The sequence below is a fragment of the Lynx canadensis genome, chromosome F2 (genome assembly GCF_007474595.2).
Source record: "Lynx canadensis isolate LIC74 chromosome F2, mLynCan4.pri.v2, whole genome shotgun sequence".
Lineage (NCBI taxonomy): Eukaryota > Metazoa > Chordata > Mammalia > Carnivora > Felidae > Lynx > Lynx canadensis.
Window position 1 is genome coordinate 42,722,497 of NC_044320.2, and position 144,179 is coordinate 42,866,675.

Consider the following 144,179-nt stretch of genomic DNA (forward strand, 5'->3'; position numbering starts at 1 on the left):
CTTGCTTTGATTGCCCTTGTCTTGTTAATCTTTAAATTTTAGATTAAATACCACTTTTCTCAGGTAAAAGTTCTAATGACAGCAGATGCACAGTTAAGAGCTTTCCCATCACACCCTGGTGGCTGTAGCACTTTTCAGTTCCCTGCAATTATTGGTTAACACACCTATTTCCTCTACCAGTTCTAAGACTCTCCTGAAAGGCTGTGGAGTGGGAAGAGTAGAAATACTATTTGAATGAATAAATGAATAAATTAAATTCCTGCTTCCAAATATTCTACTCTCTTCCCTTTTTCCTTTCTTCCTTTCTTCCTTTCTTTCTTTCTTTCTTTCTTTCTTTCTTTCTTTCTTTCTTTCTTTCTTTCTTTTTCTTTCTTTCTATGCTTATTTATTTATTTTGAGAGAGAGAGAGAGAAAAGAGAAAGAGAGAATGTGCAGGGAAGAGACAGAGAGAATCCCATGCAGGCTCCATGCTCAGTGCAGAGCTTGATGCGAGGCTCGATCCCACGACCGTGAGATCATGACCTGAGCCGAAACCAAGAGTTGGATGCTCACCCGACTGAGCCATCCAGGTGCTCCTCTTCCCTCTTTTCTAATCTGTACCATGAACCGTATCTAAACATGGTGTGATGACACTTCCTTCTTGCCTTTCACTGATGGCTCTGCCAGGGAGGGTCTCTTCCTGGTGAGGCTGGGGTCAGTTCCTGGTTAGTTACTGAGATCAGTAATCTGGGTTTTAATATTATGGAAATAATTTATTAGCAAGATAGAAAATATATTTGGAGGCAGGTGTTTTAAACTAAAAATTATAAAAATTCTAGTGTACATAGTTTCCTGTTACGTTTATCATTAAGATAAGGAATTAATCCTCACAACAAGCGGAAAACAAAGGGTATTATTTCCATTGCAGAGAGGCAGACTAAAGCTCAATGATGTCAAATGACCTGGTTTAAGGTCCCAAAGCCAGTAAGTGACAGAGGCACTCAAATTCTCATTTGAATCCGGGGCTTCTGTTACTAAATCTGGAGCATTCTCCATTAAGTCATACTGTTCCTTGACTTATATTTATTTCCCCTCAGCTTTTATTTGTCAATATTTATAGGCAACAAAAAAGGATACATATTTCGTACCTGCAAGCACTGAGTTAGTGGTCATTTTGAATGCCTCTCAATCTAGTAACCAGTAGAGCCTTCTCAAAAGGGTTTGTTAGGACAGCAGTGCCAGAGAAATGAGCAAATATAAACATCTCATAACAGAGACTGGTCTGCAGAACTGTCAGGGACCCATGCATTTTCTAAGTAGGACACTAAGCACACAGCAGCTTGTAAAGAACCTCCAGGTGAACCTAGAGTTTGCTTCAGTATGAAATGATGAGGAGACTTATCAAATGTTTCTAGGTAATCAGTAAAACTGGGGATGTAACATGACAAGTACCGTAAATTGGTGCCACAGAAACCGACATAAGATTATAGAGCTAATGGAAAATTAGGCACCTGATCATAAAATTTAAATTGTGGCAATGTAGACAAAGGAATCAACAGCATATGAAAATCTGAACACATTTTTATGTATTTAACCGAAGTAAAAAGCAACACTGTATAAAACTAGTATAGAAAAATGATGTTTTAAAATGTTTTTTCTCTGTTTTAATTTATTAGGTGAGCCGACTCACCTATTGTCTGAAATTCCCATTTTCAAACATTCACATACATATTAACTTCTCATGTGTGCAATGAGAGTTAAATTTCTTTCATATGCTTCTGAGCAAGTGGTTTTAAAAATCCAGGCTATTACATTTGTTTCTCTTTACAGGTTTTATAAAGGCATTCCTGTACTTTGACCCTTCAAAAACTAGTTTCAAATACTTGAAATACTTCAAATACTTCTTAGCCCTACTTCTTTCTCCTCAGTCATTCTTAAAACTCAAAGAAATGTAAAAGATTCAACTTTGGCAAAGGCTGGGGACTCCTGTCGCAATAGTATTGTATATTCCTAAATGTTATTTCATGAAATACTCATTAATCAAACAGGAAACAGAGACACCAAATGTTTTATTCCATATGTTCAATTAAAAAATAGAAACAATATTTATATAACATTATATTTACGTATTTACACAGCATCAACATAGAAGGCAGTAAGAAATGATGGTTTGTGGGTTAATGATCATTATACTTGAAACATAAGATGACTTTCAAGTATACAGTATACAATGAAAAGGATTATTGAAGAGTATTTTAAAGAAAAAAAATTATGTCATGGGAAATTATTACTACATGGTTCAGAATTTACATTAAGTATATTTTGGATCCTAATTTTTTTTCCTTATTTAAAAAAAATACAAGTGTACTGAGTTATGAAGCCTAAGTTTGCTTTCAATAAATCATCTTGTCAATATAGCATGATAAATTTACGGTTCATTATTTATAATCTTTAAATATAATGGAAGAGCAAAACTTGGGAATGCTCTTAAAATGTAATTTTTAAAATGTATGAAAAACTATATTGGGGAAAATGTCACACATTATAGCTTTGTTTTAAATGTAAGTGATAGTTAAGATACATACACGCTTTACGGGAAAGATTTCCTGACCTAACAATACAGGTATACAAAGGAATGACTATATACCATCTCATGAGATGCCTATTAATCCAAGAGTGAATTAGCCCATTGCCAAACAGGGTGAGAAATTAAAAGGAGGCAAATTGAGTCAGCAATATACAATTTCAAATTTCTAAGTACTTGAAAATAGTTTTCAACATTTATTTACCATAACGTTAAGTAAAAACCAGAAACTCTTAAACTGAAAACTAGCCTTGAACTTGGAACTAAGTAATTTTGTCAATGTGAGAAAATGTAGGCAAATCCCAGTTTACAAAATTATCTACAGAGACAAATGATGGGGACTGCTATGCTGACAGCAACATGTAGATTTCCTTTGCCCTGCTGTCAGTTTATCTACTTTATGAACTGGTGAATTAAATACCACCACAAATGGGAAAACAACATTCTTCATTATATCACACTACATATTCACAAAGAAGTTATGTATCCACAAATTATAAAAATAAATCTTTCTTTAGATTAGAAAACAAATAAAAATAGAAGAATTTGCATTAAAAGTTTTAAAAACTTTGGCAAACTAACCTGATGATCATGACTGTTTTTGCCACAGCTATGTTGTCTTTGAAGTTATTCACAAAATTAAATCAGAAATCTTTGATCCACCAATGTTTTGGATGCCAAATTCTTCTGTCCTACTGTATTACGTATAAATCTAAAAATCTGGAAAAAAATTAAAACAATTTTTATTAATGAAATTTTATATACAGAAAGAATGAAAACTATATACAGAAAGAAAATGAAATATGTATAACCAATTAAAATATCTAAATTAAACTAGCTAATTCTCTCAACTATTTATTTTCATGTATCGGGCATCTGAGACACGGTGATATACAAAATTATTTCAAGACTTTATTATCTTTCATAATATCAAAGAAGTGTATATTCCTATTTAGACTATGTTTTAATGAATTAATAATACAAATTTTCTCATGTTCATAGAAATTCACTGTCAAATATGTTGCAAGGCATCTTACCTCTAGCTCTAAAAGCTACGGAAACATCAACAGAACTGTTAGTGATAGAATTTGTAATTTTAGATCTCTGTCAAAGACTAATAAATTATGTATTACTAACTCATATACTTCCTTGGATATAACGGGGGAATATTTGAGTGACATTAATAACATTTCTAGAACAAATCTGTCATTTCTTAAAATCTCCATTTCAGGCTCCAAAGCCATCTAGCAGTTGTTTTTTTATTCACACAGGTGGAAAATGCATGAGAGTTACCATAACGGGGCTGTTCTGGGGCTGAGTCCTGAGCTAGATCACCCTAGCTTGCCTTTTTGTTATGTTAACATCGGGTGCTGAGGATGAATGGAACTCTAATTACCTCTACTTTTTTTTATTTTTAATTTCAAGTTTTTATTTAAATTCCAGTTAGTTAACATATATGGTAAAATTGGTTTCAGATTCTAATTACTGCCGCTTCTGGCATCTAGATGATCAGCAATTTGAATATCTTCCTACTGGATTCCTTTTACATTTGCTCAAACAACTTATGCCCTCCACAAGACCCCAGTATTTCATTGATCCTGAAGGAGAGGGCTGAAATGTTTCTTCTTTTTTTTTTTTTTGGTAGGAATAATCATATTCTAAACCTTTATAAATTCCTTGTGAAAGTAGATACTGTTAGTCTCTGCTATAAAATATCTACTTCCAATGTATTTTTTTAAAAAATATTAAAAAAAAATATTTGTTTTAAAGTTTATTTATTTATTTGGCGGGGGGGGGGGGCGGGGGGAGTGGTGGTACAGAGCCCGATGTAGGGCTTGAACTCACAAGCTGTGAGATCATGACTTGAGCCCAGATCAAGAGTCAGACGCTTAATGGACTGAGCCACCAGGGGCCCCATCCAATATAGTTCTTTTAAAAGAAATCCAGTAAAAAAACTTTACAGTTACCTCTTGTTGTAGGTATGTAAGGAAGGCTGCTAGAACAAAATTTTGGCAAGCCAAATCCACAACACAGAAGAACAGCACATCAAAAATAAGAAGAGTGGCTTCATTTCCATAATACAGGACACTGCTGAAAGAATATCCTTCATCTATTTAAAAAAAAAAAAAGCAATTTATAAGATATAAATTAGAAACTGCAAAATGGAATAAATTTCTGGTGATAAAGTTTGGATATTTAAAAACAGCACAATAGAAACTAGCTGCTACTTGTAATACTTCATTGCTTTAAAAAAATAAACAAACGGTATTAAAATTAAAAATTGCTAATCTCAAAGATTAGTCAAGGAATTCTGCTCATAAAAAGCAATTTTAACATTTGTACCAAGGGTTGGTCATTGCTTGTAATATAAGTGTATCGTCAATACCTCTCAAAGACCAGGTAATTAATATCCCTTATTTGTTTATATAACTAAAGCCCAAAGAATCTTAGATTCTTCAAGATAGAGGAAGTTTAAAAAAAAAAAAAAAACAAACCAGCAAGGACTAAATAGTGCATAGTGAGCTATAATTTGCGTCTTAAATAGGTTGCGTCTTAAATAGAGCAGAACTCTAAGGTTCTGCTCTAAGACCGACCTCTCTTTTTTTTTTCTTCCCCTCACTCCACAAGGAGGGGTTTGTTCTTTTTGGGATGTAAACACCCTTTTAAGATTCTGATGAAAGCTACAGACCCTTTCACCAGAGTGGGAAGAAAGTACATATATACAAATCTGGCACATAATTTCAGGGCGGTCCGGGGAACCAGCAAAGCTGTTCATGGATATCCAGTTAGGAACTCTGTTTGATACAAGGGGATGCCTGGCTTGCTGGTAATGTTCTTTTTTGATCAGGGTGCTAGTTACAGGGATATATTCAGTTTGTGAAAATTCACTCCCCTTTATTCTATATCCTTACAAAATATGGACTTCTGTATACATATTATACTTGCATATATATTTAAACAAATAAACAAGCCTGCTCTGTATGCTCTTCCCGGGTGTTCTTTCACTGACATCGCTCCAGCAATGCCCTCCTTTGATGAGACTCCCGGCTATTGTGTGCCTTTCCTTTCTCCTGAGATCCAGTTCATTACATTTAATACCTCACTGGACATTTCCTCTTAGTTGTCCAGAAAGTACCTCAAGATACAACATATTCAAAACTAAATTTAGGGGCACCTGGGTGGCTCAGTCAATTAAGCATCTGACTTCGGCTGAGGTCATGATCTCACAGTTCGTGAGTTCAAGCCCTGCGTCGGGCTCTGTGCTGACAGCTTGGAGCCTGGAGCCTGCTTCGGATTCCATGTCTCCCTCTCTCTCTGCCCTCCCCCACTTGCACTCTCTTTCTCAAAAATAAACATTAAAAAAAATGTAAAAGAAAACCTAAATTCATCTTCTTTCCCTCCATCTGCATTCTTTTAGTGAAAAGCATCACCACCAACCACTTAGTCATACAAGCTGGAAATCTGGATAATTTTTTACTACTCTCTCTCCTCTACCTGTTTTTTTCCCCTAATATCTCTGACAATCCTTTCTTCTTCTTTATCCCCATCATTACTGCTGTAGCTCATATTCTCATCATCGCCCAGTGAAGATGAAGATGAAGATGACTGTATTGTTATTATAAATAGTAACATGACTACACTGGGAGCCATCCCATACCAGGCACTGATGCCTACCAGGCTTTTCACACATGATAACACAGGTATAAATACAACCTTAACACACTTTACTATTGCCAGAGTAGTAGAAATCTACCATCAGATTTGCTTAACTTTTTGATGGCGCCCATGTTCCTTAGCAGTGGTTTCCAAATTGTTTTAATCATGGATCCCTATCAGAACAAAGTGTTAAGCATGCATTCCACAATAGGTATATTTTATTAAATACTACTATATATTATAAATTCTTTAAAATACAAATTAAAGGAATATCTTATCGGGGAAGTGAAGGGAAGATGGTGGCGTAGGAGGACGCTGGGCTCACCGCGCGTCCTGCTGATCACTTAGATTCCACCTACACCTGCCTAAATAACCCAGAAAACCGCCAGAGGATTAGCAGAACGGAGTCACCGGACCCAAGCGCAGACAAGAGGCCCACGGAAGAGGGTAGGAAGGGCGGCGAGGCGGTGCGCCCTCCACGGACTGGCGGGAGGGAGCCGGGGCGGAGGGGCGGCTCGCCGGCCAAGCAGAGCCCCCGAGTCCGGCTTGCAAAAGCGGAGGGGCCTGACGGACTGTGTTCCGACAGCAAGCGCGACTTAGCGTCTGGGAGGTCATAAGTTAACAGCTCTGCTCGGAAAGCGGGAAGGCTGGAGGACAAAGGGAGGGAGAGCTGCGGAGCCCCTGGACGACAGAGCTCAGTTTGGTGGGGAACAAAGGCGCTCGCCAGCGCCATCTCCCCCCCCCATCCCCCAGCCAAAATCCCAAAGGGAACCGGTTCCGGCCAGGGAAATTGCTCGCTCCGAGCAAACACCCAACTCTGTGCTTCTGCGGAGCCAAACCTCCGGCAGCGGATCTAACTCCCTCCGGCTGCCACATGGCCCCTCCTGAAGTGGATCACCTAAGGAGAAGCGAGCTAAGCCTGCCCCCGCTGCCACCGTGCACCTTGCCGACCCACCCCAGCTAATACGCCAGATCCCCAGCATCACAAGCCTGGCAGTGTGCAAGTAGCCCAGACGGGCCACGCCACCCCACAGTGAATCCCGCCCCTAGGAGAGGGGAAGAGAAGGCACACACCAGTCTGACTGTGGCCCCAGCGGTGGGCTGGGGGCAGACATCAGGACTGACTGCGGCCCCGCCCACCAACTCCAGTTATACACCACAGCACAGGGGAAGTGCCCTGCGGGTCCTCACCACACCAGGGACTATCCAAAATGACCAAGCGGAAGAATTCCCCTCAGAAGAATCTCCAGGAAATAACAACAGCTAATGAGCTGATCAAAAAGGATTTAAATAATATAACAGAAAGTGAATTTAGAATAATAGTCATAAAATTAATCGCTGGGCTGGAAAACAGTATACAGGACAGCAGAGAATCTCTTGCTACAGAGATCAAGGGACTAAGGAACAGTCACGAGGAGCTGAAAAACGCTTTAAATGAAATGCAAAACAAAATGGAAACCACCACGGCTCGGATGGAAGAGGCAGAGGAGAGAATAGGTGAACTAGAAGATAAAGTTATGGAAAAAGAGGAAGCTGAGAAAAAGAGAGATAAAAAAATCCAGGAGTATGAGGGGAAAATTAGAGAACTAAGTGATACACTAAAAAGAAATAATATACGCATAATTGGTATCCCAGAGGAGGAAGAGAGAGGGAAAGGTGCTGAAGGGGTACTTGAAGAAATAATAGCTGAGAACTTCCCTGAACTGGGGAAGGAAAAAGGCATTGAAATCCAAGAGGCACAGAGAACTCCCTTCAGACGTAACTTGAATCGATCTTCTGCACGACATATCATAGTGAAACTGGCAAAATACAAGGATAAAGAGAAAATTCTGAAAGCAGCAAGGGGTAAACGTGCCCTCACATATAAAGGGAGACCTATAAGACTCATGACTGATCTCTCTTTTGAAACTTGGCAGGCCAGAAAGAATTGGCACGAGATTTTCAGTGTGCTAGACAGCAAAAATATGCAGCCGAGAATCCTTTATCCAGCAAGTCTGTCACTTAGAATAGAAGGAGAGATAAAGGTCTTCCCAAACAAACAAAAACTGAAGGAATTTGTCACCACTAAACCAGCCCTACAAGAGATCCTAAGGGGGACCCTGTGAGACAAAGTACCAGAGACATCACTACAAGCATAAAACATACAGACATCACAATGACTCTAAACCCGTATCTTTCTATAATAACACTGAATGTAAATGGATTAAATGCGCCAACCAAAAGACATAGGGTATCAGAATGGATAAAAAAACAAGACCCATCTATTTGCTGTCTACAAGAGACTCATTTTAGACCTGAGGACACCTTTAGATTCAGAGTGAGGGGATGGAGAACTATTTATCATGCTACTGGAAGCCAAAAGAAAGCTGGAGTAGCCATACTTATATCAGACAAACTAGACTTTAAATTAAAGGCTGTAACAAGAGATGAAGAAGGACATTATATAATAGTTACAGGGTCTATCCATCAGGAAGAGCTAACAATTATAAATGTCTATGCGCCGAATACCGGAGCCCCCAAATATATAAAACAATTACTCATAAACATAAGCAACCTTATTGATAAGAATGTGGTAATTGCAGGGGACTTTAACACCCCACTTACAGAAATGGATAGATCATCTAGACACACGGTCAATAAAGAAACAAGGGCCCTGAATGAGACATTGGATCAGATGGACTTGACAGATATATTTAGAACTCTGCATCCCAAAGCAACAGAATATACTTTCTTCTCGAGTGCACATGGAACATTCTCCAAGATAGATCATATACTGGGTCACAAAACAGTCCTTCATAAGTTTACAAGAATTGAAATTATACCATGCATACTTTCAGACCACAATGCTATGAAGCTTGAAATCAACCACAGGAAAAAGTCTGGAAAACCTCCAAAAGCATGGAGGTTAAAGAACACCCTACTAACGAATGAGTGGGTCAACCAGGCAATTAGAGAAGAAATTAAAAAATATATGGAAACAAACGAAAATGAAAATACAACAATCCAAACGCTTTGGGACGCAGCGAAGGCAGTCCTGAGAGGAAAATACATTGCAATCCAGGCCTATCTCAAGAAACAAGAAAAATCCCAAATACAAAATCTAACAGCACACCTAAAGGAAATAGAAGCAGAACAGCAAAGGCAGCCTAAACCCAGCAGAAGAAGAGAAATAATAAAGATCAGAGCAGAAATAAACAATATAGAATCTAAAAAAACTGTAGAGCAGATCAACGAAACCAAGAGTTGGTTTTTTGAAAAAATAAACAAAATTGACAAACCGCTAGCCAGGCTTCTCAAAAAGAAAAGGGAGATGACCCAAATAGATAAAATCATGAATGAAAATGGAATGATTACAACCAATCCCTCAGAGATACAAACAATTATCAGGGAATACTATGAAAAATTATATGCCAACAAATTGGACAACCTGGAAGAAATGGACACATTCCTGAACACCCACACTCTTCCAAAACTCAATCAGGAGGAAATAGAAAGCTTGAACAGACCCATAACCAGCGAAGAAATTGAATCGGTTATCAAAAATCTCCCAACAAATAAGAGTCCAGGACCAGATGGCTTCCCAGGGGAGTTCTACCAGACGTTTAAAGCAGAGATAATACCTATCCTTCTCAAGCTATTCCAAGAAATAGAAAGGGAAGGAAAACTTCCAGACTCCTTCTATGAAGCCAGTATTACTTTGATTCCTAAACCAGACAGAGACCCAGTAAAAAAAGAGAACTACAGGCCAATATCCCTGATGAATATGGATGCAAAAATTCTCGATAAGATACTAGCAGATCGAATTCAACAGCATATAAAAAGAAGTATTCACCATGATCAAGTGGGATTCATTCCTGGGATGCAGGGCTGGTTCAACATTCGCAAATCAATCAACGTGATACATCACATTAACAAAAAAAAAGAGAAGAACCATATGATCCTGTCAATCGATGCAGAAAAGGCCTTTGACAAAATCCAGCACCCTTTCTTAATAAAAACCCTTGAGAAAGTCGGGATAGAAGGAACATACTTAAAGATCATAAAAGCCATTTATGAAAAGCCCACAGCTAACATCATCCTCAACGGGGAAAAACTGAGAGCTTTTTCCCTGAGATCAGGAACACGACAGGGATGCCCACTCTCACCGCTGTTGTTTAACATAGTGCTGGAAGTTCTAGCATCAGCAATCAGACAACAAAAGGAAATCAAAGGCATCAAAATTGGCAAAGATGAAGTCAAGCTTTTGCTTTTTGCAGATGACATGATATTTTACATGGAAAATCCGATAGACTCCACCAAAAGTCTGCTAGAACTGATACATGAATTCAGCAAAGTTGCAGGATACAAAATCAACGTACAGAAATCAGTTGCATTCTTATACACTAACAACGAAGCAACAGAAAGACAAATAAAGAAACTGATCCCATTCACAATTGCACCAAGAAGCATAAAATACCTAGGAATAAATCTAACCAAAGATGTAAAGGATCTGTATGCTGAAAACTATAGAAAACTTATGAAGGTAATTGAAGAAGATTTAAAGAAATGGAAATACATTCCCTGCTCATGGATTGGAAAAATAAATATTGTCAAAATGTCAATACTACCCAAAGCTATCTACACATTCAATGCAATCCCAATCAAAATTGCACCAGCATTCTTCTCGAAACTAGAACAAGCAATCCTAAAATTCATATGGAACCACAAAAGGCCCCGAATAGCCAAAGGAATTTTGAAGAAGAAGACCAAAGCAGGAGGCATCAGAATCCCAGACTTCAGCCTCTACTACAAAGCTGTCATCATCAAGACAGCATGGTATTGGCACAAAAACAGACACACAGACCAATGGAATAGAATAGAAACCCCAGAACTAGACCCACAAACGTATGGCCAACTCATCTTTGACAAAGCAGGAAAGAACATCCAATGGAAAAAAGACAGCCTCTTTAACAAATGGTGCTGGGAGAACTGGACAGCAACATGCAGAAGGTTGAAACTAGACCACTTTCTCACACCATTTACAAAAATAAACTCAAAATGGATAAAGGACCTAAATGTGAGACAGGAAACCATCAAAACCTTAGAGGAGAAAGCAGGAAAAGACCTCTCTGACCTCAGCCGTAGCAATCTCTTACTCGACACATCCCCAAAGGCAAGGGAATTAAAAGCAAAAGTGAATTACTGGGACCTTATGAAGATAAAAAGCTTCTGCACAGCAAAGGAAACAACCAACAAAACGAAAAGGCAACCAACGGAATGGGAAAAGATATTTGCAAATGACATATCGGACAAAGGGCTAGTATCTAAAATCTATAAAGAGCTCACCAAACTCCACACCCGAAAAACAAATAACCCAGTGAAGAAATGGGCAGAAAACATGAATAGACACTTCTCTAAAGAAGACATCCAGATGGCCAACAGGCACATGAAAAGATGTTCAGCGTCGCTCCTTATCAGGGAAATACAAATCAAAACCACACTCAGGTATCACCTCACGCCAGTCAGAGTGGCCAAAATGAACAAATCAGGAGACTATAGATGCTGGAGAGGATGTGGAGAAACGGGAACCCTCTTGCACTGTTGGTGGGAATGCAAATTGGTGCAGCCACTCTGGAAAGCAGTGTGGAGGTTCCTCAGAAAATTAAAAATAGACCTACCCTATGACCCAGCAATAGCACTGCTAGGAATTTATCCAAGGGATACAGGAGTACTGATGCATAGGGGCACTTGTACCCCAATGTTCATAGCAGCACTGTCAACAATAGCCAAATTATGGAAAGAGCCTAAATGTCCATCAACTGATGAATGGATAAAGAAATTGTGGTTTATATACACAATGGAATACTACATGGCAATGAGAAAAAATGAAATATGGCCTTTTGTAGCAACGTGGATGGAACTGGAGAGTGTTATGCTAAGTGAAATAAGCCATACAGAGAAAGACAGATACCATATGGTTTCACTCTTATGTGGATCCTGAGAAATTTAACAGGAACCCATGGGGGAGGGGAAGGAAAAAAAAAAAAAAGAGGTTAGAGTGGGAGAGAGCCAAAGCATAAGAGACTGTTAAAAACTGAGAATGAACTGAGGGCTGATGGGGGGTGGGAGGGAGGGGAGGGTGGGTGATGGGTATTGAGGAGGGCACCTTTTGGGATGAGCACTGGGTGTTGTATGGAAACCAATTTGTCAATAAATTTCATATATATATAAAAAAATAAAATACAAATTACAAATGACTGAATCTCAAATATACAAATAGACATTTTAATGTTTTTTATCATACCTTCACGAATCAACCACATCTCTTGTGAGACAAACATTGAAAAGATGTATATATATATATTTTGGAAACAACTGCTCTATAGGATAAAGTAAAACTCCTCAGGATGTCAGACAAGGATTTTGGGATTTGATCATCACCCTCTTTATCTTTCATGTACTCCTACGATGTCCCACTTCATACCAGGCTTCACCAATAAAATTCGTAAGTACTGAATGCCCTTTCCCCCTTCTGTACAAATGTCTTTGCCTCTCTTCCCCTGACATTCCTGTTTGACAATAGTAACTTTTTTTGTTTAATAGTAACTTTTTTTGTTTAAGATGCAATTCAAACTTTTCCATGTTGCTTCTTCTGGCTCAACTCCATGTCTGGTTAGATATTCCACTATCCTTTCTGTACTTGGTATATCCTGTGCCTGCAGAGCCTTCCATCCCAGCATCGCCCCACTCATACATTTGAGATGCCCACTAGTCTGTGTATCTGTGTATCCTGGGACTGGCACAACACATAATGCACAATACTGCCTGAATAAGTGACATCTAGGCCAGGACACAGGTTACATCATTTCCATTCTAATGAACCCATATAAGAGGTTATCAGCCACATTAAAAGTGACATATATACCACATTTTTAAGATAAGAAACCAGGTTCAGGCACCATTCCTGTCACGGATAGCTGTGATTTTTAAGAATTTGGATAAAATAAAAAATTAAATGTTAAAACTAATCACGAATGTTATTCTTTAAGTGTTTCATTAGTTTTCCACTAACTGCAGATTCTCATAAAATCTGAATTTTATGTTCACTCTTGCCACTTTTATTCAACATAGCACTGGAAGTGCTGGAGTAATCAGGCAAGAAAAAGAAATAAAGGGCATCTAAACTGGGTAAGGAAGAAATTAAACGGTCACTATTTTCAGATGACATGATACAACACCCTAAAGCCTCCAATCAAAAACTCTCATAAGTAATAAATGGATTCAGTAAAGTTGTAGGATACAAAATTAATACCTAGAAATCCTCTATACACTAATAATGAAGTAGCAGAAAGAGAAATTAAGAAAACAATCCCATTTACAATTGCACCCAAAATAATAAAATACCTAGGAATAAATAACCAAGGAGGTTATCTGTACTCTGAAAACTATAAAACACTGATGAAAGAAATTAAAGACACCACACACAAATGGAAAGATATTTCATGTTCATGGGTTGGAAGAATTAATATGGTTAAAATGTTCACACTACCCAAAGCAACCTAAAGGTTCAATGCAATTCCTAACAAATTACTAACAGCATTTTCACAGATCTGGAACAAATAATACTAAAATTTATATGGAAACACAAATAGCCAAAGCAATCCTGAGAAAGAAAAAAACAAAGCTGGAGGTAGCACAGTTCCAGATTTCAAGATATACTACAAAGCTGTTGTAACCAAAACAGTATGGTACTGGCACAAAAACAAGACACATAGATCAACATAACAGAATAGAGAGCCCAGAAATAAACCCATGCCTATATGGTCAATTGTTCTATGACAGAGAAGGCAAGAATATACAATGAGGAAAAGACAATCTCTCCAATAAATGGCGCTGGGAAAACTGGACAGCTACATGCAAAGAAAGAATAGAACTGGACCACTTTCTTACACCATACACAAAAATAAAAACTCAAACGTATCAAAGACCTAAATGTGAGACATGAAACCACAGAACTGCTAGACATAGACAGTAATTTCTTTGACATTGACCATGGCAAATTAAAAAATTTTTTTAAATGTTTTATTTATTTTTGAGACAGAGAGAAACAGACCATGAGCAAGGGAGGGGCAGAGAGAGAGGGAGACAGAATCTGAAGCAGGCTCCAGGCTCTAAGCTGTCAGCACAGAGCCCGACGCGGGGCTCAAACTCACAAACCATGAGACCATGACCTGAGCCAAAGTTGGATGCTTAACCAACTGAGCCACCCAGGCACCCCTGACCATGGCAAAATTTTTAAGGAGACATATATATGTCTCCTCAGGTAAGAGAAATAAAGGCAAACATAAACTATTGGGACTACATCAAAATAAAAAAGCTTTACACAGTGAAGGAAACAATCAACAACATAAAAAAACAACCTACTGAATGGGAGAAGATATTTGCAAATGACATACCTGAAAAGAGGTTAATACCCAAAATACATAAAAAATTAACTCAATACTTAAAAAAAAAAAATCCCATTTAAAAATGGGAAGAGGACCTAAAAGACATTTTCCCAAAAAAGACATACAGATGGCCAACAGACGCCTGAAACGAAGCCCAACGTCACTAATCATCAGGAAAAAGCAAATCAAAACCACAATGAAAACCTTACACCTGTCTGAATGGCTAAAATTAAAAAGACAAGAAATAAGAAGTGTTGATGAGGATGTGGAGAAAAGGGAACTCTTGCGCATTGTTGGTGGGAATGTAAATTGGTACAGCTACTGTGGAAAACAGCATGGAGGTTCCTCAAAATATTAAAAATAGAAATGTCATATGATGCAATAATTCCACTACTGGTCATTTACCCAAAGAAAACAGAAACACTAATTTGGAAATATAGATGTACCCCTATGTTTATTGCAGCATTATTTACGATGACCAAGATATCAAAGCAGCCCAAGCATCCATTCACAGATGAATGGATAAAGAATACATAAATAAATATATATATTCACACACACAGTGGAATATTAGCCATAAAAAATGGAATGAGATCTTGCCATTTGCAACATGGATGGATGTAGAGACAGTTATGCTAAGTGAAGTAAGCCAGACAGAAAAAGATAAATACCACATGATTTCTTTTATATGTGTAATCTAAAAAACAAAACAAATGAACAAAAAGCAGAATCTGATGGTCGGCAGGGGTAAGGTGGAGGGGAGGACATATGGGTGGAGGGGGTGGGAGACACAGGCTTCTAGTTATAGAATGAATAAGTCACAGGAATAAAAGATACAGCATAAGGAATATAGTCAATGGTATTATAACAGCATTGCATAGTGACAGATGGTAGCTACACTTGTGAGCATAACACAACATACAGATTTGTTGAATCACTATGTTGTATACCTGAAACTAATGTAACATCATGTCAGTTATACTCAAATTTAAAAAACCTGAATTTTATGTGTTTTACTATCTCTTTCATGTCTACCACTGATTTTGAAATTCAGTTTTTTTACTTTCTTACAGAATGATCTTTTTTTTTTTTTTTAATTTTTTTTTTTTCAACGTTTATTTTATTTTTGGGACAGAGAGAGACAGAGCATGAACGGGGGAGGGGCAGAGAGAGAGGGAGACACAGAATCAGAAACAGGCTCCAGGCTCTGAGCCATCAGCCCAGAGCCCGACGCGGGGCTCGAACTCGTGGACCGCGAGATCGTGACCTGGCTGAAGTTGGACGCTTAACCGACTGCGCCACCCAGGCGCCCCAATAATGATCTTTTTTTGTATCACACACACACACACACACACTGTGTGTGTGTGTGTGTGTGCATTTAAGTAGGCTTCACATCCAGCACAGAGCCCAGTGCAGGGCTTGAACTCACGACCCTGAGATCAAGACCTGAGCTGAGATGAAGAGTTGGACACTTAACTGACTGAGCCACCCAGGCGCCCCTTTTATACTTTTGTTTCCTGCTATATGACATAATAAAATGGAACCTAGCAAACTACTATAATACTGTTAAGTTAATTAAGTTCATTACCTTTCCTTTGTTTTTATATAAAATTATAAAAGCAAAACAAATAACTACAAGTACTTTTTTTTCAAACTTTGAAAATAGTAATCAAGTTTAGCAAAGGCATTTGAAGGATACCATTGTAAAAGATGCTTTTTTCCATTGGTTCCATGAATTCCATTCCAAGAATTCTTTCAAGAAGCAATTTATCTTTTATAAAGTAGTCCATTTCCTTATGAACCTAATATAAAAAGACAAAGTTATTTCAAAAACAGCAGTGAAATGTTTCCAAATTAATGTAAAATCAGGAAGAGAGAAAATGAAAAATGAATAGTAAGGAAAATATGTTCTTTAAAAAGATGGATTTTACTACACTGGGCTTTGTAACAAAGTTTTTCTTTAGAAATGTTAAAAATTTTAAATGTCTTTAGTAGTATTTAGGGTTAGATATACTTAAAATCAACTTATAACAAGCTTTTCAGGAATACAACCACAGCATATCTCTGTAATAAATAATATAGTAATACTTCAGTAACTAGCTGACACAATTGCAGTGTAGACATACTTCAAGGGAATTATCATTATGCTAGTAGAGATATAAAATGTCATTTTATTTTTACATAACGTAACTCTGTCTTTAAGCCACAGTATTAATTTTGACAGGCAAAAAAAGAAGGGTTCTAAGTCCACTGACTTAGTTAACTAAAGAAATCACTGACATTCCTGGTTAACTTCTTAAGAATTATATTTTGCTTCTAGTTTAAATATAAATGCTGACATACATACATGATCGATGAAAGAGCCAAGAAATTTATTCATAGTATGATATGCTTTTATACTCTGCTCAAATGTACTTGCCGATGAACTCAATAGTCTGGCAGGGCCATTTTTCTAATGTGAAAGAGACAAAAATAAATGCAACACGTCTTACGTTCTTGGTTTTTAAGTAACATGAAATATTGACAAAATATACCTGAATTGTAATTTATACAAACCCTTGTTAGTGTCTCATGAATTCTGTCATAGTGTTGTCTCATCTGGCTGGAAATTGCAATCTGAAAAGTCTGACCGTCTGTGTTTGGTACCAAACCTCTCTGGCTACACAAGTTTTCCTGAAAAGTTAAATGATTTAAATAAAGATCATAAAAATTTTGCCTTATCTCAAAAAGAAAATACACAAATTTTTTTTAAAAAAAAGTTTATTTATTTTTGAGAGACAGAGTGTGAGCAGGGGGAGGACCAGAGAGAGAGGGAGACAGAATCTGAAGCAGGCTCCAGGCTTTAGGCTCCGAGCTGCCAGCACAGAGCCTGACACAGAGCTCAAACTCACGAACCGCAAGATCATGACCTGAGCCAAAGTTGGACACTTAACTGACTGAGGCACCCCTAAAATTTTTCTTTTTGTTGGTATCACACATTACAAGATTTGGAAGCCAACTGAAATTTTACTGAAACTATATTTGAGACAAAAGGGATTCTGACATTATCCGAGGTTCCCACTCCCCTCCGGGTTTTACTAATTTCTTTCTTGTCATGCCTTTCAGCTCTCTGTATCATCTCCTTTACACTACTTTAAAAAAAATCCATACTAAATTCATTATATATTGATACTTGCTTTATGATTAATTTTATTGCTCTTTAATGCATGCCAAAATGTCTAGTCTTAGATTAACTACTTTCATAATTATAATCTTTTTTGTTTCCTAAAAACTTTTAAAACACTTCCTTAATTAAATGCAATAAAAAGGTAGTGATACATGATTGAACGGTTAATGCCATGGACCAGATATCCATTTCAGGTCTCCTTGACACAGCCTGAATCCTGACAACCATAAACATGTGAAATTTTGCCCTACCCCACCCCTAGCTACTTCCCATCGATGCTTCAAGGTCACCTCAAGTCCTTCTGCTTCCCTTCTCTTGCTTTATTTGCCTATTCCAGAGTTTAATAATCTTCTTGTCTAAATTTAATCTTCAAACATAACACTTGTTTTTCACAGACTGAAAGGAAGTCTACATGTAGTGAATTTCTCTATTGAAAAACATTTCTTTTTTCCTGATTAAAAAAGCACATGCTATTGCAGAGAATTTATAAAATATGAAGTAGTATAAAAAAGAAAGAAAAGAAAAAAAATCACCTATGATCTCAACATTCAGAGATAGAAGTTTTGAAGGTATTTCATTTCCAGTCCTTTGTCCAGGGATATACATATAGATGGCATAAAATTGGGATCACACTGATTTCTTTTTCTCTATGTCATTAAATATTCTATAAAACAAGATTTTTAATGTCTACCTAAGATTTCACTGTGTAGGAAGACCAATTGATTTAATATATTCTTATTTTTATGTATGCTTTTGGCCTTATAAATAGTCCCTGTGATAAAGACCCTCAACCTAATTAGCTATTCACATTGCTAATTATTTCCTTGAATTAGATTTACAGAATCAGTGAGTAAAAGATAATCAACTCTTAAAAAAACTCTTGGTATATTTATTTCCAAATGCTTTCCAGAAGATTTGTAAAAATTTATTCTTAGACCAGGAGTTTTATGGGTGCCCATTTCATCATGTCCTTGGTACTATTAAGTATTAGCTTTTTAAAAAAAGTTTGCTAATTTGAAGAGGGCAAAAATATTAGCTTTTTACATTTATTTATGAGCTATACATTTTTTTTTTTTTTAATTTTTTTTTTCAACGTTTATTTATTTTTGGGACAGAGAGAGACAGAGCATGAACGGGGGAGGGGCAGAGAGAGAGGGAGACACAGAGTCGGAAACAGGCTCCAGGCTCTGAGCCATCAGCCCAGAGCCCGACGCGGGGCTCGAACTCACGGACCGCGAGATCATGACCTGGCTGAAGTCGGACGCTTAACCGACTGCGCCACCCAGGCGCCCCTATGAGCTATACATTTTTAAGAGGTTTATTAGTCTTCTGTTCATTTATGTATTTAAAAATTGTCATTTTTCCATTGAGGTTTTAACTGTTCGCCTATTGATCTTTATGACTTTCAATATTGCTATCAATATCTTTGTAATATTTGCTATGAGAATTTTATCCTTATTTGCTATGTCTTTTATTTATATGATTGTTGGCTAGGTAAATATTCTCCATTAATTAATAAAGTAAAATCAATGAATATTCCGTTTATGATGCTTTCTAATGATTTTTTTTTTTTAATGTTTACTTTCTAGTGTAAACAGGGGAGGGGCAGAGAGAGAGAGGGCACAGAGGATCTCAAGCAGGCTCTGTGCTGACAGCAGAGAGCCTGACGTGGGGCTGGAGACGAGGGGCTGTGAGATGATGACCTGAGCTGAAGTCTGACGCTCAACGGACTAAGCCACCCAGGTGCCACTGATGTTTTCTATTCTTTTTGCTTAGAATGTCATCTCCCAATCTCAGATATTCTTTTTTTTTACATTTAACTTTTCAATCAGGTGTTAATTTCTAATAGTTAACCAACCAGTTCATGTACTAAATAAATTGTTCTCTGAGACGTGCTATAATCATGTACTAGATTCGTACAAGTCACAGGTCCTTTAGTCAAAAAATCCTTTTAATTTTTCTTCTTAAGTATTTATTTTTCTTTTTAATTTTATTAAGGAAGTGGTCTAATGTACACAGTACAGAGAACAAACAGTAAACCATCCATCACCCAACCCCAAATCTGTAAATACTTCTGTATGTATCTATAACTAATAAGGTCTTAAAAAAACAAACCACCATGCCATTTGCACATGTAATAAAATGAATCATTCCTTAATATAATTTAATATTTAGTCCTTAAATCTCCTAATTTTTCCCAAGGACTTTTTTTTTTATAGTTGGTTTGTTTGGATCAGGATCCAAAGTCTATACATTGTACTTGATTATTTTGTTTCTAAATCTCTTCCTATGTAACAGTTCTCACACCGCCCACCCCACTTCTTTACATGCTCTTGATTTGCTGGAGACACTGGGTCATCTACCTTGTGAGCTATCCTGCATTCTACATATGGCTAATTCCTTCCTATGGTATTATTTAATTTATCCCTCTAGCTCCTCTAATTCCTGTAAACTGGCGGTTAGATCTAGAGGCTTGATTGTATTTAGACTTGATTTTCTTAAGCAAGGATATTTTATGAGTGATACTATGTACTTCCTACTGCATCATAACAGGAAGTGCATAATGTTCGTTTTCCTAATTTTTACTTGTAGTAAGATTGAGCCAGTGTGCTCAGATTGTGTCAACCTGATTCCTTGTTATAAAGCTCCCTGTCAACTTACCCTTAACTGTTTTAGCATCCACTGATGATTGTAACCTATATGCATTAATCCATCAGTCATTATAAAATGGTGATTTTCTAAGGTAGAATTTCTTTTAGTTTCTTTTTATAAGGAAGAACTTTACCTCATGAATTCTTCGGTTACTCTGAAATACAGTTCATATAAGGAACTGTAAGATGAAATTTGATTCTTTCCCTTTATTAATGTTCAGTGGTAATGAATCAGTGCCCCAGCAACTTTCAAAAGTAATCAATGAGGAATTTTTAAAAATATTATTACAAATCCTAGATTAAGAAAAGAGAACCCATGTCTCAAATTAAAAAGATGTTAAATACTTTCATACCGCTTCTCTTTTAAGATTCATATTCATTTCTTCCATATTAGTATCTGCATGCCCATGTACTGATCTACCATGAATGTAATATCCAAAACATTTGTGGGATAACAGAAACACTGATATCTATAAAAAGAGAAGAGAGGAACTATTAGCAGCTCATCGAGAAAACAATGAAAAGTAAGTTTTTCTTAAAATTGCTTTCTTTCTCTCAAAATAAAGAGGGTTGAATTCTTGGAAAATATACAAACAGAACAATAAAGTAATAAAGGATAATTAAGTAATTTTTTTTAAAGAACACAGAAATGAGATTGAAGATATTTTCCAAGAAAGGAAGAAATAGGATTGATATATGAAAACTTTTCAGGGACTCTGCTGAGTGAATTATTTGGTAGCATAAGGAATTCATAATTAAGAAACTGCACATGAAGAAGAAGAAACTAAGGCAGTAAACATTAGCTTGTAGCTCATTATAACTATCTCCGGAATTAACAATCAGTGGGAAATTGGACTAAAAAATCCAATCATACCAAATCACTTTTAAAGCCTCTCTTAATGTACTCATGACCTTTAAAAAGGGAAAAATAACAGTCGCAAGATAAAGTTAGAAAGTACTTACATTGCTCATACAGCATAAATCCACAAACTGTCGAATTTTATCTTCTATAAATCTCTCATAAAAGACAGCAAAGAACATGATCTGAAACATTAAGCCAAGTTCATAGTTATTAGGTTTTAAAATTTAATTTTCTTTTATAGCCACAGCATAGTATCTTAAGAAAAAAGAAGGTCCACCCAAGAACACAGTGGCCTCTGAATGGTTCCTGTGGGATACAATCCTACTTATCATTTCTGATTCTTCTGTCAAAGAAAGTAGGTTTTGGAATTGTATTAAGATTCATTGAGGGAGCCTATTTTGCATTTTAAAAACTTTTCTGTATCATTAAAACAAGACAGGACAAACATGGGAGGAAAAAGAAGGGCTTTAAAAAATTTAGCATAAACCAATGTATTAGTGGCCAGATTTATGTTTGGTTCTGCAATCCTGCTCATCTCCTAAGTTCCAAAGCCATTAGAAAACATGCTGCTTTTCAAATTAATCTTCCCTGACAGAGTAGCACATAAAAAACATATATCAAGTATTCTATTTCAACTGCAGATACTGCATTAAATATTCAAATGGAATGGTTTCAACTGTTTTCTTAGCTTTAATAACAATACTGGAAAAGGAAATTATTTTATAAATCAAAAGAGAAAAGTTTATGTCATAGACCTACTTAGATATATGTCAGAGAAAGAGAACATTTCCTAACCACCCAGTTGAAAGCTGCCCCCGTTCCTAACTTCCACCCACCTCTCCTCCACTTACTCCCTATCTCATCTCCCGATGCCCTTCACAGCATTTGCCACAATCTGTAGCTTGTTCTTGTTAAGCATATCCTTGAGCCCAGCACAGAGCCTAGTACAGAAATGTACTCAGATATGTGAATGAATAAATAAATGAATCTACAGCAGCTGATTACTGAACACACTTCCCTAACATTCTATATACGTCTTGTTTTAAATCCCTTTAAAGGACTTGAAAAACAGCAACTTTCAAAGTTTAAAAACTAAAGGATACCACTTAAAAGTTGAAGAAGCTGGGTTTAGGGAAATAAAAGGAGTAAATAATAAGCTTAACGTTATGAGAATCAAAAACACTTTTTATGAACAAATTTGTGGAACGGTAACAGGTTTTTAAAGGGACTCTTAACAATACTTGAGGAATAAACACTGATAACCCACGGAGAGAAACACTCCTACCAGAATGAAAGCAGGGTGAGAAACAAAGAATGAGGTGAGATGGTGCCTGAGATGACTAGTTTCTGCCCCACCAATCCTTCCTGCTTTCTCCTTAGTGACAGAACCCTCTTTGGAGCGGGAACACTGCTGCCCAGCTGAAAGACACCAGTGCAGGAAGGTGCGGCCATCTGCCTAAGTTCTGGCCAAGGAAATATTGAACAGCACTTCTGGAAAGGCTCTTAGAGAAGAGAGGGTGAGCTGTTCCCCCTGACTCCTTCCACAAGGTGACCTTAGAGAGGGAAGTTCTGAGTGGCAGAGCTTCTGGGTCCAGGCGGCAGCATGGAGCCGCCCTGCATTGCATTCTTCTTTCTCATGATACAGGTCACTTTTACTTCAGCCATTGCTATTTTGTTTTTTTGTTGTTGTTGTACTTAACCAAATATGAAAAGGTTCAGATGGTATTCCTTTAAATTCTCTACATCCAGATGAATCCAATCTACTCAGAAAAATGTATACTTATATATCTTTAAAATGACTTTTCTCCCTATTATATTGATGATAAATACCAAACCCCATTCTCTTTTGATCCTACCTCATTTCAAATTCTAATGTGTTTGGCTTTCTTTTCTTGTTTTTAGTGTTTATTTATATTTTGAGAGAGAGGGAACAGAGCATGAGTTGGGGAGGGGCAGAGAGAGAGGGAAACAGAATTGGAAGCAGGCTTCAGGCTTTGAGCTGTCAGCACAGAGCCTGATGTGGGGCTTGAACCCACAAACTATGAGGTCAGGACCTGAGCCAAAATTGGATGTCCAACCGACTGAGCCACCCAGGCGCCCCTGACTTTCTTTTCTGATTATTAAGCCATCTCTCACTGGATCTATCCCTGTAGCTTCTAGTTTAAACAAGTCTCACCAATTTAAGATAAATGTAAATTTTCAGAGTCTATTCTCAGGTTACAGAATGCCACCTGGATCCAATTCTATAGGAATTTTTGGATTTTAATCCCAAACCATGATTTAAAAATAGCCTGTTTTGCCAGGCTGGAGAAAGTTTAATGCGGTGTGTCTAAAGGTCCCATGTTCATTTGCTGACTTAAAGAAATTTTTAATCAAACAGAAAGGTTCTTTCCATTCATGGGAGTGTCTAGAAGCAAGAGAAAGAAGTGCAGATATTGGAGTCAGGTGCTTTAGTTCATGCTGCTTTCTCTTCTTCCTTTCATCTTTTTTTTTTTTTTTTAAGGTCTAAGAAGATAAGGGAAGTGAGCATAGAAAAGATCCTCTGCTAGAGCCACAGGACCTGAGGCCAAGAAGATTTATTTTTAGTTTCAGTTTTCTCAATAAATATTTCAACAAAAATTTCACAAGGGGTACTGGCAATCTGAATGAGATTTAATGATATATAAATAAATGTAAACACTCAGTTGTATTTAAAAAAAAAAAAAAAAAAAGGAAATATTAAAAGCAGCTTAACAGGTCCCCTGGGTGGCTCAGTTGGTTGAGCGTCCGACTTCGGCTCAGGTCATGGTCTCGTGGTCTGTGAGTCCGAGCCCCGTGTCGGGCTCTGTGCTGACAGCTCAGAGCCTGGAGCCTGCTTGGGATTCTGTGTCTCCCTCTCTCTGCCCCTCCCCCACTCATGCTCTGTCTCTCTTTCTCTGTCAAAAATAAGTGAACCTTAAAAAAAATAATAAATAAAAGTAGCTTAGCTATCCCTATAGTTTATATAAACTAAACACAAAGTCCGTCTTCTGACTAGAAAGCTGCAGGTCTGAAAGACCCTTTGGAGCCCACTGGGTTGGCTCTGACATCAGAGGTTCAAATTCCAGTTCTGTCGATCTCTAACTGCATGACTTTAGCAAACTATTTAGCCTTTCTGTGCCCCAGTGTCCTCATCTATAAAATGAGGATACTAATAGAAACTATCTCTGAGGGCTACTATAAAGATTAAGTTAATATTTACAATGCAATTAATTACCACAGGGCCTGAATCATAACACAATGTGAGCTATTTGCTATTGTTGTTTCCACTGTTACCTTATTTCTGCTGTAGAAACCAAGATTGTGGTCAATATTTGAAGATAATTAGTATGTAAACGGAGTTATAAATATGGAAAGGCAATGTTGCTAAAAAGTATGATCTGTTGTTACCTGTAAACTTCCAATGACTAGCCAAAGAGCAGTAGACACTGCGTATCTTAAAATGCGGCTATAGGGAGCTATATAGTTAGTTGGGCTTCTGGAAAGACTAGAGGATGAGTCCATTAATGCTAAGTTCTTGAATCCTACAACCTGAAGTAAAAAAAAGAAAAATTTAAATAGACATGGATAAAGAAAACGGCTCTGCTATGAAAATGAGACACTCTTCCCTACCCTTACTTTAAAAAACTAAAATATTTATAAAAGTTTGTACAAACATTAGAAAATCTAGATTAAAAATAATTATCCAGGAGTTTTCATTACAAAACAAAATATTTAGTTAGTTCATTTGGAAATCTCTTCAATATGACTAAGGGCCAGATATAACCTTATTATCACACACTGACAAAATTAAAAAATTTCTGTCAAGAAGAATGAAACTTTACTAAGTAAACAGCAATGAACAACTAGCATTTCACACATTTTTAACATATGCCAGGCACTATGCAAAATACTTCTTATACTTTTCAACAGTGGTTTTTGCAAATGTTTTTTGCAAAATGTCTTTTGAAGGAGGTACCTTCTGTGATAAAAGGAAGCCATAGCTGAGTAAGTATAGTCTGTACATTATACTCCTGTCCATGCCTTCCACTCTCATTGAATAAAGGTTCTGGTAAGTTTTTTTTTTTTTTTAATTTTTTTTAAACGTTTATTTATTATCGAGACAGAGAGACACAGAGTGTGAGCAGAGGAGGGGTAGAGAGAGGGGGAGACACAGAATCCGAAGCAGGCTCCAGGCTCCAAGTTGTCAGCACAGAGCCCGACGTGGGGCTCGAACTCACAAACTGTGAGATCATGACCTGAGCTGAAGTCAGTCGCCCAACCAACTGAGCCACCCAGGTGCCCCAGTTCTGGTAAGTTTTACAGTAAAGAAATCTACACGACTTTATTGAATCCAATGCTTTCCAAATGTGCTCATCTAAAAAAATTCTTTTTCATATAACACCTTTTAAAGCTCTATAGAACACTCTTAACAAACAAAACTATACATGAATTTTTGAAAAATCATTCATATGCCTTAGAAATACATATATTTTCCCAGCTTAAAAAAGGAAAGAAAGGGAAAGGAAGAAAAGAAGGAAAAAGGAAGGCAGACAGACATGAGTTAGTAATTCATATCTAACTTTATTTAAGCAGCTAATTCCTGAGAAAATCTATTACCCACATAAATGGTTTTCATAGTTCAGTCTCCTATTCAGTGCTGAATACTTCCTTTAATAATTCCAACCAGATCCATGAAATAGCTGCAAAGGCATCATAAGCATCACCCATTCTCTGTGCATAGTGCAGCTCTCAGCACTGAACGTAGCCCACAGCAAGCATTCAATGATAATTGGTTGAAAAACTTCACCTGTGATAGTGGTTCTGATGCAGAATTCTAATTCTAGTAAGAATGTGACTGAGAAAGAAAAGTTTTTTGTTTTGTTTTGTTTTTTTTCAAAACACAGATAACTAGACCTCAGAGCTACTGAGTCAAACATAATCTCTAGGGGTGAGACCAGGAACAGATATTTTGCAAAAGCTTCCCAGGGGATTTTGATACAAACCAGTAGTTTAAAAACGGCTCCTGGGGCACCTGGGTGGCTCAGTCGTTTAAGTGTCTGACTTCGGCTCAGGTCATGATCTCGCAGTTCGTGAGTTTGAGCCCCATGTCAGGCTCTGTGCTGACAGCTCAGATTCCAGAGCTTGCTTTGAATTCTGTGTCCCTCTCCCTCTCTCTCTGCCCCTCCCCTGCTCATGCTCTTTCTCTCTCAAAAATAAAACAAAACAAACTGCTCCTTACCTAGAGTAATCAAACTGAAAGAGACAGAGTAGAATGGCAATCGTCAGGGGCTGGGGAAGGGGTATGGGAAGTTGTTGTTTAATGAGTACAGAATTTCAGTTGTGCAAGATGAAAAGAGTCTTAGGGGCTGGTGGCACAACAAGATGAATGTACCTAATGAGACTGAACTGCACACTGAAAAATGGTTAAGATGGTAAATTTCATGTTATGTGTATTGTTTTTTTAATTTTTATTTTAGAGAGACAGAGAGATAGTGAGCAGAGGAGAGGGGCAGAGGGAGAAGGAATCTTAAGCAGGCTCCATGTGCCGCACAGAACCCGAAGCAGGGCTCGATCCCACAACCCTGGGATCATGACCTGAGCTAAAATCAAGAGTCAGACACTCAACAGACTGAGCCACCCAGGCGATTTTTTGTTTTGTTTTACATGTTATGTGTATTTTAACAAAGTTTTTAAAAGCCACTCTTTGTAATGGCTTGATAACTTTAGAAAACTTTAGAAGACTTCCACTGATGTGAAAATGTAGCCGGAAAAAAAATGTAGCTGGAATTACATGAAATTAATATATATGAGGCACACAGAAGTCACACACAATTACAAAAGTTCATACCTCCAAAAAAAAGAGGACAGTAAGTATTTGGAAGAGTGGATTAATTTTTCTCACAGTTTGAATTTCATTCCATTCATTTGCTACAAAATATGTTCTCCATATGCTCACAGGAACCATGGCACTGCGAACACCGCCCTCACCTGGTCAGAGAGAGAAAATAAGCAAGAGGGTTTCATCTTTGTTCTGAAAAAGCAGCAAAAGCATTTTGGTACAATGGTTATTTCAGTTACCTTCAACAGCTTTCAGAACCTTTCCTTTAGGTCGCTCCCAGTCAATAAAGAATATATCTATGGTAATCTGGGACATAAGCTTATGCAAAAATTGCAGAGCCTGAAAATGACAAACAAAACATTTTAAATGTATCCATGCTTATGGAGGGGCACCTGGTGGCTCAGTTGGTTAAGCGGCTGACTTCAGCTCAGATCACAATCTCATGGTTTGTGAGTTTGAGCCCCATGTTGCAATCTATGGTAACAGCTCAGAGCCTGGAGTCGGCTTCAGATTCTGTGTCTCCCTTTCTCTCTGTTCCCTGCCCCCCACACTGTCTCTCTTTCTCTCTCTCAAAAATAATATGTAACATTTAAAAAAACCTGCCTATGAAAATAATGATGATTTTTTTTAAGAAACAAATATACTTAATCACAAGAATATACAATACACAATGACAAAGTTATAATATCATTATGGGATCACTAGAAGCTCATCAAGTAACATGGAATCAACAAATCCACAAAATTTTTATACATTTGCCCTCCTTTCTTCTTTCTTTAAAATAGGGATATGAAAAAAGTAGACATACTACCTTCTCCTCATACAGAAGCCATGCATAATTGACTCTCTTTCCCTAGGTTTCCAAAAGCACACTTTATTTTCTAGATCATCTGATTTCTTTATGAGTAAAGGTATTTTTCAACTGTAATTTGCGTCTTAATTAAAGTTTTAAGATGCCTTTACTGTCTATTTCTGGTATTGAGATTGTTAATTTTTAAAAATGTGTTGTTGAAACACATCTTTTTCATTTTAACATAAGTAATATGTTTAATCTGGGGCGTTCTTCCTAGTAGAAGCATTATTTATCAAAGAATACACGTGTTAAGTATGACATGATTCCTTCCTTCAAGAAGCTCACAGATCAGTGGGAAAAGCAGACACTAATAATCATAGTACAACGGGATGAGATCTACCAGAACCATGTTAGACAGCTTCCCGTACATTGATAGAACAATGAAATAGGGAGAGGAGATGCCATGAGAAGAGGAGGAAAGTAATATGGTACCAAAGTGGTACCTTTTATTGTCCACTAAAGAGATAAAATTCATGCCTAAAGGTATTGTGAATGAACCATCAGACTTCAAAAAGAAAAGTCATATAATTAAACATCACTTTATCAAATTAATATAACTTGTATTAATTCAAAAATATGTATGGCTTCTTATGAAAATTATTTAAGTCAGTTTTTCAGAATGAACTACCTATTATAAATAAAAGTAGACTTTCTTGGTAAAATAAAATAATTCGTGATTTTTTTTTTTCTTTTAATGTTTATTTATCTTTAAGAGACAGAAAGAGAGAGCACACAATACACGAGGGAGAGATAGAGGGAGAGGAGAGAGAGAATCCCAAGCATACTCCACACTGCCAGCTTGGAGCCTGACACAGGGCTTGATCCCACAAACCACGAGAGCTGAACTGAAGCTAAGAGTTGAACGTTTAAGCAACTGAACCACCCAGGAGCTCCTTAAGTATTTTAAATAAGACTGATTAGAGGGGCAGCTGGGTGGCTTAGTTGGTTAAATGTCTGACTCTTGGTTTCACCTCAGGTCATGATCTCACAGTTCATGGGATCAAGCCCTGCATCAGGCTCCAAGCGCTGATGGAAAGAAGCATGCTTGGGATTCTCTCTCTCCCTCTCTCTCTTTGCCACTCCCTGACTCTTTCTCTCAAATTAAAAAAAAAAAAAAAAAAGAATAAATAAATAATAAATTAAAAATAAAATCAAACTAAATTTGGGGCACCTGGCTGGCTCAGTGGGAAGAGCAGGCAACTCTTGATCTCAGGGTTGTGAGGTCGAGCTCCATGTTGGGTGTAGAGATTACTTAAATAAATAAAACTTTAAAAAATAAAAATAAACAAAAAAAGTAAAATCACACTAAATTTTACACCAAAGATTTTGAAAGCATTTTAAAGACTTATGAGTTTATTAGCAGGTTTTTTAAATTCAGGAACCTGTCCTTTAAAACTTACCTTCAGAGCAAAAGCACATCCCACATAAGTAACAAGACGTTCTTCCTGAGCTGGCACTGGTAGCAAAACAGAGATAGATTTCTGTGCCTATGATATAAATTACACTGTTAAATATGACCATACAGGGTTTTTAAGAAGCACAATTTATAAACCAAAGAAAGCATAAAAGAGGTAGGTGGTGAGACTCAGTAAATACCATATTCAAGGAATCGGGAGTTCATCACTTGCCTCACTCAATTCTCTTGATCAGAAATATCCCCAAATAAAGATAGTTCCTCTATAAAGACAGCCTCACTTATTCAGGTATGAACATTTAGGTTAAATTGAGAAACTCACGTACTTTGAAGAAAATAAGCCAATATAGACCTGTTCCCACAGTGATGATGAAGAAAACATTGGCCAGATCACCAGCATAGTACACCAAGAATTTCATAACTGTCTGCAATTTAAAAAGAGAATTATAGCGGTTATAGACTCAATCTATTTATACTATCACTTTTAGTAACCTATTTTCTACCCAGTTTCTCAAGTTTAAAGCCTGTGTCATGTATCTATAGATTATTCAGTTATAAAGCCCAACTGTGGACACCTCCTGGGTTCCTTTGAATCTGTACCTTTCAGTCCATTACCAACATTGTCTTACTCAACCCGGCTTATCTTTTCACTATCTAAGAAAGTTACATTGCTTCCTAATTCTCTCCTAGTTTGGAGCCCTTTACCCCAATCAGTCCTTCATACTACCACCAGAGTTAGCTTTCTAAAATCTAAATTGGAAAAATTAAATGTAAATTGGATTGTGTCATTCCTTTTCCTAAAAATGTACAATGACTCTTCACTAGAGTATAAATTCCAGACCCATAAGGTCCTTCACAACCTAGACCAAAATGGACTTTTTAAACTTCATATGCCAGTTCCAACCACTCCATGATTAACTTGCATTTGAATTATTTTGTGGAATGAAATGGGCATTGCTTATTGTTCCATCAAATATTCTTTCTTCTCTGTGGCAAACTCTCATGAGCTCTGAAAGTAGAGACCCAATCTGTCTTTGCTCACTATCACATCCCAGCACCTGGTAGTGTTCTTGGCAATCAGAAAGCAGGTCCTCAGTGACTATCTGTGGAATGCTCAGATAACCCAACCCACCCTAAAGTTCACTTCTCTGGAAAGCCTTTCTTAACTATTCCAAACAGTAAACCAAGCGCCTCTCCTCTGATTCCTTGGCACACTGGCTTTGGTGTCGGGAAGATGTATCAGTACAAACAAGTTACTATGTTGCCTTTCTCAGGTAACTCATCAGCAAAATGGAAATAAATACCACCTATTACTGAGTTGTAAAAAATTAAATGAGTAGAAAGTTTATTTCACTTCTGCCACAATTTCATTCTGTGTAAAATGGGAATGATAATAATAGTATCTAATCTCATAGAGCTATTGTGAGGATTAAATAAATTATATAAATAAAGCTTTAAAAAAGTGCCTAGCATACATTCAATAAATGTTAGATAAAAATAAAAACAAAGGTAAATTAAAAACGACTATATGAGATGTAAAACTATAAAGTTAATAGAATAAAACCTGGGAGGATATCTTTGTGATCTTGAGACTGGGAAGGTTTTCCTAAAAAATATTCCAGAGGCACAGGAAAAACTAATCAATGTGACAATATCAAAATTAAGAGTCTCTGTTAAACAAAGTAACACATAGATAAAGATAACAGATGGGTCATATTTGGAGGACATATTTCAACATCAAAAACCAAAAGGGGATTCATATTTAGAAAATACAAAAAACTACTTTAAATCAACGAGAAAAACCGGAAACCAAATAGAAAAATTGGCAAGGGATATAAACAGGCAGTTTACAAAAAGGGAAACCAAAATGATTAATAAAGGCTATGAAAAGCAGAGAAATGAAAATGAAATCAACAATGACGTACTACTTGCACTGCCAGATTGGCAATAAATGGAAATGCTGGAAAATACCAAGCGTTGGTGAGGATGTGTGGAAATAAGAACAGCACTGCGGGTGGGAGTGTGGACCGGCACACAGCAATGTGGGAGGAAAATGCGGTGTGCACACACCTCTTCTGGTTATATACCCCAGGGAAAGAAGGCAGTGTTTTACTCATTCTCCAGCTGTATCTTAAAAGAAAGACACAAAATAGTCAAAAGATGAAAATATACTTTAAAAACTCCTGAGATCATACCTGTAAATCAATCATGGGACTCCCAATGCGCCTCTTCCATCCTGCTGTCTTCAAAAGAGATGATAAAACAGCCAGCCCACCCAAAACGCCTAAAGCAATCTAAAAAAACACAACATTTTGGAATATATGTAATTTCCTTCATCAATGTTCAAATATGCAAATAGAGTAAAGAAATGCTAAAAAAAAATGGTGGATAGAGGCCAAGTTGAAGGAACTCGTAATGGCCAAATCTAGGACAATTTGACCAAGAAGATAGATAGTAATGAATTATAATCATTAGAATAAAATAAATATCCAGGAAACTATACTGATTTAAATAAGTCACTGAATAGGGGCACCTGGGTGGCTCAGTCAGTTAAGCGTCCGACTTTGGCTCAGGTCATGATCTCATGGTTTGTGAGTTTGAGTCCCGCGTCAGGCCCTGCGCTGACAGCTCAGAGCCTGGAGCCAGCTTCAGATTCTGTGTCTCCCTCTCTCTCTCTCTGCCCCTCCCCTGTTCATGCTCTATCTCTGTCTCCAAACTAAATAAAACATTAAAAAAAAATTTTTTTTAAAGAAATCATTGAATAAATAAATCCATGTGGGCAAAGGGACAACTTCTTCTAGAATTCCATTTAACAAACATAGAAGAAATGAAAAATAGAAAAAAAAATAAAAAAAAGAGAAAAATCACCATCAGGCAGATGTCACGGTAATACTTTTTATAGATAAGAATCATCACTAGATACTAAAATCAGAGACCAAAAGGATAATGAGAAGCAGGATATTTGCATCCTCTCAAACTCTCTCTCCACAAGATACTTATTAATTACAAACAAAAAAATACTATTTGGAGAACTCTGCATATAGCACCTTAGACATGATCCAAGTTAACATCATTAGTAATAAGACATCCTGACATCATGTACCTTCTGATATGATGCACTGAGAAGGGCACAACATCATATCTGTAGTATCTGTATCAAAACTTGATTTAATTATGAGAAAATATCAGACAACCCCAACTGAAGGTCAAAATAAATAACCAGTACTCTTCAAAAGTGTTGGGATGGGGTCATGAAAGACAAAGAAAAATTGAGGAACTGTCACAGATTAAAGGAGACTAAGGAGACATGATCACCAAAAGCAAAAGCAATTTGGGTCCTAAACCAAAAAAAGGATAGTGAGAGGCAGGCGCCTGAGTGCCTCCGTTGGTTAAGTGTCCGACTTCAGCTCAGGTCATGATCTCACGGTTCGTGAGTTCGAGCCCCGTGTAAGACTCTGTGCTGACAGCTCAGAGACTGGAGACTGATTCAGATTCTGTGTCTCCCTCTCTCTGCCTCTCCCTCGTTCACACTCTGTCTCTCTCTCTCTCAAAAATAAATACATTAAAAAAAAATTAAAAAAAAGGATAGTGAAAAAACTTACGAAATTCAAAGGATATGCAGATCAGTTAATAGGATTACATCAATATTAATGCCCTTATTATGATCACTGTACTATGGTTATGTAACAGGTGAACATTAGGGGAGGCTGGTTGAAGGATCTATCGCAGAACTATTTTGACAACTCCCTTGTGTACTTAAACATTTTTTAATTAAGAAATATACTGTAAATATTTTAACAAGTTAAAACAAACTCACATCTGTCTGGACTTGTGCTTCTCCTTGATTCATTTCATATTTGACTGAGAAAGAAACCTGAAATTTAAAACAAAGTAAAATAGCCATACTGAAATTATGTAACACAAACCTACTTTTACTATAAAGATATATTTGTTGTAGAAATGCCTATTTTTAATCTATCAGTATTTTTAGAGTTGACCTTTATTTATATATAAGTGGAAATACTCTGAGGAATTGTTCATGCTGCTTTAAATATACCTTTTGAACACACATTGAAGAAAGAGGGGTTCATTAGGAGCTCATTTAGGTTCATTAACAGCAGTCAAACCAAACTAATGATATTTCATTTTCTGATAGGTGTCTGTAACTGAGGAATGTGACAAATCTCGTGCAGCAAGAATTTAGCAACTAGCTAAACAATCACACCTTAGAAGGCATTAATCAAAGGGCTGAACAAGAATCTTAGGGATACCACTATATTAAGAGACAAGAAGAGAAAGAGAAACCAGTAAAGGGTAGAGAAACAGGACTGTGAGAGGCAGAAGAGGCGAGATACCGAAGTCTTACCAAGATAACAGAATAGAGGTTCAAGAATATGTCTGGAAATACAATGTCAAATATTGTATGTCAGGTTAAAGAAATAAAGCCAGTGTACGTGGAATTCATTGCTGACCTTTAAGAAAGAGGTTTTCAAAGACACAAAATGGCAAGAGCTAGACTGCAAATGATGAAAGAGTAAATGCCTGGAAAATCAAGGAAAGATATATGACAGCAAGCTAAAAAGCTGGCAGAACTGAGGAAAGATTTTATTGTTTGGTTGTTTTACTGTATTTAAGACGGGAGGACTTGATAGTTGTTATAGGCAAAGGAAAGAGGCCAGAAGAGAAGCTGGCTGAATAAGGGAAGAGCGGTGAAACAGGATGCTGGAGAAAGTACTACACACAAGCACAGGTAGAAAATTAAGTAAGGAGGAAGGGCACTCTGTTCGTAAAAATCGGAGCAAGAGACAGGAAGGATAATGAAACAGAGATTCTGAAGTATTACAGAGGAAAACTGAGGGCATACATCTGAGGGCAAATCTGAGGGATGCTCTTGATCTGCTCAGAAAATGTGAGGGAAAGTTATTTGCTGTTGGAGAGAGCCAAGACGTAGCTGAATGCTTCACTAATGTAGAATTTTTGCAACACCTCTCATGAAAAATTAAGAAATGATGAAAAGAACTGTACATTCTATACTTAGAAGGAATCTGAGGTGGACTTCATCAGTATAGTTTCATGATTCTCGCAATTCTTTTTGTATCTATTATTTTCCAATTTATCAAGACTTACTTTGGAATATTTTAAGCAAATAAAAAGATTGTTAAAGAAAAGACCCAGAAGTGTTTTATCTTAAAATAAATACACTCTTGGTTACCCAGGAAATTTTATTATTTTTTTTAATTTTTAAAATTTATTTATTTTGAGAGAGAGAGACAGACACAGAGAGACAGACAGAGAATCTCAAGCAGGCTCCACGCTGTCAGCACAGAGCCTGACACAGGGCTCCACTTGGGGCTCAACACAGAGCTTATCCGACTGAGCCACCCAGGTGGTGTCCCTAACCAGGAAATTTTAAACCAGGCAGCCTTGTTGTTACTAAGTGAGTTTCTGGATTTTCCTCTCCTCTTGTTATGGTGCATATGAGCTCAGGCAATGGAAACTAATTTTAACTTCCAATTCGGTCATACAAATGAGGAGGTAAAATCTTTCAGAGAAGAGTTATGTTATGTGCCTACTTTTTCTTTAACGGCAGCCTGAATCTAGTAGCAGCTGAGTACAAATACAATACAGAAGCCAAAAGTAGCCAAAATTCAGAAAAGTAAAATAGTAGAAATTAAAAGCTATTAGTGAGGTTTGGAGGTAGGGAATGCTTAAATACCTCTCATGTTTCCAGACAGGGAAGGGAATGGCCACTTAATCTCTCTGAGGAAAAAGTATAGAAGGATTACCTCTGGTTTTGGTCTCTATATCTCTGTCATGTACCACTCCTCAAAGCAGAGATGCTTTATCTGACTACTCGTGAGGATGGGAGGAGGAACTGAGCCTTCTCCAGGCTCATTCTCTGGCGTAGCCTGTCTTCAGAGTGTACGAGGTCTCTACTCCATTCACAGGCCCTTCCAGGCAAGGGAGGCCTTTAGTTCTGCAGTTAACTTTGAGTTGGGGAAATAGTAGGAAGCCAACCTGGCTGCAGGTCCAAACTATTCTCTACTTCCCTTTAGCACTACTAGTTATAAACTACTGATGATTTGAATCTTTCTACCTGTCAAAGTGCATTTTCATCAAGTGAGCAAACCTGATGAGAAGAGGAACACATATGCCTGCTGAAAAGTTCGAGTTTCTGCTTTTCTTAGCCAGGGAAACAAAATCTTAGTGCAAGCAAGTTGGCAAAAAGGACAGAGACAGACACTGCATATTTCAGGATACCCCCGGGATCCTGAACAGGGATGCCCAATTGTATCCCTGGTGATGGTGTCTAGATAAAAACTTAATTCTTGCTTTTTTACTTGAACGATCTGTAAAGAACTCACCTTTACCGTTAGTAGTAAAAAGTAATTAAGACTTGACTATATTTAGTGCAGTATTTTTTTTAAAACTTAAAAAAGAACTAATAACCTTTGACCATAATGTAAACTGCATCAGTATTACATTAACACATACAGAGCCACTGAATAGCATGGCACTCACCTTCACAGACTGGCTGTTGGGATCTTTGATATCAATGTCGCTGTAGGCAATGGTAATTAAGGGAGGGTAAATGTTTCCATTTTTTGTGTTGGGCACAAGGTAGATGCTGTTTATAATAAAATACATTTTTAGTTATAAATATATCTAAGTCCTTAAACATACAGCTGACTTACTGTTGTTGTTGTTGTTTTAATGTAATATGGATAGTCTTGGTGATCTCAGAATCAACCAGTTAATAAGGACTAGAGTCAAACAAACTAATGGTAACAACATAAGCTGTCTTAAGTAGTCAAAACTTTAATATTAAAATACGCCGTCTGAGACAAATTAGAAACTGTTCGCGATCTAGGTCCTATGAAGTTTACAAGTGAAATCACTGAAGTACTATGAACCATCTTTGAGGAACAGTCAAAAGTGAAGTGTTAAACGAAGCCTAGGAAAAGACAGATAACACCATAATTTTCAAAGGAGAAAGATGAATTCTTAACAAAATAATGCATGTCATATCTAGTGCTGTTTATAGTACATAGTGGAACATATTTTGCTGAATTCAATGCATGAATATAGGTTGTAAATTCAAAGTGCCAAATGCTAGGGGCCAGCGTGGTTTTACCACAATCAGGTTAGGCCTGACTAGGTCCAATTTCATTTTTATCAGTGATACTACATTAGTAGATTGAGGGGATGCTAAAAAACACAGTATATTTGGACTTCAGCAAGATACATGATAAAGCTTCTATACTGCCTGTACCTCATAAGATTGCTATGAAAAGCAGAATGAAATAACAATGAAAAAATGCATATGGATATTGAAGTGCTTCAAAGTGCCAGACTCATGTTAAATGACGGTGTTGATTCTTGCCAGTGTAGTCAATGTACACATTGAAAAATATTAGTGGGTGAGGCGCCTGGGTGGCTCAGTCAGTTAAGTGTCCGTCCGACTTCAGCTCAGGTCATGATCGCGCAGTTCATGAGTTCAAGCCCCACGTTGGATTCTGTGCTGACTGTGCAGAGCCTGGAGCCTGCTTCGAATTCTGTGTCTCCCTCTCTCTCTGTCCCTGCCTGGTCCGTGCTCTCTCTCCCTCTCTCTCTCAAAAATAAATAAACATTAAAAAATACATGTATCAGAGTGGGGAAAGTCAGTTATGATCTAGAGGTAGGAATCTCACACTTAAAAACAGAGAAATAAGGGCTACAAGGCACTATTCTAAGGTAGGATCATCATTAAGATTTCCTAGGAAGAGGGAGGTGTTGATAGTTAATCTGGGCCAAGGCAGTAGCTATGAAAGGAAATGAAAACCCAGGGGCCTACCCATTAAACCACTGGGCAGGCTCCTTCTCACATTCCCATTTCAGCCCACTGCTATTCAGTTCCCCTCCGCCTCCCAACCCATTCTAATTCAGCAGGGCTAGAGTGTGCATTTTGACAAAACTCCTCAGGTTCTTCAACAGAATTCTCCCCCTGGAGCTCCTCACTTCTACTGGTGTATATACCAGTCTACACAGATATCTAAAAATCTCTATGTATTGCTGCAATTCAGTTGTCCTTATTGTTTTCATCTGATGATTACTAGTAAACACTTTCATTATCACATTTTCCCATACACTCCAACCTTAATTTAGTACAACAGATGTTTGCTTACCTCAGTGATATTTGGGTAGCAATTCGAGTTAATCTTGGCTGACTTCCTAAGTCATTTTCCCGTCCACTTAGTGCATCCACTAAGAAAATGCGCCGAGTCAGAAGCCACTTGCCGGGGCTACTGTCTTTTATCATAAAAAGAAAAGAAAAAGATGGCATTAAAAAATACCTTGGTTCTCAAGGAGAAGTTACAGAATAAATTTAAAACACAGAATTATACATTGTGTTTTAGATAAAATGATTGCACAAACAGCTATTGCTGCAAGAAATTCTTGGTAATAGCTTTCCTGACCTCACTTGAATGTCTTCTGATTGTTTGGACTTTCATCAGTTTGGAAGGATTTTCCCTGCAAATTACCTGAATAAGAATTTTATAATATGAGGACAAAATAAATGAACTTGTCTGAAAAGCAGCTTGAGAACAGCTTGAAGAAGCCCCAATTTACAGTTCTACTACTTTTTCTCAATTTACATGTTAGCAATAATATTTAATTTCTTAACAGTAAGCCTCATATGTTTGGCAGAAATTTCTAAATATATCAGCAGTCTTATTGTTTTACTATCTAAAACCATATAATAAGAGAAAACCCATGACCTTTTTTATAACCCATGGTTTATTAAATTATCATGAAGGTTGACTTATTTATTGGTTTTCAGCTCAGAGAGAGAATGGTATATATGGATATCTTACCTCGGTTTACAAATATTTTATTGTGCTGAAGATTTAGGTTTAACACAGGCACAGCCCAAACATACTGGTGTTGATTTTCATCAGTATATTCAAGGTACACATCATAAAATATAGGAGAGGGAAAGTCGGTTAAGATCTTAGAAATAGGAATCTCACACTGGAAAATAAAAAATAAAAGCAGTGAAAATTAGAAAGCATATTTAATCTTTCAAAGTGTTTTTTGGGGGCGCCTGGGTGGCTCAGTCGGTTGAGTGTCCGACTTCGGCTCAGGTCATGGTCTCACGGTTCATGGGTTTGAGCCCCGCGTCAAGCTCCGTGCTGACAGCTCAGAGCCTGGAGGCTGCTTTGTATTCTGTGTCTCCCTCTCTCTGCCCCTCACTACTCATACTCTTTCAAAAATAAAAATAAACGTAAAAGTGTTTTTTAAGCTTTTAAAATATCTTTAAACTATCTTTTTAATATGCATTCCCATGAACCTTCCAAAACATGAATACTTCAATATGATTCTTTTTAAGGATCAAAAGAACTAAAAGTAAAGAACTGCTTGGTTCTTATTCTACAACACAGCTGGAGAAGGTATGCCTTTGTTCTCAACAGTAAGTGTACATCAGTGAAAAAGTTTAAAAACTACTGTCCTATAGAATGAGGTCTTAATTCTTTCTCCTGACGTACAGTGTAGTCTAAGATTTGGCTTCCCTTAACAGAACCAGGCTTATCTCCCACTACTCCCTACCAGTCTATGGTCCATTCATACCAACCTAATGCAGTTCCTAAATATGCTATGCTATTCTATGTCTCTCTGACATCACAAATGTTGCTGCCTGATATTCCCTTCCCCACTGTGTTTCCTGGCAAACTCATATTCATTCTACAAGACTAAATATCACTCATTCTGAGAAGCCTTCCAGTACCTCCCCAGGAACTGCTGATGACTCCTCTTTTGTGTCAATATGGTACTTTGTACACACCGCATTCTACATTCTTTGCGATTCTTTGTCTATATAGTATTTTCTCTATTAGGCTGTGAGCTACTTCAGAGGCAGCCCGGTTCAATGGAAAAAACATGGTTTTTAAGTTTAACAGAACACCAGTTCCACAATTTACCTGCTACAAGACCTTAAGTCAATTACTTAATCTCACTGAGCACCATTTCCTCATCTATGAATGATATGTATAATAATGATACGTATCTCACATAGTTATTTCATGGATCAAATGAGATGACAATGACAAAATGCTGAGCATCCAGCAGCAGGCATTTAACTAGTGTTGATTCTCCTGGTTCATAGTAGACACATAATAACATTCCTTTTTTTTTTTTGATAACATAAGTCATTTATAATAAAAGTAAATTCACGGTCATGATAGAGGTTTGAAAACCATTACTATTTTGTTTATTTTTGAGAGAGAGAGAGACAGACAGACAGAGCATGAGCAGGGGAAGAACAGAGACAGAGGGAGACACAGAATCCAAAGCAGGCTCCAGGCTCTGAGCTGTCAGCACAGAGCCTGACGCGGGGCTTGAACTCACGAACCGTGAGATCATGGCCTGAGTCAGTCAGATGCTTAATCGACTGAGCCACCCAGGTGCCCCTGAGGTTTGGAAAATAATAAAATAAATAAATAAATAAATCACCTGCAATCCCACCATCCAGAGATAACCACTATTAAAAATGTTTATTGTCTTCCAATCTGTTTTCCATGATAGTTTTCATTGTAGTTTTAACAAAAGTGGAATCACAGTTTTGTTCTATGGTGTACGTATATGCATTTTATCAAGAAGTATTTCTGTAGACAAGTGAATGTCTGTCTTTCAGAAGTTTAATGGCTCATAACATTCCTTTATACCATACTGTAAATACTGTAATTTCAAAATGGGTTACCAAAGGAAGGAACTGTCAGGGAGGGTAGAAGGGAGAAAAGTATGGAAGGAAAGAAAGAGGCATTTTGATTTATTAACTGGGGGGTAGAGAGAGGAGGGAGTAACATTTTTATTAGTCACTAAAAATAATATTTTCACTTTATTTTAAAATGCTCAGAAGAAAATATCATTTTATATGCCTAAAAGTAAATAAATAATAATTATGAAAATCTAATATTATATGATTTTAAATGCTATAGATGACAAGGTAAGACTTTCCACACCCAAATAATAAAAAACTATATCAGTCAGTGAAATTATTCACTACTATTAAAAACATTTTGAAAATTCAAAGATCATCCCAATATTGCTGATGTGAAATGAAGTTAAAATATAGACTAGTATAGTCCAAACTTACGTTTTGGTGATAGGTTGTTCCAAAAGAATAAGCAGCATTCAGTCTTGTCTCTGTGTCTGGACAAAGCTAGAGCAAAACAATACAAATGGTAAATGTCTCAGAATAATGTTTTATTTGCTTATAGTCAAGAATTCTTAAACCCCTATACAACATGTTTTATGTAATACTACTTAAAGTAGTTTTAAGAAATTCCCATTTTAAAACACAATAAAAAAAATCAACGTAGCCATGCAAGTTAATCTAGTAAACATCTAGTCTTTTCCTTATCTTTGCTGAGGCAAAAATAAGGCACATTAGGTAGGAATTCTTTAGCTAGAAGTATGCTCACCTGTAAAACACCTCCTTCTAATGTCTGCCACTTGAGAAAATTTCCTCTTACATCATAGGAAGCAGCAATAAACTTCAGTTTTCTATTCTGATTAAATAAAAACAAGAATAAAATGTTACATACTCTAGAAGCAATGCAGTATTCTATTGAGAAATGTTCATTATTAACTGATCCTTTCTTTTTCTAGAGATCAAATATCAAATTCAACTGTCTTTACTTTGAAGCAAAATTAATCTAAGTATCTTTATAATTAAACACACCTAAAATAAATGAACTGGTTTTTTTTGCATTAAAACTATTATCCCAAAATTGAGAGGCAATGCCAGTGACAAGTAACTTCCTTCAAAACTGTTAAGTATGTGTGTGTGTGTGTGTGTGTGTAGAAGAGTGTGGGGGGGGGGGTGAGCAGGGACAAGAATAATCGATTCCATCATTCTAGAAGGTTAAAAAGCTGAAGGTAAAAATTTTGACCTTAGCATAAAACTTTATGCTAAGGAAATGGCATAGATTCCAGTCAGTCTTTGGAAGCAGTTCTTAAAAATGTAGAGACAGAGAAGGACAGAGTTTGTTTGGCATTTGGTGATGAAAACTACTTTCCCAGTCCTACACGTACTACTTACTGCCACAACCACATAATCCAGAGGTATCCATACACTCAGTAAGGCTGCTAAACTCTATATTGTTTAATTTCTATGAACAGCTGATATTTTGGTTTAGTTTAGTAATTAAATTTTTAAATTTTTTTTTCAACGTTTTTTAATTTATTTTTGGGACAGAGAGAGACAGAGCATGAAAGGGGGAGGGGTAGAGAGAGAGGGAGACACAGAATCAGAAACAGGCTCCAGGCTCCGAGCCATCAGCCCAGAGCCTGACGCGGGGCTCGAACTCACGGACCGCGAGATTGTGACCTGGCTGAAGTCGGACGCTTAACCGACTGCGCCACCCAGGCGCCCCAGTAATTAAATTTTTAGAAAAAACCTAAGGAAGCAAGAATTATGACTAATTATAAATTTTAAATTATAAATCAAAATACAGTTTTTCTCTAATAATCTAATAACTTATACCTGGTTTTCCCCTTTAAAACTGAAATTTGTAGGAAGAGGTATGGTACTGAGTACTTGAGGTGCTAATCCTAGCTGGTCTCCATAGAAGAGCCATGGAAGATTCCGTCTCCTACAAATAATTACAATTGTTTTAGTAACACGGTACCAATATATCTTATTACTAATATTTGTGAAAGTAACTGCATTGAATTTGGTCAAAATGACAGTTCATCAATCAGGGTATCTTTACCAAAATGAAATAGAATGAACAGTGCGCAGTCCAGTATTTTCAAAGATAAACTGAAACAGTCGGCATGCATCAAAAGTGACAGAGTCATAAGAATTCATGTTCATCACACACATATTTCCGAGAGCTTGGCAAGATGTTAGATTGGCATACACCTACGAGAGAACCATGTAAAGGTAACCAGGCAAAGAAATGTAACATGGACTTTAATACTTTAAGCAAAAGCTGATATAACAATTATGTTTGTACCTAGTCTACAAATTCTTTTTGGCGGTATTCTTTTGCTCTTTAATATCTTTCCTCTATTTTAAGTAGAAAAGAACTTTCCACTTGAATAATGTGTACATTTTAATTGTAAATTACAGGTGAACATATAAAGATGAGCAGTTGAAAAAAGAACTAAAAACATAGCAGGACATTTAAAAAATTATTAGGTAAAATAATTATATTTGAAAGAATACTATTTGTTGAGTTTGCCACTCAAACTTCTCAGTTTCCCTTTCAGGAAGAGGCAGCTCTATTTTTTACAGTTGATTCAAGTCAAACATTTCAGTGATCTTCTTTCTCTCCCTTCCCATACCCATACCCATACCCAGCTCATCAGTAAATCCTATTGCCTCAATCTTCACAGTGTATCTAGAAGCTGAACTTCTCTCAGACCCAGGCTACCACTCTTGTTCATGGGTCCGCCATCTCCCACTTGGGTTACTGTAATACTCTCCCGACTGGTCTCCCTGCTTCTGTCTTGCTTCAGCAAAATCTATTCTCCATGCTAGTGATCCTTTCAAAATCTGAAGTTCAGTCACTATCTTCCTTTGCACAAAATTCTTCTAATCCCCCTTGCAATAAACTCTAGGTCCTCACTGTAGCCACTCCCTTCATCTCCAAATTCACCTCTCCACTTGCCCTTACTTACTTACTTACCCTGCTCTAGCCACTCTAGCCTCCTTCCTGTTTCTTAAACATGAACACATCAGAGAACTGCTTTGGAATCTCTGTACTTGCTGTGGTCTCTACTTAGAACACTCTTTCCCTGGATATTTACACTCTCACTTCCTTTAGGACTTTGTTCAAATATCACTCACAGAGATATGTATCCCAACCACCCTGTATAAAATAGTACCCCTTCCACTGTCTATGCTCTTTATCCTGGTTTATTTGTCTTATAGCACTTAGCACCACCTGCATTTACTTAGAATATAATTCCATGAGGGGTTTTTTTCCTGTCTTTTTCTGAAATACATAACCTGATTTGAGAACAGGGCCTGGCACACAGTAGGTTAATAATTAATATTTAAGAAATGACAGTATGAATCACTTTCCTCTAACACTCCATTCTAGCTGAACAAGCTTGAAGACATTCAATTTGTGTATAATGAAATGTGAAATGAAAAACATTTTCTTTGTGTATTTTCTTTCCACTAGAAATGGCTTATTTTTCTTATAGAATATGACCAAGGAGATATATCTAGAAGATATATCTTAGAAGATTTTTATTATCTGGGGAAAAAATGGTGGTGGGAAAATTCTGTAAAATGAAATAAAATTATTTAAAAACAACTTAAACTTACCCAACAAGCAGCTGCTGATGACTGCAAATACTTTGCAAACCATTCTGAAGTGAAAGACATGCCCTGCTCACAAAAAGATACGTTTTAGTTTTAAGTTCAAATGAAGATTCCTTATGTACACTGCTAAGAAAATATTAACATGAATATTTTCCAATGGGAAATGACTACTAGCACTTTCTCAATGTTATTAGAAAATAGTTTTAATGAGGATATAAGAGTTAATTATAACCAAACTCAGTTATCACAAAGAGGGACTGCATTACAAAATCATGTCACTTAGGCAAAAGATAAAAGGAAACAGTGTGTCTATAATCCAAAAAAAACTATTACACTCATTTTACTAATACAAGAAACAAAGAACAAAATGGCAAAAAAAAAATAAAAGAAAAACTAGGTATTGATTTAGCATTTCACTGCCAACACATGCTGATTTAGGATTATTATACTGTATTAAATTTGCAAGTAATAAAAAAGAAACATTTATGAATGATTTCTAAGCAACAGGAAATTGGGGATATACAGAGTAACTGACATATAAAATCTCTAGAGTGGCGATTCTCAAATAATGATGGGCATCAGAGTCACCTGTGGAATTTCCAAAGAACAGAAAATGCCTGACTGCATTCCAAATCAATCTCCAGGAGACCAAGGCACACATGTGCTCTGAAAGCTGCAGATATAAATCTCTGGCTAAGAACCACTGCTTTAGAGCTTATCTGCACATCTTGCTAAAAAATGACACACTAAGAAACACCATTCAGAGGCATGGACAGAGAGGAGATAAAACCAAATTATATGGACCATGGCATCATAGCTATCAAAAAAATCTGAAGTAAAATTCTAAGTTACTATTTTCATCTCGTCAAGTAGCAATTCTCCCTTTTAAAAATTCTCCCTTTTAAAGAAAAACATCACCTCTGCATACAGGATTGAAGAACACATTAAAAATAAAAAACAACTAGTAAAAATGGAAAGCAAAGACAACAGTGTTTGGAAATTCATGTAAAATAAACCCACAGACAATTCCAGTGACAATGTTAAAGCTACATGATCCTTTCATAAAATACTATCCACACATTTTAACCCAGGAATTTAGAAACACTTGGGACATTTATCATAAGGAAATAATCTCTCTAAAAGGAAAAACATATCTGTGCATAAAATGATTGATAGCAATATTATTAATAACAGAAAACCTAAATATTCAAAGGGGAGTGTTAGGTAATGAGAGTGTTAGGTAACTATTAAAAATTATATTGGTTGAGCCTGGAACATGGTATAGAGAAACCAAGAAGGTGCAAAAAGACTGATGGAGACACGTCAAAATAACATAGGAACTGTCTTAAAGTGAAGCCCGAAGACAATTTGAACTTTGGAAAAAAAAAAAAAAAACAGTAAAAAATTATAGCACATTGAATAAAGATTTCATGAGTTCAAAGTGAAAGAAAAAGCATAGAGAGAAAGGAAAGCACTCTTTATAGAAGACTGCTAGCTACTAAATGTAAAGGAAATAATAGAATTGTGAAATTATCTTGAAATGACCAATTTAAAACTTGATTCAGGCAAGGTTAGTTCATCAGTGGCCACTAAAATGGATATTCACAAAGTCGCAAAGTAAAATCTCACACAGACTTATTAATCACAGTACCTTTACAATGAAGAGAAGTGGCAGATCCCACCGTGACCAGATAATCAAATTTAGCATCACCAGGAACTAGACAACCTAACATGTGCTCTTTGTTATGATGCAATGGATATACACAATACCTACATCATATTCTTGTGAAAAGATGTTTCACTGAATCTAATCATGAGAAAACAATCAGAAAAATCCAGATTGTGGGACACTCCACAAGAGACCTGGCCTGGATTCTGCATTTCAATTCTATAAAAGTCAAAAAAGCAAAAAAACCGCAAACCCACAAAAGCAAAATTCAGCAGGGTCTAGATTAAAGAAAACTAAAAGACTAATTACATTGTGGGATCCTTAAATGAATCCTTGGATTCTTGCCTCCTCTCTCCCTGCACCCACAAAAAGGGAGGCATAAAGGACATTATTGGAACACTGGGTAAATTTAGATATGAACAGTATATCAGATAATTTTATTATCTTAGTTTCTTTGCTGTGAAGCCAGGAAAATCCCCTTGTTCTTAGGGGCTATATAATATGATATTTAGGAGTGAAGTGTCACAAGTCTACAGCTTATTTTCAAGTGACTCTGAAAAAAAATGTGTGTGTGTATGCATGCATTTTACATACATACAGAATTATAAAGCAAATGCAGCAAAACATTAATAATTGGTTAACCTAAGTGAAAGATATATGTATAGTCCTGGTCTTGTATTTTTTTTTAAGTTTATTTATTTTGAGAGAGAGTGCACAAGTGAGCAGGGAAGGGCAGAGAGAGGAAGACAGAGAATCCCAATCAGGCTCCATGCTGTCAGCACAGAGCCCAGTGTGGGGTTTGAACCCACGAACTGTGAGAACATGACCTGAGCTGAAATCAAGAGTTGGATGCTCAAAACTGACTGGGCCACCCAGGCACATTCCTGGACTTATATTTTTAACTTTTCTGTAATTTTGAAATTTTCAAAAAAAAAGTTGAGAAAAACACAAAGCCAAGATGCTAGATCACTATTACTATCTTTGGGGACAGACAATGGGAACACACTGACCCGTATATATGGAAACTCTTTACTGATTGGCAGGTACATTCCTAGAGTAGGATTAAATGCTCTCATAAAATTATACAAAATTATGTTCCAATTCTGTATTACCCAAGAGAACACCTGATTTGTAATGTTCTAAGCACACTTTTCCAATTAGGAAGCGTGTACATTATCAAGTCAATGTAAGTATTTTAGTCTAGCTGGCAATTAATATATATAAACTAATAAACATGCATTTTGCTTTGTCCACCATCTAGTCTCTTGTGGGTTTAATTATTTTGTACTGGTCCCCTAGGTCCTGACTGACTACAAGTGCACTGCTAAAACTGAGTTCTTATGTCAGCCAGGCTGAGGACTGGGCCAAAATAGTCATATAATCTTAACTATATTTGTTTACATGCCTCATAACTTAAGCTACACAGAACCTGTCTCAACATTAGTTATAAAATGACTTAAAAATCAAGGTTTCCAAACTTGTCCTTAGGAAAGTATCAGTGTTCAAGATTGATAATGTTTAAATGAAATGTATTAACTGAATCAAATTAACTTTAAGAATGGAATTGATTTTCCCTGTCCATCTTTTCTTAACAGAGTCTGCAACAGATCTATTGCAAAGTGGTGTGAAGAAGGATGCGGAGATGGTATGGAAGAGAGCAGTATGGTTGGAAGACTATTACACTGAGCAAATGAGTAAACTGAAGATGAGACCCAGATTTCTCACTACTGGAGACGGTACTTAAAATCTGTCAAAAGGAGAGTTAGAAGGAATGCTGAGGTACTGCTTTGGAATTGAAAGTATCAGTGGGAACTCATTTACTTCAATACATATACAAAATAAATAGTTACAGATGTGTGTATGTATATAGGTATCTGCCTCCTAAAAGGGCATGCTCCATGCGGTAATCTTGGTTTCTAATTATTATCTTCCAGAAATTCTAAAGAAATGGCTGATCCCAGGGCTGAGGTAGGAAAAGTACAAGATAAGCCTGGAAATCTTTTGTTCCAGAAAGGAAGGAAATGCTCAAAGAATGATGGAGATATATCAAAAAGACACAGGAAACAAACTGAAGAAGCTTCTACTAGCTAAATCTAGGACAATTTGAGGATCAAAACAAATAATGCACGTACTGGATTATAGCCAACTGAATAAAACAGGAACCCACTAATCTATACCTACGTTAATAAACAAATATATAGGGGCGCCTGGGTGGCGCAGTCGGTTAAGCGTCCGACTTCAGCCAGGTCACGATCTCACGGTCTGTGAGTTCGAGCCCCGCGTCAGGCTCTGGGCTGATGGCTCGGAGCCTGGAGCCTGTTTCCGATTCTGTGTCTCCCTCTCTCTCTGCCCCTCCCCCGTTCACGCTCTGTCTCTGTCTGTCCCAAAAATAAATAAAAACGTTGAAAAAAAAAAATTAAAAAAAAAAATAAACAAATATATAAATGAGAAGAAGGAAAAATTCTTTCTTATAGTAGAATGTCAATTAATAAATGAAGAAGGAATGATGGAAATATTTAGCAACCATACTAGTAGTGGTTGATAAAGGCAAACATCACTAACCAACACTAAAACTTATTGTTGTTTAACTTACTGTTAGGGTTGGTGAAGACGAAGTGCAATCTTGGAAATTCTCTTTACAAAATACTAACTATTATAAAGGGAAAAATGGTACCCTTATAGTAGACATGGTGACTTTATGGCATGTGATCAAAGTTAAAATCACCAGTAGTGGGACATATGGACACTGTGTGCCCTCTGTTATAATACATTGACATCTTTTTTGTGGTTTCCTGCCAAGCATGTCCTGATTATGAGGAAAAACTGGATGGATCCAGGTTGAGGGTCATCCTATAGACTGTAAAGCCTGTAACCTTCAAAGCTGTTGAGTTCATGAAAGACAGCGAAAGACTAAGGACCTATTTCAGATCAGAGGAGACTAAAAGAGGCATGACTTCTAAATGACTGGAGATCTGACACCAAAGAGAAAAAAGAGGCGTTGTTGGTACTTTTGGCAAAATTATTTTAAAAAGGCAAAAAGAAAACAAATGGAAAAATGAAAATTAAAGGCCTGCAAGTTTGACAATAGTATACAGAAGGTCACTATAACCTGAGACTGGGAACACTCCAGAAGACACACCTCTTATTCCAAATGAGGCAATTTGGGGTGATCTCAGAGCTCCGTATTTGTACCCCAATATTAGCCATTTATTTTGTTGGTTTGCAAATGCATGGTACTTGCCTATCACTCCCACAAGACCGTATTGGAGAACAGGGATTTTTGCTTTATTCCTTAGGAGCCCAGATTCCACCTTCATCATGGCTGTCCTCCTGTCCCTTAATGACTCTCATTCATCTAAGGATAATTTGAGCAACCGGGTCCTCGTCTGCCTGCCACAAGCTCTGCTGCCATACTGGGTATTTTATTTTCAGTGCTCATTAACTAACTCCTAGTTAGTCAACGAACTCCTATTCTATATTCGTGATCTCTTCACTTCCAATTCATCTACTTCCCATTTTACACAGCAGACCTTGTCAGACCAGAATCTGTTACAAAGGCTCTAACCTGAGGCATCCATGCTCTCATCCACAGAACAAGGAACCTGGCCAGATATGAATAACCCTTGTTTCTCCAGTGGTTAGCATGTATAGGTACTGTGAGGTAATTATTATTATTATGTCCAATGTACAGACAGTAAAACTGAAGTTTAGAAATATCAAGTAAGTCCAAGGATATAAAACTAATGACTGGCAACCTGGGTTCAAGTCTAGAGTCTCTGGTGCTCTTAACAAATAATGCTTCATTCCTTACAGGATCTATATAGGACCTTTCCAGCTTAAACATTCGGAGATTCACTGAAAAAGTTTGAGCTAAGGTAGAGAAGAGAGTAACTGTTTCTTAATTTATTTGTGTTTTGAAGTGACTTACACAGAAATATTTCTCATTTTAGCCCCAGACTGATGACCAAAGGAAGTAATGCAACAAGAATGGAACAAAAAAACTGAAACATACTCACAAGTTCTCCATAACGGGCAGATGAAATTACACGTGAAGGAAAATTCACTGTGCTGCTGAAACATAATCCCCCTGTCTTCATAAATAAATAAAAATTAAAAAAAAAACAGTTTATGGAAAGGTATAAGTTAATTTTAAAATATACACTTCATTAATGTGCTTAGCCTTACTAAAATGTTCGGTTCCGAACACACACAGGACCTGTTGGTATTGACGAATGTTGGCTCACATCGAACACATCTGTCAATATAACAAAAACATTTAAAAATGTTAATGAATTATGCTAGATCTAATTTCATTAAAATCTGTCTTCTTAAATGCTGGATTAGAATAGATTCATTCAACTAAGTAATTACTTATGATAAACTAAACAAATTAAAAAAATTAACACTGATTTGATTATTTTTATACCTCCTTGTATTACAAAGCAAGGTATAAATAAATAATATTAGCCAATAATAGGAGAATATTCTTTTGAAACTACATGGCGTGTACAGAATAAACAATACTGAATAAAAAAGATGGTTAAGTCACTCAATTAAGAGCCTAACAAACTCACATAAGTAAAACCCAATCTGTTTTCATAGGTAGTTATATCAAATCTACATTCCTTATTTTGCCTCTCACAAAGCAAAAAGGAAACATATACTGAAAAAATGTGTGTCGATCCCCTGATCAAAGCTGTGACAAACACTTTTAAAGTCTATTTATTATCCTTATTTATTTTAGAAAAATACTTTGTATTTTTCATTAATGTATGATATCCAGGGAGGGAGAGCATCCACCGGACTAGCGGGGACAGTGATGGGTCTGTAGTATTCATTACTCGTAAGATAGAGCAGGTAGGAGGCACTGGGGCATGGCATAGAAGTGGGCTTAAGGCGGTACTGGAGGGGAAGACCTGGGGATCAGCCCAATAGTCAATATTTGGATACTACAATCCATATCAGCATAAGGGAAGAGGTGATCCAATACTAAATACCCCCAGGAGAAGCTACTCAAGTATTTTCTCTTAAACTTGGGAAAAGTCATCATGTAGCTCTCTATAAAAATGTGAAGAATTTGAAATAGGGATACTGTGTTTGAGTTAGAGAGACAGGGCTGTGTGTTTACGTGGTGCACACATATGCACACATAAAGGGGAAACAGGAAGTGATAAAGAACAGGGCTATTAATCAGGGTTTCTGGGTCACTATAATTACCATTTATCTATTCACATGCTTTTTTACGTAATATTATTTAAAATTTTTTTTTAATGTTTATTTATTTTTGAGAGAGACAGAAACAGAATGTGAATGGGTTAGGGGCAGAGAGAGAGGGAAACACAAAATCCAAAGCAGGTTCCAGGCTCCGAGCTGTCAGCACAGAGCCTGACGCAGGGTTCAAACCCACGAACCGTGAGATTACGACCTGAGCTGAAGTCGGATGTTCAACCGACTGAGCCACCCAGGTGCCCTTATGTAACATTATTTTAAAGCACAGTTCCTGGCACACAGTAAGGATGCTGCAAATAGAAGTTAATATTTATATACTATATATATTATAGAAATGTACAAATTTCATAATAACAAACAAAAAAAGCACCTTTTACTGAGCACTTACTCTGAAGCACTATGCTAAGAATTCACATACTGATTTCTGAGCTGTGATAACAGCCTAGGAAGTAGTTGGTATATATCCATTCTAAGGACAAAAAGACTGACTTACTGAGCTAGCCAAGGTCAAACAACTGATAAGAGACTGAGCCAAGCTTTGAACCCTAATCAGTCTCATTCTCTGATCTTCAGCTTCTTTATATGTTAATATCTACTTTTATCTTCTTTGGGCTATTATGAGGAACAAGTGATATCATAGGAAGTATTTTTAAAAGGTATAGATTCCATATAAATGTACGATATTTAAAGTCAGCACCCAGCACACCACTTACCTGTTTCCTAAAGCATTTGCTACTGTAAAAGAGTTTTCATTTTCGTCACAGAGCTTACAAGTTGCTTGAGACAACAATGTTCCGTTAACATCTTTTTCCACTAAACAATTTAGAAACAAAATTAAGATGTAACTCAAAGTCAACATATAACCTTCTATAAACTTAGTACAGTCCCCTTGTAATTATTATAAATAATCAGGTATATTTAAGATACCTGATTTGTATAAGAGGAATGTCAAATACCACCATAACAAAGTGTAGAAAAGTGAAGCCTTCCTCATTCCCACATAAAAAAATTACAAAAATTAACCTTCCAAATCATAATAAGAAATTATTATTTTCTTCTTTATTTTTCTTTTTTTGTTACTTCTTACCTGTACGTTCCTGCTACAGCAGGTATGCAGAAACAAGTAATTTCATAGACAGTTGACATGTTTCTACAACTTAAGAGGGTTTTTTGTAGCACCTATTAAAATGTTAAATTCACATATCCTACAACACTACAATTTCATTTTTAGATACCTAACCTGCAGAAACACTTGTACATGTGTATAAAGATATTTACTGAGGCAGTTACTTGTTAGAAAACAACCTACATATTTAAAATAGCAAGATGATGGTATATTCATCCTACGAAATACTATGGAGTGGACTAAAAAGAATTACATAATCTAACAGATCATACTGGTAACTGAAAAAAGTTTGCTCTAGAACAATATTTTTGGTATGAAACATTTATATAATGTGGCTGTAATGTTTATTTTAAAACAGAAAAAAAAAAGGTTCTAGAAGGAAACACACACGCAAACATGTATGTGCACGCACATCAAAATGTTAACAATTACTTTTGGGGCTAAGGGAATTAACAGAGAACCAGCACTGAGAAAAATGGTCAAAGGGCATTACTCCTAATCATAATGTTATCAATAATGCTTTGTCCATAATGTTTTAAGTTTTTGCAAGATAGTAAAAATGAGTTTAACCAAAGTAAAGGTGAATGACTTGTTTCTCCTACAGTCATCCCTATCCCCGTCTCAGTAAATGGCAATGCCACTCGACCATTTACTCAGGCCCTAGTCCTTAGAGTTTCCTCATTTCTTTTCATACTGTATATTAAAAACAATAAAATTAAAGTTAACAAAATAAATCTGCAAATCTTGTTAGCTCCTCCTTTAAAATATATCCAGAAACTGAATTATTCTCTCTACCTCCGCAACTCTACCCCAGGCCAAGGGACATCAATCTACCACCTGGACTTTTATGACAGCTTCCTAATTGGAGTCCTGGTTCTATTCTCCAGGCAGAAGCTAGAGCAAGACTTTTCAAAACTAAGTGTGATGATTTCACTCCCCTGAAAACTTTCTAATGGCCTTCCATCTCACTTGGGGTAATTTCTAAGGTCACTATTACAGCCAAAAGGCCTTACATGATCTGCACACAATCACCCCAACTTTCCAGACCCATCTACTTCTGCTTTCCTCCTCATTCACTTTACCCACATTAGCATATTTGCTGCTCCTTGAAAATGCCAAATATTCTCCCATCTCAGGATCTTTGTACTTGCTATTCCCTCTGTCTAGAACGAGTCCCCTAGTCATCTACATGGCTCTGTCCCGCACTTCCTTCAAATCTTTGCTCAGATGTCACTTTTCCAAAGAGATCTTCCATGATCATCCACGTAAAATAACACTTGGCGCTCTCTCTCTCTCTCTCTCTCTCTCTCGCTCTCTCTCTCTCTCTGTCCCCCTCCCTCCCTTGTCTTCACAGCACTTACCATGCCCTGGCATATACTATTAATTTGCTTAGAACCTAAGTTGGATTCACCACTGTCTGCCAGCACCTGGCAGGTAGTGCTCAATAAACTCTTTTTTGAATTTGGGAAATTTTAATTTGGAAGATTTCACGTAAAAATTGTGTATTTTTAGCATTTTTTTAAAAATAGGAAAATCTGATTTCATGGGACCCATGTTCCTACATGATGATAACCATTTTCTGGTACTGAACAGGGTACTGCTCAGTAAAAGGTACTGCTTTTTAGCTTCACTGCTGTTCTGTTAAATCAAGTTTTATAATTTTATTTTAAATTTTAATTTTTGTGAACAAATATTTATGATGAAATAAGTATGACAAAATATAAATATTTCCAAGGATGTACAGAAACATATAAATACATAAAGCATTCTTGGAAGAACACAAAAGAAACTTAATAGTGGTTACATTAGAGAACTAAGAATAAGAGTGAGGGTGGAAGGGCAAGGACCCTTGGTTTTTATATTTTTCTATACTATTTACATTTCAAACCATATACATGTGTTACTTTAATTTTAAAAAGTAAAAATTTTAAGTTGAAAAATATGGATATATCTTTTTAAGTAGTAAATCTACATGTGCTCTTATGGCACTCTCTCCAAAATACACTGCAAACAGACATTCCAAAATATTTGCAATACATTAAAAACTTGGAAAGATAGAGAAAAAATAATTACTTTAGGTTAATTTCTGGGAAATAAAATAGATGGGGAGTGTAGACTTTTATTTCTCATTCTATAGCCTCAAGAATTTTGATATTTTTAATGATAATTATTTTAAAATTATTTTTAAAAAATTATTTACCTGATTGATCATTTTCTTTTCATGTCAGAAATGGGAAGAGTTGAGAGAAGCGGTGCAATAAGTAAGATGTACCCTCTTTCTGTACTCTTCCATTCCTCTCCAACCCCTCGTGCAAATCCACAGAACAAATCAACAGCAAAAGTTCAAGGTGGCTCTAAGGAGCTCATGCCATGGAGAATTTTAAGTACGTAACAGTAGCGTCTAAGATAGTGAAATACTGTTTTCACAGCTGTCACTCAACCTTAAGGGGTCTCTAGGTGTCAGAGCCACCATCTGGCCCCCCGGGCATCTGGCCTCCATTCTCAGCAACCTACTAAAACTGCCACTTCTGTACCAGTGATCTCTGTCAAAAGTTGTTTCAGAAATTCAGTCCATAATGACTTCCTCACAGCATGAATCTATGAACCATCATCACCTTCATCCCCACTTAGAAATCCCAAAGATAGGGGCGCCTGGGTGGCGCAGTCGGTTAAGCGTCCGACTTCAGCCAGGTCACGATCTCGCGGTCCGGGAGTTCGAGCCCCGCGTCGGGCTCTGGGCTGATGGCTCGGAGCCTGGAGCCTGTTTCCGATTCTGTGTCTCCCTCTCTCTCTGCCCCTCCCCCGTTCATGCTCTGTCTCTCTCTGTCCCCAAAATAAATAAACGTTGAAAAAAAAAAAAAAAAAAGAAATCCCAAAGATATTTTGATTTTTCCTTTTTCCTCATCCCTATATTCCTTCACTCATCTAGGTCTACTGTCATCCTTTTAATGTTTCTGGCATCTACTCTTTTGGGTATAATTCCCTCTAGCTCTGGTTCAGGTCCAGTAGTCACATGTCTACAGCACCAGAGCAGCCTCTTCACAGCTCTCCCTACTTCTGCTCTTCCACTCCTTAAATGTGAACTTCATGAAAGCAGGGACTTCGTGCCTGTTCACTGTATCCTCTTCACTGCTTTATGCTTCGCGCCCTTGCACAATGGCCAGCGCGTAGTAGGAGCTCAATAAATATTTGTTGAATGAACAAATGCAACAGATTGTTGCCAGATTAATCATCATTCTCCTGTTCAAAGCTTTGAACAAAATGCCTATGCCTACAGAACATCCTACCATTCAAGGCCTTCCGCCATCTGTACCAAAGCACCTTTAAACTCAACAAACTGTTATCCTCCCAATTCCTTTATTTTCTTTTTTTTTTTTTTTTTTTTTTTTTTTTTGGGACAGAGAGAGACAGAGCATGAACGGGGGAGGAGCAGAGAGAGAGGGAGACACAGAATCGGAAACAGGCTCCAGGCTCTGAGCCATCAGCCCAGAGCCCGACGCGGGGCTCGAACTCCCGGACCGCGAGATGGTGACCTGGCTGAAGTCGGACGCTTAACCGACTGCGCCACCCAGGCGCCCCCAATTCCTTTATTTTCAATCTAGATGTTTATGTTTATAATGATACTCTTGCTCACACTGCTCCTTCTGCCTAGATGTTCTCTTTCTTTTTACCTTTTGAAATCCCATTAATCCTTTATGGCCCCACGATTACACTGCCTCCTCATGACAACCTTCCTAAACAACCCTGGTTGAAGTGACTTCCTCTTTACAGAGCATTTATTGTTTATAAATGCTCATTTGATGATTTAATATATGTGCCCCTGTGAAAATATTTTGTTGCTATTTTGCTCTGCAAATTACTTTTCCATAGGCATATCCTGCCTTCTAGCTAGATTTTAAATAAATTGATGGCAGAGATTTGTATTTCTTTAAAAAAATAATTTGGGGGAGGGGAGGCTCAGAGGGAGAGAGAGAATCTCAAGCAGGCTCCAGGCTCCCATGAACTGTGGGATCATGACCTGAGTAGAAACCAAGAGTTGGACACTTAACTGAGCCACCCAGGTACCCCTATAAAATTAATTTTTGAATAGATAATATATAAATAGAATAAAAAAGGCACAAAAAATTTTTAAGTGAAAATTAAGTCTCTTCCATCCTTTTCCCCCCAGATACCGAATTCTCCTCCCTGGAAGCAATACTGTTATCAGTTCCTTGTAAATTCTTCCAGAAATAGGCTGTGCATAAACACATATGCATATATAATCTTTTTCAGAAAACATAAATGGTAGTTCACCAAACACAGAAAACAGAACTGATAAATAGCAGGTACCAAAAAAATATTTGTGGATGAATGAATATAAACTTTATATACCTTGTTTTTTTACTTAATGGATCTTGGATTTGTTTCCACAGCAATAAAGAACTGCATTATTTTTCTATATAATAATCTATATTTTTCTGCATTCTATACCATTGTATGGATGTACCAGAGTTTATTTGACTAATCTCCTCTTAACAAACTTTTACATTGCTTACAATATTTTGTCTTAGGATTAATGTTTCAATAAGAAGCCATGCATATACTTCTTCAGAGATATATTTCCCTGCACTGGAATAGGAAATTCCCAGATAAGGGCTAGCTGGGCAATGATCTGCATTTGATAAATACTGTCAAGTTGCTTTCTACAGACACTGCACAAATTTATAATCCTCCAGTAATATATGAATGACTATTTCCCTGTATCCTTACTTAACCAACTGAGCCACCTGGGCACCCTGAAATTTGTTTTTCTTTAGATTCATATTTAATATTTAGATATTTGACCTGAAATTTATTTTTCCTTAAGCAATAAGTTAGAAACCCGACTTAGTATTTTCCAAGTTTCCCCAACACCATTTACTAATCAGTCTTTTCTCCACTGACATGAAATACTACTTTTATCTCATATCACATTCTGATACAGATTAGATCTATTTTGATTCTCTATTTTAAGTCCCATCCACCAGTATGTGTAACTCATATACCAGCCATTCATATTATTACAGTAGCTTTAAAATGTACATAGTATCTGATGGGGTTATTTTCTCTTTCCTTTTTCATAATTGTCTTGGCTTTTCACATTTTCCAGATAAACTTTGGAATTAGTCTCTAAAACAGACAAACAATATTCTAGTAGAATTTATTAAGGTTCTGTTAAATGTATAGACGGGTATTGTGAGAGCTAACATCTTTTTTTTTTTTTAATGGTTTGTTTGTTTATTTATTTATTTATTTATTTATTTATTTTTATTGTTTTAAATATTTATTTTTGAGAGACAGAGGGAGAGAGTGTGAGTAGGAGAGGGGTAGAGAGAGAGGAAGACGCAGAATCTGAAGCAGTCTCCAGGCTCTGAGCTCTCAGCAGAGCCCAACATGGGGCTCAAACTCACAAACCGTGAGATCATGACCCAAGCCCAAATCGGACGCTTAACCAACTGAGCCATCCAGGCACCCCTAATGTTTTGTTTATTTTTGTGAGAGACAGAGACAGAGAGAGAGAGAGAGAGGGAGAGAAGGAGAGAGAGAAGGAGTGGGGGACAGGCAGAGAGAAAGGGAGACAGAGAATCCAAAGCAGGCTCCGCATTGTCAGTGCAAAGCACAACGTGGGGCTCAAAACCATGAACCGTGAGATCACAACCTCAGCTGAAATCAAGAGCAGGATGCTCAACCGAGCCACCCAGGGGCCCTCTAATATCTTTATAATATTTAATCTTCCCCTCCAAGAACAAGGTATGTATTCCATTTATTAAAGCCAACTTTTGTGTTCTGCAGAAGCATTCTAAGGTTCTTCAATTGATTTATCTTATATATTTCTTCTGAAGTTTATACAGGTGTTTTTTCTTTTTGTTGCTACTGTAGACAAGATCTTTTCTTCCTTCATATATTCTAAAGGATTGTTGTTTAGATAGACAAAGTCTACTAATTTTTGGATATTAATTTTTTACCCCAAAACCTTTATTGTTTATGATAATTTTTAGTAATTCTCTTGGGTTTTCTAAACATATAATTAAATCATTAAAAATTAGTTTTTAATGATTTTTACTTCCTTTTTAATTACTCTACCACCTGTTTCTTTCACTTACCTAAGTGCATCTTTATCTGGTTCCTGACAATAGAAATGCTTATACTTTCTCCCTATTAGGCACCATGTTGACTTTTGAGTTGAAACATATATACTTTATCATATTAAGGAAGTATCCATCTTATCCATCTAATTGTACATTGTTAAGACTTTTTTTTTTTTTTTAATCAGGCAGGACTTTTTATTCTCTTCTCAATGCCTGCTGTTGACTTAAACATCATTAAATTCTGGGCAATAAAAAATACTGTTCACCAAGGTATTTCCATTAATGTCCTTATCAAAAATAACGTAAGTGAGGGTGCCTGGGTGGCTTAGTCAAAGTGTCCAATTCTTGATTTCGGCTCAGGTCACAATCTTGCAGTTTGTGAGATCAAGCCCTGCATCAGCCTTTGTACTTAGTGTGGAGCCTCCTTGAGGTTCTCTTCCTCTTTCTCTCTGCCCCACCCCTGCTCGCATTCTCTCTCTCAAAATAAATAAATATATATTTGTTAAGTAGCGTAAGTGAAGATTCTACTATTTTTTCATAAAGAATCTACTTCTTACCTAAAATATGGCCAGTAGGACAGTGGCATTTTCCTTCTGCAGTTAAACCAGCAGGGCAAGAAATGCAATTCCAGCCATCTTCAGTAACACCTTTCTAAATTAAAATAAATCAATAAGTAAATTCTCCTCCTTAATTGATGCTGTGAATTCAAGAAGCCACAGTAGTGTACAATTTGTAGTCAAGATTCAAATAAATCATGCATATATGAGCTACATAAATATTTCTTGGAGAGTCAAACTGTGCTCACTTTCCGAAATTAAGCTATACATTATTACTATGTACAGACTACTGTTAACTCTGGGCAACCGTTGTTTCTTCTTCATGATTTTCAGTTCAAATGAGTCATTTCTTTCAAAGTAATATTGCCATTCAGTTTTTCCATTTACAAAGAAAAAACAACAAAATTCAACAGCATTTAATCAACACATAGTCAATTAATAGTTTGGTTTTACCTGTTCTAAAATATTCTAATTTTTACTTATTTAAAAAAAAATTTAATGGTCATTATTTTTTAGAGAGAGAGACAAAGCATGAGCAGGGGAGAGGCAGAGAGAGGGAGACATAGAATCTGAAGCAGGCTCCAGGCTCCAAGCTATCCACACAGAACCTGATGTGGGGCTCAAACTCATGAACTATGAGATCATGACCAGAGCCAAAGTCAGACGCTCAACTGATGGAGCCAACCAGGCGCCCCATTAATTTTTATAATCCAAATATGTTAGCTTTTAAAAATTAAGTTATGATTTAAAATGGGTGAATTTTATAGTGTATGAATAATATGTAAATAAAGTTGTTAAAGTTATAAGGATATTGCTTTCGATCCAGAATTGTTTGTATTAATGAAAGTTTTGTTTTTCTTTTTAAGTTTATTTATTTATTTAGAGTGGTGGAGGGGCAGTGAGAGAGGAAGACAGAGAATTCCATGCAGGCTCCGCACTGTCAGCACAGAGCTGATGCAGGGCCTGAACCCATGAACCATGAAATCATGAAATCCGATCTGAAATCAAGAGCCAGATGCTTAACTGATTGAGCCACCCAAGTGCCTCAATGAAGGTTTTTTATAAAATATGACATTCAAAATTAGGCGTATTATATTATATGATTTTTCCTAAACCTGGGGCAAAAATATAATATCAAAAACATGAATGTAACCAAAATGAATAGAGAACAATTTAATTTTAGTTGAAAAGACTGGATTTGTCATGAAATGCTCCTATATTTGTCAGTACATTATATAGGACTATTTAAAAATTATGATTGTTGGGGTGCCTGGGTGGCTCAGCCGGTTAACGTCCAACTCTTGATTTTGGCCCAGGTCATGACCTCAGGGTTCATTAGATCGATTCTGTAGTGTGCTCTGCCCTGATAGTACCAGTCTGTTTGGGATTCTTTCTCTCCTTCTCTCTCTCTCTCTCTCTCTCTCGCTCTCTCTGCCCCTCCCCCACTCATGTGTGCACACGTGTGCGCACATGCTCTCCCTCTCTCAATATAAATAAATAAACATTGGAAAAATAAAAATTATGCTTGTTTAGTAATCTCACTGAAAAATAAATTTGCTTTGTAGCCATTTCATATTAGCTTTTTATCATTGATAATTCATCTATGGTCAATATTTACAAAAATATAAAATACATATTAAGGTGAAAATCAAACTTAAAAGTTAAATCAAGTTAGCCATAAATTAGGACAACTGGTAAATTAAACTAGTAACTTAATAATAATTAACTTGATAGTATTTTAGACCATTAAATTCCCAGATTCAATTATTTTATTCAGATAATGAGAAGAAACATCGCTATAAAAGAACTGGCTCACAAAGACTTCGAATTATCCAAAATGACTGGAAAATGTATTTCTGTTAATTAAGAATCATTACATATAGTAACCATTAATTTACTAATTTTCCTAAAATTATGACATGACTAACAAAACAGCAATAGATATTATTTAACCTCTTTAGTGATGCAATTGGCATTTCATGAACTTATCACACCTCAGTTATCATTATAAACATGAATTGTTATATAAGACTGTTAACACAATAGGTGTAAGGCACAGAACTCAATCTGTACCAGTCAAAAAACTCATACATCCCAACTTGTTCTCTCTATATACCATTCATCTATATTTTTTAAGTCACTGAGTTACTCTATGAGAAAATATAAAGACACAAATATTCACAGCTTTGTGGTTTTTTAAATCTCAGACTTTAAAAACTAAGGCAATACATTTGTTTTTTTCCAAGTCTGCATAAAATTTCACTCATTTCCCAAAATTTACTCGAGAAAAACAAAGTTAATTTAATAATTTTGAGTTTTGGGACCATATTATAGTACAGCATTAAAATGTAGTTTAAAAAAATAAAGATATGTTAATTTACTACTTTTTACAGTAAAATGATTTTAAAATAAATACTTGATACCATGTTTTCCGGGCACTTTTTACAAATAATATCAGGTCCTCCATTATTAGAGATCATCTGAAATCCTGGTAAACACACACATGAAGTTCCTAAAATAAAAACAGTCAATTTTGACCTTGGTAAATAAAAATAAAGCTCCAAGATAGGGAAAATTTTAATATTCTTAAAATCTTGAGAAGAAGTATAGCTGTTAATAGCAAGACTCTGGAATCAGCACCGCATGGGTTCTGATCTTAATTCTGCTATTCAGCTGTGTGACCTTTAGCAAGTTACTAAACTCTATGGCTTGGTCTCCACTTTGGCAAAATGGGGGCAATAACAGTACTTACCTCATAGGGTTGGTATGGGTGTTAAATTAGTTATTATACGCAAAGATCTTAGAATGTGTATGGCACGCAGTAGGTACCATATGTGCTACCACCTTAAGTGCAAGCATAACTGAACTATTAAAGTACTGAACTTGAATTTTAATAATCAAACTATGCATTAACTGCTATGGGAAATTTTACTGTTCTATTTCATCCAACCATACACATATATTCAATGAATTCAAATTTACTTTGTCAAAACAAAACCTTATTAGCAAAGTTACCTTGATTCAAATAAACCATTGTTTTCCTCTGGACAGACAGTAGGCCTTATAAGATAATCACCATTCAACTTGCTGGACAGGTAAGGACAACATTCTCTAAGGAGGCATCAAGTGGAAACAGCACCCATAGGAATCTAAGTAGTAGGATGCATCCAATATCTGGGTCCGTAACTATGAAGCAACACCTTACAGTTTAAGAGCCGGTGAAATGCTTCCTCATTCATACATCCTCACACGAGGAGCCGGCCCAGTCTTAAATGACAACTTTAATGAGGATATATCAAATTTGAAGTTGGGAGAAAGTTAACACCATGGGTGACCAAATCAAGAGTGAAAACATTTTGGACCTTAGAATATGGAAAAAGTCTTATTCTGAGCAGTTTCAGTGAGGGGAACTGGGACCAAATGACCTACGTTTGAAGGGGAAAAAAACAACAACTAAGTTTAATACAAAGAGACTTTAAGGGCAATTAGTAATATTCAATAATAAAAGGGATGAGTCCTAAGGAAATCTATATTAAGGACACACTGTATAGTGGAAATACATGGGTTGAGACTGAGGGCAGAGAGACACCAGTTCTTCCAATCCACAATTTAGGTAACAAAGAAGATGTAACAACATCATCGAGGCTTGAATTTCCTTATCTGTAAAATGAGAAGACTGGACCTAATCATGGTTAAGGTCCCTTCTAGCTCTAGGTTTCTGGGATTTGAAGAGCAAGATAAAGAGCTAACAAAATTTATAAGCGCTAATTTGCATTCCCTCCGCAACCCATCCTGTGACCTACTTCTCTACAACTCGTTCCTTCTCTATTTTTTTTCTATCTTCGGTGGGCGACTTTCCAGGTGCCTCCCGAAAGACCCCTCGGATGAGAAGTGAGGGACTGGCGCCGAGAAATTAATTATCGGACATGGCTCAGGGGGTAGTTTACTTGGGTTCCCCAACCTCATTTGTGTGCAAGTTGCAATCCTCCAAGGAAACCCACCCCTCAGGAGTTGGCAGTTAACTTTCCTGAAACATTTCTTCCCGCCGACGAAAATGTGTTTCAGAGACAGGGGGAGGGGGCAGCGGGCAACAGGAAGCCTGGAGTGTTAAAACACTGGCTAGGGCCCACCCTGAACGGTCTCACCTCGGGCATCCTGCCTCTGGTTGGCTCCACACGGCACACAGGACAGCGCGGAGATATCGAAGTACTGGTTGTGGCCGCACGACTCCGGCTGCAGGAATGGAAATGAGAAGGTCTGGGCGTGTGAGACTCGCGGGAGGGCCAACAGGAGGAATACGTTCACAGCCGCGGCGAAGGTGGACCAAGCCGCCATGGCTACCCTGGCCCCACCGCCGCTCGTCACCATGGTGCAGACGCCGGCGGCAGCGCAGTCTCCCGCGCCCCATCAGCCGCTGCGGCGAACCTGCAGAGCCGATTGGACGACTCCGCCTGGGGTTCCGGAAGTGTCTGTCGTCGCCGCCTGGTTGCTAGGTGAGCAAAGCCTCGGGAAGCTGGCTGGTCTGGGATAGGAAGGGGTAGAGGTACAGTAACCCTGGAGGCTGGCAGGCCAACCCGCTCTTTAAAATGTGTTTCAAACTCTGGGACGCGACCCGTTACCGGGCTTGTTATCAGTTTAGGAGGTCGGTAAATAGAATTTCACAGCAAAGACTATATGCGATAGTATGACAGAATTATGAGTATTGTTTCATCAAGCTGTTGAATGATGTTTACATCAGAATTTATCCAAATCAGGCCATTTTCGCGTTAAAGGAGACATTCCAACAGAGTATTTGCAAAATACATTTGTCAAAAAAGTAGAAAAAATCCACTGATTTGAAATATGCAATGCTGGAAGATTGGCTTAAGCACTAAAAAAAGATCTTTCCTGCCAGACTTTTTCTTTGTGTTTCTACTTTCTTTGTTTCGGGTAAAGGAAATCATGTATATAAAATTAGATTATCTTTACTCATTTGTGAATAAAGAAGGAAACTAATTTTTAACCAAATTTAAACATACACGAATCCTGCCTTTCAAAGTAGGCATCCTTGAAGGCTATTGGCACCAAAACATTTTAGAATTACCTTTAGAGCCACTTTACAGATCATAAAATTTTATTTCTCAATATTTAAATCTCACTTCTGTTTCTGTTGTATTTTATTTTATTTTGTTCTCACACTCCCCACTCCCCCAATAAAATCACCTGGCATAATTTTCAGCCACCTTATCAATCAGTAGTAGCTAGAAACAACTTTTGGCTCTCTCAAAAAAAAAGATAGATAACTTTAACCAGTATCCACCATCAGTCCTAGTATTTTTCATGTGGCCTTCCCCAAAAGACCAGCATTCACTCAGTCACTAATATCTATGATACAGGACACAGTAATATGTTCTGAAAGCTCTCTCTTAAAAAGGAATCTCAAAAATGTTTTTGAGTAATTATGCATTGCTGGGGTGTTTAACTGGTAGTGGAAATCATTTATCTGATTAAGATTTTTTTTTAAAGACATGTGACTATACAAATGTCAATGACTCAGAAAGGGTATGGTCAGAATAGTTGAGATTAATCTGCAAAAGCTTCGTATGGGTGAATTTTAATTCTAATCTTCCTTGATGAAGTGCATACTGTTATATGCTCTGTGGAGGGGATTGGGGCAATAACATTTACTCATTGCCTTCTATGTAATTAAGACAACAAAAGAGCTCCCATTCTTGGTTTTTCTTGTGTTCCACACTGTGCACTATACTAGGCTCTTGACAGCATTAATCTGAACTCTTTATAATAACCCTCTGAGGTAATACTATCCCTTTCTGTATCCCTTTCTGAGGATCAAGAAAGTAACATTTTAGAAAGTGGTGGAACTAGAATTTATTTTCATCTGGCCAACTCCACAACCTGTTACCTTTCCAGTTTACTAAGTGGCTTCTTTGTGGAATAGAGGAAAAATTTGGCATATTCTATATATAGGATGAAACGATTGCCTTTAGTTAACAAGATGGTACCTCCATTGTACACCACAGACAGGGGAACGATGATTGCCTAAGACTTTTGGGCACTGTACCTGACAAAACTGCTTCAAAAAGCTAAATAAAGTAGTGAAATGATTCAAAATAGAAACAGGTTTGACATAACTGTAGATACTATGGGTTCATTTGTATAAACTGCTTACAAGGATAGCGGAAAAAATGTTAGCTAAAACTGTTAAGTATAAATTGGGAGTGTATCATTAGGGACATTTCTGCTGCAAATAATAGATCAAGTAGTTTAAGCCAGTTCCCAATGGCTTAAACAAAAACAAACAGGAGAAGTCTGGACATAGGTGGTCACTGGTGTTCATTCAATGATGTCAGATAGTCACCTCTGCCGTTTTCTTGGCTTTTCCCTCTTAGTTGCAGGGTGCTTGCCCTATACCAGATTTAAGACAGGAAGAAGAAAATAAGCTGAACCAGAGATATTTCCACTGTCTCTTAAAAGAAAAAAAAAAGTAAATGCTTTCTCTATGTCATGTCTTATGCTAAACTTCTTACCTGCATCATTTCAATATTTTTAACAGCCCTATAAATAGTGCATTTATCAGCTTAAAGACATCCCAGTATCACCCAGCTAAAATGTGGAAGAATTATCCATAGAAGTGGACGAGACTAGCAGAACATGGTTTAATGTCAGCTTATGAAGAAGTCTACCAAAAAACATGAGAGGATGGCTTCAAAGAGGACAGCAAATGCTTATTGAACACCTAGAATGAGATGGGTACTGTACCATGCCTCACCTACAATAACAAAATTAGGGCTATGGAAGAAGGGAGAGGCAGGGAAGGGTGAATGAAAGAGCTGTTTAGGAGGAAGAATTGTGAGAATGTTATGACTTGGACAGTGGAAGTAAAGAAACAAAAACAAGGATCACTCTCGGTTTCTGATTTGGGTAGCTAGGTGGATTGTGACATTATAGGAAAACAGGAAATATCTGGGGACAGATAAAAGCTTCTTTCTGAATAAAAAAAAATAATGGTAAAAATTAAAGTTATGGAATTATCCATTCATGGGGAGTTGGGACCATGGATAATTTAAATAACTGATATTAATTTTTTGTTTTCAGTGTGTCAGTCACTGCAATATCTCATTTGACAAAATTGGGACCATTATAATCACTTTACTTTACAGATGAGAAAACCAAGACTTAGAAAGCATATATGACTTCCTAAGGTCATACTCAGATCATGATTCTAACTCTGGTAATTTGATACCAGAGCCCACATTCTTTCTTAAAAAAAAAAAAATAATGTTTCTGTTTAAGAGCGAAACAGAGTGCGAGCAGGGGGATGGGCAGAGAGGGAGGGAGACACAGAGTCCAAAGCAGGCTCCAGGCTCCCAACTGTCATCACAGAGCCTGACACAGGGCTTGAACCCACAAGATCATGACCTAAGCCAAAGTTGGATGCTTAACTGACTGAGCTACCCAGGCACCCCTGGAGCCCACCATCTTGACCCTGATTCTTTACTTGTCCTCTTGAACCCTTGGATGTGCTTTCTTGGGCATGAATAAAGAAAAGGGAAAGGCAGGTAAGCCCATGATGGGGTTAATGCATTAAAGTATCACAGAATTTAAAGTATTAAAGAATGTGATGAACAAATGCAAAGTGCGGAAGTGGAAGTTGTGGTCAGAAAGGGGAATTAGTGAGGTCAAGATCTTACAGTCAGGGCACTTTGTGTGGTAAGCCCTACTCTCTTTCCTAATCTTCAGACTCTTGGTGCCAATTCCTACTAGAACTGCTGCATCACATTCAATATGTTCTAAACTGGATGGGCTTCCATAATGGAACACTCTCCCAGGTTTTCTCCAGGTGATTCCTAGAATAAACTTTCTGGTTATTCCTGCTCTTTGCCCTTTCTTGACTCAACTTCCTTTATCTAACTAAATATGGATAGTCCCTGAGGGCTCAGTCCTAGACTTTTGTCTCTTCTCATACTTTAGTTTCCCTCTGGATGTCAACCATGTCCTTGACTTCACTGACCACTTTTTGCAGATGACTCACATATTTATATATATCCAGGCCAAATTTCTTTTTCTGAGCTCTGAACCAGTATTTCCACTGCTTGCTTGGAAGTTCCATTTGGGTGGAATGAAGCATCTTTAATTCAAGGTGTCCCGAAACAACCCATGATCTCCATCCCTTCCTCCACCCCCAACCTTGTCTTCTTCCAGTGTCTTCTATCTCAGTTAATGGTAACATCATCCCACCTGTAATACAGACCAAAACTCTAGGAGTCACTTTTGATGCTTTCCATTCTTTCATCCTCCCATTTCAGTCTAGCTAGACTTCTTAATTTTTTTAACTTTATTTATTTTGAGAGAGAGCAAGGGAGTGAAAGAGAGCAAGGGAGGGAGTGAGAGAGAGCGAGGGAGGGGCAGAAAGTGAGGGAGAGAGAGAATCCCGAGAAGGCTCCATGCTGCCAGTGCAGAGTTCAATGAGGGGCACTATCCCACAAACCACGAGATCATGACCTGAGCCAAAATCAAGAGTCAGATGCTTAACTGACTGAGCCACCCAGGCACCCCTAGACCTCTTGATTTTTTACCTTCTAAATATATCTTGAATTAATCACCCAAATATCCCTTGAATTCTTTTACTTTTCTTAACCTCTATCATCCTAAAATGTCTTCTCTCATATGAATTACTGCAATGACCTATTTTAAACCTTAATTTTCAGTTTTAGGCATTATCAGTTATTCTATTTTATTTTTTTATTGAGGTATAATTGACATATAATTTTTATATTGGTTTCAGGTTTACACCATGATTCAATATTTGTATATATTGATAAATGATCACCACAGTAAGTCTAGTTAACATCTATCACCATATATAGTTACAAAATTTTTTCTTGTAATGAGAACTTTTAAGATCTCTTAGCAACTTTCAAATATGCAATGAAGTATTATTAACTATAGTTGCTATGCTGTATATTACATCCCCATGACTTATTTATTTTACAGCTGGAAGTTTATACCTCTGGGCCCTTTTCACCCATTTCACCCACTCTCTACCCTCACTTCTGACAACTACCAGTCTGTTCTCTTGTATCTATGAGTTTGGGGATTTTTTTGTTATTTTTTAAAATAGATTCCTCATGTAAATGAGATCATAAGGTATTTGTCTTTCTCTGTCAGACTTATTTCACTTAGTGTAATGCCTCAAGGTCCACCCATGTTGTTGCAAATGGCAAGGTCGCATTCTTTTTTTTAATTTTTTTTAACATTTATTTATTTTTGAGAGACAGAGAGAGGCAGAACACAAGTGGGGGAGGGGCAGAGAGAGAATGAGACACAGAATCCGAAACAGGCTCCAGGCTCTGAGCTGTCAGCCCAAAGCACGACACGGGGCTCAAACTCACAAACCGCAAGATCATTACCTGAGCCGAAGTCAGACGCTTAACCGACTGAGCCACTCAGGGGCCCATGGTCGCATTCTTTTTTATGACTGAATAACATTCCTACATATATGTGTATAATCACATTTTTTCCCTTCTTTCTTTTTCTTTCCTTCTTCCTTCCTTTCTTCTTTCTTTCATTTGTTGTTTCCATTGTTTCCATATCTTGGTTATTGTAAATAATGTTACAATGAGTGTGAGGGTGCATGTATCTTTTTGAGTTAGGGTTTCATTTTCTTCAGATAGACACCCAGAAGTAAAATTGCTAGATCATATGAGAGTTCTATTTTTAATTTTTAAAAGAACCTCCATAATGGTTGCACCAATTTAAATTCTCACTAACAGTGCACAAGGTTTCCCTTTTTTCCACATCCTCACCAACACTTGTTCTTTTCTTTTTGATAATAACCATCCTAACAAGTGTGAGATAATATCTCACCGTTGTTTTTGATTTGCATTTCCCTGATGATTAGTGATGTTGAGTACCATTTCATATACCTGTTGGCCATCTGTATGTATTCATTGGAAAAATATCTATCCAGACCTTCTGCCCATTTTTTGATCAGATTGTTTCTCTGTGATTGAATTGTATTAGTTGTTTATATATTTTGGGTATTAATCCCTTATCAGATACATGATTTGCATGTTATTTTCTCCCATTCAGTAGGTGGCTTTTTCATTTTGTTGGTGGTTTCCTTTGCTGTGCAGAATCTTTTTAGTTTGATGCAGTCCCGCTTGTTTATTTTTGCTTCAGTTGCCTCAGGGATCTATGTTCTTAAGCACTGTTATGAGGTCTCTCCTCCAGGACAGAAACCCAGAATGAAGAGACTATGCAATCTATCAAACTGGAAGGGTAAAGTGGAGTAACGTGAAAGCGAGATCTCAGGTTAAGTGTATTGCATGTTCTCTCCTTTCTTGGTTTACTGCTTTCTTTGGGTAGAGTTTCCTGAGAAAAGATGCATAAGATGTAAATTTTTGAGACCTTGTGTATCTGAAAATATCTTTATTCTTCCCTCACAGTTACTTAACAGTTTATTTGGGTATGAAGTTCTACTTTGGAAAATCCCCTCAGAATTTTGAAGGTACTGCTTCTCTTTCTTTTGGTTTCTCATATTGCTCTTGAAAAATCTGCCATTTTGATTCTTAATCTTTTGGGTTTAAATTTGCTTTTTACCTTCTGGAAGTCTTGAGGATGTCCCTCTGTCCTCATTTTTTAAATTTTTATAGTGATGTGTCTTGGAGTATTTCATTGTCTTCTTTTGTGTTGAGCACTTGTTGGATCTTAATTGTTCCTATGAAGATCACTCATTTATTTCTCTTCTTTTTGGAAGCCCTGTTTCAGATACTGGACCCCATGGACTGTTTCTTTAATTTTCTTATGTTATCTTTTCCATTTCATTTTGTTTTGTTCTACTTTTTGGAAAAATTTCCAAGCATTCTCTTTCAAACATTACCTTGAGTTTTTCATTTCCACTATTATTAATTCAACTTCTAAAAGCACTTTTTAATTTTCTGACTATATCTAATGTGTAACATCATGGTATTCTTTCATGGATGTAATATTTTATCTCTTTGAAGATATTACTTATTAATAGTGTTTTAAGTTTCCTTTTAAGGTTTTTTTTTGAGAAATTTTATTTATTTTTTAATGTTCCTTCACTTTTGAGAGACAGAGACAGAACACAAGCAGGGGAGAGGCAGAGAGAGAGGGGGACACAGGACCCGAAGCAGGTTCCAGGCTCTGAGCTGTCAGCACAGAGGGCTTGAATTTACGAACTGTAAGATCATGACCTGAGCAGAAGTCAGACACTCAATGGACTGAGCCACCCACGCGCCCCTCCTTTTACGTTTAAAGTTTCCTTCTGCCTGCACAATCTCTGTTTTTTCAAAGTTATGTTTTGTATGAGAGGATTTACTTATAAATCTGGTGACCCTTTGCTATTTATGTATATGTGTTTTATATCTATGTATATTTATCTACTAAATGTATGCATATTAGAGTGGGGCACACTGAAAAGCTAATAGGAAGCTCTAAAAGGACATGTGGGGCTTCTTGACTGTCTACAATGTGTAGGGTGATTTGCCTGGGCTGTTTCTTTTTCTTTTTTAGAAAAATTTTTTAAGTTTTTATTTATTTTTGAGAGAGAGAGAGGGAGAGACTGAGTGTGAGCAGGGGAGGGGCAGAGAGAGAGACACAGAATCTGAAGCAGGCTACAGGCTCTGAGCTGTCAGCACAGAGCCTGACACAGGGCTTGAATCCACGAACTGTGAGATCATGACCTGAGCCAAAGTTGGAAGCTTAACTGACTGAGCCACCCAGGCTCCCCATGCCTGGGCTGTTTCTTAGGGCATCTCCCATGTTAGTGTTTTTTCTTTCTTCTGTCTTGTTGTGCTGATCAGGTTCCCCAGGAAGAAACTTCTCTCTGGAGAATTCAAGCCTGGCTGCCAGGGAAGGAGGGTGTGAGTTTCATCATTCAGTTTCATCATTTACACGTTGTCATTCTTTCATATAATAGAACCCCTGATCTCATTTGTACCCATTGTCCCATAGTCATATTCTCTCAAGAGAATAAACTTTCCATCTTCTGGGGGGAGATCTATGTTTCTTGGCTCTGGAAAGGAGTCTTAAGTGCATGTTTTTAGTGCTTTATAAATTAATGTTCAACCAAATGTTTTCATCTCCTTCCCCAACAGAAGACACTGAGGACTTCTAAGACTTTGAGGACTTATTTGGTGTATATCAGGTTGCCTTTTGCTTTTCCCACTGTCAATTTAGGATTCAGCCCTCTTGGATTCACAAAAGAATTTATCACCTATCTATCTCTTTCCTGCTCACAAAATTTTATTGCCGTTGCCTCCTACTCTATTATCTTCATTCGTGTCAGTTTTTGCTTCTTCCAAAAGTTCCTTTTTTGTTATATTATTAGGATTTCTGAAAGGAGAGGAAGTAAATACCTGTGTTCAAACTGTCACCTTAAACTGGAAGTCAAAAACCCTGTTAACCTGTCCTCATATACATACTCTTGCCGCCCCCTAATCCATTCTCCATACCTCAGCTGGAGTAACCTTTGAAATGCAAGTCTATCACCTCTCTGCTTAAAATAATTTTTTTTTTTCCCCAGTGGGAAGCTCAACCTATTGAGCATGAACCACAACTCCCAGCAGGGTCTGACTTGTTCCCACATCCTTTCATTGTCCCGTGCACTCCTGTGCACTCTGCCCACATTGGTCTTCTTTCAATTCTCTGAATGCTAAGCCTGTGCGCCTCTCTGCCTGAACTATTGCTCTTTCCTTGCCCTCCCTGGAAATTTCCATTTACTTTGTTAACTCTACCTTTCCTTCCAGCTCATCTGTCACTTCTTTTTTTTTTTTTTTTAAAGTTTATTTATTTATTTTGAGTGGGTGGGGGAGGGCAGACAGAGAGAAAAACAGAGAAGAATCCCAAGCAGACTCCATGCTGTCAGTGCAGAGCCCCAAGTGGGGCTCAATCCTATGAACTCATGAGACCAAGACCTGAGCTGAAATCAAGAGTCAGATGCTTAGCCAACTGAGCCACCCAAGCATCTCTCATCTGTCATTTAAGGAACTCCTCCTGCCTTTTGTGATCAGGCCAGGCCTGTGATTCTCACAGCATCATGTATTTCCCTTTTATAGCTCTTGTCCCTATTGTAAATTTACATTTAGTTGAGTAATTCTTCTACTAGGTTTCCTGCCCTCTCCTAGACTACAAGAATTATGAAAGCAAGGACCATGTCCATTTTTGTTCACCCTGTCTCCTTAGTACCTGGAGTTGTGCATAACACATTGTCATTTAATATACATTTGTTGCAATGGAAAAGATTAAAACTTGCTTCACTCCCTCATTCTCTAGTTTATTGTCATCTTCCAAACTCTAAGGGGATCTCAATGCTGTGTCCTCTCATTTCATCCCTGAGAAGGGGGCAGAGGACCAACATAGGTTGAGCCTGGAGTAGGCTCTAGCCATAGTCTAAGAGACAGATTTTTTAGTGTCCACAAAATCTTCTTTCTACTTTGCTTGATGTTGATCAATCAAAGTACCATGTACCAATAACCAGTCTCAGGGGAGGACTCCAAAAATTTCTGCCCATTGCATCTTCGTTTTAGAGTCATTAGGGGAAATACAATGCAGTCAAACATTGGACAGACAATAGTTTATTTACATAGAGAAGAGACAGAGCAGGATCAGCGTCAATAGTGGTGTCAGTCCCCCATGGCCAGTGGGTCTCTCTTGGCCACTGACACAAAGCAACTGGTCTTTGTGCCACACCCCTCTCATGATGCAGTGGAAACAACCTGGCCTCTCTCTAGGACAGGATAACAGTGGGTTGACCAAGTGATGTTTAATGTACATACTTTAAACAGAGCAAGAGTACTTAGCCCAAAACAAGGCCTATCCCACATAAGGTGATAGGTCAGGTTTAGTCTGTGTGGGCTCTTTAACTCTTGGCAAGGAGGTGTTGCAGACTCAAGGCCCATTCTTATGCAGCTGAGTGGGGTCTGAAAGACTGCATGAAGGAGACTCCCTCTTCCAACACAAAGTTTTATAGACTCTTTCCTTCTTCCTCCGTTCACCCTTTTCTTCTTTCTTTCACTTTCTCCTTATATTCTGTGTTTGGAAGTTCTCTTTAGTTTATTAGGTCTTCTTGCTTCTTTCTTTTATGTACCCAGTACTAAATGGAACCAAGAGAAATGACGCCTAAGCAGGAGAGGTCATGTTTCATGTGTGGTTCTACCTGTTCACTAGAAGTGGGTTCTATACTGAGATTTGGGGGCCAAAGCTTCAGCAGTAAAACAGATTTTGTCCACCACCTTTCCTGCATGACTCCTTTGTTAACCTATAACATAAATAACATTCAGGATCTCAGTCTCCTCCATCTTTCTACCATGGCGATAAGACTCCCATTTACTCCATCACACACAGTTGAGCAAGCTCCTTTATTTAATCAGTAGTGTCCAAACAGGGCTCCAATAATCCCTAGGGGTTTTGTAGGTGTGCCTCTGAGGACCACCTCAGGGGAAAATTGGAAAAGAGCATTCAGGTCACCACAGCAACAGGTAAGATTTCATGTTATATGCTTTTCTTGGTGCTTTACTATGTATTATATATAATATACAATGCATGTGTGTGCATGCATGTTTATGCACATGCATGTGTGTTTTACATACACAACACTCCTACTGTCACCTTCACTTGATAGGTGAAGAAATTAAGGCAGAGTGATTCAGTGACTAATGTGATACAGCTAGCAAGTGGCAGAGTTAGGTTTGGAACTATGGTATTCTGATTTCTGAGCCAGCCTTCTTGATTTCCAAGTCATATTGGAGTTTGTTGTGTGTTAGGGACTGTGGTAAGTGCTTTACAAGCACTATATCATTTAGTCCTCAAAAATGGCCCTGAATGGTGAATACTGTTATCTTCACTCTACAAATGGAGAAACCTAAGGATAAGGAATTTGTTCACAGTCATCAAGTGGCAGAGTTGGGATTTAAACTTGGATCTGCCTGATTCAAAAGCCCACAGTCTTAATCCCCATGTTCAACCTGTGTTTCTGGTGTAATGGCATGTGCAGTGTCTATTCTGCTACAGTATAAGCTTCCTGAGGAAAGAGGGCTGAGTTGTTCACCCTCGTCTTTCAGGGGCCTTGGCAAGGTTCTTGGCCCACAGTTTGTGCTCAATAAATGCCAGTTAAATTGAATGGAAGTCAAGGTGTGCAAGATGGATAAAGGACTTTGCAGTTGAGAAGATCAAGGAACTCTTGAGATCAAGTGAGAAAAGACTGTTCTTGTGGGTGTTGAAGAGCTAGGAAGGGCAGCTGAAAGCTGTCTGATACCAAAATCATTCTGGAGGGTAGGGAGTGATGTAGATATAGTAAAAAGCTGGGAGAGGTTGAGTAATTGCCCAGGCAGAGCCACAGAATGCTCATGGCTTGGTGTGGTTACCATATTTTATGATATAGTCTTGTTCCAGAAACTTACTTTTCTTTCTGTACTCTGAAATGATTAGACATCCACGTTGACATACTAAAGGCTCAAGAAACTATTCTATAACCAGGATACCATGTAATTAAAACTAATTACCTCAACTGGCATTTTCTGGTTTTGATTGTAATTGGTATTGTTATCTGAGTGAGGCAGGAGGCAGACTAGAAAAGACAGGCATACGGTATAGTGTCTTATTTGTGGAGAAAATCTGTGCAAGTAGAAGGGGATGGCTATCCCCAAACAGTAAATGAGGCTGACAATACCTGTTTAAGCCTGTTCAAAAGAGGGAGTTTGATCTAAGCATACTTGTTCAGATTAGCCTTATAGAAAATGCTCATTAAATGATAGCTATTATTTTTGTTAACATAGATGAGCATGCTTCCTAGGTACCCTTTAACTGAGAACCACTTTTTGAGATTAGGTACCTTCTCATGTTCTATTTCCACATGTAGCGAACAACTCTTTGAGTATTTGACTTCATATAGAGAGCATATACAGGCCAGGAAAAGTGCTGGTCAGCCAGAGGTGATCTCAGGTTCACTCTACTAGTGTTTCTTCTTGTGACTTAATATTGGCAATATTGACATTCTGGAGTGTTGGTTCTGTGTTTGTTTAAAGGGAGCCTGCCTCACAGGCCAGAATCCTCTTCCTGTGGCCTCTGGGAGCAAATGAGCAGGGTTCAATTCCTGGATTGGATTCAATTCCTTCACTATCTCTGTAGTTTTGAGCAAGCTATGCAATCCTTTATGCATTAGTTTCCCTTATCTGTAATATAGGAAACATAATAGTACCTACTTCTAAAAACAGTTGTAAAAATATAATGAGATAATGCACAGGGCTTGTCACGTGGTAAGTAAGTCCTCAATATATTTTAGCTTTTGAGGCCAGGTTCCCCTAGGACCAAACCCAGGACTGTAGGGAATAATCAAGGTAAATGCTATCTACTCAATAAGCCTAGCTTCCCAAAGTGCCCTCTTTCGGCATGGATGGCGTGGGTAACCCTGACATTTGAAACAAGTCACTAATACTTACCTAGTCTAAGGTTTTATATATATTAACTCATTTAGTATTTATGGCAACCCCATGGGGTAGATATTATTTTATCCCCATTTTACAGATGAGGAAACTGAGGCATAGAGAGGCTAAATAACTTGCCCGAGTAAATGGTGGCTCTCATTCCAGGAACCACCTTTTATTCACTTGATAGACTACCTCTTATAATCATATCAGAAGGATTGAAAACTCATTTTTTCATCTCCATTTTAAAGATGTAGTATCTGCTTTCTTAGTGAGCTTTGACTCCAACCATAAATGCATCATGTAGTTATAAAACTGGTGGGCTGCTTTGTTATTTGTAAATAATAAAATAAAATCAAACACAAGGCTGTTCACCAGATATTACATAGCTGGCATCACAGAACATGCCTGTAATTGTGCTTTTCACTTACCATTTGTTCAGGATTGGTCTATCTGTTCTCATGTTTCAAAAAACTAGGACGTAGGAACAACAAACGTAAAAAGGCACTTCAAAAAGTTATTAATGTCTATAAAATTGAATAGGCATGCATTTATTAAACCCACTGGGTGTTGGTCATCTAAGGCAGTAAAACTAACATTTCTGTGCCTTTTTAAAGCTTATGAAAGAGCCTTATAGAAGATGCTTACAACACACGATAACTGCAGCGGTGAAAAGACAAATCGCCAACTGGTCTCTGCTTTTGCATCTCCTTAATTCCTGTAAACCACAGACGTTTCCCCAACGTACCTCAGCAGTTATTATTGAAGCTTCTCCTTACTGCAATGATACGGCCTCGAACTTTGTCTAGGAATCTCTCCCTTCTCTGGTGGAGGCGCCCGGATTGGCTGGAATCTGGACATGCGCAGAAGCTCAGCAAACCCTAGGCGGGCCGTTGTGCTCGCGGGCACCGCCTCCCTTCCCCTGACAAGGGGAAGCGGGTGAGCACAAGACGCGTGCGCAAACGTGGCCGGGGCGCCGGGGTGGTGGGTTACGCCTGGAGAGCGCATGGGCAGACAAACTGTACGTCCGTTTGTCCGGAGCGGAGGGGAGAGTGGGCGCCATCTTCTTCTAGGCTCACTGAGGGCTTCACCTGTGCCGGGCAGGCTGCTGCGACGAGGAGTGCCCCCCGCCCCCGGTCTTGTGTGTCCGACTCGGCAGCAGTGGTGTGTGTTTACTGCCAAGTGCGAAGCAGTTACCCTTGGGGCGTCGGGGGTGGGGAGGGGTTGGCGACGGGGACGGAAGAACGGGGAAAGGCGGGGCCGGCGGCCGCGCCAGGAGCTAGCGTAGCTTCTGCCGTTAGGGCACCCTCCTTCCTTGCTAAACACCGACTCTCCCGTCAGCCTCCATGTGGTGTTGTGTGTGCGCTTCCCAGTTTTCCTGAGAGTGAAGATCTCGAAGGATTTCATAGGTATTTTTTTTTCTTTGCTATGTCATCGTAGTCAGTGGTGGCAGAAAAGCGCTGAAGGCCCGGCTTGTTAGGCGTGAGAGTGGCCAAAGTGTTTGAGTTAGGTATGGGGCAGTTCACCCTGTGGCGAGTTAGGGTGGAATGTTTGCCCTTGGGACGGCGTAACGGAAAGGCACGGAGGTTGGGCGGTCCAGGTTAATTTGAAGGCTGATTTTGGCTGAAGGTCTGGCGACAGCATCGGATCCCACGTAGCAACTTTGGCCTGGCGCAAAAGAAGGAAGCTCTAACCCTTGGGAGTCTGGACAAAGGCTTTGGGCTATAGAAGCGATTCCTTCGGATGATCCCCATTTGAGGATGATGGATGTTATGGGAAATCCTGTGCCCTGTGGATTCGTCTTCATTTACAGTTCCTATTAACGACTGTGGCTCTGTCGTCATGCCTTTGGTTTTTATTTTAACCATCTACATTATAAAAGGATAAAAGGCAGATCTTCATAAAGAATAATTGTGGACCGGGCTAGATTATTTTCTGCAAGGGAAACTCATGCATTTAGAATTTCATCATAACTTTGGGTTTTAAGGAATAGTCATTTCCCCCCACCGTATCTGGAGAATGACTTGTTACTCTGTAGTTAAAATCAGATGGATCTGAGATAATACCTATTTAAATTTAGTCTCGTTTCCCTATCAGGCTTGATTAGAAGATGCACATTTCGTATTGTTTAGTAATGGTGATCAAGTGTGATGAATCCTGGATAAAATCAAAATTACTTAAAATGAACTTCTTAACTTCAAGCTTTTCAGGACTCACTTCATCTTTTCATAGGTTAGAAGTTCTAACATCACTGTCTTTAAATCAACACAGTCGCAAAAATACTTCTGTTACATTCATAAGTAGAAACAAATCTAAGTGCAGTGTACTTTAGGGTATTTTGTGTGTTTCTATTTCTGTGTTATGTTCTAAGAGTAGAATTTCTGGTGAATTTGCTTAAGGAAATGACCTATGGGAACCAGAGGAAAAGTGCTCATTTTGAGAACTGGTCTCTTACAGATGGCCTCCTAGGTGTGTCATTGTTGAGGGATGAAATGGTACGTTACCCTACCAGCTAAAAGGGAAAAAAGTTAATTGTTAGTTATATGTGGCAAATTAGACAAAATATTTTATCTTGTCTGCTTGGATTGGAATTCATGAGATTTGTACTCCTGGAACTATTTAGTTCAAATATTGTTTTTAAGCTGAGGATAAGCTAGAAATTTTTTGAATTTGACATGTTATTCCTTGAAACGTCCCTACGTAGCTTGTAGATATATTTATGTATTCAGGGCATATCCCTTTTTAAGTTTTTTAAAAAGTTGAGGATAGACAAAATGGCATGTATCTTACTTGCTTTGGAGCTAAGTTAATTTGTATAGGAAGGAATCTTGGAACTTTAATGTGGACAACTAGTACAGAAGCCATTTATATAGTTTTTTAAACGTTGGTGTGGATATTGGTTTGTTGAAGGAACCAGGTTTGTACTCATTTTTATTTTTGGTACTGTGGATTTTTCATAAACGATTTTTTTAGGGCAGTTTTTTTAGGTTTACAGCAATATTGAGCAGAAGATGCAGAGATTTCCTGTATACCCCCTGCCCGCGCCCATGTACTTTGTAAATATTTTAATAGTATTAATAGTCAATATTTTAAGTATCAATTTGGCATTGATAATTCAGATGTAGAATATGGCCAGTAATTTCTTGATACCTTGTTAGTTGAGCTTGTAGTTTAAAAAGTAATCAGTGGACCCTTTCCAAAGGAAAATAAGCCTTGCAGACCTCAAAGAATATGTCTTCCAACCACACTTTGTGGAAGAGTGGTACTTAAGTGTAAGTACTGAATTAAAGCAACATTTCTTTGCACATTAAAAACATAAATGTATAATTATTAATTTAGCAACTCTTATTTGATAAGATTGCATTAAATGTTGTAACTTTGAGTATCTCTGAAAATATTAGATATAAATTGCCTTAAGGAAATAAGATTTCTCAGCAGTTAATACTGATAATCCCTAAACATTCTAAATAAATGTGTTTTTATTTTCTTTATTGTCATTTGGGTTTTCTCAGTGCAGGACAGCTTAAAATGGAATAAACTTGTTAGCATAATAAGATTCTTATTTGAACATTTTCTGTTTGGCTTAGGATGAATTTAGTAGTAATTGTTTTAGGAGTTTAAGATAAGGATTAGTAGCAGAGATTTTTTATTTTATGGGTATTTTAGTGTTTGCCTTAATTATATTAGAATCAGGAAATTTAATTCCATGTTTGGAAGTGTGAGCTATATGTGTATAACTTAAAATTTGTATTCAAATGGGTAGCCATTGGTTTGAATTTATTACTTTAAAAATTGGTTTTTGAATTCAAAACATTAGTATTTTGTTCATTTATTGTATCATTTTGAATGGTTGCCTTATTAGTTTGATTTGGTCTTATATTTTAAAAGGGAGGAAAACTGCAAGAGAGTTGGACATAAGGAGCTAGGTGTTTGGTTTTCTCATGAGTGGAAGTGACAGAAGTTTTTTTGGGAACTTTTGATGTGTTTAAATTGACCTTTTACTTGTAGAACACTTGTCTTTTTTTTTTTTTTTTAAGTGGATGTAAAATTTATATACAGTGAAATGCACAGACTTTAAGGATAGTATTCATTTGATAAGTTTATACTCCCATGTAACCAACACTCTAATCAAAATGTATAACACTTTCATCACCCCTTTGCTCTTGCCACTTCCAATCAAGGAGCTATTTAATTTCCAGGAGATTTTTGTTTTTAAATAATTTGCAGATGTCTGCCTGGAATTTGTACTTCGTTTTTGCTGAAGGATGATTAATTTCCCCTTGGAACAAAGAAGACCATTTTGTAATGTCCATAGTTGTGGTTCCGTATATTGCTTCACTTTTAATAGGTAATTCTGAAGGGAATATCCTAATCTGGCGTGTTTAAGATCAATTACAGGGTCCAAGGATTAATTATATTTCATTTTCTTTCCACAGTTAAGTTGCTTTTACAGAATTAACAGGTCTCCAAGAAATTTTAAAAAGGTAAGATATCCAGAGCTTAAGGCTATTCACAGAAGCTTGACAAAAAAATGTAAAGTAGAATAGTACCTGTAGGCACACATGGTTTCTGTACTTTACCTTTGGTCAGTGATGCACTAGTGGCAGACAGTTTATTATTATGAGCAGAAATTATATTCTGACCATAGATGGCTTTTCTCATATGTAAAACTTATCATGGTTGGTAACATTCTTTAATCCACAAAGCTCTCTCACATGTTTCAGCAGAAGATCTGTTTCTAAGTGAGTCTGAAAATAGTTTTTGGTCTTGTTGTGAAGCAGTGCTTGGCAGATTTACAAAGAAGATTTGATATTTTTGATGTTCATACTATATAGGATAGGTGATATGAAATATTTCTCCGAAGTAGTTGGTTTATTTTTATGTTTAGATGGGAGAAGGTTTATTCTTTTTCTAAGAAATTAGATACTGTCAATATTTTTTGTGAACTCATACCCTGTTTTCATTTATAAATGCTGAAGAAGGTAGGAACTAAGTAATTATTAAGTTTAGTTTGGGATAAGGTACTTCACAAATAAGACTTGCTATTATGTGTACCTTTTTGTCTGCAGGTCATTATTGCTGTGGTTTGAGCTCAGCATGGCTGTAGTCATCCGTTTACTGGGGCTTCCTTTTATTGCGGGGCCTGTGGATATTCGTCACTTCTTCACGGGATTGACTATTCCTGATGGAGGAGTGCATATAATTGGAGGGGAAGTTGGGGAGGCTTTTATTATTTTTGCAACAGATGAAGATGCAAGACGTGCCATAAGTCGTTCAGGAGGGTTTATCAAGGATTCATCTGTAGAGCTCTTTCTTAGTAGTAAGGCAGAAATGCAGAAGACTATAGAAATGAAAAGAACTGATCGCATAGGAAGAGAGCGACCGGGATCTGGGGCATCAGGGGCTGGCAGCTTATCTAACTTTGTTGAGGCTATTAAAGAAGAAGCAAGTAATTCCGGATATGGCTCTCCAATTAATCAAGATGCTGGGTTTCATACTAATGGTACAGGACATGGTGATTTAAGGCCAAGAAAGACAAGGCCATTGAAGGCAGAGAATCCTTACTTGTTTCTGCGAGGTTTGCCTTACTTAGTAAATGAAGATGATGTACGTGTCTTTTTCTCTGGTTTGTGTGTGGATGGCGTAATTTTCTTAAAACATCACGATGGCCGAAATAATGGTGATGCCATAGTAAAATTTGCTTCATGTATTGATGCTTCAGGAGGTCTTAAATGTCATAGAAGTTTTATGGGTTCAAGATTTATAGAAGTAATGCAAGGCTCAGAACAACAGTGGATTGAGTTTGGTGGTAATGCAATTAAGGAGGTTGACATTCCTATGAGAATTGAAGAACATTCTTCTCCACTAAGAGGAATTAATGATAGACATTTTCGAAAACGATCTCATTCAAAATCTCCCAGAAGAACACGTTCTCGTTCTCCTCTCGGGTTTTATGTTCACTTAAAAAATCTGTCCCTAAGTATTAACAAAAGAGATTTAAGAAATTTCTTTAGAGATACTGATCTGACTAATGAACAGATTAGGTTTTTATATAAAGATGAAAGAAGAACAAGATATGCCTTTGTAATGTTCAAAACTCTGAAAGACTATAACACTGCTCTGGGTTTACATAAGACTGTTTTACAGTATCGTCCTGTTCATATTGATCCTGTTTCTAGAAAACAAATGCTGAAGTTCATTGAATGTTATGAAAAGAAAAGACCAGTGTCCATAGAAAAAGAGAGGCTTGGACATATTTCACAAAAATACTCTCAAGAAGGCTACCTTGGCCAGAAACTGTGTATATATATAAGAAATTTTCCTTTTGATGTTACAAAAGTTGAAGTGCAAAAGTTCTTTGCAGACTTTTCTCTTGCAGAGGATGACATTTACTTACTTTATGATGACAAAGGAGTTGGTCTGGGAGAAGCATTGGTGAAATTCAAATCAGAAGAACAAGCCATGAAAGCCGAACGTTTAAACCGACGGAGATTCTTGGGGACAGAGGTATTGTTAAGACTTATATCTGAGGCACAAATGCAGGAGTTTGATGTAAATTTTTCCTTGATGTCCAGTGAGAGAGTGCAAGACCATTCACAGTCACGTGATAGAGATGACCATTCCCATTCTTTTGACTCCAGCGATCCACCAATATACTCAGTTGGTCCTTCTGAAAACTTCAGGCATCAGCAGGAGGACTTGAGGCAACTGGACAATTTCAAGCAAACCCAGGGGGATTTCCGACAGCTTGATAGGAGCCTTCCAGAAGATTTTAGGCGCTCCCCAGAGGACTTCAGGCGCTCCCCAGAAGACTTCAGGCGCTCTCGGGAGGAACACTTCAGGCGGCCTCTTGAGGATTTCAGGCGGCCTCTTGAGGAGGATTTCAGGCGTCCTTGGGAGGAGGACTTAAGATACCCTCGGGAGGAGGACTTCAGGTACCCCAGAGAGGAGGAGTGGAGGCGGGCACCGGAGGAGGATTTCAGGCGGCCTTCCAAGGAGGATTTCAGGCGACCCCTCGAGGAGGACTGGAGGCGGCTCCCGGAGGAGGATTGGAGGAGGCCCCCGGAGGGAGACTTCAGGCGGCCTCTTGAGGAGGATTGGAGGCGGCCTCCTGAGGATGACTTTAGACGGCTTCCCCAAGGGGAGTGGAGACGACCACCTGAGGAGGACTTCAGGCGACTTCCCGAGGAGGACTTCAGGCGACCTCCGGAGGAGGATTTCAGGCGTTCTCCCGAGGAGGATTTCAGGCGTTCTCCCGAAGAAGATTTCAGGCGGCCGCCCCAGGAACACTTCAGGCGGCCGGCCCCAGAGCATCTCAGGCGTCCGGCCCCGGAGCACTTCAGGCGGCCGCCCCCAGAGCATTTCAGGCGACCGCCTCAGGAGCACTTCCGCCGGCCACCCCAGGAGCACTTCCGCCGGCCGCCTCAGGAGCATTTCCGGCGGCCACCCCAGGAACATTTAAGGCGCCCCCGAGAGGAGGATTTCAGGCACCCACCGGATGAAGATTTCAGAGGCCCTCCCGATGAAGACTTGAGGCATCCTCCTGATGAGGACTTCAGGAGCCCCCAGGAGGAAGATTTTAGATGCCCTTCTGATGAGGACTTCAGGCGGCTCCCGGAGGAAGACCTCAGGAAACCTCCAGAGGAGGACCCTAGACTTCCTGACAGTTTTAGACCTCCTGGTGAGGAGTTTAGGAGTCCACCCGATGACTTTAGAAGTCATCGTCCTTTTGTGAATTTTGGTCGCCCAGAAGGTGGCAAGTTTGATTTTGGAAAGCGCAGTATGGGAAGTTTTCCTGAGGGGAGATTTATGCCTGACCCAAAATTAAATTGTAGTTCAGGTAGACTAACACCTATTAAGATAATGAATCTTCCATTTAAAGCTAATGTTAACGAAATTCTAGACTTTTTCCATGGTTATAGAATCATACCTGATTCAGTTTCAATACAGTATAATGAGCAAGGGTTACCTACAGGGGAAGCCATTGTTGCTATGATAAACTATAATGAAGCTATGGCTGCTATTAAAGACCTAAGTGATAGGCCGGTTGGCCCACGCAAAGTTAAATTAATGTTGCTCTAGAGAGCATTCCTAAATTCAGAATTACCTCCCCACAGTATTGATGCAGTAAAATGCATTTGTTTTTTTTAAGTGTTTATTTTTAATTATCTAATGAAAAGAAACATTTTGACTTGTGAATAGAACAAATGTAAATATTAGAATGTGAATCTGGTTTTCTTTTGCTTGCAAATTACCATTCACTTTTTCTAATTTAAAATTATATATGCCCCCTTTTTTGGACAGTTGGGGAGAAAATTCCCTGAGTGCATTAGTTTTTGTTGATGTCATGGGTAAACCTCAAGATTTGTATAAAGTAGACCTGTATTTGGGGAAGATAAGTTTTATATTCACTTTTGTTTCTGGTCTGTAGTCTACATCTTTTACACTGTATAAGGAAATGGTCAGTGACTATTGTTCAGGTTTAGCATTTGCATTGCTAACTGCCTACAGAATTAATGCCCTCTTCTTTGTCTGAGATATTACTGTGTTAAGCCTCCCATTAATTATAAATAGTTCAAAATGGACAGACTGTGAACTTGAAGTTTACTTGTGTAAAAAGCTTAGGAGATTCTTGAAGTTTCCATGTTCATAACTTTGCAAAGTTTTATAAAAATAAAAAAATTTGCAACTGAATAGACCAGCTAATTAACTTTACTTGTATTTGTATAAAAAGAAAAAAGGATTACAGCTTCTTCTGTGAAGTTTTCAACAGCTATCTTAGACCATATTTATGATAGGATGGACCAAATAGCCTATAATAGCATAGAGTGCTGTGTACCTTTATGGTGTTTTCCATATCTCATCAACCAAACTGGTAAGATTAACTCCAAATACTTAAAAGAAAAAAGTAATTATAGGTACAAGGGGACATTTAGGCTTATGCTGGGAAGAATCTGATAAATGGATGTAGTTTGTTCTGGGAAGAATTTAGTGATGATTCATTGAACATTTTTTTTTTTTTTTTTTTTTTTTTTACTAGGTTCTCATTTTTAGATTATAAGACTTTGTATCCAAAGACTCAGTAACTAAATATAATCAGATTTTTGTGAGATTGCATTTTTACTTCTTTGATATTTAGTGTAGACGTTTTACAAACACTGCATTTGATTTTATTATACCCATAATAGTGGCTAACATTGGGCACCTACTGCGTGCTAGGCAGTGAAAGTGCTTTACATGCATAATCTCAATCTCAATTTAAATATTACCTTAAGAAGTATGGTGTATTACTTATGTCTATTTCACAAGTGAGATAATGAAGTTTAGAGGTTAAGTAACTTGCCTAAAGTCATAGCTAGTAAATCATGGAGCCAGGTTCAACCCAGACAGACCTTGGACTCCAGTTCATGCTCTTAACACTTTTGCCTACTAACTTTTGTTAAATGGTACTTTTCATTTTGGTAAGATTGTGCTGAAAATACTTTAGAGTAAATGATATTTTCTTTCTCTCCATTGTTGCTTTAAAGTGGCATTAAAAAACCAAAATTACTATGCTCATTGTTCATAAAAGACAAAATAACTTTAAAAGTTTTTATATATCTATCCAGGGCTTTTCTTAGATAATAATATCATAAATTGACTTCTAATTTAAAATTGTTCATTTTATCAAATATGATTTGATTTTGGTTGGCCTTTTATATAGTTTACATAAAGCCAGGTTAATTTTCCTCAATTCTGTGATTCACAGGTTTCCCATATTGAGCAAATAAGAATATAATTTGAATTTATATATGGTAGCTTAGTAATTTAATAATAGGATTTTGCAGAAGTAGAATACTTTGTCAGTATTTAGCCATTTGCCACTATTTTGGATTAATCTTCAGTGATTTAAGAAACTTGAGAGGCCAACTGAAGTTTCTGTGTTTTTAATTATTGTGAATATCTTACTTGCTAGTAGAATGAATAAGCTGGTAAATTTGGTTTGAAAAAGCACATCAATATGGCTCTTTAAACTAGTAAGCTTACAAATAGCCAGGGGAATGATAAATGTGCAAACTAAACACAATGAACAAAAAACAAAATAATAAATGACTATTTTTAAATGCTCAGAGATTATATAGATGGTTCATTTGATCAGTCTTCTTGAGGAATATATAGAAGACTTTAAAACACTTCCTAAATACATATCAGTAAGAGCCAAGATGAAGCCTAAAAATGAAATATCATGTAATGTGGACCTGCTTCTCAAATGGGCGGGGGTGTGAGGTGATAGTAGACAAGAGGTCAACAATAGTAAACAAGCTTTGTATTATGATTGTAAAATTAATGATATACTCATAACCATTTAGTTTAATAAATTTTTTAACTTTTAAAAATAAAAAAGTAGAGAAAATTGGCTCCTACTGGTTGGGAACCATTTTTGCACATTTTCGCAGCTCTGCTGTCGTTGGTTATGTTAAATTGGCCATGGTAGTATTTTTGCAATGGAAATTGGCAAATGTAACAAATCAGGGCATTTTCCATGATGGACCGTCAAACAGCACACCAATTTCAAAAACATAAAAGAGAATACTGCACTCAATTCTCATAGACCCATCAATGTGGTTGACTTTGAACAACCAGGGTTTGAACTGCAAGTGTGCACTTATAGGTAGGATTGTTTTGATAGATACAGTATAACACTAAATATTTTTATGGTTTTGTTGATACTTTTTCTCTAGCTGACTTTATTGTAAGAATACAGTGTATAATACAGATACAGAATGTGTTGATCAACTGTTATTGGTAAGGCTTCTGATCAACAGGAGGTTACTGATAAGCAAGAGGCTGCTAAGTTTTAAGGGAATCAAAAGTTAATGGATTTAAACTGTGCAGGGATCAGCACTCTTGACCCTGGTATAGTTCGGGGGTCAACTCTTTCAGCCACTTCTTTCTCCTGTTCCCAGACATATCAGGTACACTAGGAGCATACTGGTTCTCTAGTTTAATACCTAGCAACATGTTAACTATCTTAAAACCAAACATTTTTTGTCAGAAGGTATCTGAAAAATATAGTTACCATCTAGAAAGTAAACTTGATCCCATAAACCAGGAGATAGTTAAGAATCATTAAGAGTTTATTTTTTATCAGTTACTAAGGATATTCTCAAGAGCAGTAGCTCTTGGTCCATAGATCACCTATTAAGCAGTGACCCCATCACCTCCATCTTTTTGTATTAAGTGTTAGCTATTACTTAAGGAGTTGTACTAGGTACTATATATTTGGCTTATAATTATGAATTAACTATGTGATTTATTCTCCATAACCCTAAAAAACTTAAACTGTTTTGGAGATATATGGAGGCTTATAGGCTAAGTAACTGGTCCAGTTACCTATTTTTTTTTTTTTTTCAACGTTTTTTATTTATTTTTGGGACAGAGAGAGACAGAGCATGAACGGGGGAGGGGCAGAGAGAGAGAGAGACGCAGAATCGGAAACAGGCTCCAGGCTCCGAGCCATCAGCCCAGGGCCTGACGCAGGGCTCGAACTCACGGACTGTGAGATCGTGACCTGGCTGAAGTCGGACGCTTAACCGACTGCGCCACCCAGGCGCCCCTTTTTTTTTTTTTTTAATTAGGAAGCTGAAAGAGGTTTTTACATTTTTAAAGGTGGTTTAAATGATTATAGAACTATCTATGTAATAGCCTTAATTTTGTTTCTCAGCCCACAGATTATAAAGTATTTACTGCCTAGCCCTTTAAGTAATAGTTTGCCAACCTAAGTCTGGTCTAAAAGAAACTTAATTTTACATTGCTGAACGTATTATGTATAGTAATCCTTTTGTCTTTAGAAGATTTCTTTGAAGTAGGCAGAGCATACATTTTATATCAGAACTATTTGCTGATTGCTTTGTATATCAGGCACTGTTTTAATTTTATAGATAGGCAACTAATGCTAAGAGAAGTGAGCTGCTATAGTAAACAAGAGAAATACTATAACCCTGGTTTTTCCTCCCAACTATAACACCACGTTTAAATATTGAGAAAATAAAATGCAATGTAATGATACCTTTAGTGTCTTAATTTATTTAGGGTTTTAGAACATTTTGAATATTTTGTACTGAAGTAATTTTATCATTTAGGGCTATTCTCAGGAAGCAATGTTTTGTTAACAGAACCATGAATAACAAAGTCAAAAAAGCTTTCTAGAAAGTCTTTATTTTTGTTGTGAATAGTTGCCTTTTGTGGTTATCCCAAATGATTTTATAAATTTCAAAATTTTTATATGCCTGACTGGTATCCATGAAATAACAAAAGTACAATCCCCATCCAAAGAAACAAAAGTATTGGACATACTGAAAGGCTCTGATTAAATTGATTATTTTCAGGAATAAAAGTAACTGTATACTCTTTCATTAATTAGATGGTGGTTTGGTAAAATTTTTATAGACTTTTAAATGACTATCGTTTTCCATGATGTTTCTTAGGCAACACTCCACCAAATTACAGCTTTCTAAAAGCTATAGTACCATGTATAATGCTTCAGTATGACAGCATTTTCATTTTAAAACCAGAATCAGGCTGAATGTGGCTTTCTTTTTGAATCTAAAATTTCTGCTTTATGTAGTTTTAAGACACTGATATCCTAGTGTCCCATTACATTTAATAAAAAGTAATGACACTTATTGAAAAGTAAATTATGTATCAAATAATGAAACTTCAGGTTGTAGTAAAAGTGAAAAAAAGTAAAGGAAAAAAACCTTTGTCCTTTTGATTAAGGCTTTATGGAATAGAATTTGTATTTAATCAGAATGAGTAAAGACCCTTTTTTTGGCAATGAAAGCAAAGAAAGCAAGTGGAATTGTTAGATCTCTTGTGTTTTGTCATCTATTTCTATTGCAACCTCAACTAGGTATAGTGCATTATATGGAATGCATTTGAAATACATAATTTTTTTTTTTTAATGGAACCTATACAAAAATCACATACTGCTAGATAGGATGTTGAAATGACTGGTGTGTAATATTTTTTAAAACCTTCATTTTTGGTCAGCATAAATTTCCTTTAATTTTCATTTTCAGGAGGATTTCATTTTGAGGTTTAACGAGTATGAAGCCAGTATAAAGTTTTACAGTGTAGTAATTCTGGACGCCAAGTCATTCAAGATGAAAATTGAAATAATGAAGTTTTCTTAAGAAAATTAATTTTCTTCTTCTGTAACATCTAAGTCTTCATCCTCTTCATCATCATCTGCTTGTTGATCCTTTCTTAGTCGACAGGTAGACACCTGTTAAAAGTTAACACATTTTAAAAAATATTAACTTAAAATATTTTTACATACTTGGTATCTTTTTAATATGCCCTTATAGAGAAGGTCACATAGAACATATGTTTCAGGAAGATAATAATTTTTTAGTAATGAAAATTCCCTATGAATTCTTATATTTTAAGGTTGAAAACAGTTACAGAGCTTTTTCATTCATATATCAGATTGTTTTTGAACAAAAATATGAAATTAACCAATTCCAGTTCGGTACTAGTATTTGAATAACTAAATACTTCAGAGAAAAGTACATACTCAGTATACTATGGATATCGAAAATATTTTGTTAAGTAATTCTTAGGTCACAAAAATGGGCATTTGAATATGAGAATCATCAAAGGGACAGCAAATAATATGCCAAGACTATTTCAACTAGGCAGCTGAAATATTAAAATTTAATACTGTGATTTAAATGGAGTGAGTCTGAATTCACTACTTGCTTTTAAGTCCTGACCATTGCCACTTGGGAAGTCATCTTGCTTCAGACCTTTCTGAGGCCCATTTGGCAATGTCTGGAGACAATGTTGTTACATCTGGGGGTTTGTGTTTGTGTGTGTTACTGGCATCTTGTGGTAGAGGCTAGTGATGCTGAACATCTTTAGAATGCACAGGACAGCACTCCCTGTTCCCTTGCCAAATTATCTGACTCAAAGTCAATGGTGTGGAGGTCAAGAAACCCTAGGATAATGTAATTCTAAAGTACGACACAGATGTTAGCCAATTTTGGTAACATTATTAGCTCTCAATAGAAACAAACTTTGTACTATAATACTAGATAATATGGAATTTACATGCAAGGCACTTTATGCTGATAAATAATAAAAATGTGAGTTGTTTGGGGGAGAGAGACATATACATATAAAGCAGTAAATAAATGCTTAGAAGAGAACCAAATGGAAATAGAAGTCATTGGGTCACATTTACCTACAAGTTGTATTTTGAAAATATGTTGCTTAATCTTATTTATTAATTTTTTTGAGAGAGATCAAAGGGGGTGGGGAAGGACAGAGAGGGAGACAGAGGGTCTGAAGTAGGCTCTGTGCTGACAGCAGCGAGCCCGATGTGGGACTTGAACTCACAAACTGAGATCATGACCTGAGCTGAAGTTGGATGCTTAACTGACCGAGCCACCCAAGTGCCCCTATTTTGCTCAATTTTAAATTCTGAAGGCTAGATATGAAAAAAAGTATTGATCTCTGGATCAGAAGTTGGCAAGCTATACTCCATTTTGCCTCCTGTTTTTGTAAATAAAGTTTTATTATAACACGGCCATAAAGAATTGTTAATGTATTGTTTATGGCTGCCCTTATTTGGGACATACACCTTGGGCCCATTTTCTGTATGGCCTCTTAAAAAGGCTGTACACCCCTCCCAGTTGTAGACATCTAGTAACTCAGGCTTTCTGGATATAGAAGAAATGAGAAAATGGACTTTTTACCTAAAGATACGTGCTTCCAGATCTAAGATCATGTTCAGCAAAAAGACTTTTTTTAGGTATAATTTTCACTGAGTCATGATAGTGGTATTTAAACCATAAGCAGTTTGACTTCAGAATCTATGCTCTTCATATTACATCTGAAAACAAATCTAGATTAGCATTCTCCTGTCCTTTCCACCTCTGCTCTCAAGTGTTCTGTAGAGAGTATTATGTACTACAGTATACAAAATAAGAACAGAGCTGCACTTAATGCAATCTTCCAATCATCTTCTGTAAGAGGGTAAGTTATATGAAGTCAGGACATAAGGGAAACTAAAAATGTATTGAACAATACCAAAGGCAGCTGCTCGTATTCCTTTAAATTACGGTTTTTAGCTTACCTGACCTGTTCCAGATACACACTTAGCTGACAGTGATCTTTGAAGAGGGGACTTTGAATTTGCTCTTACGATATCTAAACGGGATGAATAATCTGGTGGATACAGAGAATTTCGGAAAACCTGTTGCAATGATAAAGCAACATTATAAAATAAATACCAAACGATGGGAATCTAGGAAGCCATGTTAAGTTCTTCTTAGTTAAGATTTTTTTTTTTTAAAGCAACCACATCCACCTGCTCACCTCCACCTCCCAGGAACAAATTTCTATTATTGTAAATTAAAAAAAAAAACACAAAAAACCATTACAAAAAATAAAGTTTTAAAGATGAAAGCTATAAAGTTTATTTGAACCAGGTTAAGATGCTGATGGGTTCTGAAACCATCACTTGAGAGCTTTTGCTGAGGAGTTCCTTCCCTCAAAGTGGATGCTCCCAAGGAGAGAGGCTGCAAGTCATACCTTTGATTCTTTGTCTTCTCCCTGTCTCAACTCTTATCAATTTAACTTCATCGCAATAGTCTGACAGTACATCATTTCAGAGTAAGTTGGAGCCACTGTGATTTATGGATTATAATCTCACTAGACTCTGAAACACCTTTTGTCAGTTTTTTTATCCTTAAGGCAACAGTTCCAAATACCACTCTTTTAAGCCTATCTATATTTTTTGTCTTCCCCCATTTCTCTAATAATTAAACTGGAAGGTAATGTTGTCAGATGTGAATTTCTTCAACTTCACTCCCTTTTTCCTCAACTCTTTACCCCACCCCTTTTATTTAATGTCATCTGAGTCTTTCCAAGGTGCATATTTCCTATATCTAAGACTTCAAAAAAGAAAAGCCTTCTTTCTCCACAGGTTCCTTCCCCTCAGCAAATAAGCTCAAGATCAATTTTTTTTTTTTTTAATTCAAGATATAACTTTACTCCTTAACTTCTCAAATATTCTCCTTCATCTCCATTTGTCAAAAAAACTACAAGTGGGCTTTCACTTTCCACTGAAATTGCTATTGCCCCAAACCACCAAAGTCATCTTTGGTCCTCCCTGGCCTTGTTATGAAACTTCTTTTCCAGGTATGCCATCTCTAAACTCTTTTCATGTGCTAGCTGCCCTATTTCTTCACATCTCTTTTTTTACTGCTTATACCTTAAATAATTTTAAAGGATTTCCCTTAGGCCACTTTTTTTTTTTTACCCTTTTCTCTGAAGATCTTATCTATATAGTGTTTAATGGCTACCTTTCAACCAATTTTCTATAGGCTCTCTTCTGATAGCCATACTTAACATGCCTAACTACTTCTGTTCTAGACCAACCATCTAGTAGAACTCCGAGATGATTGACATGCTTGCTGTCTAAACAGGCTACATGTGGCTACTACCCCTTGAAATGTGGTTCATGTGAATGAGGAACTGAATTTTTAACTTTAGCCACATATGCCTAGGGGCTACTGTGTTAGACAGCGTAGTTCTATATTCACCTTTACAATGATAGATGTTATGATACATTGAGTAGACCAAACTATAATCCTAGGCATTCTCCCTAAATTTCTCATCTGAGGCACTTCTATTTTAATTTATTGACTCTGCACATCTTTCTTTGTAGTTTACTTAGAATTATCTTACTGAAGACCAGAATATGATTATTAAAACACTTTGTGGCTCCTCCCTACCTAGAGTCCAAACACTGACACCCAAGGCTTAACATTACTCAAACCTACTCATCACTCTTCACCTCTAGCCTATTTACCTATATGCAGAATATGTTATACTCTGCCTTTGCAATGCTGATTCCTCAGCCTAGAATTCTAGCACACTCATCAAGAGCCAAGTCAAATGCCATCTTCTGCTTTCTCCTATTCTCTAGTCAGTAGCGCTTACTGTTTATACCTCAATACAGCTATCATTTCATTGTTCCGTAATTATGCATCTATCTCCAACACTAGTGCAAGGAGCCCCGTTTTATCTTTGCAACTCCTCCCAGCTTAAGATTGTAACATAAAGGAATGTTAACGACGTGTTTTGGGGAAAAGAAACTCAAAACTAAGGGATTTCTCTATGCATTTCTTTAAACCTTAGAGAAGTACAAGACACAAAAGGAGCGAAGAGGTGAAACTTAAACTCAAGAGGTGAGACATGTTTTAGGACAATTCAGTCATGCTAATTAGGTTATTTAACATGTTACTGAGGATCCAATTATGTTTTCATGCCAGTTAAGGAAAACATATCCTGGTATGATATAAGAAACGGATATAAGGAACATGTATCCTGGTATAAGAACCATTAATCAAATGGTATTTGGAAAGGATGTATTTTTGTTAGAACAACATTCCTTTTTTAACTGTTCTAGAAAAGATGAAGTTAAAAGTGGGAAATGGAAGACAGTATACACCCATGGGATAAAAGTCTAAACCAGCTACGTGTTAAAATTAATCTCTTAATGCAAAACAACAGGTTTACAGGAATGTTTATTGGCAATAATGCATTTCCCAATATGGTCCAAGATCTCTTCTAGGAGTGAGTCTCAAGATGCTCTGAAGTGACTGCACAGAGGTGATCTTTTGAAGGGGAAAATGAGCCTGACAATGCTTTTTTATGTGAAGAACAAATAAGGTAAGATGGTTTGTGATATAACTAGATGCCTAACCACAAAAAAAATTAGCTGTTGCCAGAATAAGTCTCAGCAGTCCTTGTAAAGCATGAAGTATTTAAGAAGAATAGCAAGTTATTTCTCTGTCCCTGTCTACATATTTTCTCTACTTGTTCCGAAGAAATCCTGTATGTAAAAGATTCTTTTTCTTCTTGGTACCAGTTTCATAGAATTTTACTTTCCCTGGTCCCACAACTCTCCCTAGTCTGCTTCCTTCTCTCCACAATTGCTGTGTGGCAGAACACTAACGGCTTCTGCCTATAGTTCGTTACGCCTCAGGACCTCTGTGTATCTGTGTCCTTTGCCCTACAGGTGTTGCCAGGCATCCTACGCGTCCCTCAGACTTCTAATTAAGAAATCATTCTTTGATTCGCCAGACTATTTAGAATCCTCACAGCACACTATATTTTTTCTTTACAGGACTGGTCACATTATAAAACTTAAACAGTTACACAGTACAGGCACACTTCATTTTATTGCACTTCATTGTGCTTCACAGAGACTCTTTTACAACTTAAGGGTTTTGTGGCAATGCTGCTTCAAGCAAGTCTGTCAGTGCCATTTTTCCAACAGCATTTGCTCACTTCGTGTCTCTGTGTCACATTTTGGTAATTATTAACAATATTTTAAACTTTTTCATTATTATTACCTGTCTTAAGGTGACCTGTGATCAGTGATTATGACTCACTGGAAGCTCGGGTGGTTAGCATTTTTTTTAGCAATAATATATTTTCTTTATGTACACCTTTTTGCTTTTTGGATCTAATGCTGTTGCACACTTAATGGACTATAGTATATAACACTGTATGTTAACTGTGCTGGAATTAAAATAAAAGACTTAAAGAAGTAGACTACAAGTAGAGCGTAAACATAACTTTTATGTGCACTGGCAAACCTAAAAATTCATTTGACTTGCTTTATTGTGATGTTCCTTTTGTTGCACAGGTCTGGAATGCTATAATATCTCTGAGGTATGCCTGTATATTTTTTAAATGTCTGAACTCTATGGTAGATTTTTAAATCTTTGCTTTGACAACTCAGACCTTTTCTAACTTATAATACTAAATCTTCAGAGTGATGCCTGGTATATAACAGGTGCTCAATAAACAGTTGTTGAATGAACATTTTATGAGGTAAATACTAGATCTCCATTTGAGAGATAAGGAAGCTGAAGAATGAAAAACTTGCTCAATATTACCCCATTAGAAAGTAGGAACGTTGATACTCAAAAACGTATCTATCACACAGCTCTGAGATCCTGGGTGTTTTATGAATCTCTCCTCCCACGAGCTATTTAGCTAACTGATTAAGAATACTGGTAAGGGAAGTGGTGTGACAGAATAAACTAGCTAGGACCTCTGGAATGAGAAAGAAAATCTTGGGGTTCAAAGAGATTGAAGGAACTTTAGTAAGAGTTAACAAATGGCATGTCAGAGGCATTAGAAAAAGGAGAATGAAGATACTTCTAAACAGGACTCCAGTCTTCTAGGAAAAGTAAGGGATCAGTTTTGAACCTACCACTCAGTGCAGTGTTTTTCTTGTAGGGAATGGTGCCTATCACACTCATCAAGAACCACACTAATCACAGTATAGAGAGGATAAAAACAGTGTCTGTAGTCAGGACTTTTGGGTTTGGCTTCCAGCATTATTAGTTATGGGACCCTTTGGGAAGTTTCCTAATCTACTTCTGCCTCAGTTTCCTCTTCCATAGAAAGGAGGACAATAAATACTTTTGTCAAAGTTGATGGGAGGATTAAAATATAATTAAAATGCATAGATCAGTAGCTGTCCAAAGTAATCGCTATATATAAACATTTGCTATTTTATTATTTTACAAATGACAGATAAAAGCTTGATCTGTTTTTTAAAAGATAGGACATGAAAGGAGTAAAAATTAAGAAACCTTAGCTATAGTACTTGGAAGGAAGGGAAACTTAGGAAGCCATCTATTGATAGACAATAAATAGAAATATCATGTGTGCATAACTGATATAAAACTAAGATGAGATTTTGACATTGGAAAACATGTACACATGTTAAAACATGTATCCTTCTTCATTTTAGTCAAACTGTTATCTGATTTTATGAACTAGATTTCCTGGAACCAGTGGAGTAGTGGGAAAAGAAGGCCCAGGTGAACTCTTTATGGATAGTTAGTTAATAAATAAACAACTGGGGGAATCTTCAAAATTGTCAACTGGCAGATACTCCCAAATTCTATCACTCATTAATAGAGAATTCTGGTTATATCTTGAGATTATCTGGTTTTTTTCACTTCTACTATAGAGATAATATGGACAAAGTCTGTGTGTAATATTTTATCTATTTCAGCAAAAATACTTTTGTGCCTTTATTCCTCCCTTTAAAAGGTAAGAGGGTTGGACAGTTACTCTTCAGATGTGCTTGTTGAAGCCAGGCTGTGATATTTAGATGCTCTAACATTAGTTGGCTACTTGCATTTGCATCTAACTATCAGTACAAAGCAAGCCTTATTATAAACCTACACTTATTTCATAGCATACTGATTAAATCACACAAAACTGGTGAGAATCCTGATTCTGCTGTTTACTAGCTAAGTGGCTGTGGTCAAGTTAAGTTACTTAAAGCCTCTAAACCTGTTTCTGTAGTTATAAGATGCGAATAACCACAGCACCTACTTCATAGGATTCTGAGCAGTGAATGAGAAAATGCATGTGAAGCTTTGGGTATTCTGCACAGCATAAGCAATCAAATGTTAGCACTAATCAATGTGATGGTTAGCACACTTAAGTGACTTATATCACCAGTCAAAATGATACAGTATTTCACGTAATGGCCTTATTAACTAGCTGTTAATAAATTAATTCTTGGAACTTTACCATGGTGAATTTGTTAAGTTAAAAATACATAATGAGAAAAACATAAAAGTTGAGCTATTTGGGACTGCACACAGTAACACGAGCCATTGTAGTATTCAAACTTAAGATATTTTTACCAATACAGATTAATGCTTTCTTTTAAATATTTCCATCTTAAGAGAAGAACTTAACTTAGATAGATATAGTCCTACCTCCAAATCTTCTTCTTCATCAATCTTTTGTATGTTTTGGTAGGCAGCAGTATAGACCTCTAAAGCTTTGCCATGAAATAACATTTCAATAGTGATAAATTCTGAAAATATAGTCTAAAAAAAAAAAAACCACAAAGATTTGAATTTAATCATATGAATTTGTGAATTTAGTAAATTTATTCCTTATTATTGTTTTTGCATTTTATGAAATACAGAGGTATCTCTTTTTCCACAGGGCACATCAAGTATAAAAGATAATGGGAATAAAAATAGTTGAAAAGACTGTAGCACAACGTTGAAATTATATAAAATATTTCTTATCCCACCATTTAATTTCCTCCTATTTTTTAATAAGTCAGTTCTTTGTATACCTTGTAATTGATATTTGTGATAAAAAAAAAAGATCTGACTAAAATGTATACCATATGTACTCTGTTACCATATGTCTCTAAATATTAGATAAAACAGGTCAGTTCTAAACCTGATATTTTAGTAACTCCAACTGATGTTGAAACAATAGTATGTCTTTTTAGACAGGAATTCTATCCCATCATATTTCTATGTGTTACTTGTATTCTCTAGCCACAAAGGACTTACTTGGTAATTATATTGCTACTACTGATAATAGCACCATGCATTTGTGTAGAGCTTTTCCAGTTTACGAATACGTGACTTGCCTCCTGTAGCTCATAGCTAGAATGTTGTGACTTGGGTCTGATTCTTCAAAGATTATAGCTCTTGCTTATTGTACTGTGCTCTTCTTGCTGGAATCCATCATTTCCTTCACAAATAAACTATGCATGTAAACTCTATGGAGCATGATGACAGCTTACAACAAGGAAGATAATGAGCTAAGAGAATGAATGGAGATGTGCATGTTGATTTAAGCAGGGGTGAGATAATTGGTAGGTAAGGAAAGGATACAAACCAGAAAAGTTTTCAATAAAATAGGATCTTATCCTTTTGTTAATTATTTTGTCTCTTATCAAAATAAAAAAATCAGAGCATTAATATAGAGAGGAGTGGACAGAATAAGAATAAGGTAGAAAGTACCAAAGCATTGTCCTTAAGCGGCAAGAGAAAAGAGATGGGCTACAACAGACAAGAGTCAAATACCCATTTCACTTTGTTGCTGCTCTCCTGTGTTAGTCATCAAATAGGAGTGGCCCTGCACTTTGGAAGACAGTGTTATAGGTATCCCTTAGTGTCCTGTGATTTTTTTTTTTTCTCCTTTATGTCCATTCTTTCTTCCTTAAGAATATTTAAGGGAGTACTGATAGGCTTCTGATTACTACTCGATGGAAACAGATCAGTAGTTGAAAGTATCCCTTCTGGCCTAAAAAGACTGGGCTCTGGGACAAGACACAAGTATGACTAACAGTGACCCTTACTGTCACTTCATATAGGTCACAGAGGGTTCTGGTATACTGGAATGGCAACTGACTAATAAGCAGTATTATGACCAAGAATCTCTAGATACCCAAGAATGAAGTCACTTTTGATTAAGACTGGCACTTATTCACTTAGTTGTCCGTCTTCCTAAGATAGCAGTCTAGCTAGAAAGGAGTCAAGTGCCCTTAGGAGTGTGAAAACTCCAGGAGGGAAAACAGCAGAACCAGAAGTCAATGATATGCCAAAACACTTAAGATTCCTACTTGGTTCTTGGTCTGCAGCTCATTTTAGGCAATGGGAATAATCAAGCAGAGGTTTACAACTTTCCTTCTGAATCTTAAATTTAGAGATTTTCTACATTTACTAAATAAAGAACTATGTAAAAAATATAGACATAGCTTGACTTTTTTTATTCAAGGCTGTTACAGAAATTTGTTTTCATTTATTTAGGTTTAATGTTTCAGCTAAGTACAGTAGAGAATCAACATTTTACAATGTTACACAGTGCACTCTCTTTTTTAGTTTTTCTTTTTTGGGTATTTATAAATCATCTGTTTACTTACGTGGATCTATTATGTGGAGAGAGAAGATAAGGTATTTGCTTTATGCTATAAAAGTACTTGAGAAATAAAGTAGCCTCAAATAAGGGCATTAAGCTTAATCAGTCAAGTGAGTTAGGTATTACTCCTATTTTTAAATATTTCTACAAGTGGACATTCTAAATCTTTATAATAGACTGTCACACTATTTAATAACTAGTGAAATCCAAATACTTACAACCTTATTACACCTAAATCAGTAGATTAGGCTTAATTCAAATCTATTCCACTGTGGTAACTTTGTGGAATATGCAAACATTTCAAAATAATTTAAAACATTTTTCAAGTATTTGAATATAGTTATTAAATTTCTGATGGTCAGAATCTCTGAATGTGTCATCTCTGAACTAACAATTTTTTAATACTAGCATTTTATAGGATTTACATTACCCTTAGCTCATAAGTGAGCCCTGAAAAATATGTAGATACATCTGTCACTGAAGAAAGCTACATTATTTTTGTTTATTCATGTCCTCTGATAAGAGAATCTACTGCATTCTCATTTTAAAAAACACTGATCAACTTTGAGTCTGTTACCACTTTCCAGTCTCAATTTAGTTTCAATTAATGATAAGTACTTTACAAATTCTCTTTAATCTATAAATGGCTATTATTTACTATGTGGAAGGTGGGGGGGAGGGAATCACTCTCAGGTTTTGTGATACATTGGTTTAATCCTTTATGGTTTGAACTTTTATTTCTTTTTTTTTCTTTTTTTCGACGTTTATTTATTTTTGGGACAGAGAGAGACAGAGCATGAACGGGGGAGGGGCAGAGAGAGAGGGAGACACAGAATCGGAAACAGGCTCCAGGCTCTGAGCCATCAGCCCAGAGCCCGACGCGGGGCTCGAACTCCCGGACCGCGAGATCGTGACCTGGCTGAAGTCGGACGCTTAACCGACTGCGCCACCCAGGCGCCCCATGAACTTTTATTTCTTGACAAAACCTATATTGTAACACCTAAATAAGACGAGACTGGCCCTACTGATTTTTTATACTGTTTATTTTTCTGTCAAAAACCATAATGGGAAATCAGAAGTACTGGTAATCTAGTATCCCAGACTTGGAATTTTTGACCTAAGAGTTATGAAGCCTAAAGATTATCATAGAGAGTTATATCCCTGAGTATAGCGAGGAGGGAATACTGCCAATTAATTATACTTTTTTTTTTCTAGTTAGAATTTCACAAAACATCTGAAGATAGGCAGAAGGAAGGAGAATAATAGCAAGGAACAGAAAAGTTAGGTGACACCTAGTATAAGAAGAACATAAAAAGCATGTTTTTGAAATTAAATAGTTTCAGTGAATCACCAGAAGGGTGGTGGAACTTTTTAGGACCCAATCATACTTAGAAATAATTTTCCCCAAATAAATTTAGCCTAACTTTCAGTGATCTCATGTAATCTTATCTGCAGTGGGTGAGTATCATCAGGGACAGACGCATTAATGAGTTATTTTTTTTCCCCCTTTTCAATTTTATTTTGTATGACTAGAGGGCAATTTGGGCATGTACTTAATTTTTACTGGTAGGAGATGGGGGAGCTAATCTGAAATTCTCTATTGACAAGTATTCTGTAAAGCAGGATAGTATATAGGAGTTAAGATTATGGGCTCTGGATTAAGATAAATGTGGGTTCCAATCATGACCGAACATAACAGTTATATAATATAAGCAGTTTATCTGTACTTTTCCTTAATTTTTCTCATCTGTACAATGGGGGATAAGAACAGTATCAAACTCATAAGTTTGGGGGTGAAGGATTAAATGGGAGAATCCAAGAAAAGGTATAGTATGGTGACTGACTTAGAGTAAGTGCTCAACACACGTTAGCTATTTTTATCACTCAAGAAGTAAACTTGCTAAGTTAGAAAATGTTCCTTATGTTAATATTAAAGCCTCTACCTGGTTTAATTAGCAAGCAACACTTTTAACAAAAAAGTCATGAAAGGTCTGACTAATAACATTTTGGCAAATAAAGGGGAAATAATGACTCCAGAGTAGAGGCTATTCAATAAGTGATGCCAGGAGAACTTTTATCTACTTGAAAAGAATAAAGCTAGATATCTACCTCATACCATATGCAAAACACAACTGCCAGATAAAATGTTTAAATATTTAAAATATTTTTAAAACTTACAAATACTACAAGAAAATATAAGCAAGTATTTACAATCTTGAGGATGAAAACAACCTTTCAAACATGACACCAAGTATGAAACCAAAAAAGAGACCAACAGATCTGGCAACAAACATAAAACTTTATGGCACAAACACACCATAAACAACAAAATGGGAAAATACATTTGCGACATTTCTCTTCAATATAAAAGGTTAATTCTCTCAATATAAGGATTTTTTACAAATTAATAAGCAAACTGCCAACACTCAATAAAAATACAGGCTAAGGACAAGTGTGGGTAATTTACTAAAGAAGAAATAAATGTATTATTAAATATATGAAAAAATATTGTCTTAATAGTAGTAAGTGCAAATTAAGTTTACACCGATTTTTTTCACCTATCAGACTAATTATTAAAAAGACTACTACTCATCATTGGTATACTGGGTTGCTCATGCAGGTTTTATAGAAATGTAAACCAGTTAAAACTTTGTGGGCAGGAGTTTAAAGCTTTGTGGACAGAAGGTATCAAAATTTAAAGGGTGTATGCTCTTTGAATCAGAAATACCACTCTGTTAATTTATCCCAAAAGAACAACTGGATCAGCAAAAAGCCGAATGTTTAATGATGCAATGAGATCTATACCTGCAAAAATAATGTTGATATCACCAATAAGGACTGGTTAGATAAAGTAATATATATCCATAGCAACAACTGTGAAGATACCAAAAGGATGATACACATCTGTTTCTTAGCAAATGTCTGTGATATATTAAATTTTAAAAAGAGATGCTACATATAGTGTGGTCCACTTAAATATAACTGTATAGGGGTAATGATATTACCTCCCTCATAAAGATGTTGTGAGGAGTAAGTGAGTGTATCCACATAAAATGCATACAATATGTGACATAGTCAACGCCTAAGAAATATTTATTATCCTATCTCTTGTGTATATGTACATAGAAAAAAGTTGTAATGACATAAGCCAAAATGCTAATTTATTATTTCTCAGTAGTAGGATTATTATACTTTCTTAATAGTTTCATGCAGAAAATTTATGGTTGTTTTATATTTAGTTATAAGAAAAATAAAGCTATTAAAATTAAATTTAGAAGATGTTTCTTGTTCATGTCAGCTACTTTGCCACATACTGAATTCCTGTTCCTCTCTGTTCCAGGAGTGACCCCCTGTTTAAGATCCTTTCTGTAGGCCTGAAATTCCCTTGACATTCACCATGTAACTGATGATTTTTCCTATTATATGGGAAACAAATGGGATTGTGATTTTTCATCCACATTCTGTACTCTTAAGTTCCATAACAACTTTTCTCAAGCCGATTTTTTGCAAGGTTCCTGTGAGGTCTTTATCTAAAAATTGTGCTACCTTGCTGATTAATTAATTGTGCTACTTTTGCTGCTACCAAAATTCAGATGGACTTGTCAGTTAAACCTACCTCCCACACAGTTGTACAGTAATCAGCAGTGCTCACTCATTTCTGCCCCCAGAGAGGTTAGAGGAGCCAGAAGTTCTGCCCCCATCTGAACCAGTAGCCTGATAAAAGGTAAGAATAAGAATGTTCTAGGTTTGTTTCTCCCAAAATTATGAGTGGCAGCAACGATTTTTACTTTTCCAAGAATTTCTATCATAAACAGAAATGTAAGACATGCTAAAATCAACATAGGGGGGCAGTAGTGTCACTTTTTTTGACTTGTGTTTGAAACTTCTGGGATTTGTGCATCCCTCTTTATCATAAAAGATCTCAAATGAGGCCTGACTTGGAAAAGAAACAATTTGATAGTGATGAGGAAAGATGTATAAAATGGAGATTCAGAACCCTAACAATTTAATTTTGACCTCTGGAACTCATTTCTGGAAGTTTGGTAGATCGTGGGGGGGGGGGGGGGGTCTGTATTTAAAGTGTAGGTTGTCACAGATGATATATATCTTGTATGTAGAAAATCTTAAGTAATCTACTAAACTATCAGCACTAATAAATGAATTCTGTAAGGTTGCAGAATACAGGATCAGTCTGCAAAAACTGATTATATTTGTGTGCATTTGCAATGAATAATCCAAAAATGAAATGAAGTAAACAATTCCATTTACAATAGCATGAAGGATTATAAAATACTTAGGAAAAAGTTTGAGAAAAGAAACACAAAAATGTATCCTCGGAACACTATAAAATGGTTAAAATAAACTAAGGAATACTTAAATAAATGGAAAAATATCCCTATGTTTATGGCCTGAAAAAATTAATTGTAAGATGGCAATACTCCCCAAATTGATTTACAGAGTTGATGCAATTCCTACCAGAATCCCACCTGACTTCTTTATAGAAACTGAGAAGCTGATTCTAAAATTCATACAGAATTACAACAGATCTAGAATAGCCAAAACAATCTTTGAAAAGAAGAAAGTAGAAGAACTTATACACCCTGATTTTAAAATTCATTATAAAGCAATGCTAATCAATGTAGTGTGGTACTGGCATAGGACAGACCTATAGATCAATGAAAGGCAAAGTTCGGAAACAAAACCATGTCAACTGATTTTTACCAAGGGTTCCAAGGCTATTCAATGGAAAAGAATAGCTTCTTCAACAAATGGTGCTTGGGCAACTGGACAGTCACATGCAAAAAGATGGAAGTTTAACCTTCAGCTCACACCATACATCAAAATTAATTCAAATGGATCAAAGACTTAAAAGAACTATGAAAACTATACAACTGTTAGAAGAAAACAGGGATAAATCTTCATGATCTCAGATTTGGCAATGGATTGTTAGATATGACACTAAAAACACAAGCAACAAAAGAAACGAATATATTGACTTCAAGCATAAAAACTTTTCTGCTTCAAGGAACACCATGAAGATAGTGAAAAGAACCCTAAGGATGAGAGAAAATAATTGCAAACCATAGATCTGAAAAGGGACTTGTATCCAGAATAGATAAAGAACTTTTACCACTCGATAATAAAAAGACAACCCAATGAAAATATGGGCAAAGGGTCTGAATAGACATTTCTTCAAGGAAGACATACCAATGGCCAATAAGCATTAGCAGGGAAATGCAACTCAAAACCACAATGACCTACCATTTCACACCCACTCGGATGGTTGTGATGAAAAAGTCTGATGAACAGCAAGTATTGGTGAGGATGCAAAAAAATTTGAACCTAATCTTGAAGCCCCTTTGGGAAACAGTCTGGAAGTTTCTCAGATGATTACAGATAAGGTTATACCATATGATGCAGCAATTCAATTAGATGTATACCTAATAAAAATGACAATTTATGTCCACACAAAAACTTGTATATGAATGTATCGTTAATCACAATAGCCAAAAGGTAGAAACCACCCAAGTGTCCGTTAATGGATGAACCGATAAACAAAATGTGGCAATACTCATATAATAGAATATTTGGCCATAAAAAGGAATGGATTATACTCGTAGGATACATGTTATGACATGAGAGCATGTATACAGCTAATATACATATATGTATATAAGTATAGTTAATAATGAAAACATTACGCCAAGTGAAAGAAGCCAGTTATAAAAACCATGTCATGATTCCAGTCACATGAACTGTCCAGAGTAGCCAAATCCATAGAGACGTGAGATAAGTAAGTGATGGTTGCTTAGGGCTGGGGTGGGGTGGGGTGGGGTGGGAGGAGCAGTGAAGTACTAGGTCTTACTTTGAGGTGATAACAATGTTCTAAAATTGAGTGGTGATGATTACATATATCACAACACATTAAAAACTACTGAGTTGTACATTTTAAGTGGGTAAATTGTGTGGTGTATGAATTATATCTCAATTTTCTAAAAAGTAGGTTTCTTCCTGTCTAACACTTTTGTGACCACCAAGAGCCTTCCAAGGGCATGATACAGTAGGTAAAGAGAAAGCTTGGAAGCCCTTCTCTGTGCACCCTCCACTGTGCAGTCTCTTTCTATGTCATAATGCTTCAGAAAATCCCAGGTACTTGGAATTGCAGTTGGGAATTCTTCATTCACTGTCTCTGCCTGTTCTGTAACTGGTGGTCACTCAGGGAATTAAAAACACATGTAGAGGTAGTCTGCCCCTGAAGTGAGCCCAAAGATCAGAGACACAGATTGCCATGTGTACAAGGAAATTTTGCAGGCATGAGGATCAGCGGGAGAGAGGAATCAGACTGCCATCACTGAAGAAGCCCTTAAGTGGCAATGGAATCAAGCATACCTCCCCAGTCTTCATTCTCATTGTTCAGGTTAAAGCTATTTATTTTAATAATCTTCTTTCCTTTCTCCCTCAATTTATGAGATGATGTCAGTGACTGTAAAATGTTATATCCTGCCCACACTCTCCCACCTCAGTAAATGGAGTTTGTCTCCTCTATTAAATGAGATGGTCTTCATGAGCAGTAATCTACCATTACAAAGCAGAGTGCAAAGTGAATTGAGAGGCTTTAAAAAAGGGTTTTGGTCTTCAGGACCAAACCAGAGACTTTTGAGCATGGTTATCAGAAAAAATCAAAGTTCTGAATCCTTTAAAACTGTAACGGGGAGAAAAAGGTACAAATGAATGTTGTTTCGTGGACTGTAAAGAGGAATGATATAATTAAATGGCAGATAATTTTACTGATAAAAACGTAACTTTTGAAAGCAAGATGTTTTCTTTGTTAGTAGTTGTAAAATGACAAAAGTATTTTTCTTTAAAGCCTTTTTCTCAGAAAATTTGCAGCAAGCCAAAACACATCCTAGATTACTTGTTTTAAAGGACATAATATGGTCATAAGCAATCCTCCAAATCTTTCCAAATGCATATGAAAAAGTCACTGAAGACTTCTGAAGTCTATGATCTGAAAGATGTCATATCTACTGGTATGTTGCAATAAGATAAGGCAATTCTTATGACACTGTATCATGGTGGATGCAAATTTATGTGGTTGGCTACTCTTGCTATTTTTTTATGTGATAATATCTAGTTACTAGAGAGCATTTAATAAGTGTATTATAATGGAAAGCACAGATTTTTAAAATACATAATTGGTTTATAGTTTCAGATTTTTGGCTATGGTACTTTGGGTAAATTACTTTCTATCTTTGCTTAAATTTTATATAATGTATGGATAACACCACCTCATTCTTATGAAGTTGCTATAAAGAGAATTCATATAAAGTGCCTGTAACAGCACTGGATGCACAAAAACGTAAGAAATGTTAGTTTCCTTTGATTAAATAGAAATGGAATAAGTTGAATATCTGAGGAAATAGGAAAATATCATCTGATATATTTTTATTTATAGTACCTTTTCCATATAGACTATGGGCTAAAAAAATCAGCATTAAAATTTTTCATACATTTAAATAAACAAAAAATAACATTAGAAAACATGTTGCAGACTTTAACAGTTACTTTATTACCTTTATATCCTTTATTTTCTGCTTTTCGAAATTGTCAATGGTTTCCTCCAGATGACGAGTTGTTCGGGTAGCATCCATTGTAGCTCTCTGCAATTCAGTTTCTGCCTACAAAAAGTATTCCCCAACCAAAGATATAAAACAGTTCAAGTTAGAATCCATTCAACTGAGTCTATTTCTAAATGTTACAATTGCCCTATTGGCTTTTTGGCGTAATACTGTAAACTGTTCAAGAATATATTTTACCACATAAAATAAAATGATCTATATAATAAGCATGTGCAGAATAAAGAACTTTAAATCTATTAAATGACATGATTCCTGACCTCAAACAAAAGAAAACGTTAACTCCTTCCCCTTTCTTCCTACAAAATCATTTTTTTCCCTATATCACCCTTGGGCTGTTTACTGTAAAACAGTTTTCTATATTTTCTACTCCTTTCATCTGTTTTATCATCTGTGCCATTTATCATTCTGTTCTTTTCTCATTCTTTCCCCTTTAGCCCTTTATTTTCCAAAAAAGGATGGACTTGTGACTTAAGTATTTTAAATTTTCTAATTCTCCAAATGCATTAAATGTTTCTAATCCTGTAATATCCTAATCAGATATAGAAGAATGTACACTACAGATCTTTATTTCAGCATGGGGTGTATTTATACATTCTTCTTATAAGCTAATCATATTACACTGTTACCATTTAGTTAATGCTTATTACAAAAAATATATGCCAGTAAGTAATAAATTAGATGGCAACTTTAACGCTTTACTTCATATACTGTAATGACAAGTACTCATACAATCTAGATCTGTAGTGTATAATCAATATGGTGGCCAGTAGCCACATGTGGCTACTGTAAGATTTAATGATTAAAAAACTACTTCCTCATTTGGTTTAATTGCATTTCAAGAGCTCAACAGCCATATATTGCTAGTGGCTACAGTACTAGCAATATATGTATTTCACTTAAAAAAGCATTTCTTACTTTAGAATTGTAGTTGCCCAAAAATATTTAAAAGATTTTATTACTAAGCAGTAGAGGTTTTAAAAAACATAGCTTAATTTTTGATTAAATTCTACTACAGTTTTGTTTCCTGTACTAGTAGTATATTTACTCAAAAGTATCAAATATCATCATTTAATAATCCATGGAAAAATGTGCATTTGTCATCAAAGTTTAGTGACACGTACTATTTTGACATTTAGCCCTTGCTTTTTCAAGAAAATGTATAAATTGAAATAAGTAAAAGAGTTTACTATAGGGATCCATCTCGACACACCACTTTATTACCCACCTGTGACTGAAATTTTTCATAAAGGAAAAAATACATTTCAAAGAGAACAATTTTTTTTAGTAAATTAGAATCATATGCTCATTGAGTTATATAAACTTGCAATCAGATTATACATTAATTATAATTTTATATTGATTATGTACTCTTACATTTAGAATAACTCATGGGGCACCTGGGTGGCTCAGTCGGTTAAGTGTCTGACTCTTGATTTCAGCTCAGGTCATGGCCTCACAGGTTTGTGGCTTCGAGCCCTGCACCAGGCTCTGCATTGACAGTGCAGAGTCTGCTTGGGATTCTCTCTCTCTCTCCTCTCTCTCTGCCCCTCCCCCACTTGCAGTGTCTCTCTCTCTCTCTCTCTCTCAAAAATAAGTAAACAAACTTAAAAAAAGAAGAATTTAGAATAATTCAAGTACATGATTTTAAGATGCTAAGAATTTAAAAATATAGTCATTATACATATGTGTACATTTGCCATAAGGGAGTAAAGTTTTTTAAAAGCATACAAACTTCTAACTTTTTTTTTTAAGTTTACTTATTTATTTTGAAAGAGAGTGCAGACACATGTGCAGGAGAGGCAGAGAGAGAATCCCAAGCAGGCTCTGTGCTCACAGCAGTGAGCCCAATGCAGGGCTCAATCTCACAAACTGCAAGATCATGACCCTCAGCTGAAATCAAGAGCCCGAGGCTTAACCAACCGAGCCACCCAGGTGCCCTGGGCTTGCAATTTTTAAAAATATAACTGTATCACAGGAAATTCAAAAGTAAAATAGAGTTCCTTTGTAGATTAGTATGAAAAAATTTCTAACAGTTATTTGATGCATGTTAACCTTCTGATGAGAATATTCAAGAAAACTAATTTCTTAATAGTATTACATGCGACTCATGCAATTCTTGTGACTACTTCCTTCTGATTATGTCTTTGCCCTCTCCAGTTACTGATAGTCTCAAATTAAAAAAATTTTTTTTGATTTGGACAGGTAGGTGGAATTGGCTAAACCAGGAAAAGAGTGGGGAAGCAGAGGCTACAGCTGGGACACCTGTGTCTTAATCTTCCCCCACCCTCCACCAACTAATATTCATTTCTGAAAGTCTCAGATCTTTTCACTCAGGCACAGCAACTCACACAAAGTTAACACAGCTATTTTTAACAAAAAGGACATAGGTTTCTATTTCTGGTTTTTGTTTTGTTTTTTCGGAAAATTCTTCAAAATCCTATAATGTATCAATTTGAGTAGGAAATGCTTTTTATTAAAACACTATGAGGGCGCCTGGGTGTCTCAGTCAGTTGAGCATCCGACTTCAGTTCAGGTCATGATTTCACAGCCTGTGAGTTCAAGCCCCCGTCGGCCTCACTGCTGTCAGCACAGAGCAGACTTCAGGTCTTCTGTCCCCTTTCTCTCTGTTCCTCCCCCTGCTCATGCTCTCTCAAAGATAAACATTACAAAAATAAAATAAAAAAATAAAATACTATGACACAACTCTGTGAGTTAGAGGTATCAGTATATTTAATGAAACTAGCCATTAGTGCAAAATGGCTTATAAAATGGTGAGCCAGACTGGCGTTTTTCAAACTGTGTCATAGGAAACTTTTTCCAAAGCCACCCAGGGCCTTGCAGGATGAGCAAGCAGACAGAGCCCTGAGATTCTTCTTTATCCCATCCTCTTATATCAGAGCCACTCCATGTTTTTTACATATTGAACTTTAACATGCTTGCTGCTTTTGAATTATCAGATGAATTTTAAGGGTCCATCCTGGTAAATATTCTATTATGCTAAGATTGAATATTTTTATATTTATATTGAATACATTTGTATATAGATTGTCCTTTATTTTCTAGTCTTAGGTTGTCAAAATCCACTCACTTTTCCAGTGAGCATATCAATTCACCTATAGCAGTAATCTATTCCATTGTTGCATTTATTTCCCCCAATGTGAACCTAGCGACCAGTTTCATCTACAGTATGACTGCCTCCTCCACAGCAGTGTTTACAACAGACCATCTAAGTCAGAAACATCTTTGTCTTAGAAATGTTCATTTCTGTGTTGAATCTCCACACTAATACCCATGATTCAATCCTACCAACCACTTGGGATTCCAGATGTGACATTTTTCTGCCTTTATGTATTCTCCTCCAAACAAAACAAAACAACAAAATTTTGATCTCTCGCTTCTTAAAATCTGGATAACCTGGTGTCTCTGCCTTAGTCCCTAGTTGGCAGTCATAAATTTTCCACCATTCTCTGGTTTTTCTGACTTGCTTAAAATCCAGACTCTATAATCTAGTTGGTAAATCTTAATCCTCAACTAGATGTTTCTGTCCCAGCCCTATGGCTGCCCATTTTTGTTTATTACAAGGTTGGGCTTATGTACCTTTGGTCCAGAGGAAGGAGGACCGCGCAACTGGTGTAGCCCCAAATTATTGCTCCAGGGGTTCCCCTCAGGGATGGAGGTGTTATGGAACCTCAAATGCCCCCAATAGGGGCACTCCTAATTGGCTGAGCTAGGGCAGTAAAAACCTTCAGGAAGCAGGAAGGAGACACAAGGAATGGGAAAAAGAGGCAGGGGGATAAATTAGTACTTTCTATACAATTGCACCTATTCCAATGGTTGGCAATTAGCCAGGCACTATTTTCTATCCTTTTATTTAGTCATGAACAAGGTACATTCTACCTTAAGTAACAGTCATTCTTAACAGAAGATCCTTGTCACAGTTGATAGTCCTATCTAGATCCTTTTGTGTCCAGCTAAGGACCTCAATTGTATTCTAGAACCTCCTGAGGGTCTTTGGCTGGTAGTCATAATTGTGGTTTCACACTGTTGTTGTTTTTAAAGGTGAAGGGGGGGCGCCTGGGTGGCGCAGTCGGTTAAGCGTCCGACTTCAGCCAGGTCACGATCTCTCAGTCCGTGAGTTCGAGCCCCGCGTCGGGCTCTGGGCTGATGGCTCGGAGCCTGGAAGCCTGTCTCTGATTCTGTGTCTCCCTCTCTCTCTGACCCTCCCCCATTCATGCTCTGTCTCTCTCTGTCCCAAAAATAAATAAACGTTGGAAAAAAAAAAAAATAAAGGTGAAGGGGATTATACTGCGGAAAAATGACTTTTCCTTCCTTTTCAAAAGCAGGGCAGTTGATTTCTATAATGAGAACTTGTAAATGCATAGGCTTCTTTTCAACCTTTATATTCAAATTTTCTGCACATTTAAGAGTAGAAATGCATAATTTCCATATATATTTACTTTTGTACGGCATACCTTACAAAACATTTTTTTAAAGATCAAAAGTCAAAGGATACAATAACATGTCGATCAGATGGGTTTCGCTGTCGTGTTCTTTCTAACTGAGTTAACTGTTTAGCTTCTCGATTCCTTGCTGTTAATGTTGCTTTGAGGTCATCCTGAAAAGAGGCATTTATGATTAATACAAATCTCTGATTTAAGAAGTAATATATACACACTCTGTTTTTTTTTTTCAATGCTTTTTTTTTTATTTATTTATTTTTTTGGGACAGAGAGAGACAGAGCATGAACGGGGGAGGGGCAGAGAGAGAGGGAGACACAGAATCGGAAACAGGCTCCAGGCTCCGAGCCATCAGCCCAGAGCCTGACGCGGGGCTCGAACTCACGGACCGCGAGATCGTGACCTGGGTGAAGTCGGACGCTTAACTGACTGCGCCACCCAGGCGCCCCATACACACTCTGTTTTAAGAATGGGAAAACACTCCTTGTTTGGTCCATGTATCATTACCACAGGAATTATTACTACTGCAGAATCAGTGTGTGTGAGTGTGCCTATGTATGTGTGCATTTCTTTAATATCCTCTAAAAATAATGATACAGGCAAGATAATTTTAATACGAACCTATAACCATTATATATAATGTTATATATAGAGAGAATTTTGACTGTGGTAGTAGTTACATGTGTATACACATTTGTCAAAACTCAATGAACACTTAAAACAGAATTTTACTGCCTGTAAATTATACCTCAAAGTTGATTTAAAAAACAGAACTTGGGATGTAACATGCGGTATGGAGACTATAGTTATTAACCCTGTATTGCGTATTTTAAAGTTGCTTAAGAGTACATCTTAAAAAGCCTCATCGCAAGAAAAAAAGATTTCTAACTATGTATGATGATGGATGTTAACTAGACTTTTGTGATCATTTCACAATGTACACAGATACTAAATCACTGAAACTAATATGTCTCAATAAAAAAATAGAGCTTTGTCTTAGTCACTTTTAGTCTACCTGTTATTGCCTACTTTAAAATAAAAAAATATAAACTTAATATAAACTTATATTCATTTAGTAAAATAAGTTCTGTCCATATATTCTTCATGACTATAAATATTAAATATTTTAAACTTTCTATAATAATGTTTTATGTTGCTATAGTTTACTTAGTAAACTCACTAAAAATATCTCACTATTCTCAAAGTTCTAAGAAATGATGCTTCATAAAATGTGTGAAAAGAACTGTGTAACTATTATGTTATACTTTTTATTAAGAGGACAGTTATTGGAAATCTCATCCTCATTGCCACAATACCTAATAAATAGTAGGAAAAAATGAATTTACTTACTCGTTTCATTTTTACAATGGTTCCATAAGCTTTCAAAGGTTCAACTACTTTGGCTTCAAGTCTTTCAACCTATTGAAAATTATTATAAAATATAACTGAAAAGAAACACAGACATATCAAAATTTAAATTCGGAAATAAAACCTGTGCTATTTAACCTAAACATAATTACTACACAGAGTAATGTTTTAAGATGTCACAGTTTATCTTTATAAAAAAGCATCACCAGAAATTGATAAAACTCAGAATCGAAACTCAAATACAATAAAAACTATTAAGTTGCAGAGGAACAATAAAAGCAGAAAAGTACCTCGTATACAATATGGCAAGAAGGTGTCTCAGGTTTCTAAGAAGCTTATCTCCACCACACAATCATCTATTACTTTTCTACCTCACAGTTGCTTTTGGGTAAGTCTCAAGACCTCTCAAATTTTAGTACTGCTACCATTATCAGTGTGTTTAGCACAGTGTTGGATATTCTACATATATTATCTCCAAAAGTAATAGTCCAACTTTCCAGATAAGAAAATATATTATCTCCAAAGTAATAGTCCAACTTTCCAGATAAGAAAATTGAAGCTGAAAGCTACAGCATATTGGAAAAATTTTAAATGACACAAATCCTCAAAAGCAGAAAAAGCTTACAGACCACTGCATTAGCTGCAATTCTTTTCTGGGAAGCCTTTTGTAAACTACTAAAGCTTGAAGAACAAGATAAATGGTCTCAGTGTTGCTGAACTGTCAAACTGCATGGTTGATTTTTTATTTAGAATTAAACTGTTTTTCTTGGGGCGCCTGGGTGGCTCAGTCAGTTGAGCAGCTGACTTTTTTTTTTTTGGAGCGGCTGACTCTTGATTTCATCTCAGGTCATGATCCCAGGATCGTGGGATCTAGCCTATGTTAGGCTCATTGCTGAGCATCTGAAGCCTACTTAGGATTCGCTCGCGCTCTCTCTCTCTCTCTCTCTCTCTCTCTCTCCCCCTCTGCCGCCTCCCTTGCTTGCAATCTCCCTAAAATTAAAAAAAAAAAAATTGAACTGTTTTTCTTAAACATTACAGTTTTTATCTCATTTTGAGTAATTACTTTCTTTAATTAATAGTGCTAGTGAAAGGCACTGAAAAAGGTTTTATAAAGACATATATAGGGGTGCCTGGGTGGCTTAGTTGGTTAAACATCCAACTCTTGATCCCTGCTCAGGTCATGATCTCATGGTTCATGAGATGGTTCATGAGACTGAGCCCCAAGTCAGGCTCTGCGCTGACAGGGAGGAGCCTGCTTGGGATTCTATCTTTCCCTCTCTCTCTCTGCCCTCCCCCCCCAGGTGCTTGTACATGCACACACACCTTCTCTCTCTCTCAAAATAAAATTTAAAAAAATCCAAAACTTTAAAGGCAAATATATATGTATAGTGTAAGAAAAATAACTCTTGGACAATAACATTTTCTTTATCAGGACAAGTAATACAAGATGACATTATTGTTCAAAATGAACATTATTTTTGGAGGAGGAAGAAGCCTTTTTTAAAAATGTTTATTTATTTATTTTGAGAGAGAGAGAGAGCACATAAGGAGGGGAGGGACAGAGAAAGAGGGAGACCGAATCAATCCCAAGCATGCTCTGTGCTGTCAGCGCAGAGTCCAATGCAGGGCTCGATCTCACGAACTGTGAAATCATGACCTGAGCCGAAATCAAGAGTCAGAACTCTTGAAACTGACTGAGCCACCCAGGCGCCCCAGGAAGAAGGCTTTTTTTTGATGATGTATGTTTATATAGTCAGTACTTTACATTTCATATTGGTTTTTCTACAAACAAAATGTATATGAATGCTTCACTTTAAAAAATTTTAGGAAAATGAAACAAACCAAGTTCTCATTGAGTAAATATTAGGAATCCTAAAATCAAAACCATGAATACTCTGAATAGTTTAGTCTATACCATTTTGAATAATCCATACACTGATTATGCAGTGCAAGGATTATCTTAAGTCTTGTTTCTGTTCTCCTTTTTGTGGCCTACCTTTTGTTCATGGTTCATTAGCACCTCCACCATTTGGGAAGCAGGGGAAATAAAAAAGGAGAACAAATGTAAACCAATTCACTTTGCTATTTGATAAATAGCATAGAGGTTTTCTAGAAAGGGGCACTGAAATTACTGTCTTAACATGGGAATTCAGGGTTATCAGTGAGTGTAAATAATTTTTGAACACTAAGTCCCCAGTTATGTTTAACTGAGAATTGGGTGTTTATTATAGAAGACTATCCTATGACAAGAACTCAACTTTTCCCAAAAAGTACCCCCAAATCTAGTTACTACTCAAATTTCCGTTTGGATTGCAAATGTAGGTTCAAAGATCGTTATCTTTGTTTTTGTGAGTTTTTTTGATAATTGAAATTACTGGATTAGGCTTTTAAAAAGTACCAAAAGCACTGATGAGAAGAGTCCAAGAGAAGCAATGTGGCTCCTAACTTGGCAATTTTCTGACAGTAAACCTGTATCTTGAAACCTAAGATAAATATAAGTGAAAGTGCTTATGAGGTTTTAAAGGTAAAAATGGACTTTCATGAAGAAAACAATTACAACACCATCTTCTTCCCTCCTTTCCAAAGCAAAAGCAAAAAAAACCAAAGCCACTCCACAAAGTCTCACTACTAGTTTATATCTATGATATAAATCAGCAAATCACTGCTGCTTTTTTTTTTTTTTTTTTTAATCAATGAACTACCGGTCCACTTTGCAGAGCACTGAAGCAGCAAAGATCTCTTGTCCAATTATTACTTATTCACTCGTATTACCACTCTCAACATCTTCCATCTCCAGACATACTTTAAAATATACTTACGTGCACACAAGACACAAGTCATGCTCCTTTTCTTTCCCATGGGTACTATGTTTACTACCCCCTGTAAAGAGCCACCCCTTGGCCAAATGAAGTGGGGAAATTCAGGACTTCAGAACACCCTAAAGTTTAGTTTGAAAACGGTAAAATCACAAATCACAGGAAGCTTCCCTTTAACAGACTCACACAATGTTACATGAAATGTACGTTTATCATCAAGTGTGTGGTCGCCACTGCAGTTAGGTGGATTACAAGTGGAAGTCTTCACGGTTCCTTCATCCACTACTTCGGGGCTCATTCATAACAATGACGCTGTGACCTCACTCCATACCTCTGCTTGTCGGTAATCCTGAAGTTTGGCAAACTCCTCGGCAAAGTTTTTCAGGCCCTGCTTTAAATTTGGGGTCTCTGTGGAGGCATACACGTTGATTTCATTCACCAGTAGGTCTGCTTTGTCTCGCAGTCTGGCAGTTTTCCGCACATAAGCAGCAAAGATTTGGCACAGCTCTCCGAAATGCTTCTCCACATTCGTGACAGCATCTTGCAGTTGTCTGGTTTGAGCGTCCCTAGAGAAAAAGATGACACAAAACGCAAATCATTCTCATCAGAGATGAAAAGGCTTCATCTCCGCGTTAATTTGATACGCAAACATTCCCGGGGCGTTTTGCGGCTTCGAAGGAGCAAACCATCAACGATCCCACCACCTCCCGAGGCGGGTTCCCTTCCTCTAGGTCCCCATGTCGGGGCCTGGCCTCAACACCCCGACAGTGCGGGCGCACGGAGAGGCCAGGCTGTGGCCTGGCCGCGCCGCCGCGGGGTGGCGGCTGCTAGGGCTGCCGCTCGGCGCGGCGCGGCCTGGGCGCCCGGCTGCCTCCCTGGCGTCTGCACCGCCCGGGCAATACCGGGCCCGGGGAGCGTGGTCCCAAGATCCACCCCGGCCTCCGGGGCTCGCCGCAGCCCTGGGAAGTAGGCCCCAGATCGCAGCGGGGACGGGCCAGACCCCGGCCCGGGGTCGAGATTCGGCACGGAGGCCCCGGAGAGAGAGGCTCCGCTTCCCCCACCCGAGCCCTCGCGTGTGGAGGGGCCCCGGCCAGCCGAGGCTCCGGGGCTGTTACCGGTTTTCCAAGCTGCGCCTCAACATCTTGCCTTGCGCACGGCCGGGGACCCCGGGCTGGGCCCAACGACCTGGGCTCGGAGGCGCCCGAGCGTGCGCCGGGGCGCGAGCCACCGCCTCCCGGAGCCTGAGAACCCGCCCCGCGCGCCGCCGCGCCGGCCCCGGCGTTTCTACGGCAACGCGGCGCGTCCCCGCGCTCGGGGCCTGAGTCGGCGGGAGCGCGGCCAGGGAAAGCCGGGGGGCCCCGGCGCCCGCCCCGAGACCCGCCCGCGCCCTCGGCCCGCGCGTTCCCTCCCGCCGCGTGCGGTTGGCACAGCGCCTAGGCCGGTGCCCGCTGCTGGGCCTTTCATCTTCGTCGAGAGCCGCGCTCGCCAAACACCGCCTCCGGTCCCTCCAGCCGGGACTGTGGGCAAAGGAGCGAAAAGCCAATCAGCCAGTAACTGGGAGGGAAACGTAAAAGGAAAGGCCAATGGGGTCCAGTTTCTGCTGACGCGCCATTTAGCTTCAGAGCATATGCTCAGCGTGTCCGCGTCCCTGTGTTGAATCTGAAAACGTGGGCTCTTGGAAGCTGCCTTTGGTAGGAGCGCTGCTTACCGTCTCATCCCTAACTTTTCACTTATTCAGCAAATATTTGTCGAGTTCCTGTTTTCTGGAAAAGATTGGGTTAGACACTGGAACTAATACAAACAAAGGTAAGAAGAAAGGACCCCCATCCTGACGGACCTTAGTGTTCAATGAGGTGACAGCCACTTAAACTGTTGAACAATATACTCTGAGATAAATAACAAACGGGAGGCTTTTCTTTTGCCTTTGAACAACCCATGTTCTTTGGGTCTTCTGACCTTACCTTGTGCTGCTCTTCCAAGTTAACACTGTTAGGACGAAATTCAAGCTTTCTCTTTCTCTCTCTCTCTCTCTCTCTCTCTCTCTCTCTCTCTCTCTCTCCCCCCCCCCCCCCCCCACACACACACACACACACGCGCGCGCGCGCGCCTCACACTTCTGTCTTCCCAACAGCACGTTAGGGCCCTCTTCCTTGGTAGTGTATTTTCTGGATTTTGTGCTGTCTCCCCCCGTCTAGACTGAGCTCTTGGAGGTAGAGGAAATGCAATTTTGGTCTTGTACTGCCAGTGCCTTAGGCTGATGAAAGTTTGTTTTGGACAAATGGATATCCCCAGTCCTTTGTTACCTCTCTTATGGAACTCCCCTTCTTCTCGTATGTTACCTGTATTCCTCTCTTCTGCCCCTTGTATTCATTCGGCAAGTTATCTATCCAGGACCTGTTGTATTCCAGATAGTGTGCTGGACTCTGAGCGTGGAGTAGTAAACTAAAATCAGAATAGTCTTTGCTCTTGTAGAGTGCACAGTCTCCTCAGAGTGATAGACACTAATCAAACAAATACTTGTAAAATTGCAGTTGAGGTATGTGCTACTGTATCTATTTTTTGCTGTATAACAAATCATGGCAGAACCTTGTGGCTTATGATAGTCCTTTAGCTAACTCAGGATTCTATGAATGGGCTGGGTGGTTCTTTTACTTTAGTCTACTCAAATGGGTTCTTTTATATCTTTCTGGCCAGCTCTGGGTTTGCTGGTGACTGGATGAGCCAGGGTGACCTCGCTCACAAGTCTGGGGTTGGGAAGGCTATCAGCAGGGGCAACAGAGGCAACATGTTAGTGACCCCTTTTGCATTATAACACAGGTACTAAGGAAAAGTACATGGTGCACGATGACATATACTTAATACAGAAGTTTGGTTTGAACTGGATGGGGAAAGTAGTTCATTGAGAAAGTGACATTTGAACTGAGATTCAGAGATTGAGAAGGGGTTAACTAGGTGAAGAAGGAGGGAAAAGTAGTCCAAAGAGAAGGACAGGATAGGCAGATTCCCTCCCTCCCAACCCAAACCCCAATCCCATTCCCATCTATCCTAACTGCCCTCCAGCTGATTATTCAAGTCAAAAACTTTGGAGCCATCCTTTCTTTTCCCCAGGCACACTGACAATTTCCATCTGTTCCACTGCCAAAACATACCCTGAATCACTCCTTTTTCATTTCTGCATCACCATAATCCAAGCTACTATCATCATTCACCTTTACTGCAGACCCTCCTTGTTGGTCTCTGCACGTCCACAGTTACACATTGCAATGCAAAATAAAGAAAATGTAGATCAGATCATGCCAACCTTTCAAAGCCTCTGCTGAATCATCTGAGTGCTTATGTCTCCCCCAAATTCATATGTTGAAATCCTAATTTCTGGGGTGATGGTTTTAGGAGATGGGGCCTTAGGGGAAGGTTTTATTAGTGCTCTTTTTTTTTTTTTTAAGTTTATTTATTTCTTGGAGAGAGAGAGAGAGAGAGAGGATCCCAAACAGGCTCTGCACTGTCAGCACAGAGCCCAATGTGGGGCTCGAACTCATGAATCATGAGGTCATGCTGAGCCAAAATCAAGAGTGTGGCACTTAACCCATTGAGCCACCCAGATGTCCCAACCCTGTTGGTGCTCTTAATAAAAGAGATTTCAGAGAGCTCCGTAGCTCCTTCTGCCTTGTTACACTGAGGAGATGGCCATCAATGAGGGAGAGAACTGTGAGAAGTAAATTTCTGGGTTTTTTTTAGCTACACAGTTTATGTTTTTGTTTCTGCTATAGCAGCTTAAATGGACTAAGACAGACTCAGTATGCTTAAAATCAAGATTTAAATCCTTACTCTGGCTGTGAAGGCTGTATCTCATTCTTGCCTTCCCATCTACTTCCACTGCCCCCACTCTGCTCTAGCTACAGTATCTTTCTGTTCCCAGCATGTATCAAGCTCATTTTAGAATCAGTTTTGTGTTTGTTGTTTTTTTCCGCCTGGAACACTCTTCCCTCAGGTCTTCACGTGGCTGGCCCCTTCTTATCACATAGAATTCTGCTTTAAAGGTGCCTACAGAATGAGGTTTTCCCTGAACACCTAATCATTACCATATCACTCTGTTTTGTTTCCTTTGAAGCACATGACACTCTCTGAAATTAACCTATTTGTTTATATGCTATTTCTGTCTTCCATGATTAGAATATAATCTGCATGGAGGTAGGCACAGTTCACATTATATTCTCTGCACCACCAAAGTCCTTGATTCATAGTAGGAACTAATGGAATTAGTAATTAATGGAATTTATCAATGAAAAATGAATGAGTGAAAACCCCACGACAGAAAGAGCACGGTGTGTTTGAGGAGATGGAAGAAAATCAAAGAGGCTGGAGTAGAGGAGGTGGGCATGATGATAGGTGATGTAGTTGGAGTGGTAGGGAGGGGGTCTGGTCACATAGGCAGTTCAGTCATGGTGAAAAAATTTGTTCCTTACATTGGAGTTCTTCAGAGAAACAGAACCAATAGTATATGTGTATATGTACTAAATATAGTGTATATATATGTTTTTATTATCCATCCATCCATCCATCCATCCATCCATCCATCCATCCATCCAACCATATGGTTTATTTTGAAGAACTGGCTCATGTGAAAATGGGAGCTGAGTCCCAGGACATGCTGTCAGCAAGCTGGAGACCCAGGAGAGCTGATGGTATGAATTCTAGTCCAAAAGCTGGCAGACTCAAGACTCAAGAAGAGCTGATATTTCTGGCTGAGTCTGAAGGTTGGAAAAAAAGCAACATTCCAGTTTAAGCAGTCAGGTAGGAAGCTTTCCTTCTCCCTCAGATTTTTTGTCCTAGTCAGGTAGTTTTTTTTTTTTTTAATTTAAATTTTAGTTAGTTAACATTATAGTGCAATATTGGTTTCAGGAGTAGAATTCAGTGATTCATCACTTACATACAACACCCAGTGCTTATCACAACAAGTGTCATCCTCAATGCCCATCACCCATCTGACTCACCTCTTTCTAGTCAGGTCTTAAATTGATTGGATGAGGCATACCTACATTAGGAAGGACAATCTGCTTTACTCAGTCTACCAATTCAAATGTTAATCTCATTCCAAAACATCCTCACAAACACACCCAGAAAAATGTTTGGTCAAAAGTTTGGGCATCCTGTGGCCCAGTCAAGTTGATACAAATAAAGGATCACAGTCCTTATCTTAGTATTTATATGTTACAGCGACAACTATCGTATTCGTCATGTAACTTTTAAATCTTTTAGCAAATGCCTCATGTACAATTTTTGAACAAAAATATACTGAATTGTACTCTTTCAGCCTCCACCTAACATATGGAATGAATATGTTCTAGGAACCCATCTCCTGAGTTCTGGGCTCTTCTTTGGTTTTACTCTTTTGTTAACAGACATTTCAGAACATTGAAATTAAATCCCTTGTCTTCTCTTTCCAGTGTGCTTGCCACTGTTGTAGACTCTCTCTCACACACACACACCACGTACATTGTGATTTTTTTTTGCAATGTTCTTAAACAAATGTAAACATTAAATAAATTAATTTAAGTAGTCAATGAATGCCATTTCATATTTGAAATAAGGAGAGTGTATGTCAGTGATCAGCCAATCATGGTTGTAGCATTCCAAAATCTCTGGGAATTACTCTTCCAGGATACCAGCTGTATAACTTGACTTTTTTCAGTGATTTCTTAAATTACTACTGACTTTTCACTGACTTCTCTTAAGTTACTACATGATATTTATTTATTGCGAAAACAGCACAATTTTATTTTGCATAACATTGAATGAATTCTAATTTACTTAGGTTGGTTTAAGAAAGGTCCAGTGGAGGCAAAGAGTTACATTAACTTCATTCACCATTTATTCAGCATTATTTACTGAGAACTTGTCATATACCAGGTGCTGGATTTACCATTCTTTTTTTTTGTTTTTATGTTTATTCATTTTTGAGAGACAGAGACAGAGACAGAGCACAAGCAGGGGGAGGGGTAGAGAGAGGGGGAGACACAGAATCCGAAACAGGCTCCAGACTCTGAGCTGTCAGCACAGAGCCTGACGTGGGGCTCGAACTCATGGACCGTGAGATCATGACCTGAGCTGAAGTCAGATGCTTAACCGACTGAGCCATCCAGGCGCCCCTGGATTTACCATTTTTTAAACCAAGTGCCCTGCATGAGGTGGAAGGAGGTACCTATACATATAACTGGAGCAGTTTTTGAGCTTTTTTCCAGTCGTATTTCTTTGAAACTTTAGAGGTGATGATGTAGTTTAAATTAGGTTATTTTATTTAAATCATGTTATTATTTTCTTAATCTTAGCTTTCTCCTCCCCTCCCCCTTGTCCCATTTTAGAAAGGAAAATATTAAGTGAGCAACCATGATATATTGTATTTTTTTGCCGTTGTTTATGCCTATACAACATGACTTCAGATGTAGCTGTTACATGTTAGATAGCTTAAGAAAATTGTTTTAATGTTGATACACAGATACAAAACCTCTCCCTAGCAAATAGTTTTGTTTATTGTTTGTTTAATTTTTTTTTTAATGTTTATTTTTATTTTTGAGAGAGAGAGAGATAGAGTGCGAGTCATGGAGGGGCAGAGAGAGAAGGAGACACAGAATCCAAAGCAGGCTCCAGGCTCTGAGCCATCAGCCCAGAGCCCGACGTGGGGCTCGAACTCGCGGACCACGAGATCGTGACCCTTGCTGAAGTCGGACGCTTAACCAACTGAGCCACCCAGGCGCCCCTAATTTTGTTTTTTTACTCTTTGAAGATTCAATATTTGAGGGGATATAAGGACTCCCTCTAGTGGTAAATTTAGTACTTAAAATGACTTGGTCAAGAACTAGAACCAAGGGATTAGGACGAAACTGCCCCAGACTGCTATCCCTTTTATGATCAGTTTTCAAGTAGAACTTACCTATCACTGGCTTTCTTAGTGTATTAAGGAGTGAGTGTCATAAAGTGATGAAGCACATGGGCTTTGGAGGGCTCTGAGGTCTCACACCCAGATTTAAAGCCCGGCTTTATCACTCTCTTGAGGGTTGGTGTGCATCAGAGTCACCTGGAGGGCACGTTAAGACACAGCTTTCTAGGCCCCAGCCCAGGTTTCTGCCTCCGGGATCTGGAGTGAGCTCCAAGAATATACATTTATAACAAATTCTCAGATGACACTGATGCTGCTGATCCAGGGACTGTAGCCGGGGCCCAAGGGTACAAGAGCGCCTGGCCCCAGGGGTCCCAAACAGACCACGTTCAGCCACTTATTGCTGACATCATCCAGAGGCAGTGAGGCAAGAAAGGAATTTATTTCAGTGACAACACTGGGAAGACAGCGGACTAATATCCCAAAGACTGACTCCAAAGTGCCGAAGATAGTGCTAGGTTTATATAAGGAAAATGTGGGACAAAGGTTGGTGGGTACATGTAGGTGGGCAATACAGGTCAGGTCAAGCCTTGTCCTGGGGTCAGTCGTGGGGGGTCTTGCTGGCATCAGGGCAATTATTATTATTTGAGGGGGTAGTTTCGGTTCCCATCATGGGAACCGCCAGCTCTTTTGCTTGAGTTAAAAGTTAAGTTGGAAAACTTCATCAGTTAGAAAGTACAGACTAAGGTAAAAATGGAGGTAAAGTTCTCTTTCAAAACCACACTTTGAGAAATAGGATCCTTGACTCCTAGAGTGATGTCACTAAGTAAGCCTTCTGTTCCTCAGGGTTGAGCTGCAGGGTTGTTGTGAGAATTAAATGGAGTAGTTGATGTTAATTAAGTGCTTAGCATGATTCCTGACATAGTGAATGCTCCATAAAGGTTAGCTTGTGTTAATGTCACAGATATGCAGTGTTTTCTAATTTGGAAAATTCAAAAAATAAGTAAAACTGTTTAATATATTGTTGAGTAAATAGGTCAGCTAAGTTATATCAGTAATTTTACTTAGGTTAAGGTCTTTGTGCTTGACACTGTACTAAGCATTATTAACAAATCTATAGAATCTCCCTCATTATTAATATATTAATCTTTTTCATTGCTTTGAAAAACTGATAACAAAACAAAACAGAAACTACACACTGAAGGGGAGTGTGTCAAATAAACACAGGGGCCAATTGAAACAGCTCCCAATGGCCAAAGCTGGAAAAATTTGAGCAATAAAATATAGTAGTAATGGATTATAACCCAAGGTGAAAAACAGATATCCCTGAGTCCATGCCGAGGTCAATGATTAAATAATGAAAGAATGAATAAATAAGTAAATGGAGAAGAGACAAATCTTCCATGCAGAAGAGTAACCAATAATTTATGTAGATTCTCTCCCCTCAAAGCGGAAGCCTAACTCAGTCCTTCAGTGTAGCAACACATGGTGACTTCTTCCTTCCTTCCTTTTCTTTCTTCCTTTCTTTTCTTTCTCTTTCTCTTTCTCTTTCTCTTTCCTTTCTCTTTCTCTTTTCCCCTTTCTTTCTTTCTTTTCTTTCTTTTCTTTCTTTCCTTTCGTTCTTTCTTTCTTCTTCTTTCTTTCTTTCTTTTGTTTTTATTTACAGAGTAACTTCTTTCTAAAGAAGGGGGAAAAAAGTAACTTTAAAGTGGAGAAACATGACAAACATCAGCTCAGCCAGGTGATTAAGGTCAATGTCCAACAGTGGTAAGTTATGTTACAAGTATGTACCTTTTATGTGATGTCATGGAAATGGTATCTTATATTTGTGTGGCCTTTCTCCTCAAAACCCATAACCCCCCCGAGTAATCATGGAAACACATCAGATAAAATCCAAGTACAGTGGCATTTTATAAAATATCTTACCAGGATGCCTCAAAACTGTCAAGGTCATCAAAAATAAGAGAGTCTGGGGGGTGCCTGGGTGGCTCAGTTGGTTAAGCATCCATTGGACTTTGGCTTAGGTCATGATCTCATGAGTTCAAACCCTGCATCGGGCCTCTCTGCTGTCAGCATGGAGCCCGCTTCAGATCCTCTGTCCCCCAATCTCTCTGCCCCTCTCCCACTTGCGTTCTTGCTCTTTCTCTCAAAAATAAATTTAAAAACGGGGCGCCTGGGTGGCTCAGTTGTTGAGCTAACTGATTTCAACTCAGGTCCTGATCTCCACGGTTTGTGAGTTCGAGTCCTGCATTGGGCTCTGTGCTGACGGCTCAGAGCCTGGAGCCTGCTTCTGATTCTGTGTCTCCCTCTCTCTCTGCCCTTCCCCCACTCATGCTCTGTCCTCTGTGTCTCAGAAATAAACATTAAAAAAATAATAAAATAAATTAAAAAAATAGAAGTCTGAAAAACTGTCACAGGCAGAAGGAGCTTAAGGTGGCATGACAACTAAATGTAATGTGGTATCCTGGATGGCGTCCTGGAAACAGGAAGTGGACATTAGGTAAACGGTAAGAACTAGGAAATCTGAATAAAATACAGAAAAAATAAAGCAAAGTTATTTGACTTTTAGAAAAATATGAATACATATTCATTATTAGAATGAGAAAAGTTGAGAAGTATAATAAAGAAAAGTTGAGGGGCGCCTGGGTGGCTCAGTCGGTTTAAGCATCCGACTTCAGCTCAGGTCATGATCTCGTGGTTCCATGAGTTCGAGCCCTGCATCAGGCTCTGTGCTGATAGCTAGGAGCCTGGAGCCTGCTTGGATTCTGAGTCTCCCTCTCTGTCTGCCCCTCCTCTGCTCTCTCTCTGTCTCTGTCTCTCAAAAATAAATAAACATTAAAAAAATTAAAAAAAAAGAGAAAAGTTGAAAAGTATAATAAAGAAAAGAATGCCAATACTATAGGTAAAATGTATGTTAATATTAGGTAAAACATTTTTGTAGATCTGTTTTTCTAGATTGATCTATCTGACTAGGTAGAGGTAGAGCATATATATGCATATGTAAAAATACAATATATAGTAGGCCTGAAGACAAATAATCTTACAAAAATATGATTTTTGTGTGTGTTTTAAATTTTTATTTTAGGCATTATTTTAATTTTTTTTTACATTATGAAAATATAAGCAACATACAGAAAGTATTAACTGGCCTCTGTGTATTCGGTGGGCAGATTTTAACCATATTTTGCTTCAGTTTTTTTTAATAAGCAAAAATTCCAGATAAGTTAAATCCTACCCTTTCGATCTTGTTCCCTCTCTCCCTTTTTTGTCGTGATAATCACTGTCTTCAAGCATATTCTTTCCATGCCTGTTATATACTTCTGCTTTATATGTATGTATCATTAATGATGTAGTATTTTTTGTGTTTTTAAACATTATGTGATTGGTGTAATATTTACGTACCTTTTGAAATTTGCTTTTTAACACAACATTATTATGTTTTTAGAGGTTTATCCATATTGTTACATTGGGTGCTGTGTAGTTAAACTACAGTGTTTGTATTCTTCTGGTGGAATATGGTGTTTCCAATTTTTTGTCTAACAAAATATGCTGCCAATGTATATGTACTTTATTTTCTCTAGAGTATCTATATAGAGATGGCTTGTCTTTTTGTGTTGTTTGTAATAACTTTTACATTACAAAAGTTTTTAATATTAGGCCTTGAATCTAGTTGGTATCTATTTTTGTATATACTAGGAAGTAAGGATCTAATTTTATTTTTTAACATACAGATAACCACTTGTACCAAATTAATTTATTGAATTATCCCCCCATCCCAACTAATTTTTATTACTACTTCTGTCACATGCCAAGTTCCCATACATAGTTTGACCTTTTATAGGCATTCTGTTCATGGCTTATTTAGCCATTGCTTCTCAACCCGCCAGGCCTAGGCAATCAGTAATCTGTTTTCTGTCTCTATGGACTTGCCTGTTCTCGGTTGTGTCAATAAATGGAATCATACAATACGTGGTCTTTTGTGATTGAACTTTCACTGAGCATAATATTTTCAAGGTTCATTCATGTTATAAACTGTAGTAGTATTTTATTCTTTTTATTGCTGAGTAATAGTCCTTTGTATGGATATACCTATTTGATTTACCCATTCATCAATTGATAGATGTTTGAGTTAGTTCCACTTTTTGCTTGTTATGAATAATGCTGCTGTAAACATTTCTGTGCAAGTTTTTGTGTAGGCATGTGTTTGCATTTCCCTTGAGTATATATACTTAGGAGTTGAATTGCTGGATCATAAGGGTAACAGTATGTTTAACTTTTTGATGAATTTCCAGACTGTTTGCAAAGTGGCTGCACCAGATTCCCACTAACAGTGTATGATGGCTCTAATTACTCCACATCCTTTGCAACATTTGTTATTTTCTGACTTTATTCATTTTAGCCATACTAGTGGGAAAAAAATGATATGACATAGTGGTTTTGATTTCCATTTGCCTGATGGCTAATAATAAGCATTTTTTCGTGATTCTTATTGGCCATTTATCTTTTTTTGGGTATTTTTTAAATTGAAGTATAATTAATGTAAAGTGTTATTCGTTTCCAATGTACAGTATAATGATTCAACAAATCTATACATTACTCAGTGCTCTTCACAAGAAATGTACTCTTAATTTCTGTGGGGAAATAGGTTCTACTTACATAAATAGGTTAAAAAAAAAAACTTAGGTTGGAAAACTGCCACCACGGGGTGAAAACACCAAGGTTAGCTAGAGAGATACGTAATGGAATCACGAGTTATATCACCTGCAGGAAATTACTTTCCATCTGGCGCCAATGTACCTTTATCACAAACTCCGCTTGCCCCCCAGATCCTTTGCTTCTTACACATACAAGTTAATGATTACTGTCTGATTGCTTTCTCCATGTTCACGTGTGTAAGATTTTTTTTCCTCATGTTCACCACGTGGGTAGTATCTTGTGAACTCAATAATAGGGAGACAAAATCCTGTTTGGGGCTCTTGTCTCCTCCTAGGATTAGCCTCTCTTGCACTCAATTCTGCATCTGCTCTCTTGCTGGACAAGAGAGAACTCCAGACTCGTAAGTCTGCTACAATTTCCTTTATCTACCTCACCCATCTGCCCACCCACCTCCTCCTGGCAACCACCAGTTTGATGATTTGCAAATATTTTTTCTCCCATTATATGGATTGTCTTTTCACTTTCTTGATGGTATCTTTTGAAGTACAAAGGTTTAATTATGATGAAGCCCAATTTATGTAAGTTTTCCTTTGTTGTCTGTGTTTTTTAAAACAAAGAGGGCTTGGGGGCGCCTGGGTGGCGCAGTCAGTTAAGCGTCCGACTTCAGCCAGGTCACGATCTCGCGGGTCCGTGAGTTTGAGCCCCGCATCAGGCTCTGGGCTGATGGCTCAGAGCCTGGAGCTTGTTTCCGATTCTGTGTCTCCCTCCTCTCTCTGCCCCTCCCCGTTCATGCTCTGGTCTCTCTCTGTCCCAAAATAAAATAAACATTGAAAAAAAAAAATTAAACAAGAGGGCTTGGTTACCTAAGGTCATAAAGAATCACGCCTATATTTTCTTCTAAGAGTTTTATAGTTTTGGCACTTAAATTTATGTCTATGGTCAATTTTGAATTAATTTTAAAAAAATCTTTATTTATTTATTTAATTATTTATTTTTAAAGTTTATTTATTTCTTTTGAGAGATACACAGACAGCATGAGTAAAGGAGGGCAGAGAGAAGGAGAGAGAATACCAAGCAGGTTGCGTACCTTCAGCGCAGAGCCTGATGCAGGGATTGAACCCACAAAACTGCAAGATCATGACCTGAGCCAAAACCAAGAATCAGATGCTTAACCAACGAGCCATCCCGGAGCCTCTATTTCATTTTGAGAGAGACAGAGAGAGCATTAGTGGTGAGGGGCAGAGAGAGAGGGAGAGAGAGAATCCAAAGCAGGCTCCATGCTCTCAGCACAGAGCCTGACATGGGGGTGGAACCCATCAGTGAGATCATGACTTGAACAGAAGTCAGATGTTCAACCAACTGAGCCACCCAGGCCGCCTAAGAATTGAAGATTTTATATTTTGTAAACATGTAGTTCAATTTCAAATTTTATGGTAAACTCTCTGCTATGAAAAATAAAGTAATTATCATCTTTATACCTTCCATCACTTCCCTTTTCCTCACATTTTGTTTTTATTAATAATACTATTATTTTATATTATCAGTGTCCCTAACAATATGTTTGAAGCTATAACCCATATAGTGGTTTAGTCTTGGTTGTACATTTACATTGACTCATTGACTCATTGCTCCCTATCAGTCCACTTGATCTAAGTTGGTGACTTTATAAACTCAGAGTTGTATGTCATATTCTGTTATCAGTATTTAATGTCTGTGGGACGAGTAATGATGTTCCTTCTTCCATTTCTTTCATTTATGTGATTTATAATTTGTGCCTTCTCTCTCTCTCTCTCTTTTTTTTTTTTTTCTTGATTAGTCTGGCTAGAGACTTATCAATTTTAATGATCTTTTCAAAGAACTAGCTTTTGGTCCCATTTTTTTTCCTTCCCTCTCCTTTTCCTTCTTTTTTTTTTTTCTGCCTCCTACTTGTTATAGGGTTAATTTGTTATTCTTTTTTTAAAAAAATGTTTATTTATTTATTTTGATGGAGAGAGTGTGTGTGCATGAGCAGGGAGGGGCAGAGAGAGAGGGAGAGAGAATTCCTAGCAGCTTCCATGCTGTCAGTGCAGAGCCTGACACGGGGCTCCATCTCATGAGAGATGAACGTGAGATCATGAACTGAGCCGAAATCAAGAGTCAGACGCTTAGCTGACTCAGCCACCCAGGCGTCCTTCCTCTTCTTTCTTTCTTTCTTTCTTTTTCTTTCTTTCTTTCTTTCTTTCTTTCTTTCTTTCTTTCTTTCTTTCTTTCTTTCTTTCTTTCAAGATTTTATTTTTAAGTAATCTCTACATCCAACATGGGGCTTAAACTCACAGTCCCGATATCAGGAGTCACATGCTCTACCAACTGAGCCAGCCAGGCACCCCGTTTCCCCCCTAGTTTCTTAAGATAGAAGCTTGGATCATGGTATTTACACCTTTCTTCTTTTCTGATATATGAATTTAATGCTATGGAAATACTATGCACTTTTCTCTAAGCACTGCTTTTGCCGCATCCGTAAATTTTAGTATGTTGTGTTTTTCTTTTCATTCAACTAAAAATACTTTCTAATGTCCCTTATAGGTCCCTCTTTGACTCATGGGTCATTTGGAGGTGTGTTGCTTAACTTTCAAATTTTCAAATTTTACAGATCTATTTCTGTTACTGATTTTTAGTTTAATTCTGTTATGCTCAGAGAATATATATCTTATGATTTTGGTTCTTTCAAATTGGTTGAAGGATTTTTTTTTAAAGTAATCTCTATGCCCAACATGGGGCTCAAACTCATGACTCCAAGATTAAGAGTCACAATGTCTACCGACTGAGCCAACCAAGCACCCCCTGGAGGATTTTTTTTTTTTTTAATTTTTTTTTTTAACGTTTATTTATTTTTGAGACAGAGAGAGACAGAGCATGAACGGGGGAGGGGCAAAGAGAGAGGGAGACACAGAAGCGGAAACAGGCTCCAGGCTCTGAGCCGTCAGCCCAGAGCCCGACGCGGGGCTCGAACTCACTGACCGAGAGATCGTGACCTGAGCTGAAGTCGGCCGCTTAACCGACTGAGCCTCCCAGGCGCCCCCCCTGGAGGATTTTTTAATGGCTCAGAATGTTGTCTATTTTGGTGAATGTTTCATATGCTTCATTTTTATTATACTTCATTTTTCAAGTTTTTATTTAAATTCTACTTTGTTAACATATAGTGTAATATTGTTTTCAGGAGTATAATTTAGTGATTCATCACTTACATATGAGGCCTTGTTTCATATGCTTTTGAAAAGAATTTGTATCCTACTGTTGGGTAGAAAATTCTACCAATGTTAATTAGGTCAAGTGTTGATAGCATTGTATTATAGGTTTTCTATAACCTTACTGAATTTCTTTCTATTTGCTCTGAAATAAGAATGTTGAAGTCTCCAACTGTAATTATAGATTTGCCTGTTTCTCCCTTCAGTTCCATCAGCTTTTGTCCATTTTGAATATGTGTTGTTAGGTTCATATATGTTTAGATTATGTACCATATTGATATATCTTCTTAATGACCCTTTAATGATTGTATAATACTGCTTTTTATCCCTAAGAAGTGTGGTACATGTGTGTGTATACACACACACACACACACACACACACAATACATACAATGGAATATTACTTGGTGATCAAAAAGAATGAAATCTTGCCATTTGCAACAACATGGATAGAACTAGAGTGTATTATGCTAAGCAAAATAAGTCACTCAGAGAAAGACAATTATCATATGATTTTACTCATATGTGGAATTTAAGAAAGAAAACAGATGAACATAGGGGAACGGAAGTAAAAATAAGATAAAAACAGAGAAGGAGACAAACCATAAGAAACTCTTAAATACAGAAAACAAACTGAGGTTTGCTGGTATGGTGTTGGGTGGGGGGATGGGCTAAATGGGTGTCGGGCATTAAGGAGGGCACTTGGGATTAACACTGGGTATTATATGAAAGTGATGAACCACTAAATTTTACACCTGAAACTAATATTACACTGTATGTTAACTAACTGGGATTTTAATAAAAATAGAAAATAATGCCAAGGTTTATTATATATATATATATATATATATATATATTTTACCACAATTTGAAAATATTAAAAAGGTAATATACCAAAAACCATTGGACTTACATACTTTAGATGGGTGAATTGTATCATATGTGAATTATATCTCAGCAAAACTGTTAAAAATTATTCAAAGCATGTAGGATTTTTGCTTTAAAACAGTTGGCATTTGGTGCTAAACATTGCAACCTTTTGGGAGCTGAGAAATTGTTCCTCCTGTCTAATGGACAACTAGTCATTTCCTTTCGCAGCACATTAGATGGCATATTAGGGACAATAGAAACACAAACGTCCCTAGGTTTGATATACATCAGAGGTTCATCATTGAAAAGAAATGGAAGGGAACAGGGGTGCCTGGCTGGCTAGCTCAGTCGGTACAGCATGCAACTTTTGTTCTTGGGGTTGTGAGTTTGAGCCTCATATTGGATGTGGAGATTACTTAAAAATAAAATCTTAAAAAAAAAAAAGAAATAGAAGGGAACAAATAAGTAGGACCTGGCAGAGACAGACTCTCACCTAGAGATTGGCAGCACTGCCAGAGGAAAGTTATGAATTACCTAGTGAAATGAAAACTAGGCTTGGCTGTTACGGGCTTTTTATTTTAATCTATGAGAAGCTACTGACTACTGATTCCTGAAATCATTGTTACACTATATGTTAACTAACTTGGATTTAAATTAAAAAAAAATATTGCTCTTTATTCCGGTTACTATTCCTTAATCTGAAGACTATTTTTCCTGATACTAATGTACTTTTTATTAGTGTTAGGATGGTATAATCTTTCCCTTCCTTTTGCTTTTAACTTATCTGTATCTTTATATTTAAAATGGGTTTCTTATATAGTTAGGTTTTGATTTATCCACCTGATAGTCTCTGACTTTAATTAATTTGTTTAGGCCATTTACATTTAATGTAATAATTGATATAGTAATATTAAAATCTACCATTTGGTAGCTTTTTAAATATATTCCGTATTTCCTTTGTTGGAAGACCTGGGTCCTATTATTTTTTGATGTCTTTGTTAATATCCTGTGTCAGGGCTAACTCCATGTAATTGCAGTATATCCTGCGCCTATGGTGGGGGATATCTGCTGACTCCAATTCAGCATGTGGCCATGGGATGCAGTTACTTCAAGAGATTCCTCCAGTGTAGTGGAGCTTAATGCTGGATGCACATTAGAAATACCTAAGAAGCTTTAAAAAATACCAATGCCTGTGTCCTACCAATAAAAATTATAATTTGATTTATCTGGAATGCAGCCTGGCAATTGATAATCTTAAATTAGGCTTCCCAGGTGATTCTAATGTGAATTAGGTTGCAGACCCTGGGAAGATCTTGAATGAAAATAGAAAATTCTACTTTCATTGATTTTCCTTAATGCTTCTCTGAGCTCCCTACCTACTCTTTTTTCACTTCTTTAAAAATTTGGGGATAAAATGGAGAATTCCCAGGATTTAGTTGAACTCAATATTTTCCCTTATCCTTATTCCTTGGAAGAAGGTATGGGTTTATGATCTAGTCATGGCTGAAACTTTTCAAAATTTATGACATGATTTAGTATACTTTACTGTGTTTTACTTTTGCTTGTAATTTTTTGGCTAGTTTTTGCAACCTTTATTTATTTGTTTATTTTGTCAGATATGGAGGGAAAGGATTCTGTGATCCAACTTTATTCTATCATCTTTACCTGGAAGTCCTTGTATTTTTTGCTATATTATACTATTTTCTTTAATCTTCACAATGATCTTGTGAAGCTACTACTATTACTACTGTAGTTGTAGATTTCCTTGTTTCTACAGATGCTTAGACAATAATTCTATTAACTTTTTAAAAGGATAAAATTAGATATGAATTAACATTTTTTTTCCTGACAGAAATGTAAAAATTTTTAAGCTACTATATTGTGGGCATACGTTGTAACTTTTTTTTTGTCCTTTAGATTGGAAGATTATCTTTCTCAACCAGAAAAGCCTCTGTTAGGGGCACCTGGGTGGCTCAGTTGGTTGACATCTGACTTCAGCTCAAGTCATGATCTCTATGTAAATTCGAGCCCCGCATCAGTCTCTGTGCTCAGAGCCTGGAGCCTGCTTCGAATTCGGTGTCTCCCCCTCTCTCTGCCCCTCCCCTGCTCATGTTCTGTCTCTCTCTGTCTCTCAATAATAAATAAATGTTAAAAAATTTTTTTTAAAAAGAAAAGCCTGTGTTAGCAACCATTTGTATTTCACATATTAGCTTCATGTTCTGTCCATATGAATTTTTTCTATATTGTTTTTCAGTGTTGATATCAGTTTTTCTGAGTCTTCACAGTTATTTTTAGTGAGCAGTTAGATTTTACTTAGTCAGTGTATTACAGGTGATTGCAGCCATTATTCTTTCTGATGTTCCAATTACTCAGGAGCTGGCCAGTGGGATCCATTCCAGCTGGTGCTGTGTTTGACAAGTTCCTGTTTTTCATAAATGTGTCCTGGGTTCTGGCCCAAGACGTCCCAGACTCACCTTGTGTCTATTCTTCTCAAGACTTGGAATCAGCCAATTCTGCAAGGAACAGCTAGACGTCACTTTAAACTGAAAAGTCTGAATTCCTTATTAAAGCATTTTCTTGAGAGAGTTTTGGGAATAGCAAGCCTGCTGAGTAAAGAGTTGAAAGCATCTATTTTGACTGTTAGCTGTAATGGTCACTGAAAACAATATGTTTATCTTTTTAACAAAGACTATCACAGTCAAAATCTGCGTTAAATCATAGCTTGTTGTGCTCCTATTCTTTCAACCTAAATAAACAAAAATTTAAAATAGTGTGTTTGAGATTGTACTTGTATTAGAGACAGTTTTATGCAGTTTAACATACTCATAGGCTTAGCCTACTGGGAAGAAAGAGTAATGTTTCTTCAGATCACCAGTTTTTGGAAATACTTCTCATTTTGATAGCAGAATCTAGTAAATATGGGGTTTCTATGACAAATACCATGGAGTGAAAAGTTCAGTCATTTATTAGAGTATGTCCAGATCTTTATTTGGGATTAACTGAAGCATTGGAATAATTTTCAGAAACATTTCCTTTTTATCTAGATAATATTGTGTTATAGAAAAATGGGTATTTTATTAAAAGAGTGTACCTAAAACTTTTATTTTCTTTAAAAATTCTCACATATTTATTGCTTTGTTATTATTATAAAAGTTATAATACTTTTTTTTAGATAGCTTGCAAGATGCAGAACCACTGTTAATCACTTTTCTTTTTTTTAAGTTTATTTATTTATTTTGAGAGAGAGAGAGAGAGAACACGAGCAGGGGAGGGGCAGGGAGAGATGGAGAGAGAGAGAATCCTAAGCAGCCTCCATGCTGAGCTTGATGTGCTGAGCTTGACATGGGGCTCAATCTCATGACTCTGAGATCATGACCTGAGCTGAAATCAAGAGTCAGATGCTTAACCGACTGAGCCACCCAGGCACCCCTGGGTGCTATTGATATCTCATACTTCTCTATGTGATATCTCATACTACTCTGTAGCACCGATCACAATTATAAGTAAATATCTGATTGAGTAATGAGTACTATTTGTGTCTGTCTGTCCTCATATAGACCGCATTACTCATATGTCTGACCTCATATAGACAGCATGCTACATCATTCATTACCGCACCCCTAGAAGCTAGAATACTGTCTTAAGTGTAACAGTCAACATATTTTGTTGAACAAATTATATCTAAAAATAGTAAATATTTTACTTTAATATTTTAGTTCCCAAATTTGTAACTTGCCTCTTAAGCTTATGCTTTAAAACGAAGAGATAAAATCCATTTTAGCAGTCTTTGTCAGTGTAATTTGCTTTTATATTTTGAAAGCCCTTTCCCAATTTGAGATCAATTAAATATTCACCTTCCCCCCCCCCAGCTTTTATAAGGTTTCATTTTATGTAATTAACATCTTAATCCTTTAAAAATTTATTTCATTCTAAGTTGTGAGGAAACAGTGTTAAATGGCCAGTATGACCAATATGTCTAATTAGCTATTTTCCCCAGTACCATTGATTTAATAATATAAATACCTTCTCTGATAATTTGAGGCTCTGTATATTTCTTTTCCTCTTATTGGTCTCCAAGAAGCTTCTTTAAAGTATGTGCCTAGGAATGGAACCATAATTCAAAATCACAGAAGTGCTCTTGACCCTATCCCTGCTTTTCACTTTTGCACATTTTGCTCCAGAAATGTTGAATTTTCCCAGAATGGTGGGAAAAGTCATTGTGCTTTTGGCCATATGTGAACTTCCAGGTGGCTCTGTGTTGCCAAGTCTGCCCTAAGAAAACAGTTTTAATTAAGAAAAAAAAATTGGCAATTTGCTTTGGGAATTGCATTAAGCAGAAGACACCGGGAGTCAGGGGGGCTTACACAAGATAGAAATTAATTTTTCTTTCACATAAAAGAAGTGCCATGGTAGGCAGTCAATAGCTTGTCTGGAGGATAAATAAAGTTATCTGGAATGCAGACTTCTTTCTTTGCAACAAGACAGCAGCACAGTCATTATATACAGATTTTTGGCTTCAGACAACTTTTGGGAAGGCTGAAGGGCAAAAAAGCCTTTCCCTAAAAGTTTCTTCCCCTTTTAAGGAGATTTTTAAAAGTCCCGAGTATCTATCTATCTCTCTCTCTGTCTCTGTCTCTATCTCTATCTCTCTGTAGAAATACGTATGTATGTATCTATTTGCAGCTGTGGTAATTGTCCCATCTAAAACTCTAGCCAACGGAAAAGAAATACATACAGATTTTCTAGTAGTATAAAAACATACAATGACATGTTTATTTTTTAAAGTGTGCGAGACAGTATTGTTTTTTTTTTACACCTTGACTTTTAATGATTCCTTAAAATTTTTGCCAATAGTGAATAATGCTTTCTCATTGTTTTAATTTGCATTCCTTTGAATTGTAGTTAAGTTGAGCATCTTTTTAAATATATGTGTTCTTTTTTGTCTTTTTTAAAATGTTTCATTTGGAAATAATTTCAAAGCTGGAAATACAAAATCTGTACAAGGAACATATATATACTCTTTACTCAAGTTCATCTATTGCTAACATTTAACTCCATTTGCTTTGTCGATTTCTCTCTTTGTGTATGTTCGCATGTATGTGTGTATGTGTCTGCATAATTTTTTACTGAAGTATTTGAAGTTACATATATGGAGTCCTTTATTCTTAAATATTTCCACATATATTTCCTAAGAATAGGGACACTTTTTCACAGAACCACATGAATTTATCAAATTCATAAATTAATATTGAGGGGCATGTGGGTGGCTCAGTTGGTTAAGCCTCTGACTTTGGCTCAGGTCATGATCTTGCAGTTCATGAGTTTGAGCCCCACATTGGGCTTCCTGCTGTCAGCCTGTCAGTGCAAAGCCCACTTCGGATCCTCTGTCCCTTTCTCTCTGCCCGCCTCCCCCCCCAACTTGGACTCTCCCCAAAATAAAAAAATTAATATTGATGTAATACTTTATCATTCATATTCCAGTTTTGTTCATTGATCTAATATTTTCCTTGATAGCATTTTTTCCAGTCCAATAAAAGATCCAGTCTAGGATAAGGTATTGCATTTAATTGCCATGTCTCTTCAGCCTTCTTTAATATGGAACATTTCCACAGCCCCTCTTTGTCTTTTATGACATTGACATTTTGTGAGAATGTAATGCCCCCATGTCCCACGTTCTTAGTAAAAGTTCATTATTTTGTGCTTGTCTGATGTTTCCTCATAAAAGACTGAGGTTATGCATTCTTGGCAAAAATACTGCGTTGTAGATGGTGTGTTCTTCTCAGAGTATCACATCTGGGGCACATGTTCATCTCTTCCTTATTGGTTATGGTAATGGTCATCTGCCAAGTCTTCAATGTGCATCTCTTATAAGTTAAGTACTGGGTTCAAAGATGAATAAGATAATTCCTCTGCCAAGGAGATTACAGTCTAGGAAGGAAATGGAAATGTAAACAGAAAAAGGACAGTAACATGAGTTGTGTGCTGTAATAGGGGCATGAACAGTGGAGTAATTAAATCTACCTTCAGGCATAACTCTGGCCAGGGAAGTTGGGAAAGCTTCACAGAGATAAGTTATTCAGGAACAGGGACTATGCTTATGGATGTTTGTTACCCTTATAGGATCTTGCCTTATACTCATTAATAAGAAATAAATGAATTAAAAAAATCTATGTACTTCAAAATAAAACTGTCAAAATATAATACAAAATATATTTGATTTTATCTCTTTTTAGTTCACCATTGATTATATAATTGACTGTTTTAGACACTAAGGAAATATATTTACTTGCTGAGAGAAAATGCTCATAGTAAATTATGTGTAAAAATGTGGTTTATAAATTTATGAGATAAGCTTTTATTACACCCAGTTAGAGACCTTGATTAAAAAATTGAAATATGTACAGAATCATAGATCTTGATGCAGAAAAGGATTTCAAGAGTTCATCCATTCCAGTGTCTTCTCTTCAGGTGAGGCCAGTTTTGCAGATGAAGACATGGGGCTCAGAGTAGTTTAATGACTTGACAAGGTGAAAGTTATATGGTTATTAAGAAGTCTGTAGCCTTGAAATAATTCCAGTCATGTTCCTAGTAATAACTGGTGTTTAATCCATATTTGCAAAATGAATGATGTTCTTTTTTCCTAGTGCATTGTGCTTTCCAGTATTCATACTGAACTCTTAGGAATCCCTATGATCACAAGTTCTATTTGTGGTCTCCAAGAGTCATAGCTAACCTTCAAGTTATATCCTAAAGTTATAAGTTCTCTTGGCATGAACTAATACCACTATTTAATAGAAATACAACATGACCCATTTTTTTTAACTGGTTTGTAACTTGTAATCGGTACATTAAAAAAGTACAGAGGAAGAGTGAAGTCAATTTTCATAATATATTTTATTCAATGAATATATCTAAAGTTTTAGCATTTTAGGAATTATCTCTTAATCTCCTTCATCTATTTCACCCATTCCCCCAATCCCCTCCCCTTTGGGAACCACCAGTTTGTTCTCTGTATGTGCGTATTTATTTAATGTTTATTTATTTTTGAGAGAGCGAGAGACAGAGACAGAGAGTGAGTGGGGAAGGGGCAGAGAGAGGGAGACAGAATCCAAAACAGGCTCCAGGCTCTGAGCTGTCAGCACAGAGCTCGATGTGGAGCTCGAACTTGTGAACCGGGAGATCATGACCTGAGCCAAAGTCGGACGCTTAACCGACTGAGCCACCCAGGCGCCCCTTGTTCTCTGTATTTAAAAGTATGTTTATTTTGTTTGTTTGTTTTGTTTTTAAGATTCCACATAAAAGTGAAATAATATTTGTCTTCCTTCCTCTTATTTCACTTAGCATAATACCTTCTAGGTGTGTTTATACTGTTACAAATGGCAAGATTTTCTTTTTAATGGCTGAGTAGTATTCCATTTTGTGTGTTTCATATGTAAATGTGATTCCAATAAACATTTCAATATGTAAATAATGTAAAATTATTGAAATATTTCAATTCCTTTTTTTGATAATTTCTTAGAAATCCAGTGTATATTTTGCAGCCTATCCTATTTTGCACTATCTACATTTCAAGTTATCAATAGTCACATGTGGTTAGTGGTTACTATATGGCTCAATACTCACAATATAGTGTGTGTGTTGGACAGTACAGATCTAGAATGACCCTTGGTAATCTATCTTTATGTTTTGCATTACTTAATACTAGCTGCCAAAGGACAATGTCCCAAAGAAGGGTTTCTTCTCCCACCAGACTGGATTTTGATATAATCTCAGGGTTGTGAGTGCAGATCCTTATATAAATCTTTCAAAGAATTGCAGAATTTTGGAGAGGGATAAGACAATATGGTAGTACTTCAATAAAAACATACACACAACCACTTATTTCTCATGCTTATGGTATTAACAACTAGTTGTGATGCTTTTAGAATTAGATGATGGATAATGTGATTATCTAAATTGATCTCCATGTTCCTTTTATAGATCGATACATCACAGCATCAAGATAAAATTCTTTACTTTTAGATTTATGGGGAGAAAGAGAAGGCAGCTTTGATGAAAATGACATTCATACTTAAAAATTTTTATTTCATATGTTGATAGGAAACGTTTTTCTTGGCTGCTATTAGTGGCAGAAACCTTTAATAAGATAATATTTCAAATTAGTGGGTAAAGATAATGTAGTTCATAAATCATCTTGGGACAACTGGGCACACATCTGTAGCATTATAATATAATAAAGTTTGATCCCAACTTACTTCTATATGAGGATAATGCCACGTGAAATTAGGATATTCTGTCTCATATATTGTTGGTGGAGTGCAGAGTTGGAGGCCAATTTGGCAATCTCGAATTATATGTTTCCACCTCTAGGAATTTATCTAACATATACATTCACATGCGTACAAAGAGGTATGTAATATGTAATTCACTCTAGCAGTTATTTATAATAGCAAAAAAACAACCAAAAAACTATTAATGTAGGATTGGCTAAATACATTATGATACATCCATAGAGTAGCTTATTATATATTCTTTTAAAAAATGAGATCTCTTTAATGTCCTGGTACAGAATTCACTCTAAGATATATTATAAAGAGAGAAAAACAAGATACAGAACTGTATACAGATCAGGGGTCAGCAAACAATCCAATTTGCTGCCTGTTTTGGTAAATAAAGTTTTACTGGAATGCAGCCTCTCCCGTCTGTTTACATATTGTCTCTGGCTGCTTTTGTGCTCAATGGCAGAGTTGAGTAATTGCTACAGACACCATATGGGCTGAAAAGCAGAAAATATTTATTATCCACCCTTTAAAAAAAATCTTGCTGAGCCCTGTGTACTCCTATCTATGTTATATAACTTTTACTAATTAAAAAAGAATACAGAAATCTCCCTATTTGCGGCTTCATTTTTCATGATTTCAGTTACCAGCGGTCAACTGTGCTCAGCCCCAGTTTGGAAGCAGATGATCCTTTTCCTGGTCAATCAATGAAGGCCAATGGTTGGCTAATGCTACATCATAATATTTACATCATTCACCTCACTTCATGTCATCATGTAGACATTTTATCATCTCACATCATCCCGAGAAGAAGGGTGAATACAGTACAAGAAGATATTTCGAGAGAGACGATGTTCACATAACTTTTATTACAGTATATTGTTATAATTGTCCTATTTTATTATTAGTTATTGTTCTTACTCTCTTACTGTGCCTAATTTTCAGATTAAGCTTTATCATACACACACACACACACACACACATATATGTGAACACATATATATTTACATCAGAAAAAACATGGTATATATAGGGTTTGGTATTATGACTGGGTGTCTTGGAACATATCCCCTGCAAATAAGGGGATACTCCCCTATAAAATAATTGGAAATATTCTTACCTCCAACATTTCACAATTGTAAACCTGAAAATACCGTCAATGTCATGTTTGTCGAACTCCCTGCGTTTAAGGAGGTTGCATAAAAAAAAATCAAGAATATGTTTTTAAGTGATTTCTGATATGATCAATCCATAGAAAGAAATTCCATTTCTTTATGATGGGATCTATACTGTGCCAAGAAGAGCAATTAAAAGGGGAAAAATCCAATCAATCAGTTCATCATTTTGTGTACAGAGTAAGTGGTTTGAAGGTTTTTTGTTTTTGTTTTTTTCCCCTGAACTCACTGTAACAACTCACCTGGAGGCAAGTTGGCAGAGTTATCAGCTAGCTGTGTAACTGACATCAAAGGTTCTGTGGCCCACAGATGAATTCTTTTGCCATCCCAGTTCTGGCCAGCCACCCTCCAGAGCTGGTGTTGGTTGTTTGGACCCCCCGATGCATACACAGAATAGAGCCGTGGTTGTCTCCTTGACATCTTTCCATGGCTTCCTCCGACTCTCATTTCTTTGTTTTTCATGGTTCCTTGCTTGCTCTGATCTTGGACTGTCTACCTCTAACAACCTGGATTATCTGCCTATAACAACCTGGCCTCAGCTAGCCTGGTCTCCACCCCGCATTGGTACCCTCCCTCTCAGTTTGTAGCAAACCAAACCCAAAACTCTGTTAACACCCATAATCACAACACGGCCCTTGTGCACCTCAGAGCATGTCAGCCAATAATTACAGTAATAAATCTCACCCCATCCCAAGCTATGTTTGCTCCTCTCTGCCCCCAGATACACAGTGCTCTTCCATGGTTCTGTTCCAAGCTGCTCCCGTGCTGGAACATAGCCTGTGCTCTCTGCCTGGATAGCACCTCTCATCCGAGCTCAGTTGTTTCTGACTCCCGTGGAGAGATTTATATTCTCTTGTTTTCAATTTTCAACATTTTATTCTTTATTACAGTGTTGAGATTGTATTGAAATTATTTGTTATTGTGCTTGTGTTTGCTCCTTCATCGCACATTGTGCAGTCCTCTTGGATGCCACGCCCCTTTAACAACATCAGCCACAGAGGAAGTCTGTCACAAAAGGCTGATGAATGAAGGTACTGTTCTTGAAAACTCCTTGCGACCTCAAGAGTCTAAGGTTCTCTGAATATTGACAAAAGTATGGCAGAAAATGTATTCAACAGCAGATATTTATGAAGTACCTACTACTATGTGCTGGACTATGATATGGTGCTTGGCACAAGTCAGAGAACAAAGCAAAGATGCCCTTGGAGTTTACTTCATGGTGAGGTGCAGGCATCATCCAATTTGATAGTATGTTAGAATGTGGTAAGTGGTATAACAAAAGGAAAACAGAGCAGGGTCCGAGCGATTAGCAGTGTTGCTGTCACAGTGGATGGTTTCAGTTCCTCGTTTTTTTTTAAAGCATGGCATCTGCTAATGCCTAACAGTTGAGCCAGACAGTTGAAGCACTATATGAGCTCACTGTATTCTCATACTAGCTAAATGTGGTAGGTATTATTTTTCTTATTATCTTCATTAATACTGATGAGGAAATGAAGAGAGAAGTTCAGTAACTTGAGACTAAGTTCACACCGCTAGTACATGGCAGACTGGGATTCGAATCCAATCAGTCTGATCTGATCTAAAAGTTCAAGATATTAATCACTATTAATTAGTACCCTGATATCTGTGGGAAGTGATACATTTCCTAAATTCTCCACTACGCTTTTTCACCTTATAGTAATTTTTTTAAGACAGTAGTTTTATTGAAAGATAAAGATTTTTTTTTACAGCCAGGGGGCAGCAAATGATTGCTCTTAAACTATGTACAAAGCAGATGACAAATGCAGATAGCTTTTTGAACTGTTTAAATGTAGTTAATAAGCCTCAAGATGAGAAAATGGAAGTCTTCCCTGTGCTTTTCTTTAATCTTTTAGAATAAAATTACTTTCATGTTAAAAGTAATATTTACAAATATTTCTTTAAAATAATAAATTTACAGAAAGGCTATCACCTTGATCTGAATCTTGATCTAAGTATCAGTATCCCTAATACATTTCCAGTTTGGCTTTATAATATTTTTAGATGCCTGAATATGTGTATTCTTTACAAATAACTTAATTGCTATTTTCACAACTAAAGAATGGAGTATTTATGCTTAGTTATTCTTCATTAGAAATTGAATTTCTTTTTTCTTTTTTTTCTTCATTGGAAATTGAATTTGAAATTCATGCATATAAAATCTTTTTTAAAGCTTCACAAAGGAAGAAGTGTTGTGGAAAAATGTCTACCAACTTAAATAATTAGGTTTTCTGAGTTGTACGGGGTATACTGTTGACCTTTGAACAGCACAGGGGTTAGGCACCAACCCTGTGCAATAAAAAAATCGACCTGTAACTTTTGAATTTCTCCGAACTACTAACAGTCCACTGTTGACTGGCTAATAATAGCAGCAGTCAATTAACAGGTATTTTGTGTATCATATACTGTATTCTTATAATATACGAGGCCAGAGAAAAGAAAATATTAAAATCATAAGGAAGAGAAAATATATTTACAGTATGTACTGTATTTATAAAAACAAATCCATCATGTATAAGTGGATCACCACAGTTCAAACCCATGCTGTTCAAGGATCAAATGTAGTTGTACAAACTGTAGATGAAGATTTGGGGGTACTCTCAGAGCTTTTTATTTTTAAAAAAAATTTTTTTTAACGTTTATTTATTTTTTTGAGACAGAGAGAGACAGAGCATGAACGGGGAAGGGTCAGAGAGAGGGAGACACAGAATCTGAAACAGGCTCCAGGCTCTGAGCTGTCAGCACAGAGCCCGACGCGGGGCTCGAGCTCATGGACCGTGAGATCATGACCTAAGCCGAAGTCGGCCGCCCAACCGACTGAGCCACCCAGGCGCCCCTCTCAGAGCTTTTTAAAGGGCTAACTCGTAGAATAGCAGAATAGGGGATTTGGTCGTTAGGGAATGTTTAATAAAGAGCAACTCAATAAAGATCTTAGATGATCTCAGGGGAACACTGAGACTCAGAGCTTATTTTCCCAAATCGAATGGAAGCTTTGGCGTGGGACACAGGATCCCTAACATTCTGACGGACACGAGTTTTGAAGCAGAGGGAATTCATAATTCTTCATTCAACACGAGGCTGACACCAATCCCAAGTGAGGAACCCAAGCATTGCCCTAGGAGAAGGGCAGGGCTGTCTGCCGGGTGAAAGGTCAGGGGGCAGCCCCGCTCCAGGGCCAGGTGAACTTTCCACCCCAAGCAGTGCGGCTGGGGCAGGAAGGAGGGGGAGGAGGTAGGGGACCCGGCGTCCCAGCCGCGCGAGCTCCTCCTCCCTCTGCCAGCGGCCTCAGCTAGTCCGCCTCTGGCTCCCGCCGGGCTGCAGGGACTGCGCTCCGAAGCGCCTCCCCACGGGCCACCACCCAAGGTCGGTTTCTCACACTTAGAACAAGCTCTTTAAAAACAGCCCTTGCGCTCGAAGGACGTGTCATTGTTAACACTTTGGGGCAACTGATGTCCTTAGCCGATTTTCTGCAGAGTAGGGGAGGGAGTTTAACTCACTGCCTTAGCTCAGCCTCCCGGGGTCCTGGTTGTCCCCGCCTCCTCGAGAAAGGGTGTGTGTGGGGGTCCCCTGCCTCCTCTTGGTCGTCGGCCCCTGCCACAGCCCGCCGGGTGTCGCCACTGTAGCTCTTGTCAGGTCCTTTCCTAACCGCTGTTGGCTGGTCTCCCCCACCGCGTCGTGTGGGTGTTTAGGTTCCTGGGGACTTCACAGCCCGGTCGGGTCCCGGCAACGGAAGGAATGGGAGCCCGGGGGGGGGGGGGGGATGCGGTGGTGCAGAGGACAGACAGGCTGGGGGCAAGGGCCCTGCTGAGACTGGGGACGTGAGAAGGGCGACTGTGGTCAAGAGGCCTACAGTTGGAGCATGGGGGGCCGGGAAGAAAAGCAAGCTTCAGGATATTGCTAACTGGGTGTCTTTTGCCAAGGCCAGAGAAAACAATTACCGGGACTCTTCTAGGTTCTAAATCAACAGCTGGATGCCATTTCCTATCCCTCCTGCCACCTCCGTTTGTAAGGCTTTATATTTGACAAAGAATTTACTTCTTTTTCTCAAATGAATGTAAGAAGACACCCATTTCAAATACACATATGAGGGACCCAGGAAAGTTCTGTGAATAGGGAAATATGATATATTTACTATAAGTCCAAACATATTTTATATGTAATATACTGCTGACTTAACAGACACACATATATTTATGTGTCTGCGTGGTATTTAGTATTTCTATTTCCTCCCTGTTTTGGTCCTAAGTCTAGTTAACCCCAGGGGTGCTGCTTCATTGCTCTACATGCTTTGCGTAAACTCCTCTCAGATTTGAACTCCTTTGTGGACCCCAACGTAACCACACCTCGCCCTGCACGCCGAACCTTCCCAACTATATTATTATTGCCGTGAAACCCTAAGTGCTATGGAATCGCGTTTGTAGCTCACTAACAACTCTTAAAGCAGTCTACTTGGTATTAGTTTTAGTACATTTGTATTCCAAGCTTCTTTATTAGATTTTGAGCTCTTTGAGCGTATTCGTCTTTGTATCCTCTGCAGTGCTCAGCACTGTACGTAGCAGTGTTCCTACCTCTAGGCCTCGGACTTGCTCTTCTCTTTCAGGAGGGTTCTTCCCCCAGACAGCTGCATGGCTAGCTCTTTCATTTCCTTGAGGTCTTGACTCAAAAATCACGTTGTCACTGCCTAAAATCCTCCTGCCCCTCAGCATTTTGTAGTTCCCTTTCTTGCCTTATTTTTTCTCCCTAGTACATAATACATTTAGCATTTTATGTATCTTACTCATTTATCTGGTTCATTTTCTATCTAAATTACAAGTTCCACGAGGACAGAGAGTTTTGTCTATTTTGTTCAGAACTGTATCCCTAGGGGTGCCTGGGTGGTTCAGTCGGTTGAGCATCCGACTTCAGCTCAGGTCATGATCTCACGGTTGGTGGGTTCGAGCCCCACATCAGGCTCTGTGCTGACAGCTCAGAACCTGGAGCCTGCTTTGGATTCTGTATCTCCCTCTCTGATCCTCCTCCATTCATGCTCTGTCTCTCAAAAATAAATAAACGTTAAAAAAAAAAAAGAACTGTATCCCTAGTGTTTATCACACAGTAGGTGTCCAGTAAATATTAACAAATAAAGGAATAAATAGAAGCATTAAATAAATACA

The 144,179-nt window shown here is 37.4% G+C and overlaps 3 protein-coding genes and 1 long non-coding RNA gene across 15 annotated transcripts; 2 read left to right on the forward strand and 2 right to left on the reverse strand.

The window, feature by feature from the left end:
• Positions 1-2,029: 2,029 nt before the first annotated feature.
• Positions 2,030-62,844, reverse strand: TMEM67 (transmembrane protein 67). Of its 2 annotated transcripts, XM_030304424.2 has the most exons (28): positions 62,585-62,844; positions 60,863-60,951; positions 58,440-58,533; positions 51,363-51,462; positions 49,606-49,675; positions 49,437-49,511; positions 43,755-43,817; positions 42,187-42,338; positions 41,958-42,066; positions 40,894-40,980; positions 40,566-40,631; positions 38,287-38,443; positions 37,597-37,720; positions 35,954-36,059; positions 33,249-33,305; positions 31,627-31,725; positions 29,758-29,856; positions 29,418-29,504; positions 27,404-27,503; positions 27,174-27,313; positions 24,734-24,874; positions 21,427-21,507; positions 20,817-20,933; positions 17,203-17,319; positions 16,994-17,098; positions 16,346-16,448; positions 4,531-4,673; positions 2,030-3,283 (listed from the first exon to the last, which is right to left on the reverse strand). In XM_030304424.2, the coding sequence occupies exons 1-28, from the start codon at positions 62,805-62,807 to the stop codon at positions 3,203-3,205; spliced, it is 2,985 nt and encodes a 994-aa protein (XP_030160284.1). In that variant the 5' UTR covers positions 62,808-62,844; the 3' UTR covers positions 2,030-3,202. The 2 variants fall into 2 exon arrangements, with proteins under 2 accessions (XP_030160284.1, XP_030160285.1); XM_030304425.1 differs by lacking the exon at positions 24,734-24,874 and having other exon boundaries at positions 62,585-62,822.
• Positions 62,845-75,836: 12,992 nt separating this feature from the next.
• Positions 75,837-102,175, forward strand: RBM12B (RNA binding motif protein 12B). Of its 10 annotated transcripts, XR_003966383.1 has the most exons (5): positions 75,840-76,296; positions 79,324-79,371; positions 92,503-92,611; positions 101,242-101,372; positions 102,107-102,175. XR_003966383.1 is itself a non-coding variant. In XM_030304430.1 (4 exons), the coding sequence occupies exon 4, from the start codon at positions 79,985-79,987 to the stop codon at positions 82,967-82,969; it is 2,985 nt and encodes a 994-aa protein (XP_030160290.1). In that variant the 5' UTR covers positions 75,869-76,296; positions 79,115-79,235; positions 79,324-79,371; positions 79,957-79,984; the 3' UTR covers positions 82,970-82,972. The 10 variants fall into 10 exon arrangements, 8 of the variants coding, with proteins under 8 accessions (XP_030160290.1, XP_030160289.1, XP_030160292.1 ...); XR_003966382.1 differs by lacking the exon at positions 102,107-102,175 and having other exon boundaries at positions 75,837-76,296; positions 101,242-101,598; XM_030304430.1 differs by lacking the exons at positions 92,503-92,611; positions 101,242-101,372; positions 102,107-102,175 and adding exons at positions 79,115-79,235; positions 79,957-82,972 and having other exon boundaries at positions 75,869-76,296.
• On the reverse strand, positions 86,934-115,144 carry CIBAR1 (CBY1 interacting BAR domain containing 1). 2 transcript variants are annotated; one of them, XM_030304436.1, is made up of 9 exons: positions 115,046-115,144; positions 114,262-114,496; positions 111,097-111,165; positions 109,802-109,903; positions 106,514-106,519; positions 105,223-105,327; positions 95,698-95,811; positions 90,009-90,128; positions 86,934-88,154 (listed from the first exon to the last, which is right to left on the reverse strand). In XM_030304436.1, exons 1-9 carry the CDS (start codon positions 115,069-115,071, stop codon positions 88,068-88,070), a joined length of 864 nt encoding a protein of 287 aa, XP_030160296.1. In that variant the 5' UTR covers positions 115,072-115,144; the 3' UTR covers positions 86,934-88,067. The 2 variants fall into 2 exon arrangements, with proteins under 2 accessions (XP_030160296.1, XP_030160297.1); XM_030304437.1 differs by lacking the exon at positions 90,009-90,128.
• On the forward strand, positions 107,906-109,776 carry LOC115506442. Its single transcript, XR_003966384.1, has 2 exons — positions 107,906-109,347; positions 109,579-109,776. It is a non-coding gene; the product is annotated as an uncharacterized LOC115506442 (long non-coding RNA).
• Positions 115,145-144,179: the final 29,035 nt, after the last annotated feature.

Excerpts from the sequence above, each read along its gene's own strand:
- RBM12B (XM_030304433.2), top strand. The coding sequence starts at position 79,985 with ATGGCTGTAGTCATCCGTTTACTGGGGCTTCCTTTTATTGCGGGGCCT.
- TMEM67 (XM_030304424.2), bottom strand. The coding sequence starts at position 62,807 with ATGGTGACGAGCGGCGGTGGGGCCAGGGTAGCCATGGCGGCTTGGTCC. Across the intron at positions 49,512-49,605 it reads GTTCGGAACCGAACATTTTA|ACAGGGGGATTATGTTTCAG; the intron begins GTAAGGCTAAGC and ends TTATTTATGAAG. Across the intron at positions 16,449-16,993 it reads TTGGCTCTTTCATCGATCAT|GTTCATAAGGAAATGGACTA; the intron begins GTATGTATGTCA and ends TTTTTATATTAG.
- CIBAR1 (XM_030304436.1), bottom strand. The coding sequence starts at position 115,071 with ATGTTGAGGCGCAGCTTGGAAAACCG. Across the intron at positions 95,812-105,222 it reads AGAAAATAAAGGATATAAAG|ACTATATTTTCAGAATTTAT; the intron begins GTAATAAAGTAA and ends TTTTTTTTTTAG. Across the intron at positions 88,155-90,008 it reads GTGTATCTGGAACAGGTCAG|GTGTCTACCTGTCGACTAAG; the intron begins GTAAGCTAAAAA and ends AACTTTTAACAG.